Source organism: Lactuca saligna, chromosome 5 (genome assembly GCF_052625555.1).
Source record: "Lactuca saligna cultivar CGN05327 chromosome 5, ASM5262555v1, whole genome shotgun sequence".
Classification (NCBI taxonomy): Eukaryota; Viridiplantae; Streptophyta; class Magnoliopsida; order Asterales; family Asteraceae; genus Lactuca; species Lactuca saligna.
In genome coordinates, this window is record NC_136421.1 from 244,749,999 (window position 1) to 244,894,177 (window position 144,179).

Genomic DNA, 144,179 nt, shown 5'->3' on the forward strand with positions numbered 1-144,179 from the left:
AAATAATTAACTAACCTTCTAAATTTTTTACCGCAGCATCAAGAATCATATCTTTAGATTGTAACTTCTTAGTTACCAAATTAATTCTAGATAAAATATCATGTTATATTACTAAACTTAAAATAAATTCAAAATTAAAAAAAATTCATCATTTGGTAATGATTCAGTATCTCTACAAACTTTCCCATCATCACTCACTTTAGTTAATTTTTTAAAGCTTTTTTAATTTGAAAATGTTGAGTTTTTATTGCTCTAACACATTCAATATAACTTTCTCAACGTGTTGCAGACAATGACTTAAGTATTAATTTATCTACATACTTTAGTAAAATACTCCATATATGTGTAGAACTAGAAAAAAAAACATTATATATCATTTGACAAGTACCAAAAAAGTTTTTGATTTTTGACAAGAATTTGCCATATCACGCAAAACTAATGAAACATCCCAAAATACAATCTAAAAAATTTCGTTTTAAATCATTAATAATACCATAATTATCTTTCATCATATAAAAATCATAAATCGTGTATCTCAAGAATATCATAACATTTGTCAAATATATCAGAGTATAAACATCTCAGGCTGGTGTGTGCACTGCAATCTTCCCGAGCTCTTCTTTTGAAAATCGAGGTACCTGAAACCAAAACTGAAAACTATAAATACGAAGCTTAGCGAGTCTCCCCGTACTACCACATACCATACAATGGGCCTTGCCCGCTACATCGGTCCCCGCCCGACATCGGATCGAAATCCGGTATACATATATACACATCAATAATGCAAGTAACATAAACACATAACAACACATATTGGGCCTTGCCCACTGCATCGAGCCCCGCCCGACATCGGACCGAAGTCCGGCGTCGGGCCACATCTGGCATCGGACTGAAGTCTGACATTGAGAATAAAAGCACACCCCAAAAATTTTCAGTAAGTCCAAACCCATCATTAACCGAAATCACTTCTGAATTTCCAATTGAATCATTTCATAAACTTCAAATACTCGAGGTCACTTCGGTCTTCAAGTCTGCGTAATATGAAAAATTCAACTTTCGAATTTCCATATAAATTTCTCCCACTTTTTATAATCGAAAATTGATTATAAAACCAAAAAGGAATGAGAAAATGCTCTATTCGGAATTTTTCTAGCCAAAACTCCCCCTTAACACATGACATAAACATTTTGCTTCAATCCGGAAAATCCAAAAATCTTCAAATTTTTGTTTCGTTCACGGACCGCCTTTTGACAAATTTTCTCAAAAATAGAAATTGTCAATTTCAAAATTCTACAGTAACCCGGTGCGCCCAAAACAGTCAAAAATGCGGAACTCTCCCCCTTTTGGGAAACTGGGTAGAAAGCATCAGTTCACATTAACTGCAGGGGCCTGAAATGTACAATGTTCAATTGCTCAAAAAATTAGTCCATTTTTGAATTTGGGTATGGTCTGCCAAAATTTCGAAACTTCAACATCTGCTTTCGAAATTTCTGCACGATTCATCAAACTTTAGAAAATCCCCCCAAATGTCGAAGATGTATAAAAGGCGTCACACTTTCAAAGGTTTAAGGGCTAGTTTCGAAATTTCTCTGTTTTCTTCCAACATGTCGAATATTGCCCCAAATGTTGAAGGTGGGTAAAAACCAACAAAGTTGCAAACTATTAAGGACCATTTTCGAAACTTATATTTTCTTCCCCAATTCGTTTCCCAAGTATCAAAGATTTCCAGTTGCTACAAAACCTTCGCAACATATACACAAAACCTTTGTTTTTCATTCACCAACCCAAATTATCAATCCAAGTAATCGACAATTGATTTCTCACTCCATCCATTTGTTAACGATTCTGAGTTAGTGTGAATTCATTCCAAGTAAGAAACAACTAAAGCGATGGATCAAAATCAATCGATCGAATTTTGAATCCAAAAAGTCAATTTCCATATCAATTTCAATTCATCCGGCCTTCGAAATCAAGCCATCAACCAACAATCTTCGATTTCAGTTTAGATATCCCTCAACATCCATCTGTAATGATTATCGAATTCAATCCTTCGAACCCAAATTTTCAATGCATATCAAATACTCAAATCTTCGTCCTTTGTTATTCACAATCTTCAAAATCGATGTTATTTTTACTGCCTGATGTCGACTCCCAAAATTACTTCCTTCAAAATCAAAATTTTGATTCCAAACTATCAATTGTTGACTTCTAAGGCGTTCCCAGTATACGAACAAACCAATCGAAATAAGAAACATCAGTCTCAACTCAAGACCAGTCGAATTCGATTTTGACCTCAAGACATTCCAATTTGTGATTTCGATTCCTTATTTTGACCTTAAAATTTCAATTGCCGAAAAACACCAAAGTTATCTTATCAATGTCAAATTTCAAATCAAATTCCCATTTTCAACTAAAATTACAACCATTCTTCATCTGTTCTTGAATGTTCTTCATCGATTCATCAATTTCAATCAACAATAATATCAATTTCAAGACATCAATTGACATTTCTAAATTCCAACATGATTACAATCGATCATGAAAACATTAAGAAATCGATTTACCCTCAAAATTATCTAGAAAGATTAACATCGATATTGAGATGAAATGAATTTTTATTTAGTGATTCCAACTCAAGAACACCAATTACACGATCAAATTAAGAAATTGATGCGATGAAGAATTTAATCAGAATAAGAATACTATGCATATAGATCAAGAACAAAACTGAATATACGAACTGATAAAAAACGTGATTAGAAAAATGTGATAGACATCAATATCCAATAAAATTAGTATTTGCAAGGACAAGGTACCGTTTTATCAAAGAAAAAGAATAAACGAATACCTGATAATCAGTTTGATATTGGGCCTAACAAAAATGAAATAGTACTGAAACAAACTTGTATTTCGATTTCGACGGTAGAAGCAGAATACATGGCTGTTGCAACTTGCACTTCACAAATCATATGGATCCAAAGTCAGCTGCGTGACTATGCAATCAATATGAAGAAAATTCTTTTGTATTGTGATTCACAAAGTGCCATACGCATTTGTCACAACACTGTGCAACATTCGAAAACCAAGCACACTGCTCTTCATTATCATTTCATTAAAGATCATGTCAAGGATGGAAATATTGAAGTTCACTTTGTAAAAACCACTGATCAGCTTGTTGATATTTTTACAAAGCCTTTAGATGAAAAATCATTTGTGAGAATTTTGGCAGGTCTAGGAATGATCGAAGGAAATTCAGTTCCTAGATTAGGTTCGAAAGATCTATATAACGGACATAGAGGACAGTTGTCGGAGTCAAAAATTACTGTTCATAGTCAACGCTTCAACATGCTTCGTTTTCGATATCATGTTGTGTGGCTAAATGAAAACATTCACAAGTTTGGTACATTTACTTTTCTTATTTTCAAAAAACAAAAATTTGTGTAACTTCTTTTCGAAAAATAAAAATAACAAAAGTTTTTACTTTCGTTTTGTCTTTAAATTTTGAAAAATCAAAAACTCCAAAAAGATTTTCTTAATTTTTGATTTTCTTTTCTTAAAAAAAAATACAAAAAGATTTTCTTGTTTTTGGTGTTTGTATTTCATATTGTTAATGAAGCTTTTAGCGAGGATCATCAATGGTTCATGCTTGCAGTTCTAGGGTTAGGTATATTTTCGAAAAACTTTGTGCTGGTTAGGATGTCCCTAGAAGCATCTTGCATCATGTTGATCCAAGCCTCCAAGACTCAATGGGTTTCGAAGCCTTAATGAATTCTTCATTCTGAAAATTCTTCCTAACTAGGCTATATTCCCATTAGTCAATGAGCTACCATACTCTACTCAAATGAGTTTAGAGTTATCTGCTTGGTCCATAATTGCAGTGGTACATTCGAATCTCTACACCAATCTTTCTCATCCTAAAGTTCTTATACAATCACACACTATGACATATGTCCAAGAGATTTATGATAGACACCAATCAGGATCTAGACATATAAAAACTATGTGTTTATGATCTAACATCATGAGACCGTGATGGAAGTGAAACCCTAATTGTCGAACAAATTTAAGGAATTGACGAGGAACTTTGTTCCAAAATTAACGAAACATTTGTTTCAACACCTGTTTTCGATACTCAAAATCATATTCTTTTCTTTGTAGTTATATTGATCAAATGTTCACTACTTGATAAATTTTCCAAAGCTTACTTGTCACTGACTACACTGGTCAAACAAGTAATTTCGTTTACAAATTGATAGTCATATGTTTTGTAGTGATTTGTAACGAAATTTTAAGCCACCTTTGAAGTCATGCAAAATGAAGCCCTTCGATACTTCTCAGCAAGTGTTCAATTGTAATTCATGGGTAACCACACAAGCTGTTGATCATCTCTCTTGATGATTAGCGAAGCAATCTTTGCTTGGGATTTATCTGCTTTTATGTTGAAATTATGTTTTTTACGTCACAAATCCATATTTTTCTTATTTTGCTTCTTATCTTTTTTCCTTGGCACACTACACTCACGAAATCCTTGAGGTTCTAAGTATAACCAACTCAGGCTGACGATTTCGAAAGTCTGGGCTTTTTAACCCAAAAGTGAAAGAGCCTAACCTCCATTCCGAAGGTTTCTGATGGTTCTCATTCTCTTGGGGCAAGTTACCAGACTGTATGAAGTGACATTTTATATTCTGATCCTGGTTTCAAGGAAAAGTGATGATCACTTTAACAGGCATGGCTATTTTATCGGCTAATTGGTAAGATTTTCAAGGAGACACATTAGCAATAATTAATGTTGAAACCGCTTCAAATTCAAATTCTTGGTTACCTATATAAAGGGTTTATGGGGTGCATTCCAAGTTTACGCTTTCTGACTATTCCCAAATCATAAGAACATTTTGTCTTCTTCATTATTCTTCAAACCCTAATCATTGTTGCTCCTAACATCGTTGTTGATCCATCCCAAACTACTGATGACATCTTTTCACAACCCTTGATGAATATCCAAAATACCAACTTCCAAGTACAAAGTGATGTTTCTGTGTATCCTAAAGAGTTACAGATTTTGATAGTTCCTCTTCAAAACTCTGTTTTATCAAAGGCGATGTTCGATTCTTTTGTTGTACCAATTTCATGGTTATCTCTTGCTAGATCAACTGCAGCATACAACAAAACATTGGATACAATTACGTTTTCTCTTATAAATGAGAATAAATTTTGCTTATTAAAGAAGAATTTTGCTTAGATTCTGGGAATCCCCAATGCTGCTTATTTTTACAGGGTAACCAATGAGCAAATTCTTTACATGTTCAATGAAATGGGTTACCAGCCACCTCTTACCAAAATAAGTGATTTTAAGAAGTATGGATTGCCATGCTTATAGATTTTTTTTCTTTGGTATTTACCTTCGATGTCTCACTGGACGAACTGTGGGTTTAGAAAAAGGAAGGTTGGAGGTGTATGCAATGGTCGCAGGGTTGTATTATGATCTGCATGTGGATTATGCGACTCAGTTATGGAAGGAATTTGTTAAAAGTGTTAGGAACACTAATACTGTGGATGGAATTTCTTGTGCTCGCTACTGGAGCATTATCTTAAAGTTTACTTATGAGAAGGAGGGGATCGGGGTTACTCAAGAAGAAGACATCGCATCATTTTCACTATTCACTTTCCTAAAATAGTTGAGGATGATGTGGATGTTTTTCCCATGGTTGCTCGCATTCCTGATGTGATGCTTCGCAAAATTGATCATGCTCAACCGTTGTTGGTTCAATATTTGAAACAATTAATCCAGATGTTGAAACTGGAGTATTATTATCTCCTTCGAAGTCGAAGACGAAGAAAGGTTCAAAAAAAGAATGTCGAGAGTTTTTCGAAATCATCACCTCCTAAAGTTGTCAAGAAATCTAAGAAGCACGAACATAGTGAGCCACCTCCAATTGTTGCTAGGAAACCAGAATTAACTCAAGCTGAGGCTACAGTTTTACCATCCAAGTCTGGTGTGTTCAAGAGATTGAAAAAGAAGGCATATCAATCATCTCCTACTTACAAAGTTAAACCTCAAGTTACACGAAAAGGGGTTATTTTTATAGAAGTTCAAGAACCAGTTTCTCCTGCATCAAAGAAACGAAGGGCACAAGATATGGCCAAACATCTTTCGAAAAATCAGAAGAAGAAACTTCGAAAGATGGTTATTAATGATGAATCTACAAAAGACGAAGTAATTCCAGATTCACCTGTACCAAACTCTCCGATGAGATCAAATGTTGAAACTTCTGTTCCTGTTACAATATTTGTTGTTTCTTCGAAAGTTTCTACACCATAGAAGATTGTTCTTACTCCACCTCCGGTGTCAAGTATCGAAACTTCCCACGATCAAGGTACTTCTCATCTTGTTGTTTCTTCTACTTTAGATACTTACATAATAGATACTTCCACTTCATTGCCTCTATTTGTTTCTACTCCAATTGCTACCCACTCACCCATATTCAACAATATTCTCAATCAACCCATTACATCATTATTTTCCTCCAAATCTACCGATCCACTTATTACTCATGAAAGTTCCGACTGATGATGAAGTGAATGAGTTTGATGGAACTTTTGATGATATTCAATTTGATCTGGAGGAGGAAAATATTTTGGATAATATGCTTCTTATAGGGAAACAATTCAAAATCCTCAATCGAAAGGTTAATTCACTTTTACAAATTCATGCTAATGGAGGAGGTAAACAATCAGTATCCAGTTTGGAGGTTCATATGTTGTTAAAACGTCAAGAAAATCGTCGTCATGATGGCATTAAAGATGTTGATCGATACAATGAGAAAAGGGTGAAGGCAAAGTTATCGACTTTTGCTTCTGACCTAAAAGAGGTTAAGGTTGTGGCGAAGGAGAGACATATTATTGTCTATTCAAGATGTCAAGAAATTTCTTGAAGATCTCAATTTAAAAATTCAAGAAATCAGGGAGGATATGGGCAAAGAGATTGTAGTTGCACAACAAGATTATGCTTCTCTTAATCAAAAAGTTGATATCATAGATGATGTTGTTACAAAGTTTGTTAAATTGTATGAAGCACTTGGTCCGAAGGCCGAGCAGATGTATGTGGATGAAGTTAAAAGTTTTTTGAATATCAATCAATTGTTAGTAGAATTGAAAGGGTTGGAGCTCACATCGACTTTGGTGTCCTCTTCGTTGATCACTCCGGAGCTTCTTCCACAAAAGTTGTCTGTCCTCGATCCACTATTTAAAAGGAGTTCGATCCTTTATCAAAATTGCTTAATATTTTGCCAACAGATGCCCCACCTATTTCAACAGGGCTGCAAGGGGAAGTGGATTAGTGTTGGCAATGGTTCTTTGTTCGGAATTGGTGGTAGTTCATCGAAGACAAATGATGAATATGCAAAAGTAGTAGGAACGGTTTCTTCGATTCAAATTTCTATTTCTTTAATATCTCCTTCAACAATTTCGACATCCACAACAACAACTACAAGACCTATAACAAAAGGATTTGTTATTAGTGGTTCAGTTTCTGGGGGATCAAGTTTGAAACCACCTCCTACTACAGAAGAGCTATAGAATAAAGGGAAGGGTGTTTTACAAGAACCTACAGTTGAAGAAAAGAAGGTTGTTGCTTAACTTGAAAATTAGAAACAAAGGCAAATATTGAGCATACTTCGAATCAAAGAAAGTGATCTCCTAGGATGAACAAAGGAGATCCTGCAAAAGTATTTTAACTATGAATACATCGAAGCCACATTTCTATCTGGTGAGATGCATTCTTTTAGAAAGATTCCTAAAAAGAGTTATGATATTAAGAACACAAATATTAATCAGTTAGATTTTCCCTTAAATCTAATGATGTTTCGTGATGAGCAATTTGAGCTTGTGAATGAGTTAAAGGACAAGGAGGAGTTCAGACATTTAAAGTATAGATTCCATGCAGTGTTTGGGAAGGAATGAAGATTCAATTTGGTCTTTAGTGACTTTTTTTTGAGTTCTGAACGTTACCAAGGATGTGCTATTCGTAGGAATGTTACAGAATTACAGATATATTGTAGTAACGGCGAACAATATGGTGTTTGACTTCTAAGTTGCTGATTTCTCGTTGATGAAGCTATATGATCTTTTAATTGTTGCGAAGATCTTGAATTCAACTAATTATTCGAAGATACAACAAGTTAACAAGGAAGATTTTATCATAGGTTTCGAACACCTCAGGGTATTCAATTATGGTTATTATGGAGCCGTGTCTATAACTGATATTGATCTGGCTGCAACATTGGGAAATAAATTGACTATTCCCAAATTGATGATCAAAAATCAATATTTTCTTAAAAGATTACGAAGATGGGGAGATTTTCTTGAACCCCTTAGGAATTATGTTCACAGGAAAGAATAAGAAGGGTACATCGACAAAGTTTTTGTTTCAAGTAAATGAAACTGAAAGATTCACTTCTTCGCATAACACAAATTTGTTGATTCGAATGAACAATTGTGCGAAGAATAGTGATCAGGAGAAAGTTGAAATTCAGAATATAGTAAATTGGTACTCTGAGATAAGAAGAGTGTTACACCAAGCTACTCAGTTGTTCACAACCTGATTTCGACAGTGATTACAAAGGGGGAGATTGTAGTTGTTGAAATGTGTTGTAATGTGTCGAAAGTATTTGAGTAGTTTCAAATTTTAGTTATCTATTTACAAAGGCACCTGAGTTTCGAATTTGTATTGTAATATTCATTTGTATTTTTTGTATGCTTTCTAATTCTCCTATAAATAGGGGTTGATACTTAGAGATAGATAGAACTTTTCGCCTTGTATTCTGTCTAAACTCTCTATGTATTCTGAAATCATGAATCAGTTGAAACAAGATTATATTTACTCTTGGTGTTCATAATTATTTACAACTCCAATTTCTTTTCATTACTCGATTGAATTGCTTCTACAGTGCTAGGGACCCCATTGCTAGCAACAGATGGTTGGCTGACATCGCCAACGTGTTTCGCACCAGCAGATGTCCCAAGAGGGACATTATCCGACTCGCTTCCTGTCTTCTAAAGGACAGAGCGGGCAATTGGTGGGAGGAGGTTAGACATGCTATGGGAGATGATGTCGCATTGGACGCGATGACATTGAGCGACTTCTCGTCCAGGTTTAGGGCCAAGTTTGCACCAGTTATTGAGTTGTAGCAATTAGCACAGGAGTTCCAGGACCTCCAGAAGACTACTGAGACAGTGGCGGAGATATCCCTTCTTGTTCCGCAGTATGTGGCAGACGAGGAGATGAAGAAGGTTCGATATCATGAGATGCTAAGGAGTGATACCAGGCAGTTTGTGAGCTGATCCAGCTGCAAGACACTAAAGGATATGATCAGTCAAGCCTAAGAGAGAGAATGACCTGGAGTTAGAGAGGAAGAGGAAAACAGAGGAGGTTCAGTTGTCCACAGGTTCGGACAAGAGACCCAAGGGGTCAGATTCGAGATCGAGAGACTTTCAGAGTTGCAGTCATTGTGGCAAGTGCGGCATGATGTGTAACATCCGGATTCCCAGGTATATTATTTTATTCATTTATATTGGAGTTTGTAGAGGGACTCTGCGAGTTGGTGCTTAGACTCACCGAGTAGGGTCGCGGATTCTCATTCGGGTTCATGACCGGACTCGGCGAGTCCATGAGTGGACTCAGCGAGTCCATGCTGTTTAATGAAACCCTAATTTCTCGGGTATGGCACCTATTTAAAGGCCCTTAGGGCCATCATTTGTGGCTACCAAACCCCAGAGAGAGACCCTAAGAGATCTAGAGTGTTTGTGAGGGAGGATAGGCCACTTTTGATCATTTTGTTGGTGTGATTGCAAAAAGGAGGTAACCAAGGCAAGAAGAGGTTGAACGAGGAGCGGATCTGGTGATTTCAGAGTTCAGAGAATTCATCTTGAGGTATTTATTCAGTCCTTCTTCAGTTTTGGTGTTGATTCTTAGAGTTAAGGTTTCCTAACCCCTTTAGAGAATGGATATGTGGAGCAATTGGTCCCTTCTCGAAGTTATGCTTTGGATCTGGACTCAAAGAGGTCTAGAGACCTTAACCCTTGGAGCTTTATGAGTTATTTTAGGAGCCATGAACTTAGGAGTTTATTTTGGGGCTAAATCACCAAGTAGGACCATCTAGATGTTATATGAGTGTCAAGGTCTGAACTTTACATGATTATCATGCTTGGGAAGGTCAGATCTATGGGTTTAAGGAACAGATCTGACCTTAGGAGGTCAATGGAGTTTTTACATGGCATGAACTCGCCGAGTCCAAAGATCAAACTCGGCGAGTAGGGTTAGGTTTTCCCGTAAATCACTCAGCGAGTAGACTCACCGAGTTGGGGGAATAACTCAGTGAGTCAGAGAGGAATTAAAGGACTGAAGTTCAAGATGGAACTCGCCGAGTTGATCATGAGAATCGGCGAGTTGAGTCGGGGTAGCCCCGCGATTCATGTCAGGTGTGACTCGTCGAGCAAGGGGAGGGACTCGACATGCCAAGGGTGCACGTAGGAGCGATAGTGGTGGTTATTCAGGTTGTTTCAAGTGTGGCCGAACCGATCACTTTAGCAGACATTGTACTACTACCATCACCCATTGATCAGACCTGATCTGATTCCATTGCAGTCAGCGGGACCACAAGAAAGCCCAATGTCAAAGTTTGGCAGTAGCAGGATAGGTGATAGTACCTGCCCCTGCGACATTGAGGATCATCGACGACCGTCAGGGCCGGACAGAGGCGCCTGCGACAAGGAGTAGGGCATTCCAGTTGGTTACAGAGGATACACAAGCAGCTTCCGATTTTGTAGGTGTGTATCTTTTGCTTTCCTATCAACTTTTATTTATGATTTATTTGCTATGGTACTGCATCGATATTAGTGAATGTACTTTAGAATTTTGTTTCCTGTTTATGATTGAGTTATATGCCACTGCATACCATGGATTATAGAGTAGTAGTTCGAAGACGTCCCCGTTAGAGCATGTTCTCAGGATGCAATAACTGTAGCAAGTGTGATTGGAACTCAGGATGTGTCTCGATAGTTTTCAAGAGAGGTATTGATTGGTTTTGGTCAATTAGATCACTAGCAGTGGTGAGTGATGGATTGCAAGCATATTAATCATTGGATGGCAAGAAGGATTGGGAATACTTTTCCCAAGTTTAGAGCTATAAGAAATTAGTTGGATCAAAGTGGGGGAGAACCACCCGATTAGGCAGTAGCAGAAGTAAATGTGAGAACAGGTTGGGTTCGCATCATTTTTTAGAGGGAAAGCACCGCAAGTGGTTGTTTGGTTAGAGGAGCATGTGAGTGGGAGATTGGATATTTCCTGACGTGGAGTTCGTGCATTCACAATTAGCTGGTGACTAGTTAGGAAACCAGGTTGGAGATTTTTCTCGACATGATGCGATTTTAGTCGGGATGTAAGACTACGGGATAGCCGTAGCATTCACCAGCAATAAGATAATTTGGGATGTGTTGTAAGACTACGACTAAGCCGTATCATTCATTAGCATCCTAGTTAGAAGAGTGTGGGTGAGGTCCCGTATCTCCTAGTTAAAAGAGTGTGGATGGGGGCTCGTATCTCCTAGTTAGTAGAGTGTGGGCGGGGCCTGTATCTCCTAGTTAGCATGATAAGATCGGGAAAGGATAGCAAGCTGAAACTCGAGGAGGAGTGGGCCTGCATAGCCCTAGATATATGAGACATGTGGGAGAGGCCACTTCGAAATATACTTGGGTGAGACCCGTGGGCGAGGCATGTGTACTTCTAGCAGCGCAGGTGGGACCTGGTAGAGTCCATAGGGTCAAGGTAGGGGATCGAGGAATCAAGAACTTATAGAGCCAGAGCGGAAAGGAAGATAGGGCAGTTCAAGATAGCCGGAGTTTTCTTCGGAGGCCGCTAGGAGCGATTGAGAGATGGAGCGTGGGATTCAGTAACCGGTGGGGGTCCTGTAACTAAGATGATGACAGATTAGTGGGTCAAGGGTGGTCTCGGTTCATCCGGAAAATGGATAAGAAACAACAGGACCTCCGGATAGAGCAAGGATAAAAGAATTCTTGTGTGGAGCAACCAGTTGACCGAGTGGTGTTAAGTCCCTCACAACAGGATCAAATAATCTCAGAGGGAAGGATTTGATTCTGTTGTGCAGCTCTTGTCATAGTCTAACCGTTGCAGGAATGAATCTTTTACTCGAAGGATTATCTAATCCATTCACTGGGTTGGCTGTTTAGCACTGTGACGTGATAAGAGGAAGCATTCAGTAAGTAGTAGCAAAGAGACAGCACCGAGAGTGACTGGAGATTTAGTTACAGTGAAGGGGTTTTCCACAAAGAGATAGAGAAGGTTGTTTCTTAAGGAAAGTTGCTTTCGGAAGGCTAGTGACCGTGCGGGGTAATGGTTGGATCTCGGGAGGTCAAGTGTAGTGGTCCTTTCGGGGATCAGACTGAGTAGACAAGTTTAAGCGTTGTATAAGAATGGTTGTAAGCTTTTAGGCTAGCTTGGAGTGACTAGTGTAACCCATGAGAAGTACTCGAGATATGTATCCACAGAAGACTTCGAGGGCATAGTCTAGTTTAAGTGAGGGAGAGTTGTAACACCCGGTTTCGGAAGTACTCGGTTGTGGTCTCGGAGGCCAAGGGTATAAGAGATTCAGTCTTTTATAGGTCTCAGGTCTTATTTGGAAAGTTTTAGACTTGAAGGTGTGGCTTGGAGCATAGGGTTTCCCACCACCTTTTCGTGGATATAAAGTTCATTGGATACGAACTTAGAATGAAGAAGTTATATCACTTTGAAGATTATCATAAATGGTCCCTAATGGAAATGTTTGAAAAGCAAGTCCCATGCATGCAAGGGAAGCATGCATGTGTCCGACTGGGTATGCCTAATGTAAGCTGGGTTACACCCAGCGTATATGGTCGTTTGGTCGCGGGTGTGGAGAGGCGTACACTCAGAGTCACTAAACCCTACTTTTTAGGGCATGTCACCACATAAAGAACACTATGCCCTAGATATCAACCTCCCTCTTATCTTTAGACAGCCACCACAAAACCCTAAACTTCCTTTGAGTGTCCTAGGATTTTTGAAGATCATTAGAAAGCATTTTAGTGTTTTGGGTCCATTTTTCAAGGAAGTGAAGAGCAAGGCAAGGTGGTGGATTCAAGGAGAAGATATAGATTTGGGGTTATTGCTTCATTTCAGACTTCCTTGAGGTATAAAGCTATAAACTATCTTCATAGAAGTTTAGATATAAGTTTATGGATCTTTGGACCTTACTAGGTCCAAAGAATGGATCTTTATCTTGCAACTTCATTTTTGAGCGTAGGGTTGCCACCCTCAGAGCTAAAAGTGTCCTATAAGTAATAAAGTTTCAATCTTGATGGTTCATTTGTGACCATGCATGAGATCTAGTCATTTCCATGGAAGTTTGTTGTCACATTTCAAGTTTGGGCTCAATTGGTGGGTTGCATGCCATCAAGTAATCAACTTTATGGATTAAGACGTTAAGAGGAACTTAGATCTACGTTTTGGACCATTGGATAGAAGCATTAAGTGCTTAATAGAAGAAAGCGCTTAACATGGGAGTACGCTGGGCGTACAAGCTGGTACGTGCAGCGTACAGGTCACAATCCCAGCACGCCCTACGTACAACTGAGTACACCCCACGTACTCAGTCAGAGTTTTCATTATTGGTCCTCAGATTAGGTCATGCATTGGACTTAAGTTCTTTAAACCTTAGTGGTCCATCATAAGTCAGATAAATTGCGCCAAGAATATGTTTGGGCTTAGGATAAAGCCCATTAGAGGGATTGGGCCCAATTTAGCAAATTGGGCCATTAGCGGACTTAGAAAGATTAGATGGAATTGGCCTTGGTTATGGTCCAAGTTAGAGCTGGGGTAAAATGGTTATTTTACCTTAAGTAAAATTATTGGTTTGGACTGATTGTTATTTTTGGATAATGGTAGCTCGGGGATTCAAGAGATCAGCGGTTCGGGGATCTACCAGCTAGCAGCGAGGGGTTATCTGCAAGGTTCTACAGTCAGTTTGTGAGGTGAGTCTTCTTTAGTAGGAACAGGTCGAAAGCACCAATGCCGGCCTGTTTATGTATGTCAGGGTATACCAGATTTAGGTTCGATGGTGGGGTAAGCCCGACGTAGTATATATGATACGTGTTCAGGACTTGGACATGATGTCGGGGCAAGCCCGAGGAAGGTCTAAGCTTTACGAACTTTAGTCTGATATCGGGCGAGGCCCAAGGAAGGAATGCATGTTTAGTTATACTTGTTGTCTTTGTGATACTTGTATGTGCCTGGTAGGGAGGTGAGTGTGGGTAGGGGCCCGTATCTCATCACTAGCTGAGAGTGAACGAGGTTCCATATCTCATTAGTAGCAGAGTATGGGCGGGGCCCAAGATAGGCGGGGACTTGAGACCAACATTTATAATGTTGTGTCCTTTGTTATGTATTATTTTGATTATGATTATATGTTTGTATGTGTACAACGGGTGGGGCCCGGTGACAGGCGGGGCCTAGTAGAAACATATATGTATACCGAGTGGGGCTCGATGCTAGGCGGGGCCTGATGTCGGACAAGTCCCGATGCATCGGGCGGGGGCGCAGTATATGTGCTTATGTGTATGGATATGGTAGATTGGGGAGCTCACTAAGCTTCGTGCTTACGGTTTTAAATTTTGGTTTCAGGTACTTCCAGTAGCAGAGGGAAGAGCTCGGGATGACTGCATGACACACACCAAGAAGTTTTAGTCTGGGATGTTTTACTCTGATAAAAGGAACATGTTTTGAGATGATACTCTAATTTGATATAACGACATTTGTTTATGAATGATATGATTTGATAATTACAGTTTTATTAATGATTTTTAAAAGAAAATTTCAGACTGTATTTTTGGGATGTTTCAGCCTCATTCACGAAGCCATACACTAAAGGGGGTATAAGGAAGCAACCTATAGAATGACCGTTGAATGGGTGTTCACTCTCACCCACTGATCCCTTTTATGGTGGATGGTTGTTAGCCGAACGGATTTGGTGGGACATAACCTATTAAAAACATGATACTATAAAGTAACTAAACCTTTTTGAATAAATCCCAATTCTAGTTACTTTAGGACAAAAAATGTGAAGTGTATGCTAGTCCATGAAAATGCACATCACTCGTTATAAGTCGTTAGTGGAGCGTACATGGTTAACCGACACACTAATTTGGGACTATAAAGTTGAGTGATGGATAAATCAAAATTTATTATTGTTAATTGAGTGTGTGTGGTTTACCGGCTCATTACTTTGAGATGATAAATAACATTGTTGTTTTCAAGCGGATTTTCATGGTTATTCACATCTTATTTGTGATTCTTGGCATCCCAATGTAAAAAGCATAATCTGAGATTAAACTTTCCATTGATAAGATTCAGTGAATCTCAAATGATCTAGGAGTTTCATGCTAGATTGAAATTGGTAAATTTTGTATTACCTACCTTAATAAATTCACAATTAGATTACGACATCCCTCTTCTTTGTTGTGAATTGTATTTTGGATCCTAGGCTTCAATATTTATTTTGGGTTAAGATATTATGGATTTATATCACTAACAAAAACTATTTCTCTTTAAAAGATGTCAGGAAACAGTGAACTCTTTGCTACTCAAGTTGGCTCCTCCCACTCCAACTTCTCTCTACTGTCGATTTTGTCGAAAGAGAAGCTCACGGTCCCAACTACATGGATTGGATGAGGGACTTGAAGATGACTCTTAGTTATAACGACAAGCAATGTTCTCGAAAAGCCTCTTGTCGAAAACGATGTATCTACCACTACTGCTGAGGAGATTACCTCATTCAACAAACATTTTGATGATGCCACAGGTCGCTTGCATCATGGTGGCCACTATGGCACCTGAGCTCGTGAAGTTCTATGAGGACTATTGCTCATACAAGATGGATCTCAACCTTGTTGGAAATTTCCACAAGAAGGCGATACAAGAGTGATTCGAAGTGGTCAAAGCTATCATGGTGTGCAAACTCAAGGAAGGAGAGCCTGTTTTCCCACATGTACAAAAGATGCAAAGATACGTGGAGAAACTCCATAAGCTCAATGTGTTGTTTGATGATGATTTGCCCATTGATATGGTCCTTAACTCATTACCTCCTAGTTATGATCAATTTGTTCTGACCTATCATTTGAACAATACGGAGATGAAATTGATTGGGCTTCCTAATTTGTTGCAAACTGCCGAGTCGCGGATGAAGAAAAATCATGCCTCTAATGCAACAAATCCTCTTGTCCATGCCATTGGATCTTGAAAAGGGAAGAAAATGAATGATCCTTCCCAATCTGCCAGGAAAAGGAAGGCCCATGATGGAGGGTCTAGCAGTGGGTCAAAGTTGAAGCCCAACTTTGATGTCCCCACGGTCAGTGATCCAAAAGAGGCCACTTGCTTCTATTGTGGCGAAAAGGGTCATTGGAGAAGAAGCTTCCGTAAGTACCTTCAATACTTGAAAGATGGAAATATCAAGGTCTCCTCTTTAGTTATTTACACTATTCAAGTTAATAACACACAACCTTCTCATTCTTGGGTCCCTGACACAGGATGTGGTTTCCACATTTGTTTGATTTGTAGGGACTAAGCAAAAGTGAGGAGGTGGAGCATGGGAAGCTCAATCTAATCATAAGCAATAGGCGATATTAACATGTTACCAAGATTGGAACATATGGGATTATGCTTAGTAGTGGTGTCAGGGTTAATTTGATTAATTGTTGTTATTCATTAGATATGATGCAAAACATTATTTCATTTCATGCACTATTTAGACAAGGTTTTAGATATTCATTTGATAATGAAGTTGGTTATATTTCTGCTTATCATAATGGTGTTTTAATGTTTGAAGCTTCACCTTGTGATGGTGTGTATGAAATTGTGACTTGTGTTGATAACCTGGGCAATAGTGTGTTTCATATTGATTCGTCCAATGGTGTGGAAAAAGCATGTTTATGGCATTGTCGTCTTGAGAACGTAAACAAGAAAGGCATCGCCCAATTCCAAAAGGATAAAGTGTTGGAATCATCTGATCTTAGGACAAATGATGAATGTGAATCTTGTCTCTTGGGTAAGATGACAAAATCACCTTTCATTGGATCATGTGAAAGAGGTGAAGGATTGTTGGACCTAATCCATACGGATGTATGTGGCCCTTTGAGATCCATCACAAGAGATGCCAATCGATACTACGTGACATTTACAGATGATTATAGCATATATGGTTATATCTACCTAATCAAAAATAAATATGAAACCTTTGAAAAGTTCAAAGAGTTTAAGCACGAGGTCAAGAATCAATTAGGCCTAAAGATAAAGATGTTCAGATCTGACAAACGTGGTGAGTATCTTAGTATCGAGTTCCATGACTATTTTATGGAATGTGGACTTGTTTCATAATTGAATCCTCCCAGAACACCACAACTTAATGGTATGGTTGAGAGGCGTAATCGAACCTTACATGATATGGTTCGTTCCATGATGAGTTGAGCTTCTCTTCCTATTCATTCCTGGGGGTATGCCTTAGAGACAGCCGCCCATACCGTGAATCTTGTTCCAACAAAGAAGGTTGCCAAAACACCTCATGAGACGTGGACAGGAAAAGCTCACTCGCTCGCACATATCAAGGTTTGTGGTTGTGAAACACTCATAAGATGAGAGACACATGATAAACTTGATTCCAGAGCCAAGAAGTGTTATTTTAATGGCTATCCACAGAAGTACTTTAGATAGTTGTTCTACAGACCTAGTGATAATGTGGTATTTGTAGCTCGAAGAGGATACTTTTGTGAGAAAGAGCTAATATTCAAAGAGGACATTGGGAGTGCTATTGATCTTAAAGAAATATAGGAGTCATCCAATCAAGGAACCTCAGAAAACACTAGCAGTCAACATAAGGAAGAGGTTCTAGTTATGCCAGTTGACAACTCATTACCCCTTCATCATTCCAGTACAGTTAGCATGCCACCTGAGTTCTATGGTTTCCATATTACTGTAGATGGTGACATGTTTGTCAGTGATTGTACACTAGTAAATTTGGATGAACTTGCTAACTACAAGGAAGCAATGGAAGGACCTGAGGCTACTAAATGGAAAGAAGCAATGAACAATGAGATTCAATCCATGTATGATAACCAAGTATGGAACTTGGTTGATCATGTGCCTAGTCGAAAGACAGTCGGGTTAGAAAGGAGATTATTTGTGAGGTGGGGAACCACCAGAACATCCAGTAAAGTAATATTTTTGGAGACAATAGAATTATGAATATGAGATATTTCTAATACATAACCATTCCCAAAGACCACTTGATCCTTTCTAGAGTAAGAAGAAGATGAATCAAGGTTTGATGGAGAGTTTGTCATGTGAGTGGATGTACCTGAGCCAACATACCAGTCCGGACTAGACTATTTTGTGTTGTATAGGCTGTGAAATGCATGAGCTAAATTAGCATCGACTAATGAACCATGTTAAGAAAAGGTGGGCAAGTCTAGACAGGAAGAGGCATAATGACCATTTTTCATGCATAACTGATAGTGAGGAGGTCTCCGAGCACGTCCTCTGCCACCAGAGAGTTTCCACGACCCCTCCAACGACTAAAGGACACACCTTGAGATGTAGTTTGAGTCAGAGTAGGATGAGTTTGAGCCATGAATGCAACAGCGGTAGTAGTTGCAAATCCATGAATAGAACTAAAAAAACAATTCATGGTTTTGAGCTTGAGAGAGAAGTTGGCAGAATGGTGGATAAGTTGTGGCAGTGCGATGAAATGTGGAGAAGGACTCAAAATACAACCAATTGATCACAAATAGCCTTGATTTTTTAGCCGAACTTGGTAACAAAGGATGATCCTTTCTGTAGCTGTCAGAGGGAATCAAGAAGTGATTGCAATCTTTCTCTGGAGTCGTAACTGTAGGCATGTTCCACTGATTTCCAAATAGCATGAGCAGTGAAGAGGCCAAGTGTTTCAGCCATGGCATCTTCTGATAATGATGATTGTAGAATAAGAAGTGCTCTTTAATTATCCTCCTACCATGTTACATAATCTGGGTTGAGAGTGATTTTACTCGAAAATAAATTAAGTTAAAACATTTAAATTAAAAGAGGAAAGTTTTAATAAAGAAGAGGCGTGTAAAGTTTTTCATCAAATCAAATCAACATGGACTTCTATAATGATACACTACACTTTAGAGCGAATTATAAATTTTACAAGATAAATATCTTAATAGTGATAAATGAGGACATCTCTAATTTAATTCATTAAAAGATGAAAAATACTCGGATCAAATCATGTTCCTACTTAAAGCATATAGTTTTTTAAAATTAGATACGGTGAAATGAAAATGGAAGTCTATTTATAAGAAAAACATTACGAATCCTATGATTCGGGTTAAGCAAATTGAATTATATATTTATATAACGGTTATATATGTTTGAATTGTGTGTGTATTGGAATCACTTTTAATGAAACAACAATTGACTACCGAATTCATTTGAAGCATAGATTCAACTAGCTCTTAAAGTACCTAAATCAAATTAAAGAATAAAAATACCTCAATTTACCAGAACGTCCCCGATGGTTTTGGTGAAGTCAATATCTCCTGATATTCAACAGCCAAAAAGAGGAAATGGTTACAACCAATCCAAATTTGTGTGGTGCAAAAAACCATCTCTTTACCTGGTTACTTGTACTAGTGAAATCTTTACTATCATGTTGAGCCAAGAAACGAATTGAACTCTTATTAAACCCGATACACTTTAGGCAGAAGCTGGATGAGAGGCGAAATGTGGCTGTGAGAAGAACGTATTCTGAATTTGGGGCACCAATAGGTAGATCGTATATTACCAGATCCCGAAAATTTGTTGGGTCATCTATTTCACCTCCTACGTCTCGACACCATTCTTCATATTTAAACATGTACACATCTAAGGAGATTTGTCGGAGTAGAGGTCTTTGGTTGTTATAGATGAGCGGAGGTGGTTTTAGTTATAAATTAGAGGAGGTGATGTTGGTTATAATTTAAAGGATGTGAATAGTGGATGACTGTGTGTGTGTGTGAGAGAGAGAGAGAGAGAGAGATCTTTTTTTATTTTTTAATTATTAAATAAATAAAATAAGTTTTAGATTTAAAAAAATGAAAGAAAAATACAGAATAAATATCGCGAAGGTATTACAGTCATTTCAATTTACTAGAGAAACAAAATCTGCAACAAAATTAATCCAAAAAGACCACGAAGCCAAAACAATCGAGATTTTAACTAAACCTCGAAAAAAATACATACCATATGGATCATTTTTACACTTTTATCTATAACATAATAATTTAACAATAAAAATGATTAAAACTGAAAATTTGATTTAAAAATTTTCTTTCCACATAAAAGCAACAATTATATTTAGGTGTGTCAATTCTTGGTGTGGATTACTAGATATTGCTAATTAATACGTGTCATTTGCAAAAGATGTTTAGCCCAACTAGGATGATGCATTGAATTTTATATTTAATTAGGATGTGAGGGTGGAGGTTCAATTCCTTTAAATTATTTCTTGTGGTGCCACATGTAAGGATTTTTTTTATAGAAATCTGTATGGGGATTGAGTTTGCTCTGTAAAAAACTCGAACGCACCTCGTTAATATATTGCGAGTAGACTTCTGATTAATTGAAATATTATGAGTCCTAGATACACCAACAAGTCTTTCCATTTCACAATTAATATTGCGAGTAGACTTTGCTTAATTGAAATATAAATTGAAATATTATGAGCACCAAATACACCAATAAGTCTTTCCATTTCACAATTAATATTCAATAATACAATTTTCTTAATAAAAGACAAACACATCTAAGTATTTTTTTTTTGTTTATTTATTTTTTGTTAAGAAAGCGAAATAAGCAATAACACAAACAACAAATCGGCTGTGATACCTCAAAGTTCTACTCACCGACTCCAAAAATCTTCCTTACCTGTTGAACGAAGGCAACTATCTTTAGCGACTCAGGAAGAACATTAGACACGCTCTCCTTGTTCTGAAAGCACCTTTTAGCCCAACCAATCAGTTTTGGGCAGTCTTGTCCTACGTTCAATTCCCCAAACGTTTCATAGGCTTGAAGCCATGCATAAAATGGGATCAAAGACGCATCAACGTAACCGAAACTGTCACCTCCAAAATAAGGTTTGTCTCCAAGCTCTCCTTCAATTAGTTTAAGGGAATCTATAAACTCTTTCCTGGATGCCTCATGTTCTTCCGCTTTTGCAGTGTACAACAATATCCTCCCATTGTGGTATACCTGAATTTCCATACACAAATTAAGTTAGACAAACGATTCCATAATCTAAAGACCATTTCCATCGTATAATAGATCTAGGGATTACAAAGTATTCCTCCTCTTTGGATAATTTATACAATCAAGACAAGAAAACACCCACAACGTAGTTCATGACAAGTCACCACAGCTTCTTAAAACTCCTATCCGATGCAATGTATAGGTAGATATGGCTTGAAACTAGTCAAAAACTTTCAACTGATTTGAGACAACCAAGATATGGAAATATTAGCCATTATCTTCAAGGGTGAATCAAGAACAGTCGAAACGTAATAGTAATAGACAATAGTATATCAAAACAAAGTCAAGGAGAAGTCAAAGAGTTACCTTCTCAATAAAGTCGACCAAAAACCTCGCCCGAGCTCTGCCGTAAGTATCAGAAGGAAGCAATGGAGCTTTATCTTTCCACTCTTCATCAATATACTCAAATATGATGTTTGACTCGCAGATCGGTTTGCCGTTGTGAATTAGGACCGGAATTTTCTTGTGAATCGGGTTCATCTCCAAGAGAAGCTGACTCTTGTTTATCAAATCTTCTTCTCTGTATTCGTATGAAACACCCTTTTCAGCAAGTGCTATCCTGACCTTCATCCCATACATGCTTGGCCAGAAATCTAGGAGAATAACTTCTTGTTTCGCCATCTTTGGCTACCTGGGTTCTCGGTGATATTCAGTTAATGAGTTCTTGACTTCTTAATTGGTGATATTCAGTTCTTCACTACTCACTGTGTGTTTGTGGGAATGAAAATGGAAACGGAAATGGAATGAGTAAATAAATGATGCAGGGCGAAGTTTCCAAGTTTCTTTAAAGGTGATTGTAGTCTATTTCTAGCTGGCTAGCTCCACCTAGTCTTATATAAGCGAAATTCGATTTGTCTGGTCGTATTTTTTATTTATTTAAAGGGAATAGAAAAAACTACTATAGGTACTTGATTTGCTACAAAATATCTCAAACTTTGTTAATGCCTCAAGTTAGCCATCGTATCGTTAGAGTTAGAGTTTTTGACCATGATAGAATGATGGAAAAAATATTTATCGTTTAGTGTTCGTTTAAAAATATCAAAATGGTATTACTTTAATGTGAAATCTAATTTTTTTTGTTTTTTTAAATATGTTTCTTTTTAAAAAAATGACATCGCAAACTAGGGCTCCACTCATTGTCACTCCTCCACGCATCGTCGACCACCTGCGGCCTTCTCTACTTGTTGTTGGTGACCTGCGACCTCCTCCACCACTCATCACTCCATTCGAGGTATGAAAAACTTTTATCGATTTTGATTCTTCCTACTTGTTTACGACGAATTGTTGCTTCTCGAATCTAATTCTTCAGTTTTCTAGTTAGTTTTTGTTTTTTTATTTTGCTTTTCTCGATTCAGCTTCTCGTTAGACAAATTGTTGGTCAATTATAGCTTTTATTTAATTTTTTTGTAGATGGATTTTATCGTAACTTACTTTTTTTTTTATCTATTTATAGATGGATTGATTGCAAACATGTTATTATGTTTCTTTTTTCTTGTTATGACACATTGGTGTGATCATTTTTTGTTTGTTTTGTAGATGAATTCTATTATAGACATAATTGACAATAAAAAAATTTCTATAATCTTTCAAGTTGTTGTTGTGACTAACGTGATTAATATAGACAATGAAGTTGAGTTAAATAAAATATTAGAAGATGGAATTGGAGATGAAGATGAAGATGAAGATGAAGCATCTTTTGACATTTAATGAATTACTTTCAAATTTAGAATTATTATGGAATAAAAAATGTCGTCCTCGTTCAACAAGACTAAAAAATAGTATGTATATTCAGAAACACCAATCTTCGTGGAATGTAGGCTACCGAGTCATTAATTGAAAACAATGTTCATTTATACCAAAGTAATTAAAACAAAAATATTGTTATGGTATTGTTGTGGTTATTTTTTTTCCTTTCTTTTTTAGAGGTAAAGATTTGTTACCAATTCAAGTTCAAGCTAATTGTGATGCTTTTCATTTTGTAACAAAAAATATTTGAGTTTTTTTTTTCTAACAAACAATGTTGAGTTTTTTTTACCTTAACAACATTGTATGTGTAATGTTTGAGTTTTTGCACCTTAAAATTTATTGTATGTTTAATTTATGATGACTAAAATTTGATGGTCGGATGTATGTATAAAAAAAAATGGATATTTAAATATATATATATTATTTAAAAAAACAGTAAAAAAAGGTATAAAAAAACTGAAATAAAAGTTCTAATTTAATAAATAAATAAATAAAACGGTAAAAATGTGGAATAAAAGAGAAAGTGAGAAAAATAAGACATTTAACTAACGGAAATTAACTAATCTAGCTACTTTTTAACATGAATTTGAAGAAAATAACCAATTTTTTTAGCAAAAATAATTATTTGGTCTGGAATAGGCATTCTGGACCAAGTAAAAACACTTTTTTGACCGATTCCGGAAAGACATTGCAGATTCCGAACTAAAATTTTGGATTTCGAATTTTAGAGGAAAAAAAACTCCGAAATAAATAATGCTTTGATTAAACGGTAGTAGAAGAGTTCTCAAGATGGAACTTCACTGTGAGAGCGTCCAAATGACAATTAGGGTTGAAAGTGTAACCCTAATATGTTACATGCATGCACTATATATAGGTTAAGAATAGAAAGCAAAACGATAATGGATAGACCCATACCAGAATAAATAAAATTATACAATCACATATTTGACACAACACTTAATAGACCCAACAATCTCCCCCTTTGTGTCAAATTCAGAAGGAGCATCTTTAGTGTCTTCGTTTCGCGTCGAAAAGTTAAGGCATTAAATTCAGAAGTGTGTTTCAGACGCATAAGTACCATCTGATCAAATCCGAAAAGCATTCAAGGTCGGCAAAAGTGTTCGCTTTGCAGGGTTGAGCCATAGAAAGAATAGTCTTCAGAACAACAATAGAATACAGGTGTTTGTCTCGCAGATAGAACATACTTTTCTGAATAGCTTCTCCCTCCTTTCTGTTATAAATGACGCTCCAAAGCCCTTTTCGGATTATCCCAACTTTCTGCTTCTAAATATCCTTCGGTTGCTCTTCTGGCATCAAGATAGGCCTCTTTTTCATAACGGATGCAATTTCAACATCCATTTTCGCAATTTCAAGGACATAACAAATGAGCATCCTTTTCAAATACGCTACGATAGGCTCATATTTCGTTTCGTCTTTCATAACGATGTTGAACAATAAGATCCAATCATATGGGTTCATAAAAGGCAGGTCTGCCAAGGTGAACTCATCCACAATGTGATTGGCTCCTCTAAATCCCTTGAACTGAATGTTTAGAAAGTCTTCGATCTAAACATGCGATTTAACCCTTACTGCACTTAACTTCTTCAGGCTCCAAGACTTTTATTGTGGCTTGGCATACTTCAATTAGAAAGAAAACAACTTCTGATTTGTAACAATGTACAAAATCAAAAACTTATATATCTTCTCAAAACAACAAAAGAGAAATGCCCTTGGTGTGATCGGAAAATCCAATTGAGATTCCACATCATTATGTAGATCAAACGAGATGAAGGGCTCCAGCCAGTAGATGCTTGGATCATCGATTGCCTCTTTCTTAATTCGCTCTACTGACCAAGGAGGAAATAACGACTTCTGAGTTTCAAGCATTACCTTCGCATTTTTAGCCTCAACTTCCTTTGCTTTTAACTCTTTCCGAAGAGCCTGGAGATCATCCAGCTCTTTATCACGCTTCTCCATAGCAATCCTTTCGGATTCAGTTATCTTCAGATTTTCTTCATATTCATCTTTCATAACACCTTTGCATTTATCTTAAAGTATGTCACAACCAGAAGCTACATTATCCTTCTGTTCAGTTTCAGTCTTAGACTGTTGCTCCTTGTATCCCCCTTGCTTCTGAAGAGCCCTGCTTCCCGAAACACCTTCGATTTGATTCGGCATAGCAAAAACCGGTTGAAGCTTGTCACATAGATGTTGTCGAACCGAGACTCTGAACAAGGAGTCACGAGTCTCAACAAGCCTCATCGGATACTAATTGATCTCGAAAAGATAGCTTTTAACGATAGTTCTCTCATTTTCAAGATCAGCAACCTGTTTGGTAGCATTTTTTAGTTTTCCAAAAAAGACCTTGGCCTTCTGAGTTTTCTCAGCCAACTGATCCATGATGTTGTTTTCAGGTTCCAAGTCTTGTTACAACTTTTCAATCTTTGTGAGAATAGAAATGTTAAGTTCAACATTATCGACTTGGATTTCAGAATGAACTAGTGAGAGTGCCTCCTTTACAACTTGTAAAGAAGTACAAAATCCTGTGACCACCTTGTTCATGGCGTCGGTATTTTTGTCAGAGGAGCTTCTGAATTCAACCATAAAATCAGTCACCTCCTGAGATAGTTTTTCGACTATTTTAGTCGTTTCAAAAATAGTCTTCTCGGAAGCTTTAATTGCCTTGGATGAATCTTCGAGGACTTTGGCATTTGCTGTTGTGAGCATCTCCATAGTGGATTTGTGGGATGTCAGCATGTATTCCCATTTGGATGAAAATGGAGATGTGGAAGACTCTAAAAGAGAATCCAGTTTTTTGTTAAGCTTCTTGAACCGCCTTTTTGTCATTGGGGCATCATCATCGTCGCTATTGAGGTGGATGGTAAAGGGCAATGATTATCCTTATTATAGGTTGGACGAAATCAAGGATAAGATATCCTTGAAATCGTCCACACAAACAACATCTAATTCTCCCCCTCTAATACCAATATTTACCCCTCCATTTTGTTCTAATGCACCCTTGAAAGCAGCATAGAAGTAATTTATTTATCCCTCGTGTTTATACATTATACTAATATAAATATTATTTATAATGTTGCAGAATCAAATACATATATAACAAACAGTGTAGTACACAAACCTCCCTTTGTTTTAAAGTTACCTCCTTCCTAAATTGCACAAGATAATGAGAAAGTATGTTAAAACATTGACTTAGACATGTAATAACATTGCACAAGATAATGAGAAAGTGTGTTAAAACATTGACTCAGACATGTAATAACAGATTAGGAAAATGTTTGTTCTTGCCTGCTTAAAAGTTTGCTTCTTAAGAAACACCTTCTCCAAGATGTCTGACCTAATGAATAGAAGATTGTCTTTTTTTTTAGATTTAAATAACATATTATAACTATTAAGAGCCAAAATATAAGCAAATAAAAGTTCTGATTACCTGTTTCTCAAGCTGTGTAGCCCTCATTTTTGCAAAATGTTTACTACATGCTTAAAATAGAAATGTTTAAAGAAACAAAAAGTATTATTATCGTTATCACAAAGGAAAAGTACAAAGTGATGTTACTTACCATATTTTTAAACCCACTACCCATAAATATTGGTATAAATTTTTGTGTTATAGTGGCTCTACAAATAGCTGCCTGTTTCAAACCAATGTACAAAAAAGAATTACTATTATATTTATACCCCATAATCTTTGTAAAAATAACATTTTATATCGAAATTGTGAGTATACCTCAAGATGAGAAACTAATATAGGTTCATCATTGAGGAATACTTCAGCAAACTGATCGACAACATCAGAAACTGCTTCAATTAACTGACGCCTCTTTTCTGCAGCCAATGCCAATCTTAACGGTATTTGCACTGTAGAACAATGATGTCGAAGCTTTTTCCTTGCCTAATTGAAAAAGTCAATAAATTAATACAATTTTGATAATTTTGCCCTTTTTTAATGGGGAAGAAAAGAGGAGAAATATTTTATTGAGAACCTTCATTGGATCTACACCCATTCAATCAAGTTTATTGATAAAAGCAAATCCTGGAACTTCATGTCTTCTCATTTGTCTATCAACAGTAATTGATTGAGTTTGAGCACCACCAACACTACAGAGGATAAGAATTACTCTATGAAGAACACAAAGATTTCAGTTCCGATGGAGAAACATAAAACGATTTTGATTTTAGGGAAGATGCGAAAGAAGTCCCGATCGTTGGCAGCAACCCTAAACGAATAGAATGGAACATCGGAATCTTCAAAGAAGCAAGTGTCTTTTATGTGGGTTGAGACTGACCAAATCGATGAATCGAAGAAGCATGCCTCTTGTAGTTGAGTTGACGGAGGCGATGAGAAAAAAAAAAACAAATACATGAGATAAGACAGTGGAGAAAAACCGAGAAGCATCTGAGACGAAATAAGCAGAATCGACATTTGGAGGCAATGGCGGTGGAGAATAGAAAAAAAATAAAAGATTTTGGTCCAATAAAATAAAAGTATTGTACGTTAGAGAATTCAATATATATATATATATATATATATATATATATATATATATATATATATATATATATATATATATATTAGGTGTGAGACCCGTATATTATACGGGTGTATTAAAAATAAAATATTAATATTAATATATAAATATGAAATATTTTATAATGTAATACTTTACATAACATAATTTAATCTTCTGAAAATTTGCTAAAGAAACTAAATCATTTGAAGTATTTATGAGAATTTATTAACAAATTAATATTGATGATTTTATTTCCTTATAGAATCAATTACAATTTTATGGAATTTTATTTTAAAAAAATATAAATCCTTAAAAAATGACAAGTGGAAAATAAAATTTTTTAAATTATCATAAAATGATAAGTATCAAAATAAAGGAGATGATGATACGTGGCAAAAAAAACCTCCATTTATTAAAAATGATAGTTTGAAGTTTAAAAGTTTCTTTACGAGCCAATTGTTTCGTTAGAATAATAATTGTTCACTATTTGACGTAAGCTCCTTTTTTTGCTTCCAATATTATTATTACGTTTTCCTTTTGTTATTTATTTATTTTGCATTTTCGTATCCCGAAGATGATAACCTTTTAAATGTTTTAAAATGAACTCAGCATTAATCAAATCTTGAAATGGTAACTAAAACAATAATGAACTGTGAAGTGAAAAACACTAAAAAGCATTCAAGAAGACAGTGACCCAACATTCAGAGGATCTATAAGAAACATATGGTTGTCTTCTATAAATTTGTCATATTTTGTATTTACCAAAGAGGCAAAGAATTTAAGGTAAAAATAGTTATTGACTTACTGTCGTAAGAAAATGAGTTTTTAAAAAATGACCAGATTAGCTTTTGTAGTCGAAAAAGTTAATATTTTAATAAAAAAAATAATTTAATATTTATCTTAACTTATACAAGGTATTTTAGCTTTTACAATTTAAAAAGTCACAAGGAGTTTTAAAAAATTAAAAGTTCTAACTTATTGAAATTTTTTAAAAGGGTTGACAGCAAAGTTATTTTAAAAATCATTTTCACATTGCCAAACATTTTTTTTTCTAACTTGTTGATTTTATAAAAACTCAATAAGTGGTTTTTAAATGATTTTAAACACCCTCTTAGGCAATTTACAAATCTTCTCTTATGATTATCTTTTGTCCAAGATATCCTAATTCTCATGTGCAACCTATAATAACATCGAAATTAAGGGTTATAACCACATTCAACTTTAAGAAAACGGGAGGATCAAACTAGGGTTTCAGGTTAAAGGATGTGATGTGGGTTAATGATTAGGTTGAAGGAAGTAATAAGGAAAGCTACGTGACGTAGCTATTTTTATTTCTTATTTTGTGATTTGGAATCCATGTAACTTAAAAAAATGTGTCAATGCTATAACAAAACCAAAAATTAAATTTGTAATTAGAGGCTTAATAACTTAAAACAAATATATCGTTGTTTGTCATATTATGATACTAGGTCTGAAACTCGTATATTATACAGGTTGATTTAAAAAAAAAATTAAACATTAAAGTGTAAACATAAAACATTTTTTAATGTACAATTTTAAAATAAGAAAGAAAGAAATGTATTTATTGCAATTTAATATAATATATATTATATTTAATACTTTACATATATAAATATATGACTTTAATTTTAAAAATTGAAACAAACCAAAAATTAACAAGTGAACAATATTTATTTCAAAAATACCACAAAATTACAAGTATCAAAACTCATAAAAAATTGACATGTGGTAAAAAAACATTCATTTATTAAGGAAGATTTTTCTATTACCAAAAAGAAACCATGATTCCACTTTAATTTTTAATTTATCCACTTTAAATAAAAATGTTTTGACTTTTATACTCCTAATTTAATTTAAGAGGGAGAATCATGATGCGGGTATAAAACTCAAAACACGTTTATTTTAAGTGGATAAATTAATAACACAAATAAAAATATCACATTCCATAAAATAAAAAAAATAAAAAAATAAAAAAAATTAACGTTGCAACAGAGAAATATAAAAACAAAACCTGATTCAACTTGTTTAATATTTGATTAAGAGATTTCAATCATCGTAATGTTCCAATCTGATGAGACATTTTTACAAGGTCTAATCCTAAACCCTCTAACCCAACATGAAATAAATGAATTTTGGTAAGAGATTTCAACTTGTTTAAGTAAATGAATTACTACAAAACAAGAAAAATAAACAGTTAGGGTTAGGATCAATATATTTAATGTTTTAACCCAACATTAATCTAACATGACAATGACATGTTTACCAAATCGATTGTATGCTTCCATCATTGACACCGAACAACGTGGATCCAGATCACCCATCTGGATCCATGTTGTTCGGTGTTAATGATGGAAGCATACAATACATTTGATAAACATGTCATTGTCATGTCAGATTAATGTTGGGTTAAAACATTAAATAAATTGATCCAAAACAAGTAAACTAGGGTGTTGAACCATCATAGTTATTGGTGACGGCATGGATTAGGAGACCAGATAAAACTCCAATGTTAGCATTGATCATCTCCTTGAAGACGTTGATTGGCTGAGAGTTATTTTACCATAACCTTGGTTGGATTTACGGGAGACAAAGTATATCCTGAAAGCGTAGGAGGCACCACCGCTGCATTAGATCCACATGCTCGTGATTGTTGCAATCTAGTTGTTTTCCATCTTTTTTTTGATTTTTCAAAAATGAATTTTATCTATTACACGTGAATTCTATTTATATTTGTCGACGAAGAATAGTATAGATTTATGTTTTTATTGGGGAATGATGGAGAATGATTGTGGATTTGTGTTTCCAAAGAGGAAATCAAATGGAAGGGGTGGGGTGTGAGGGTTTCGAGAGGGTCATGTATAAATTTTACTTTTTCGAATTAATTTAAATAACCAACTCATTTGGCTAAGGATCAAAACCACCAATTGTGACGAATAATTCTTTTGAACTTTGAATTGCTTTTTGTAAACCATATGGACCTTTGTCTAACTTACTCTACTATGTATTAACAACCACAACAAATGACAACAGTTAAGTTTTAAAAAAAAAAATCATATTTAAAATTTGTGTGGAAGTTAAGGTGTAAAATTGATTATCATTTTTCTTCACAACATTTACCTTTTAATGTTTCTATGCATCAATGGCGACTACAAGTAAATAAAAGTGCAAGGGGTGCAACCCATAAACATTTTTGTGCAAACTCTAAGGTTATTTGATAGCCTTTTAACTGACCAATTAAAAGGAAAGCTCTTAATTTTTCAGATTAAAAGTGTTTTGTAGCATAACAATAAAATTCTATTAATTTTATAAAAATCTTTTAAACTTTCAGACTTAGATTTGTATCTAGGGTGACAATTGATGACACGACAAAAATACAAGACATGAAAAGAAATTGGGATGAAACTAAAATTCGAATTCTTATTGTATCAAGTAAAAAAAAACATTATATCATATCATGTCGTCTTCGTTTTCAAAATTCAACATGAAGTTGACACGATTTAACATTTATTTGCTGTGTTTTTCGTGTTGGTTGTGTTATGCACGATTAAATAGATATTAAATAAACTAATTGTTATATTATAATATCTTTACCGTGACACGTCGTGTTTTTTGTTATTTAATTCGTTCATTTTCGTGTTAGTTAAAAAAACACAACATCGTGGCGTGTCGTATTTGTGTTATATAAAACATTGTCGTGTCGTGTCAGACAAAAACACGACACGATAACCCAATTTGCTACCCCTAAGTCTGGAAGGAGTGGTACCACAAGCACCGCACTCCCTCCTCTGACACTTAGGAGCCAGATCATTTATATCACACAAAGTATGGTTCTTTACCACACCTAGGGTGTGGGAACCATGGTAGAGAAAGAGAAAGATGGGAGAAAGGAGAAAAGAGAAAAGACAAATGAAGAGAGAGAGAGAAGAGTGCAACAGATTTTAGGAGAGGTATGGCTAAACTGCACCCAGGACCGCATAGGGGCGGTGTTCCCCTGCCTATGTGGTAGGGAGTGTGGCCAAACCGCAATCCACTCCCTTAAGGCTGATTGTATAAAAAAATGTATCCTTCCCTCTTTTACCCTCCTAAGCTAATACGTGTGCCTTCAAAACAACACACCCACCTTCAGATCGTCTCCTCCCACCTCCGACCATCTTGAGCGCCGATCACCTCCTCCCACTTCCTCATGGCGTCAACCTCCCTGAAATCGACTCCTACCATGACTATCGACGCTAAGCTCTAAAAAAATTTCCCCTTCTCCTCCCACCCATCCCTTATCCCACCTCTCCAATCTATAGCTATCTGCTCCCTCCGGAATTGACTTCGCCACCAAAAGCTGCACCGCCTCTGCTAGCACCGTAAGTGATGACGACCTCATGTTGCAGGTAAGTTTTTTTCTTGAAAATAAATTCTCTATAAATAGATCGATTGTTCTTTTTTCCCCTTGAAACCCGATTCTTAGAAACACATCAATTTTTTCTTTTTCTTTTTTTACCCTAGATATTGAGTATCAGTCCTTGATTTTAATTTTCTTTGCATTTCATGTCCAATCTGGATGGTCATATGATACATGTATTTGTTTCTAGATTTGTGTCTCAAATTGTTTATATTAAGGTAGAATATGACAAATTTTGATAAAACTTTTTATTACTAGTATCAAGTTTCAAGAAAAATATGAATATTGTTTGAAATCTTAAGATAGAAGATGATAAAACAACTAACTGATTGTTATTTGAGGGATTTTTTTTCAAACTTTGAGCTAGGGATAATGATTCATATCATACGGAGTTTGATACATAAGTGATGGTGCATCATTATCTAGCAATTATGCATGAACTTTGTGTGAATTGGAAGTAGTTTATACAAGTTATAACAATCGGAGATTATAACAAATTATCGATTCTAGCAACATACTTTGAAAAGTTGGTGATAGATTTGGTATGTATGTATGTATATATATATATACACACACACACAAACACACACACCGTAACTAGTCGTTTACCCGCGCCAAGCGCCGGGTGTACGTATTGTTTTTAGAAATTAGTTTAGATAGATGATTAGTTCTTTTCCGTCTTTATTAATTGTAACATACACTCATGTTTGGCCACGTGGGATTAATGATCTACTCGACGAGTCAGAGAGTCGACTCGCGGAGTAGACGCTGAGAGGTGAAAAACTAAATCCCCGGGTTTGGGGCCTATTTAAACCCAAGCCTACATACGTAAAGATCATTCATTCAATTTATGATGATGAGTACATAACTTTCCATTGAGTTTATTTGTTTCCTTATTGAATTTGGATTTACAAGTTGAAATGTTTGAAAGAAAATTTTGAGGGGATATCATGTTTTATGTAATGATGGAGAAGAATTACAAATTCATCATCAAAATTCGGTTGCAAATTCGTTGTCATTTATGTCTCCACATTCAATGTCAAATATACTTTTTTTTAACTTTGAAATCATTGGGATATAAAAATTTGATGTTATTTTTGTAAATGTATCTCAAAAGATCATTATAAATTATTGAAGATAAATTTTGATTTATGTTAATTTGGATTTTGTATGGTGTTTATATTTTTTTAAAATTTATTCAATAAAAGGTAATACAAAATGATAAAATGGTTATTACCACATCAAAACCACATAGCATGTTAAAACTTAAGACCCTTTTAAAAAATCAATGCTTAGACCAAACTCCAAATTCCAAACATGGCAATATTCTGTTTACATTATCAGTCTTTCCAATTCAAAATCGAAAATACCACTTTATTTATAAAAGTCAAACACAACATTGATCGAGTACATCCAAAGTAAAACAACAAATCGGCTTTGATACCTCAAACTTCTACACATCAAGTCCAAGTCTCTTCCTCATCTGCTGAACGAAGGCAAGGACCTTTAGGGACTCAGGAAGAACACTAGACACGCTCCCCTTGTTCTGAAAGCACCTTTTAGCCCAACCAATCAATATTGGACAGTCTTGTTCAACGTTCAATTCCCCATATGTTTCATACGCATGAAGCCATGCATAAAACGGGATCAAAGCCGCATCAACGTAGCCGAAACTGTCACCACCAAAGTAAGGTTTGTCTCCAAGCTCTCCTTCAATTAGTTTAAGGGAATCTATAAACTCTTTCCTGGATGCCTCATGTTCTTCCGCTTTTGCAGTGTACAACAATATCCTCCCATTGTGGTATACCTGCGCGCATTTCCATACACGAAGTCAGACAAAAGGTTCGATAAGCTAAGACCATCCATCGTATATATGGTGGAATATTTACAAAGTATTCCACAATTACAATCCAAAAGTCTCTTCTTTTTCGCTTGCATTTTCACAAAGAGTTTCAAATGACTTGAGACAACCACAATGGAAATTTTTGCAAGAATCAAGAAAAATCAAACGTCAACTTAAACTGCGCGAAGTAAATAGAATAGTAATAGTATATATTAAAAGAAAAATGAAGAAAAGATGAGAGTTACCTTCTTGTCAATAAAATCGACCCAAAACCTGGCACGAGCTTTGCCGTAGGTATCAGAAGGAAACAATGGAGCTTTTTCTTTCCACTCTTCATCAATATACTCAACGATGATGCTGGACTCGCAGATCGGTTTGCCATTGTGAATGAGGACCGGAATTTTCTTGTGAATTGGGTTCATCTCCTCGAGAAGCTGACTCTTGTTCCTCAAATTCTCTTCTCTGTACTCATATGAAACACCTTTTTCAGCAAGGGCTATCCTGACCCTCATTCCATACATGCTTGGCCAGAAATCCAGTAGAATCACTTCTTCTTGTTTCACCATTGTTGGGTTCTTGGTGATATTCAGTTATTCACTAATTGGTTTGTGTTTGTGTGGATGGAAGTGCGTAGATATATAATGTGGGATACATGGGTTCAGCCGTTCAGGTCAGTCAAATATATAATTTTAATTGTTATTATATTGTAAGTGAAAGACGCTTTGAGTTTGATTTGTGACTTGTGAGGCGCAAGAGATAATGACATCAGGGATGATTTCATCAAAAGTCACTGCTTCAATATTCTAACTGTACTTATTTACGATTTTGGAAAAAAAAAATTGTATTGTCCATAGTTTTTGATTATTTAATTGACTTATTCACTAACTTTACTCAGTAAATTTACTAAATAAAATTGAATTGTATCATCGTCCGATCATATTTTTTAAATTGTAGCAAGATAGCCATAAATGACGCTACATAATATTAACAAACCCACGATAGGTAGGTTTCTTTTTGCCAAGTAGAACCCAGCTACATATTTGTGAGAATATTTTATTTTTCACATGATTTATGTAAGGTCAATTTAAATTAGTTTCAACTATCACTATCAAATTTAATCATTAAGCATGAGTGAGAATTAATTATTTGACATTCACCAACCATGCGGACATAAATGTTTGTCTTTGATTGTTTTTTAGGGTAAATATAATAGAATCTTAAACTACTTCTAAATCCATATATGTTTCAAACGATATTTGAACCTTCAACTATAACAAGAAAAGACAATACTTGATATTGTTGGGTTGGAAGCCCATCCAATAAATGTTTGTCTTTCTCAAGTTGTGAAAGTTAAATATTCAACTATCGAAGGTTCAAGTTGTGAAGTTATATATCCCACTTAGGATATATTACGTGAAATTAAGTTGTATAACAACTATACGTCTCAAATTATTTTGTGAAAACCAAGAAACATCAAAATAAAATTCATTAATACATTAGAATAACTATACTCCATTTTTTAAAGGGGATGATATATTAGCCCTACAATATATTGCACATTTGCCCGTTCAATCTCTTAAGTTATTTTCGTGTTTTATGCAGGGGCGGACGCAGGAATATCTAGCAGTAGTTGCACAAAAAAAAAACCGATCAAATAACAACATAGGCTTGAAAAACAAGTTCGTGTTGGGTCGGGTTCGTATTGGATCGGTCAAGATTAACAAACCCATAACTTGTGTATAAGGAAATGGTAAACTTTGAGAGGAAAAAATGGGCAATTCAATCAAATTAGAGAATTAAAAATAAGGAAAACCTAATCTAATACTTTAGAAGTAAAGGTACACTTGATACTTAATTATATAATAACCATACTGACTTGTGTATTAAGGTAATACACCCAACATATTCAGGTAATACACCCAATATATCTATAGTACATTTAAAGAAATTTGCCTACCTTGTCAAATCATTTTTCCTTTTGGTCTTTCTTCTTTAATGTGTAGATCTAGCAATTACTGATGAAGAAAAAAAAAGTTTGCTTCAGAGAAAATTTGCTATGAACTCACACCCTCTTAAATAAGATCAATAAGAAACTCACAGGTAACAAATATCAAACAGAGAAAACCAATGTAAATAACTCAGAAATATCACAGTGTATTTTCAAAAACAAATAAACCCTAATTCACTAGAAATTCGAGAGTTGTAGTTCTCGCCTAAAATGGTTTTCGAATTTACAAAAGATTCCATGTTCAATAATTTTTCTTAACCCTAAAACATCAAAAAAGGTAAATCCTAACTGTATTTAAGTTCAACACTAGAACATTAAAAACAAAATTGTTGTTTCTGTTATGGTGGAGATATACCTAGCGCTTAGATGAATTCTGGTGGCGGTGCTTCTTCTCTCCCGATGGTCTCTTAAACAGGGTTGTCGTTCTTCATATCTCTCCATGACGAAGTTCGTATTTTTGGATTAAAGTGGGAGAAAGAGAGAAATAGTGTACCTATGTTGTGGTCTCTTTGATCGTGGAGAGGGAGAAAGATATCAAAAAATTTGAGAATTGGAAATGCGCCCAAATTAGTTTTGTGAAGATTTTGAGAACTAAAATTGGCGTGAAAATAAAAAATAAAAAAAAATGTTAAGAAAGGGACTTGAACCCAGGGTATTTAGGAGAAGATGTGTATTGAGAGACGCGTTAAACCAACCCAACCAATCAACTTTTGATCATTTTCGTGAACTATAATAATAATATAATCATTTTTTGTAGATGTACATTAATAAAATAAAAACGAAAATTTTTACATTGCGTCTGGAAAAATTAGGGGTTGTAGGTGCCACTACAGGCACCATAGTAAATCCGCTATGAGGGAATAAAGTTATTAATGAACTCCTTATTTGGTTCATGTAACCTATCATTACCAGTTTCATGTACCAAATCACTTTTACTTAATTAAAAAAGTTAAATTAAATCCACATTACATCTTCACCTCTTGCCTCTCTCTGTCTCTCTCTCTCTCTCTCTCTCTCTCTCTCTCACTCACTCACTCATACACATACACATACACATACATGTAAGATTCCTTTTCATTTGCCAATGGTGAATTACAGGTTATTTCCATTTCTAATATTGATGTTCCTTAGCTTTTAAAGCCTTTTAACAACACGTGAAGATCGTACTTACAAGGTCATATAAGTGGGCCCGTGGGAGTGATTCTTGACATGATATCAGGGATAGGGAAGGTCATTTATCATTGTATTACCATGGGTACGTCTCACTTTTACAATGTCAATCCTCACCACAAAAGTAGGATAGTTTTTAAGACTAGGGATACCAACAGGGTCGGTCCTAAGGATTCAAATACCCAGGACGAGTAGGAAAAAAAGACCCTTCGTCCTTAACATGTAAAGAATTAAATTACATAAACTATTTTTTTTAAACTACGATAAACTTTATAGCAATAAACATAGAAAAATCAAAGTATTTTAATGACTAATTACAAATTGTAACAGCTAACCGACGACTCGTGAAGCTCTCTTAGCATTCTTGATCAACTCTTCGTAGTCTATACTATCTAAGATTTCGTTCTCGATAGATATCATCGTCAAACCGCTAAGTCTTTATTGGGTCATTGTGGAGCGTAAGTAAAATTTCAAAAACATCAATTTCGAGAAACTCCTTTTGGCAGATGCCACCATTACTGGAAGGGACAATGACTTGAAAGGGTAACGAACTTTCGATTTTTATCACATTTAGTCACTAAACTTTTTTTTGTTATCTATTTGCCATTAAACTATTGAAACTGTTCACATTTTACCCTTATGACCGGCTGTTACCGGTCATAAGGGTAAAACATGAACAGTTTCAATAGTTTAGTGGCAAATAGATAACGAAAAAAAGTTTAGTGACTAAATGTGAACAAAATCGAAAGTTTGTTTCCCTCTAAAAAGTTCAATGACTAAATGTGAACAAACTTCCTATTATATTATGTTTTAGCAAAATTATTTATTTTTGTTTAATTGTAACAACATTTGTTGATGAAGAAATCTATGAAATAAAAAAACAAAATGCAACATCCGGATTTCCAGGTATCATAATTTAAGTATTTTTATTTTGAGTTAAGAAGAGAGACACGGCGAGTTGATGCCTCAACTCATCGAGTAAGGTCGCGAATGATGACTCGGATTAATGAATGGACTCGACAAGTCGGTGAGGCGACTCGACGAGTCTGCGCTGTTGGCAGAAACCCTAAATCTTTGGGCCCGAGCCATATTTAAAGGCACTTATGGCCTTCAATTGCCACTACCTTTCCCATAAGTGAGAACCCTAGTGAGCTTGAGTGTGTAGAGTAAGACGAAGAGCTATCTTGAGCTTTTTGGTGCGATAGATTTGGACCCTTCTAGGTTCAGAGAGCCGAGAATATGAAGTTTTAGTAGAGTAAACCTTGGAGTTCGAAGTTAGGAAGCATTTATGGGACTTTTATGGTAGATATAGTTACTTTCATCTTACACATAGATATGAAGTATTTTATATAAATTACATGCTATGTGTGCATATTATTTGAATACTTGCTGTCTATGCTGGATGAACGATTTTATACATGTTTTAAAATATTTAAACGGTATATTTATTTTATATCTACAAATATGTTGCGGATGAAACATAGGTAGATGAAATAGTTGGTGTGTGATGAAATAAAATGATGAGAGATATGTGATGATAGAAATGTGATGATAATTAGGTATATAGATGATGATGAATATGTGATGTAGGATGAAAGGAGATACCATAGCCTTAACCAGCAATGTGGCGATGTAGTCATCTACCAGAGTATAGATGGCGACCACGGACTATTCTAGACAACACAGTGGAAACACCAGCAGGCCCATGACCTGTAGATGCCACCATTACTAGAAGGGACAATGACTTGAAAGGGTAACGAACTTTCGATTTTTATCACATTTAGTCGCTAAACTTTTTTTTGTTATCTATTTGCCATTAAACTATTGAAACTGTTCACATTTTACCCTTATGACCGGCTGTTACCGGTCATAAGGGTAAAATATGAACAGTTTCAATAGTTTAGTGGCAAATAGATAACGAAAAAAAGTTTAGTGACTAAATGTGAACAAAATCGAAAGTTTGTTTCCCTCTAAAAAGTTCAATGACTAAATGTGAACAAACTTCCTATTGTATTATGTTTTAGCAAAATTATTTATTTTTGTTTAATTGTAACAACATTTGTTGATGAAGAAATCTATGAAATAAAAAAACAAAATGCAACATCCGGATTTCCAGGTATCATAATTTAAGTATTTTTCTTTTGAGTTAAGAAGAGAGACTCGGCGAGTTGATGCCTCAACTCGTCGAGTAAGGTCGCGAATGATGACTCGGATTAATGAATAGACTCGACAAGTCGGTGAGGCGACTCGACGAGTCTGCGCTGTTGGCAGAAACCCTAAATCTTTGGGCCCGAGCCATATTTAAAGGCACTTATGGCCTTCAATTGCCACTACCTTTCCCATAAGTGAAAACCCTAGCGAGCTTGAGTGTGTAGAGTGAGAGGAAGAGCTATCTTGAGCTTTTTGGTGCGATAGATTTGGACCCTTCTAGGTTCAGAGAGCTGAGAATATGAAGTTTTAGTAGAGTAAACCTTGGAGTTCGAAGTTAGGAAGCATTTATGGGACTTTTATGGTAGATATAGTTACTTTCATCTTACACATAGATATGAAGTATTTTATATAAATTACATGCTATGTGTGCATATTATTTGAATACTTGCTGTCTATGCTGGATGAACGATTTTATACATGTTTTAAAAGATTTAAACGGTATATTTATTTTATATCTACAAATATGTTGCGGATGAAACATGGGTAGATGAAATAGTTGGTGTGTGATGAAATAAAATGATGAGAGATATGTGATGATAGAAATGTGATGATAATTAGGTATATAGATGATGATGAATATGTGATGTAGGATGAAAGGAGATACCATAGCCTTAACCAGCAATGTGGCGATGTAGTCATCTACCAGAGTATAGATGGCGGCCACGGACTATTCTAGACAACACAGTGGAAACACCAGCAGGCCCATGACCTGTAGGTGATGAGTTATGACTTGTTGAAATTTTACGGCAAAGCCGGCATGGCACCAAGATTCATAAAAGGTGAATTTTTGATAAACTACTTTTTAGCCTTATAGATCTAAATGAAAGTTGTAGTATATGTTATACCGAGAACATGCATAAAAAGAACGCCCAAATCTGACTTCGTATGAGCAAGTTATCATTTTTCTAAGATTTGGCATAGCAGTGCACAACCCGGAAATTCAAATTTTAGATCGATAAACTTTTGGCCAATGCAACCTAAATGGGAATAAAATATCTCATTAAAAAGAGCTCAACGATAAAAAGACAGATGAAAACGGAGTTCGTATGAAGAAGTTATGAATTTTATGCAGTCATTTAAAAGTATAATCTTCTCATACTGTTAATTTAAAATCGATCGAGAATTAGCCGATGGAGTCAAAAGAAAAGTTGTAGATATGGTCATTACCTATGTATGGATATAAAGAACGTCAAAAACGGAGCTCTTATGTGAAAGTTATGATTTTTTTAAGATTGGCTATTTTAGTTGCGTCTAGCGCCATTTGTTAGCACCAAGCGAAGCCTTGGAGCCTATGCAAGTCCACAACAGGGAACAGATCCACACAGCCTATAAATAGAGGCGAAAATCACCCCAAAAACTCACATCTTCACCCTTCTTTCTCTCTCAACACTCCCAATCTCTCCCTCCCAATCCCTAGCAACTTCTAAGTGCTAGAGGCGAGTCCCAGAGCGCCAGAAGGCTCGGAGAAGAAGAGAATTCGGCTCGGAAAGTTCTACCCCCGCAAAGCCCGATTCCTAGCCAAACCCCCAGTAAGTGAGTTATGCTTACCCTACTTTAAGTAAAACTTATGTTTAAGTTCATTATCGTTATTATGAAATATGAACTTATAAACAAGGTTTATCAGTGATTCCAAGTCGTTATATTGATTGATCTACTTACGGGGATGATGTCTAGGTTGTGATTTAGTGAGGTATTTAAAGTGGGATTTCCAAACAGTATACTTTGTATACCAAACGGACCCTACCTCCGATATGATCCTACATGGTTATTCCTTACTTGATAGATAATGAAAGTAGACTTTGAGTTAATGATGAATCTAGACTAATAATTAGTCGCAATAAATATTAGACTAAAACTTAGCGATAATAATGCTAAGTTTCGTCGAAGGAAAATAGAATCTTTAAAAGCAAAGCGTTGGCCGAGTTTGGAATCATCATTTTAACAAGTGAGTACATAGTTACTTTCATCTTACACATAGATATGAAGTATTTAATATAAATTACGTGCTGTGAGTGTATAGTTACTTTCATCTTACACATAGATATGAAGTATTTAATATAAATTACATGATGTGAGTGCACAGTTACTTTCATCTTACATATAGATATGATGTATTTAATATAAATTACGTGTTGTGAGTGTACTATTACTTTCATCTTACACATAGATATGAAGTATTAAATATAAATTATGTGATGTGAGTGCATTGTCCCTTTCATCTTACACATAGATATGAAGTATTTAATTGTGTGTTGTGAGTGCATAGTTACTTTCATCGTACACATAGATATAAACTATTTTATATAAATTACGTGCTATGTATACACATCGTACACGTAATTTAATATAAATTACGTGTTGTGAGTGCATAATTACTCATATCATCTTTCATCTCTCATCACTCATCTACCAATGAATGATTTTATGCATGTTTTAAATAACTTAAACTGTATATGAATTTTATATCTGCGAATATGTTGGGTAAAAATCGATAGATGGGTGATGAGAGATGAAAGATGATATGAGTGAACATTGGCAGCTATAGACTTAGTGCCTAATAAATAACATCGGCAGTTATGGACTTAGTGCCTATTGGATAAACGTTGGTAGCTATGGACTTAGTACTTGTTAGATAAACGTTGGTAGCTATGGACTTAGTACCTATTAGATAAACACTGGCAGCTATGGATTTATTACCTGATGAATTAACTTTAGCAGCTATGGAATTAGTGCTTTATGAACGAGCATTAGCAGCTATGGACTTAGTGCCCATCGTATAAACCCTGGAAGCAATGGACTTTGGATTAAACGAATGTAGGATAAATGATTCTTAGGATAGACCCTTAAGAATAAAGAAGATATTGGGGATGGGTAATTGGGTTAATTGTTTGATGATTAAATTTAATAATTATATTATTGTGGGTTGAAAACCCTATGTACTCACCAAGTTTCCCAACCTGACCTACTCAGTTTATTTGTATCACAGGCGTCGATATGAAGTTACATTACACTGAGAGATTAAGGAGATGTAAATAATCAGTGATGATGAATGTAAGTTATGTTTATGCTTATGAATCTGTATTGACGATAATATCCCAATGTTTTAAAACTGAATAAAATACATTTCTTCGGAAATGCTTGATAACGTATTTATCATGTTTTTCTGGGAACAAATTCCGCAAAGCTTTTCTTTAAAAGGTTACTCTGATTTTCAAAATAAAGCATAAACAAATCGGTCTTTTCTGGTCGTGAAAATGGGGATGTCACAAAATTCATTGGTTTCCAGTGTCTCAAATAATTTTAACTACGTATAAAGTTCATCGACATCAATATCCAATCTTTTTTCAAACGTGAGTGTTTTTCCAAGACGATGACAAGACGACTTAAGATCTTTGTCTTGAATTCCCCTCAAATTATGTGGAAATAAAAACCCAAATATTTTGTCATACTCTTTGAATTGTTCAAATCTCGTCTCAAAAGAAGAAATAGATTGATCAACACCGTATAAGAGATAATTGACTCTAAAATTCTCTTCAGCTGTAAATGAAACTTCTTCGCTACTTGAACTTTCATCAAATATTTTTTCCTTGGAATCAAACGTTTTTTTGGAAATATTGGATCAACACCCATTTCAATAGTAATCTTCTTAGCTTCATCAATCGCTTTTGAAAAACCAATTTCTCTATAATCCTTGAAGTACCCAATTAATCTGTTTATTTTTGTAATAGCATTATCAAGATGCATATCCTTTGCTTGTAACTTTTTACTCACAATATTCACCTAGTTTAATACTTGATACCATATAACAGTTGATAAAAAAAATTCAAAGTCACCAAGTTCTTTTTGTGCTAGTGAAGTTGCTTCACTTGCAATTGCACCATTATTATCTTTTTCTCCAACTAGAAGTAAAGTTTCCCGTACATCAACAAGTTGCAGTTTAATAGCCTTTACACACTCAACCCGACTTTCCCAACGAATTTGAAACAATGACTTAAGACTCCAAACTTGAACATTATCTTTCAAAATGTTCCACCTCTTAGTAGAATTTGCAAAGATAGTGTAAATGCGTTGAATGAGTCCAAAAAAGTTCTTTCCTTTAACACACTTGTTAGCCATATCACATAATGTGAGATTAAGAGAATGACAACCACAAGGAGTGTAAAATGATATAGGATTTAGATCTAAAAATATCTTTTGCACTCCTTGGTGTTTTTTTTTTCATGTTTGCTCCATTATCATAACCTTGACCACACGTATCATTAATTTCAAGACCAAGAGAGTTTAATTCCTCAACTGTAATATCAAATAGTCCTTCTCCGGTGGTATCATCAACATTCAAAAAACCTAAGAATGACTCATTGACGGTAACAGAATTATATGACAACTTTAAATACCTCACTATTATAATCATCTGTTCTTGGTGACTTGATTCAGCAGTACAATCAAGTATGATCGAGTAGTATTTTGTTTCCTTTATCTTCTTGATAAGTTCTTTTTTAATTTCTTGAGCTATCAAAAGTATTAGTTCATTTTGGATCGTGTACCCAAGATAATTCACATGAAGCCCGTCACTTGTGATCCTCCGTACATGCTCTTTGATAACCGGGTCAAACTCTTCCGATATTTCAATGACACCCAAAAAATTTCCATTACCTATTAAATACAATTAACACAAAAGAAGTGGAATTAGTCATAATAATTAACAAAAATATATTTGGTGGAATTGGAACAAAAACAATACAATTTATAGTTACCTTTTTATACAACTTTTCATTTGTTCCACGAAATGCTAAATTATGTTTACCAAGAAACTTCACTACTGCAATGATTCTTAAAAGGACTTGTTTCCAGTAATCTCTTTCTTTCTTGAATTGCTCGTATTGAACTTTATCAATTGTTTTATTCAAGTCCAATCTTTTATGCATATCAAACCACGTCTTCCTATTTGTGAGATGATCCAAGGAAATTTCGTGTTCTTTAACTCTAGTGGTAACATGGTGCCAATCTGAATAACCTTCATCACTCAATCTACCTTTCGAAATCCCTTTTCTAAACACTTTACAACAGAAACAAAATTCAATGTCGAACTCTTTCGAATATACTAGTCCTTCTCTATTACAATTCTTTAAATTTGATACAGTTCTTATGTATAAAGATGCAGAAAATCGTCTACCAAATTTATCATAGGGGCCATACATAATACTAGTATCTCTTTTAGGACCTCTCTCAGCCAAAAGTTTAATCTCCTCGTAGTTAAGTTTTTCCCACCTTCTTGGATCACGTATATCAGGAATATCTTCAACATGCTCTTCTATCTCTTCTACTTCTACTTCTACATGTTCTTGCTCTTCAAAGTTCTCTTCAACATGCTCTCCAACGTGCTCTTCAACATGCCCTTCAACAAGTTTTCTATGGACAAACTTATCTAGGGCACCAACATTAACCTTTCTTTTCTGGATCTACTTTTCTCTTTTTACGTTTTTGAAAAACGGATGGTTGTTTAGACTTCATAACTACAAGTTCAATATTTTCAACTTTCAACATTCAAGTTACATTAACTGATAAACATAATGATAATCTCATAATCTAATTTCAATTTCTGATAAACAACAAACATACTTTGATTTCTCATTAACATATTATAGGTAAAAATCTTTCGATTACACATAACTTAACATAGGTAAAAAAAAATGGGCCTAAATTTTCCGATTACACATAACATAGGTAAAACAAATGGGCCCCTGTTCACAACTCCTCCTTGCCCTCCCTAATCACCGGTCCTAGATACCAAAGGAGAACTACTACATGTTGTGCCTACTGGTGCTGCTTCCTTTTTAATTTTTTACTTATAAGTGTTTGCTTGATTATCATAAACTTTAATTTTGAATACTAATATAATGTGTTCATGGATATTCAGCTCTGGATCTTTTGGAGAACACTGAAGTGCAAGCAAGATTCTTGGAGGTTTTGGAAGACAAAGCTAACATATCAATTATTTACTTCTGGACAATTCCCTTTTCAATTAAAAATCCTAATCTTCGTGGAATCTTTTTTTTGTGTTGTTGTTTTAATATGGCTAATTTAGAGATGCATAGCATTTATTCTATGAAATGCATGAAGGAGACTATGACAAGATAGAGATTTTTAGCATGATTTCTGGGTTGGTTAATGATTTTTAGAGTATGTCTATAAAAATCTGTAGTGTATTGAATTTTTACAGTTATGTGTGACTCCCTTTCTACTCCATTTCTCTTATTTTCCTCATGCACTGATCTTTGCTTACAAAAAGGTGTCTAAAAGTAATATTGTAATTGATGCCTAGAGATGTGTTTTGTAGGATGTTTGGAGCGAATTCAATGGTAAGAGTTACAGGTGACGAGGAAGATGGAGATATGTGGTGCTTGAGGTTTGTTGATGGGGGTGAGAATCTAAGTTCTGTGGTGATCGAAGGGCGTCAAATGGAGGATAATATGTTGCAATTTGATTTGGTGTCACAGAGATTAGGGTTCAGTTTGTCGGTTTTGATGTGACTGGTGGAAGTGGTGAATCAGGTCATGGGTTTGGAGGAGAAATGAGGGTTTAGCTCAACATCAAAGTAATGTGTCATTTCCCCTTTAAACTATCTATTTTAATTCATTTAAAGTCTATATGGCAAAGGGGTAATCGAGTTACCCCTTCAATTTGTCCAAAGTGATCAAATAGACACGACAAAAATAAGTTTATTCCCTCATAAAGCACGAAAATACGTTAAGGGACTAAATGGGCAAATATACAATACATTGTAGGACGAAAATGATAGTTTTATTGTTATTGATTTGTTTGGTTTTGGTTTGCTACCATGTAACACACATGGTTGGTTCAAGTTGATTTGAGGTCTCGGGGACAAAAATAAGACATTCACAATAAAAAAAACAAAATAGTAAATGAACTCAATGTTTTTGTTTTTGTTTATTTTTTTTAAATGATGCATTTGATATAAATTTATCCATATATCGTTTTTGTAATAGTTTTAGTTGTTTTTTTTTTCCTTTTTCACTACTATATAGTTGTTTTTATGAAACATGTTAGTGTTTTTAAACTTATAAAATCGTGTCAATGAGAAAAAAGCAAGTAAAGGAAACGAAAACACCAAGTTGTGAACTTGTGATGTCGATTCAATTTCCATCAACAGGGATAAGGATTTCTAAATCGTTTTCCACTCTCCGGCAACAACGATTACAAAAGTTATAATGTTGATGTTTCAATTTATCAATAGAAAATCATAAAGAAAGCACATAAATTCACTGTTTATCATAAATCTAACCTTAAATAAGAAAGAAAGCATATAACTTAACTTTTTATCAGAAATCTAACCTCAAATAATTGAAGAACAATAATGGAATCTTACAATTTACACGAATGAATTTAACATGAATTAGATTAACACGAATCACAAATCAAAAATCAAAATAGTTGAGGCTTCCTGAAATCATATTAACCCGAATATATGATTGGTTTTTTTTAAGGATGTGTGGATTCAAATTCTCATAATATATGTATTAAAAAAGATTGAAATTGAAAATTAGAAAACATAAATTGAAATCAGAAATCATAAGGTTGCATGAATCAGGATCGACTTATTATTAATCAATGTTCTTGTTACCATTGAAAAATCGGAATTAACTCATAGCAATCTTTGATGGATGGTGGTTAGAGCCCCAATGTGATGATTATTCCATAAGAAGTGTACGTCCCTTAGTCCTCTCTGTTGATTTTGTTTTGGCTCCATTTTCTTTCTTTTTATCCGTTTAACCGCTATACACGATTTATCAAGTTGCTTTTTCCATGCTAACATTATAAGGGATATCAAAATGAGGTCCTAGAATATTGGAGGCCTTAGGCCATCGCCCAAGCCGTCCCGCCTATTGGTAAGGCCTTGGTAATATACGATATCAATAAACTAATATATATATATATATATATATATATATATAGGCTTAGGTTATTCTATTCAAAGTAATTATTGTGTTATTGTATACATAAGTATGGACCAATCAAATTTACTTATTTTAAGAAAGTGATTAATATATATTATTAAATTAAATATATTTAAAAAATATCATCTTAATTAATTACAAGGGTAATTTAGTCAATTAATATATATTTAATAAAGGAAAATTGCATTTTTTTAAGGGATCATACATTCTATTAACTTTAAAAATCCGATTTTACGAATTATAATTCTTTCAATTCGGATATTCTAACAGAATATGTTTATGAGTATATTCAAAAATAAAAATATTCTTGAACCATAAATAATAAAAATATTCTTGAACCTATTACTTGATCATGAATTTAAAAACTTCTTGTAGAATAACAAAAAATCTTGAATAATCAATTGAAGAATAAAAACAAAAAATACATTATTTCTTATAGATTATGTGTAACAATTGTTAAGAATTACATTTATTGTTAAAGAATAAAACTAAAAAACAATCAAAACGAAAAAGAAAACATAAAAATTTAACAACGGCTAATACATTCTAAAAGAATAATGTGGTCCTTTTCAATTTTGTGGTCCGTTGTTCAAGCATCAACTTCTGTGATTCCAACAGAATTGGACTTCGTCATTCCATTCCAACAGAATCAGTTCTAGTCACAATTTTACCCTTTGCATTCTTTCACTTTTTGAACCTTCACCACCTTTAAAATCATGCTCTTTTTGCTGCCCTTGTGAGAAATATGGAATATGTCAAGATTATGTCCATGAATAGATTTGCAATTGTAGGCAAAAAGAGAATAACTATAGTGACAAGTACTTGTTTGTTTGGTAAAATAGTTCTAAACAACTTCATCATACCCTACATACAGGGAAAAAAAAAAGACTGAAGATCCAATCAGTTTATGATGATTTAGGCATACGCACAATGATTAACAATCTTAAACATAACTGGAATTCAGTCATAGTAAAGTGGAATAGATTCAAAGACAAGTAAGATCTTACAGTAATTTCCTTTTCTAATTCAATTGAATGGTTGCTTGAAAGGGGCATTTACATTTTCCACATCCATCAAATCCTACCAGACCACAACGACTAATAAACTGTAACACCTTTCAACCTCCAACACTATACGAGTTATATTCATAAGCATAAATGGAAAGAAATCACAAGATGAAGTAAACAAACCTGGGGAAATTGAGGCAGAGAAATGGGTTTTTGGAGCCAAGATTTTTGTGATCGCCGATCTTGCCACCAGAAACTGGAGAAATTAAACCTGGAAAGAAGAATAGAAACCAATTCTTCCCGATAGATTCCTGATTACATATGCACCGTGGTGTTTAATCACTCTCTTGGAGGGGTTGAAAGCCAACGACGAAGCTATCGTCGAAGCTTTAGATAGTAAGTTCTTTGAAATTGCAATAGTTCACATATTCTTGAAGCTTTTGAGCAACAGGGTATGATTAGAACAGCAAGCGGGGAAGAAAAAACTTACAAACAGGTTATGTAAACATCTTCAAATCTTCTTCGGAATCTAAATTGCAGTCGAATCAAATACCTTTTTGATGTTCGGGATTTTTCAAATGATGGCGATCAATAATAGGAGTCGGGGGATGGATTCTTGTCGTCACAAACTTGTGATAGGGTTTTCGAAGACAGAGGGGGCGTCAGAGGTGGGCGACATTGGTGGATGAAGGCGACGAGTGGTGGAGGACTGTCGGTGATGATGGTAATTGTGGTTGTGTTGTGCCCCTCAACCTCGGCAGTAATGGTGTAGGTGGTGGTTTTAAAAAGCGGACGATGGATGGAGAAAACCTTGGTAGCTGAAGTTAATAGTTACCATAATTATAGTATATTATTTGTTGAAACTAATTATCAAATTACCTATTTACACTTATTTATTTATTTAATTAATTATTTTTATTTTAAATTTTGATTGGCCCACATTTATGCATACAATAACACAATAATTACTTTAAACACTGGAACCTAGCTATATATATATATATATATATATATATATATATATATATATATATATATATATATATATATATATATATATATCGTCATCTTCATGAGTCTGCTTCACCTCCGGTTAACCATGTTGCCACCTTGGATCACTATTATGCCACATGTCATCTCCACCACTAACCACTGAGAACACCGGTCACAAAATCCTGCATTTGCCAAGAACAATCCACGCACCACCATCACTTATATATTTTTTGATCTACCACTTTAAACAACCCGATGCCACCAAACGTGAATCAGAAAAAGAAAAGAAAGTGGTTTATCTATGTTTTGTGTTCTTTGAAGGGGGGACACGAACAATATAGGGCACAAATGGTTTATTGATGTGGTTCCCAGTTAGTGGCGGACCTTAGTGGGGTATTTAGGGTTCCGGACCACTGCTCAATTTCCAGCATGCAGTGTATTTTTTTTTTTCTATTAGGTGCACCCACTAAAACAGTCTGCGTTTGCCACTGTTCCCAGTATTTATTGATGCAGTTTATTAGAACGAAAGATTGGGAGGGAATTGAAAATTTAGGATGAAATTTTTAGAGGATAGAATAAATAAATGGTTTGGTTCTCACATGCTTCATTAATGTGATTTTCATTTGAGTTTAATAGAGCGGTTTTGAACTAATGCATCAAATTATGTCTTTTTAATGGTTTTTACTGTGGGTATAGGAAAACCACGCCAACAAATGCTTTAAACGGTGCGGTTCCTTGGTTTATTAATGCGATGTATTTTAACGGTGCAGTTTTAGGCTTCGCCACACCAAAAAATATCTCGTCACACTATTAACTATGTTTTGTAGTGAGGTCTTTCCCCGCTTTTTCTTGGGCTCCCGTAAATCTTGATCTTTGAGAGTCATTTGGATATGACAAAGTTTTAACAAAAACTGAAAGGTTAGGAAACAATATCCTTAAAAGATAGCATGCTCATCCAAAATAATAACATATGAGACGTTGGTGGGTCCGTTCACGTTCTCAACATTCTCCTTAGCTGTATCTTCTTCGTTTACGTCGACCACTACTCGCTTTCCGGCTGGTAATTGTTTGTTCTAGCATATTTCGTATGACAATGGCTACTTGTAATACGTTCGTGAGTATGAGGAAAATGATGATGAGGACATTTTTTAAAACGATGGAGGTTTTGAGAGATGTATTGAGATTTGTATGTATTAAAATGTGGATGTTTGTGTATGTATTTATATTGTCTAATAGATGTAAAAAATGATTTTTTTAACGGATGATCCTGTTAAAAAAAAAGTTAGATAGAAACATTAAAATAATCAAAAACCCCTCACTATCCTCATTTCCTCTCTCCTCTCTGTTCTCGTTAGTTTGGCGAGAGCCAAGGGGGCAGCGCGGCGTTGGTGCGTCTTTAGCAACGGATACTTGGAACCGAACATGGAATCAAACATACATTAAAAGTGATTTTCACAAGAAAGAGAAGTATGATCGAAAGTTGTTATTAACAACATATATACTTGGTTTGATACTTGGAAGTTCTACTCATCGACTCCACGTATCTTCCTCATCTGTTGAACTAAGCCAAGCAACTTTAGCGACTCAGGAAGAACATTAGACACACTTTCCTTGTTCTGAATGCAACTTTTAGCCCACGCAGTCAACTTTGGACACTCGCATTCAATGTTCAATTCCCCATATGTTTCATAGGCTCGAAACCGTGTATAAAACGGAATCAAACACACATCAACGTAGCCAAAGCTCTCACCTCCGAAGTAAGGCTTGTCTCCAAGCTCTCCTTCAATCAGTTTAAGGGAATCCATGAACTCTTTCCTAGCTGCCTCATCTTCTTCACCTTTTGCTGTGTACAACAAAGTCCTCCCAGGTTGGAATACCTGCATTTACATACACAAAAAGTTAGACAAAAGCTTCGTTAATCAAATAAAGACCATTTTCTTCGTAGATGGAGGGAATACATTATACATCTTACATAGTTACATACCCCTGAAGTGTAAACCCCGACATATAGAGTATTAATAATAAATAAATCAAAAGATAATCAGGAAGAGTCAAGAGTTACCTTTTTGTCAATAAAGTCGGCCCAAAACCTGGCACGAGCTTTGCCATAAGCATCAGAAGGAAACAATGAAGTTTTATCTTTCCAGACTTCATCGATATATTCAACAATGATGCTTGACTCGCAGATTGGTTTGCCTTTATGTATGAGAACCGGAATTTTTTTGTGAACCGGGTTCATCTCCAAGAGAAGCTGACTCTTGTTCCTCAAATCTTCTTCTCTGTGTTCGTATGAAACACCCTTTTCAGCAAGTGCTATCCTGACTCTCATCCCATACATGCTAGCCCAGAAATCCAGTAGAATCACTTCTTCTTGTTTCGCCATTGTTGAGATATTGAGTTCTTGGTGATATAATGATATTCAGTAATAAATATGTGTTTGTGTTGATGGAAGCGTGTAGATGTATAATGCAGGGGGAAGTTTTCCAAGTTTATAATTTCTTTACAGGTTATTTTATTCAACCGACTAGTCTTCTTATTATAAGCGAAATTCGATTTGAGCTTGTTTTGACTAGCGGTATTTTTATTTATTTATTTAGACTAGATTAAAGTATAAAATTGGTCACTTCATATGTCATTCTATTTGGACTATATTCAAAGTAAAGTGATTAATTCTGCTTTTTATATAACTTTTTGTTAATTACGCAGAAAACATAACATTTAGGAATTTTTTGGTTTAAGCTTAAACTTCTAATTCCAAAAAAAGTCCTCGTAGTTTCCCGAAAAATTCCAAAAAGCAAGAGTTCAAGATAGTTTAGACAGTAAGGGAAAAAAGAAAGCTTGATCCAGAAGACATGAGTAAAAAAATGTCATTCTTATTAGGAGTTGCAAGTTTTCTAACATGAGAATTTCTTTATTCGACTTACAAAATTAGCTCATTATGCCTTTGTTTAAAAAAAAAGGTTTACTAATATAGTTCATGAACAAATTTAATACACAAAACAAAACCCCCTTGGATTTGCCAAATCTGATTCATTCTGCGTATATTAGTTTGATGACAAGGATGAGAAACGCATTTACCTACTTCCACCTTTTTTAGTGAAACAAAAATTTACATTTTTTGCCAATTAACATAACAAACACAAACACAAACACATTACAATTTGTTTTGTTCCATCCTAAGTAGGGGCCTAATAATACCATATGCAGAGCATAAGCAAATCCCGATAATCACATTTTCAGTTATTCAAAAGCAGGCAAACAACTTCACCTCTTTTTCTTTATTCTCCATCAAAGATAGTTAAGAGATTTATACATGTCTAGATTTATATATTACGAGGTAAACTAGATACATCAGAACACAGGTTTTGAAACGTATACCACATAAAAATAAGTGGGAAAACCCTAAATTACATAAACTCTTCTCCAGAAACATATACATACAGATTATTGTATCACACCACATTTACCATCTCGTATCAACCCATATATATTCAATCACCTCCTTCTGCGCTTTGTTCCCACCTGAATAATTAATCATAACCGTTTAACAAATATAAGAAAAATTCAACAACATATTGCCCAAAACCTACCTTTGTGCTCTAAGGCAATTGAGTAACATGAAAGGATCAACATTGAAACTAAGATTTCAATGGAAGAAAACTGATAAAAACATTAATGTCGTATTTTCCAAGAATATTACCTTCACATCAGTATGTCTGGAGGTAGCATGGGAATTTTGGAGGAGCTTTTGTTCTTCAGATGAACAATTCTGACAGAAGAAATGCTCGATCTGTTTAGCATCCTCTGGCGTCATGTCTATACAAGCAGGATGAAACCTGAACCAAAAACAGTAGAAATTTATTGTTTTATTTTGCTAAGGATTTATTGTCGAATTCGTAGGCCAACAAGAACATGATTACGCGTGGAAAAATGGTAACTTTTAAACCAAATGATCACACAATAACTGAATTGAACTTAATTACAAATCCCCAGAAAGATATGACAGAATAAACCTACCAATCTGTGCAGCCATCGCACTGAACCATCAAGTCATCGGGATTGTAAGGCATCTCACACTTACAGTATCTGCCATGTTAACAAGAACCATTTAACATTCATATGAATGTATTGAATCGATCAATAGCGACAAGAAAAAGAGTAAAAATTCATGCTTTTCACGAAGTATAATCAAGAAATGTGAGAAGAATTACAGCAAAAAAGGTTATAGTTATACATACACAGCGACTCTATCAGGATTGAAGGCTCCAGTGGAAGAATTATACTCGAAACGACAGAAGTAATCGTCGTTACCAACTGAGTCAAGCTTTGTATAGCTCTTGAAAGTGTGAACAGTACACTTGCCTTCGATTGTATCGGCGCTCTGAACATCATGGTGATCGGAGAGGAAAACCTCTTTAGTGCCGTGAAACTGTCTCCGGCCACCGATCGATTCCTCCGGTCGGTAATACCACTGTATGTGAACTCTCACGTTGCTTCCTTTGGCGTCCGATTCGAGCTTCTCCACTTTTGCTACATACGACAGCTTCGATGAATCAGAAGGGCGCATCAACACACAATCGCCGGCTGATTATGATAGGGGAAAAAAACAGATCGTTAGAAGAAATTGATAAAGAAATGGAAGATGAGATTGAGAAGGAATATGTGAAGGTACGTTTGATGGATTTATTGGAGCCTTTGATGGTGTAAGAATCTAGGGTTTTTCTGGTGGTGCGGGTTTTTGCCATTGACGGAGAACGACGGAGTTAGACAGACATAAGAAACAGGAACTCAAAATCCACAGGACTATTTTCTATAAAAACTAAAAAGAATTATAAATCACCGTCAAAACCTTAAAAGTTCGTCGGTGAAAACCAAATTTTGGAAAAATACGACGAGTGAAACTGAAAACCGGTAATACGTTGGTTCGTTGGTAAGTTATCGATTCAATTTCGATTTGCAACTAGGTTAATTGTAAATCATGTTTTTTAAATCAATTTCAATTTCAAATAGAGATTTTTTTTTTTAATTTGAAAAATATAGATATATGTAACGACATCAATTTGAATATAAGATTGTATCAAAAGAAAAAAATGAATTTATATTTGTTATGTTTTCTTTTAATATATTAATTATTTGTAGAAAAATATCTTGAGACAGTCCCACCCATTTAAAAATGAAAATTGTTATGTTTAAATTTATATTTGTTGGTGGATTTAGTCATGAACTATTGGGATGTGTTTGATATCATAGAATATAATGACATAAATGAAATGGATAAGGTAATTCATTTGAAGATTGATGTAATGAAATTGATCGGTATATTTCATTGTCAAGTTTATTAACCGAAAGAATGAAAAGTCATTCAATTATGTTGTTATTTATCAATAAATATAAATTTAAATAGAAAATTTATAGAGAAAAACAATATTTCATAATAATAAAATTTTACCGCAAAAATACATGTTATATGCTTTACAAGTAATTTAAATAGAATTATCTATAAGCTAAAACATGTATACTACCTAATAAATAAAAGTAATTTGTGTTACATTTTATTTTTTAGATTATGAGTTCAAAATTTTATCATTTATTCTTATGTTGTGTGACATCCCCATTTTCACGGTCAGAAAAGACCGATTTGTTTATGCTTGTTTTTAAAATCAGAGTACTCTTTTAAAGAAAACAGTTGCGGAATTTGTTCCTAAAACAAGATATTATAATAACATATCAAAACATTTCTCAAAGAGAATGTATTTTCATTTAATAATAAAACCTCGGGATGTCATGTTCCGATACAGACATATAAGGATAAACAGAACTTACATTTAATTACACAATTGATTTATATCTCCTTTAAATCTCTCTGTAAAATATGTCTTCGTATTAATACCTGTGATACAAAAAAAAAAACTGAGTGGGTCAGACTTGGAGCCTGGTGATCATATAGGGTTTTCATCCCACAATGTTATATCATATATTTATAAATATAGAACATTCAAACTTATATAATTTCACCATATAAAGGCAACTCTTATCCCACCCCATCGATCCTCACAACGACACGATCTAAACGCTCGTATCTAAAATTTTCCTCTTTACCTGATCCCTACTCACGGATCTAAAACTAACCTTTTTCACCTGATCCATACTCACGGATCTAAAACTAACCTCCTGATCTGATCCATACTCCCGGATCAACAATTGTACCCAATCCATACTCCCGGAATAAGGACAATTAACTATACCCTAATCCTGATCTGATCCATACTCCCGGATCAATAACTGTACCCAATCCATACTCTCGAACTAGGGACAATTAACTTAGTCTTAATCCATACTCTCGGACTAATAATAAGTTTTATCTCTTTACCTAATTCATACTCCCGGGTCTAAAATTAACCTCTTGGTCTAATCCATACTCACGGATCTAAAACAAGCTTCTTGATCTCATTATCCAACTCATCCTTTTATCACACACCAACTATCTCATCTACCCATGTTCTACCCAACATATTTGTAGATATAAATATATATTTTTATACATAGTTTAAAACCTGTATAGCATTCTCATTCAATACCTATTCCCCATAACAGATGAGGCATACTCACATAACACGTATTTCATGGAGAATAAATCAGATCTATGAGATAGAAGAAAGTGAATATACATTCACACACATAACAACAAAATATACACATAATACATATTTTATACTAAATACTTAATAATTATGCGTTAGAAGAAAGTAACCACACACTCACTTGATTAGAAGATGATCGGACAACACTACGACTTGTAGAAGTAGTATTATTCAGCAGATCTGGAAGATCTTTACAAAAAACCGGACTCCTCGCGGGCAGAGCTTCGGTTCGGGAATCACACTTCTCGGGATCTTCGGGGCCTCGGGACTTGCTTCGAGGCTCGGGAATGATACCGGGGCTTCGGGATATTTCTTACACGAAAAACGATGCAAAAACACGAGAAAACGGGAAGAAATGAGCAAAGAAGTCGGTTGCCCTCGACACCCTTTTATAGGGGCTAGAAGGCCGATTTACGCGGGACGTAATCTTAGGTTACGCAGGGCGTAACCTGGATAAGCCCGGTGACTCCCCCCTTGGATAATATCAAAATTTTCTATTTAAATAAAATATCGAAAATATTTAATAAACTTTAAAAATTCATATCTTCCTCATATGAACTCTGTTTTCGACGTTCTTTATATCCACGCGTAGGTGAGACTACGATCTACAACTTTCGTTTAGACTCCGTCGGCTAATTTTGATTTTATTTTTAGTAGGCTGGGACAGGAAAACTCCGTTATAAAATCATAACTTCTTCATCCGACGTCCGTTTTCGCCTATCTTTTATCGTTTTACTACAATTAATGAGATCTTCAATTCTCATTTAGATTGTTTCGGCTAAAAACCGCTCGGTCTCAAATCGAGCATTCGGGCTGCATACTGCTAAGTCGAAACTTCGAAAAATCATAACTTCCTCATACGAAGTCAGATTTGAGCGTTCTTTTTATGCACGCTCATGGTTTAAAGTATTCTACGACTTTCATTTAGATTGATATGGCTAAATATCTCTCTAACGTAAATTCACTTTTTACGTCGCGCTGTGTCGTGTGGGTTCTGTCGTGAAACTTCGACAGGTCATAACTTCTTCGTTATAACTCGGATTCTGGCGTTCTTTATATGCACGGAAACCTTGTAACATATACTATAACTTAATTAAGATTATTCCTTCAAAATAATATTCCATCAAAAAGTCATTTTTTGACGCTTAATGTCTCTAATTGACTAGTCCGGATCTACGGGCGTTACAATTATCTCCCCCTTAGGATGATTACATCCCGAAATCATCAACGAAAATAGAACTTGTATAATGATTCCATACGCTATCTCTTCATCCTAGGTAATGACCGTAACTTCTATGTTTCCTCGAAAGAGTATTTAACTCTATGGCTTTCTTGACCGCAGAAGATGCCCAATCTTGCATCTGCTTATCGTACTATGTTGTACTTTCAATCGTAACCTTCAAGTTACCAAATAAGTCTTTATTGTGGACTCCTTCTTCTTCTTAGGATAAATACTTTCCTTTATCCATTGTAACAGATCGATAGTTTATGTTCTAATGACCTCTCATCGCATGATGCAATGCTTTGACTCAAGTCTCTTAGAGTCAAATTCCAAAATGGAATGTACCTTCCTTCATATTATAATGTGATATAATCACATTTCAGCATGTAGCATTTCTACCTGCAAACTTCTTTTAACAACGAGTGCGATACTATCAATCGCATTAACTTCAACCTTCTGACTTAAGTTAGATGTTACATCTAACTTGGTCCTCTAGACCACGTAACATACTCCTCGTAGTCGAACTCAAATTTAAACATGACCACTAGGGTCGGAAAAAGAACCATATTACTAGTCATTACCGAAACAATGGTAATGACATACCAAAATAAAGTGGAATCAATTACTAGCTTCTTGGTAACCTTGTGACTTTCCCTGATCCAAGTGTGAGTCCTGTGCTTCCGGTAGTATATGCATCTACTATCTTTCACACCTACTCATACTCGTCCCAAGTATTGTCCTGCAGTCGACCAAGTCACCATACAAGAAAATCACAAAACAGTTTAACACATACGAATGTGTCCAAGTAATCATAAACAATTTCCCTAGACTCTACTAGGACTTCTTCATTGCTCAATCTTCAATCATCAACTCTACTTCAACTCGATTAGTGATGAAAATATCAGACGATGAGACAACTTCAAGAATTTCACCAATCGTTCCATCATCCTGCCAATCGAAGGTGTACTTTAGACGTATCGTACTCCTCTAAACGTACTTTTATTTCATAAGACATACTCTAAAGGCAAGATACCACTCTTACGATATCTTCTTATAGGTGTCATCCACTATCGTAAGCCTTCTTCATTTCCTCCATTTACTCAATTGCTCTACGAGTCTTCACCATGACCCCTTGTACATCCAATCAGACATTCGGTGTACCAAGCGAGAATTTTAAGATAAGAAAGCTTTAATTACGATAAACGTATAAATCACCTTATCACCCCGACACGTTTACATGCTAGTTCTAATATCGTAGTCATATGCTTAGAATCCTACACACATAAGGTTTCCAGATCCGGTCGGCAACAGACCATAGATCCGAACAAATAATAGCATCAATTTAGCTATCACACAAAACAATTAGCACATAAAAGCATTTTAGGCATCATTCCTAAAATAAACTAGTGCTTGTGTCAATTTAGGTGTACTACCTAACATATTTTAGACACACTCCTCACAATAATTACTTAGCATTCTAAGTTTAAGTCTAGAAATTTCCTATAAATTCCTAGTTCGCTTAAACTAATGCTCTGATACCAACTGTGACATCCCCATTTTCACGGTCAAAAAAGACCGATTTGTTTATGCTTGTTTTTAAAATCAAAGTACTATTTTAAAGAAAACAGTTGTGGAATTTGTTCCTAAAACAAGATATAATAATAACATATCAAAACATTTCTCAAAGAGAATGTATTTTCATTTAATAATAAAACATCGGGATGTCATGTTCTGATACAGACATATAAGCATAAACAGAACTTACATTTAATTACACAATTGATTTATATCTCCTTTAAATGTCTCTGTGAAATATGTCTTCGTATTAATACCTGTGATACAAAGAAAACTGAGTGGGTCAGACTTGGGAGCCTGGTGATCATATAGGGTTTTCATCCCACAATGTTATATCATATATTTATAAATATAGAACATTCAAACTTGTATAATTTCACCATATAAAGGCAACTCTTATCCCACCCCATCGATCCTCACAACGACACGATCTAAACTCTCGTATCTAAAATTTTCCTCTTTACCTGATCCCTACTCACGGATCTAAAACTAACCTTTTTCACCTGATCCATACTCACGGATCTAAAACTAACCTCCTGATCTGATCCATACTCCCGGATCAATAATTGTACCCAATCCATACTCCCGGAATAAGGACAATTAACTATACCCTAATCCTGATCTGATCCATACTCCCGGATCAATAACTGTACCCAATCCATACTCTCGAACTAGGGACAATTAACTTAGTCTTAATCCATACTCCCGGACTAATAACAAGTTTTATCTCTTTACCTGATCCATACTCCCGGGTCTAAATTAACTTCTTGGTCTAATCCATACTCACGGGTCTAAAACTAGCTTCTTGATCTCATTATCCAACTCATCCTTTTATCACACACCAACTATATCATCTACCCATGTTCTACCCAACATATTTGTAGATATAAATATATATTTTTATACATAGTTTAAAACATGTATAGCATTCTCATTCAATACCTATTCCCCATAACAGATGAGGCATACTCACATAACACGTATTTCATAGACAATAAATCAGATCTATGAGATAGAAGAAAGTGAATATACATTCACACACATAACAACAAAATATACACATAATACGTATTTTATACTAAATACTTAATAATTATGCGTTAGAAGAAAGTAACCACACACTCACTTGATTAGAAGATGATCGGACAACACTACGACTTGTAGAAGTAGTATTATTCGGCAGATCTGGAAGATCTTTACAAAAAACCGGACTCCTCGCGGGCAGAGCTTCGGCTCGGGAATCACACTTCTCGGGATCTTCGGTGCCTCGGGACTTGCTTCGGGGCTCGGGAATGATACCGGGGCTTTGGGATATTTCTTGCACGAAAAACGATGCAAAAACGCGAGAAAACAGGAAGACGTGAGCAAAGAAGTCGGTTGCCCTCGACACCCTTTATAGGGGCTAGAAGGCCGATTTACGCGGGGCGTAATCTTAGGTTACGCGGGGCGTAACCTGGATAAGCCCGGTGACTCCCCTTGGATAATATCAAAAATTTATATTTCAATAAAATATCGAAAATATTTAATAAACTTCAAAAATTCATATCTTCATCATACGAACTCCGTTTTCAACGTTCTTTATATCCACGCGTAGGTGAGACTATGATCTACGGCTTTCGTTAGACTCCGTCGGCTAATTTTGAATTTATTTTTATTATTTATTTTTAGTAGGCCGGGACAGGAAAACTCCGTTATAAAATCATAACTTCTTCATCCGACGTCCGTTTTCGCCTATCTTTTTATCGTTTTAATACAATTAATGAGATCTTCAATTCTCATTTAGATTGTTTTGGCTAAAAACCGCTCGGTCTCAAATCGAGCATTCGGGCTGCATACTGCTAAGTCGAAACTTCGAAAAATCATAACTTCCTCATACGAAGTCAGATTTGGGCGTTCTTTTTATGCACGCTCATGGTTTAATATATTCTACGACTTTCATTTAGATTGATAAGGCTAAATATCGCTCTAACGTAAATTCACTTTTTATGTCGTGTTGTCGCGAAACTTCGACAGGTCATAACTTCTTCGTTATAACTCGGATTCCGACGTTCTTTATATGCATGGAAACCTTGTAACATCTACTATAACTTAATTAAGATTATTCCTTCAAAATAATCTTCCATCAAAAAGTTATTTTTTGACGCTTAACGTCTCTAATTGACTAGCCCGGATCTACGGGCGTTACATGTTGACACATGACAGTGTCACGAATTTTTCTTTATTAAATCACGACACGCCCTTAGTTGATTGACTCCGGTGATTTGGTCCATGAGTTGATTGACCCCGATAGAAGATAGAATAACCAATCATTTGCTCTATCGACCAATGAAAAGGGAAATGTCATTGGCTTGATTTGGTCATCGGTTGACCCTTGTGGCTTCATACTAGTGCAAATAATGTGGAACGTCTTCAAGTGCTTATAAGGGTCTTCATTCTCCAATCTATGAAAAGTTAGGAGGTGATGGACTAAACTTGACTTCAATTCCGAACCTACTTCCAAAACCGGATAATTGATACCGGTTGGAGTTTGTGTAACATCGGTTTTCATCATTTGCCTCAAAGTTCTCTCGGGAACTTCTCCTCTGTCCGCCATTGCAATTGGTTCAATAATGGGTGGATTTTGTTGTAGGAGTGGTGTTTCGGGAATTTCTTGGAGAGGGTCAGGACTAGAATCGGGTTCCATGTCGCTTGATGAAGCGGTTTCTGTTGGTACAGGCCCTTTAAAATACACACACAACGCACATTACTCACATATGTATGTGAACGAAAACTTTTTCTTTATATTCAATAAACAAAGTTACAACTAATGCAAGGAAAGCTACTGCTATATATACTACTCTAACTATGCTATCTAATCTAATTAATAGATCATAATCACGTAAACTTACTCCTAAAGTAAAGCTAGATATGGGATAAAACCCCTCATGAATCGGTCTTACTTTTGAACAGGTAAACCTTTCTTATTTTCCATGTTTATTATATGTGGATATCCTCCATCATTTACCAATACCCGTAAGCTACAGGACCATGACCCATTGACCCGTAAACAAAACTATTGAACCGTGATCCAATGACCCGTATCTGTGACCCGATAAATAAACGATTAACCCAACAGTTTCAACCTCTAGATCCCCATGAGGATTAGAAGTTTGACAACATTCAACTCACTTTTACTTCGCCAAACACCTTGCTTCTTTTTCAATTTGCGGATTGTAAATCAAGTCACCTGTACACTGAGATATGGGCATAGAGAAACAAATTGATTAAAAATAAACCAATCCCCGGCAACGGCACCAAATTTTGGTGGTTGTCGAGGTCAACAAAATTAATACCCTAAATATTACACACTAAAATAGTGTATATTGGTAAAGGAATCGTATCCGGAGATTGGTTCAATTTAAATCTCTATGTAAATCACTTGTTCATGTACTTGTAAAACAAAAGTAAAAGTAAAATGGAGATTGGTTCAATTTAAATCTCTATGTAAATCACTTGTTCATGTACTTGTAAAAAAAAGTAAAAGTAAAATGTGGGGGGGGGGGTTAAATCTTTTTTATTGTTTGACAAAATTAAAACTAGCTAGAATGTAAATATGACAAGTAAACAAGTAAAAGATTTGATTAAATTCAATGAAGAGAAATTGGTTGATTTTGGGATACACCACATGGATGACATAGTTGACTTATCATTAGACTAAAAGAAACAACACTTGTGAATTGGTTTAAGTTGGCTATAGAATTCATAAACACAAATTACCGTAAATCTTCTTAGATATTAAAATGGTAAGAGGGGCTCTAAAACATTCCCTTAAGTAAAGTCACAAAATCAATGAAGCATATAATCTTGTGAAAATCAATTAGCTTTGAGTTCTAAGAGTTACCAAATCCATAAGATAATCAAATGCTTACATTATCATTATGGAGGAAACATTTCCATGGTTTAAATGAAATGAAAACAAACATGTAAACCATTTTTTGCTTACCAACCTCAAAGTCCATTACTTAACCAAGAAATTGTTCAACAAAAATATATATGTTCATCCATCCAAGCTCATGATCAAAGATAAACAAACATAACAAGAAGTTTAACTAGAAAACATTTCCATAAACTTCAAACACAAGGTAATAATAGTCTTCAAAACAACAAATCATCCATGGGATTAAACCCTAATCACCAAGTGAAAATCTAGCCAAGCATGGCCAAAATAAAGGAAATACAAGAAAGCTTAGAAATACCAAACATTGTTCTAAGTGCAAGATGGAAAGAAATAACACCAATCTTCAAATTCTTCAACTTCTTCCCCAATGTTCTTGAGAGTAAAAGAGTAGCTTTTTCCAAGTGATTGTGCTGAAAAATGCTTCAAATATCCAGCAAAAAAGGATTCATTTCCGGATTCAAAAAGTTCCCAAAAGCTACCCACCAACCTTCCAAAAATATAGTCAACAAGTCAAAACCCGGTTTCACTTCAGCACCATTCACGCGGACCGTGTATGGATCCACGCAGACTGCGTGGGTCTCGTTGATTGCATGCCCTGGCCCTTTAAAAGTACAATCCAGCCCGGTCTTCTAATTTACACTCCAACCCACACGCACAACTCTTGGGATCCCAATTGTGTTATTCTAAAGCCTCCAATAATGCTCCTTTAAACTTCCATAGCTCGAGTCCACATCGTCTCATCATCATTCTCGCTCAAAAATTAAGTCCAACTCGATTTCTTGTTTATGTTGACATCAATCTCAATTGCACCACTTCAATTTCATGAACAAATTGCAAGCCTCCAGCAGTCCCGCACTCCTTCTACACCTCCAATAACAAATAGTCCTCGATAAATCCTGTAAATAAGCTCAAAAGACTGGAAAGCACCCAGTAAAGGAGAAAAATAACAAAAAAGAGAAAATATGCATGAAGATTAACTAAAATGAGATGGTTTTAAATAAAAATAAACTATGAAAAGAAGTAATAAAAATGAAATTATCATGTTGCACCGTAGCTTCCATGTTAGACATCTATTCTTGAATTTTTAAGAGGTCATGAGCAGTCTTTGCGTTGTTGAATACATCAGCTCAGTATTTGGCTACGGTTTGAATTTGTTGTTCCCGTAGCTTTTGTTGCTTTGTTTGTTGAGCCTTGTGTGCCTGGAATGCCCTGTGGAAAGCTTCATATTTCCTAATTTCGGACTTAGTGCTTGGTTGAAACAGAGTCCAGGAATCATCAGAACAGTAACTATCAAATCCTTGTGTTCGCATCGGGGTGTCCCCTGGGTTCATGGATCCTGGCATAACTGTGCTCACCACGCCCAAACCACCCGTATGTAATGGTGGCAGAGTATGATTTCCCTAGCTTCCTCAGTCTCCTTGACCTGAAGTCAAGTGTGGTCTCGACTCGGTTCTGGCAGGAGCAGAAGAAATGCCCTGCAGTTGGTCATGTGTTTGTAGTGTATATGTTACTGAAAGAATGATGGACTGCAACTCCTCAAGCTCAAAGAATGTAGGTGACCAACCCTGGATACCTTAGGGTGATTTGAACTAATGGGATCCCCTTGGGATCCAACTAGGGGTGAGTCTCCACTGTTGAATGAAACAAACACACTTTCTGTGTATGAGTAGTCTAATAGGGTAGAGACAAGTAAGCTTGTGGGGGCTCCAAGGACTACCGGAGTCTATTGAGAGACTGCGGTATGAGTTTGTTCATGCATTAGGATATGACTATGGATAAGTTTGAGCTTTTTTCATCTAAATATATCATTGGAGTCATGAAGAGACTCTTTTTCCACATCGACAATCATGTCTTGAGTTCTGGAGGGAGAAGGAGGTGCTTCATCCGAAGATTCAACGATTCTTGTTTTGCACTTTTTTGAGGGAGCTTATCCCTTGTTTACAATATTTTTGGGGCCTTATTTGAAGATACTATCTTCTTTACACGCTTGGCTTTTGGTGGATTAGATGGTTCTTCGGTACGTGGAACTGAAGATGAGATGGGTATTGCGGTACTGGATGGACCTTGTGTTTCTGTAAGGGCTGGGACAGATTAACTAGGATGAGGCGGGGAAGAATGGTATGTGTCAATACCATTCGTAGCCTCAATATGGTCCGTAACATCTAGGGCATTGAGTCCAATGGACTCCAGGATGTGTCTAGGTAATCTTCTAAGAGGTCCAAAAATAGATTGATCTTTAGACGGGGTGTACCTTTTCAAGTCGCGTGTGATGAAGAGTGTTATATCATCACCCATGTCAAGTTTTGCCTCTTTATGAAGATCCAAGATGCAGAGAGACCAAAATCGAGCAAAGGTAAGCTCAGATGCTTCTAGTCACGGAGACTCCTTTGGGATGTATTGAAGAAAGTTATCCAACAAGATTTGACCAAAATTAACTGCATTCCCAGTATATATGCTCTATACGAGCTCGGGGAGCTTGATCCCCATATTGTTCGTGTTGTCGATTCTTCCAGACAAGCTTCTGATGACAAAATGGTAGACGAATTGTCACACCGCAGGTAACTGGTTTTTCTTGAATTCGTCGATCCCCTTGAGTTTCTTCTGGTACCCCATCTCGTACAAAGTGGTGATGATGTCTTGTGTGCTTGGAGAGAAGACCTTGATATTAGGTGGAACCCTAAGATCAATGGCTTCCAAAAACTTGGTATTGGTGAGTACGACCATTGATTCATCAATCAAGTGCAGATGCACTTCCTGAAAGTTGTGGAGGGGATGATAGGCTAAAAACGCACACTTAAACAGAGTGGGGAGTGGAACAACATCGGTGAAAGCATCGAATACACCAAACAGTGGATGAGATGGGATGAACTTGATCATCAATCGAATCACTTCAAAGTGGTGAGGATGATCTTCAAACACAACCCTAAAATTGCTTGAAGCAGTGGATGGGGACTGAGCTTTGATGGTTGTATCGGAACCATTTGGTTTCCCAAACCCTGAGGCCTTGGATTGCTTCTTGGAAACTCCATATTTCACCATTTTTTGAAAATATTAGGAGCTTATAGAAAACCTTGAGCAAGAAGATGAAGGAGAGAAAGATCGTCAAAAGGGTTTAGAAAGTGTAAGCCTTCTTGGGAAGAAAAAGAGATTTTATATGGTCGGATTTCAAAATTTTATCCAAAATGACTTATTTACAACCGTTAATAGTAAAAACTCTTGGGTTTTAACCATTATTAGCCACAAGAAAAAGAATAAATCAACAAGGAAAATAAAAACATTTACTTGGAAATCGGAGCATTAAATGAATGTCAGGCCCATGATCACACGTTTAATGAACATGTGGTAATGGGGGTTTATCTGTTGTAAAAAGAGGAATTTGAAACGGAATTATGATCAGTGAAATAGATATGTTTGATGTTGTATATGCCAGTATATGTTAGCTATGTGCACATAGGTTATTTTCTTGTTGCTTGGGTTGAGGCGGTCCTGCTTTGTGTTGAAGGCCAACACACCTTATGAGCGGTCCGGGGAGACTGTAGGCCCACGTGGCGGTCCAGTCATGCCGAAGGCTCGAGACAGATTCAAATGGACTGTAGGCCCTGCAGGACGGTCCAGTCAGGCCGATGGCCCAGTATGCATGTTATTGATTGTCTGTTATTGATGTGGTATTATCAGTGTGGTATTGGTATTTTGGGGGTAGCTCACTAAGCCCTCAGGCTTACAGTTTTCAGTTTATTATTTCAGGTACTTCAGGAAATCATAGCAAGGCGAAGGCGTGACCGTACCGCTCCTCATCCTTATGATCTGGTTATTGGGACACTCTGATGAATAATGATTTGAAAACAAATAGAATTTGGTTTTATTTATAATTGGAAAAGTTTAAATTTAGCGTAAATTTTTTTGATGTGACAGGTTTAATGACCAAAATTCCATGCATGACACCAAAAGTTATTCATAATTCAGATCCAAGACACCAAATACTCTATTTGACCTAGAGATTCATAAAGTTACAAACTTTATGAGATCCCACCACTCGATCCATCAATATATGAAGAAAAAGGACAAAATCAAGAGATCTAGTAACATGGCAAGAAAAAGATTGGATCTTGGACACTCAACAAGGTCCATAAGATGTGTTAGCTGAAGAAATGATGCTTGCCAAGTGACTACTACACCAAGGGCTTCCTTTTCCTTTAAAAATCACCAAAAAGCACCAAGAATGAGCTCCCAACTTCAATGGAGGCTAGGGTTAGGGTTTATGAGTTTAAGAGGGAGATGGTGGTTGAATGATCATGAAACCCTAGCCTTAATGTTCTTTATATAGGGCCCAAAGCCCGAAATTAAGGTTTTCACTAAAAACACATGCCACGTTGTGGCACCTAAGGCCACGCCGTGGCGGATAATTTAAATCTCGCGGTCCAAGACTTCCCACCACGTCATGGTGATGCTCCACCACACTGTGGCCACCCTAATTAAGATTAATACATAAAAAAAGTTTATTCATATATGGAACAAATGTTACAGTGATATGGATTTCTATGAGCTATGTATCCTCGGTACACAGAGAAAAATTACCTTTCTAAATACGGGGACGTCAAGGTTGGAAAGTTGGAGCTTGTTCAAGTTAATGCATACAACCCTACACAATTTCCTCAATGGGAGGATCATGATATATTGTATTTATAGTCAATTCCATGAGAAAGGTATGCATTTATTTTCTATAAGATAAATATAGGTCTTGAATACCTAGTTTTATGTATAGAACATCAATATAATTGTAAACCTCATCTCGAATGAGTCAATAATAAATCTTTCTATTTTGCTTATGAACGTAACGCTGCCTCAAATTTTGTAAACAATGTAAATCTTGGCTTTGCATCTTTTAATTGTATGGTTGTCGTTCAAAAAAAAAAAAAAAGTAATTAGTTGGCTGAAATCACAGCAATTCCATCACAACTAAACTGCATATATATCACAATTTTATCGAGTTATTTGAGCATAAATTTAATAGATGCTCCTTTAAATATAGGAAACAAGTTTGAGATACATGATAAAAGTCAAACAAACATTAATTTGAAGCCTTGCACAGTTGCACATATGTTAATGTTCTTTGTCAAACTCAAATCAAATTTACTTGATGAAACACATTTATTTTTTGTTGAATCTTTTGTCATGAAAATATATCTAAATTTAAACTAAACCTAACTCCATCGGATCTAGTTTCAGCTTGTTTTGTTTCTACCAACTGGCTGTTAGCGATTACACTCCTTAAACAGTTGCCACCAACATCATCAAAACCAACTAACTCCTCTTTCTAGAGCGAGAAACATATACTTTTAGAGAGAGAAACATATAAATAGAGAAGAATAGGGAAAAGATAGAATTTCTGTAACAACATTGAAAAAAAGTGACGATTTTTTCGGCTTTTTCATAAATGGGGTTTTTCATAACTATTGGTAGCTTTTTATTGAAATCACACTATAGTTTCTGGTAAACTTTTTATTTAATTCATACGTACTTTGGTACAATTTTACCCTGTTTTGTTTTATTGCAGTAGAAAAGAAAGAAGGGAATTCTTTTTACAGAAGCTCAAGTACTTGTTGCTTTTATATTCATGTCCTTTTCCCCAACAGTTAATGTTTCACTTCATCAACTGTTTGTGTGAATCCATCTTAAATGTTTCTTCAATGCAAATGAAAAAAGATAGAAGAAAAACATGTCAAATTACATACCAAGCTTCAACAATGAAAGAATCAATCAACCTTCCTATTGAAAATCTCATAATGTGCATTCCAAACGACGGTGGAATCCATGATTCCAATGTTTCACAGCAACGATTTTGTGAATCAAACATTGATTTGTTAAGAGATTGTAAGAATCATTGCCTTAATACTATCGTTGATTTTCCTTTGTCGGATGAAAATAGCCAAGATTCGAAGAGTTATCTACATGGATTTGGGAAGGTGATATCTGATTCCAAGTATCTAAAAGCAACTCAAAACCTACTTGATGATGTTGTTAATGTGAAGAAAGCTATGAAACAACACTGTAAACATGATTACATGAACAATTCCAAAGAAGCCTTGATGATATCAGAAAACAAACTTGATTCGAGACCAATCTCAGCTGCTGAAAAACAAGATTTACAGAGCAATATGACTAAGCTAACGTCTATGCTGAATGAGGTAAGTTTTTGTCTTATTCTTTATAAGATGGCTTGCACATTGACTTGGTTGGTACTTTTGAAATTTTCATAGGATTTTGGGTGGAATTGGAATTCCAAAACTTTAACTACTTGTTCTTATAGGTTGATAGAAGATACAAACAATACTACCATCAAATGCAGATTGTTGTATCATCATTTGAGGCAATTGCTGGATGTGGGGCTTCAATCCCCTACACCACACTCATTCTCCAAACCATATCATGCCAATTCCGGTTCATAAAAGATGCAATTAAAAGCCAGATACAAGTCATATCAACAAGGCTTGGCAGAACGGAATTGAATGAGGAAGGAATTGGGATTCCGAGGTTGAGATTTGTGGATCAGAAGGTGAGGAAACAGAGTCGAGCCATGCATAGACATATCGGGAGACCACAAAGAGGGCTTCCTGAAAGCTGTGTGTCGATCCTACGTGCATGGCTGTTTGAGCACTTTCTTCATCCGTAATCACACTCAACTTATTATTTTTTGTCAAATTGTTTCTTTTTGTTACTCATTGATTCCAAACATAGAAAATAAAGATTTGATTTAAACATGATTTCTTGATTTGTACTAGATATCCAAAGGATTCAGAAAAGAATATGCTTGCCAGACAAACAGGCTTGAGTAAAACTCAGGTAAGCTTCATGCTTTTATTGAAATAATCATCACTCATCACACAATCACACTTTGTTACTTGAAATGGATCAGGTCACGAATTGGTTCATAAACGCACGGGTTCGCCTATGGAAGCCAATGGTGGAAGAAATGCACAAACAGGAATCCATAGATTCTTCAACACCCAAAGTCGCATGACTTTTTAAAATTTTAACGCGACTGGTTTTACTCCAACAAGTTTTTCATGTAAATTCTTAAAATCAATCTAGTTTTTACTTCTTATCATCAACGAAAAAAAAAAGAACACATGTAAAGAAGAGTTGCATCTTCATGCATTTGCAAAAAAAAAAAAAACAGCCAGCACCTACTGTCAAAATGTCAAACAACCATTTCACAACAACCCTTTGCCAAAATCTATACGAAAAGTTAGCACATTCTTGGTTCCTACCTTTCTAGTTACATGTTTTGACTGTTATCCACATCCAAATCCAAATCCAACCTTCTTCCCATTTGTGATCATCTACACACAGAGTGAACACAAAACTCAATACATTATATAAACACAAAAATCAATGCTTTGATAATTAATTAAACCACTGACCTTTTATAGATAGCTGTCATGTCCTCATTCAACCACGAAGTTTCCAAAAACGGATCCCCACAATCTTCAACATTCGTTGTTTCCATCTGAAAGTCATGATGCCCACAATACTCGTTCCATTCAAACCACATTTTAGCAATGGATTCCTTTTTGAAACAAGTTTCATGATCATCCGCTTCAGGTGAATCCGCTGCAATCAATCGGTAAGTGTACACTTTCCTTACTTGCCCCGGTCTAAACGCGCGCCCAATCGCTTGTCGCGTAACAGATGGATTCAGATGAATGTCCAAAATGATTATCCTAGACGCCCCCACAAGTGATATCCCCTCCCCACACGCCTTAATTGATCCGAAAAACACTCTGGAATCCGGGGAGTTGTTGAATTGTTCCATCGCTACCTCACGTTCGTCGTTGTCATTATCTCCTGTGATCATGAAAACTTCTTTTCCCAGACTCCAACCTTTCGTCTTCTCTGTTAATCGAAGTAGAAACTTTAAAGGTAACAGATATTGACCGAATACAAGAAGCTTTTCACCTTCGGATTCACATAAACGGAGTAGGTTGAGATAGAATTTAGCTTTCACTCCTTCGCTTTCGTCCAATTTCTCCAAAATCTCATCGATTTTACTAATGTCGTCGTCGTTTTTCTCCTTGGTGGTCTTCAATACAGATTTGAGCGCAGGGTGGACGTAAATCGCGCTTCCATCTGAACTTATTTTGAATTTCTTTTTCAACTTTTTCAGCTCTGTAACATGGCGTTTTTGTTTGGGGCTGAGGTTAAGAAAAACAGAAAAGTCAACGAGTCCAGGCAATTCGTCTAAGGAGTCGCCTTTGTAATAGTGTAAAACTTTGTTCGTCATATCACGTAAATCTTCAATCACAGTCACCTTCCTCTTAAAATCCTCGTCTTTTAACAAAGTGTGTTCAACCACGTCGTAGAATTCGTTATCTGTACTCTTTTTCAAAAGGTTTCTCCGGCTTTCAATGGGCACCCTGCTCAGAATGCGTCGTTTTATAGCTTTGGAATTTTCCATTCGTAGAAACTTGGGACGTACGAGGTTAAGGATGTTGAAAACCTCTCTTACATGGTTCTGATACAAGGTTCCGGAAAGAACCACCTTCCTAGGGGTTTGGATTTTTTCAAGGGAAGTGAGAATGTTGGTGTCTTGGTTTCTTGGGGTGTGACCTTCGTCTAATATGAGAAGCGAAGGGTGTGTTAGTAAAATCTCTTGACAACTAACTGGAATTGAGCTTGTGTCGTCATCACACACTATCGAGGAAAACTGTTGGTATCCAAGAAATAAAATGCTTCTCTGATTAGCCCACTGTTTTAACACTTCAAATTGCTGTACCCTACCCTCAGCTTTTACAGAGTACAAGTCAAACAACGGGAGGTCCTCCACTTGCCATCTAGTAAATTCTTTTTTCCATGTTCCCAAAATACCCCTTGGGAGAATCACAAGTGGTCGAGCATCTGGATACTTAGCCATAAAGCTTTGAATAAAGCTGATAAGCATGAATGTTTTCCCTGATCCTGGAGCATGAGCGAGAATGCAGCCTCCAGGGTTGTCACACACCAAGTTGCTTAAAAGAAAATTGAAACCTTCAATTTGATGTGGTTTCATTTGCTTTTTGTGTCTTGGATGAGCTGTCACTTCACACACTGAGAAATCATTTCCGGGTAGCTTAACTCCATTAAGAACAGGATTAGCTCGATCTCCTTTTTTTGTTTGGCTTTCATAGTGATAAGTTCTTGTACTCTTTATGGTCTGAAAAGAAATTAAAAAGTAAGTTGTCATGTTACTCATGATACATACATAGAAATAATAAGAAAACAGAACAAATAAAAGGGTCAACAAGGAAAGTAAGTTACTTTAGGACGCTGGAATTCGATTATGGATTCGATACTTTTGTCGATTATTCCACACACACGACATACAGAACCAATATCTTCTTTCAAAATAAATGTATGATCACAGTCTTTTCCCTCTTCATTTGCATTTTCATGAGATGCTGGGATTCTATCCTGAAAAATATAAACAAAGGAAGGAAATATAACTAAAGATGACAAGAAACAAAGAACATATGATTAATTGATTATTATTATTATTATTATTATTACCTTTGAAGTCTCTAATCCAATTGTCATTTCTTTCCATATATCGCCTAGTCCATCAAAATCAGCTTCAGGTTGTTCGTCTGAATCGTCGTCTTCAACACCAACATACTTACCCTTATCATGCTTCTTTCCTCCACTGTCCACATCATCCTGTTTTTTCTCATTGTCCATGTCATCATCTTTAAAGCTCTTTTCTTTTTCAACACTAGGCGCCACAAATGTTAATGTATCTCTATCTCCCCCTACGTTTGTAGCTTGGTCAAGAGCATCATCTCCACCCTACAGAGTAATGAAACAAAAATAATGTAAGAGAGAAACATGTAGTGTAAATAATTCAAATCAGAACATACATCTTTTCAACAAATTGTGTATGATAAACACAAATGGGCCTCTACTTAACAAATTGTAGTGATGGTTTAGACCAAATCACAAAACAGGAAAAACTTACCAAAATTTGTTCCATTGACAGCTCAGTAGGCTTATTGAGTAGTGCATCTTTGTATGGTTTTGAACCAATCTTGAGTTCTATATCCTGGTGTGGTTTTGAAGGAATCATGAGTTTTATATCGTCGTCTGGTTTTGAAGGAATCTTGAGTTCTATATCCTCGTATGGTGTTGAAGGAATCTTGATAACTGCATCTTGGAATGATTTTGAAGGGATTTGAGATGTGGGTTCATCATCATCATCCGAGTCAATGATAACAACCAATTGTTGTGCTTGTGCATTTGTATCATGCTTTGTGTTTTCAATTGCAATGGAAATATCCTTCCCAGGCTTCAGATCCAGTGAATCAGCTCCAAGTAAAGGAAATTTTCTAAAAGTAGGCATGAACATCTGCTTCTTTCGTGAAAAAAGATCTTCTATATCTTTTGTAACAGAACCATACTTAGGACTATCAAATCCTAGCACAAAATCTCTGATGGCAAATGGATCTTTGTGATCAAAGTTCTTACGCTTGCTTTTATCAGACATGTACACATGTTTATACCTAGGACTCGGTGATATCCTTTCTTCATTGCTGTCCATACTCTGTCTCCTTTTGACTGTTTCAGAAACAAATATGCAAAACCCGTAAACTTATGGTTGCATTCATTATATAATCGACACAAACGGACAAACCATTTATTTACTACTTCCAAAAGTTACCAAAACAGGGGTGGAAGTGGTGAAGAGACTACATATAGCTGAATTCAAAGCTCAAGATGTGTTGATAAGTAAACCACTGCCTATCTTTCTCGTAGTACATCAATGATTTGCTTAGTATAGCTGATCTTTTGTTTACTCAGATACATGGACAACAACAATGCAACCGGAATTTTTATTTGGAACACATCTTGTGCTTTAAATTCAGGTATATGTGTTTTCTGGAAGAGATTGTGTAATAATAAATAATTAGTATATTCAGTTGCAATAGATTAGGCTGCAGGAGATGACATTTGAACTTGTTTGAAATTTAATAACCAGAGGATAAGTTTTTTTTTTTTTTACAAAAGCTGGATATTTAAAAAACTAATAGGACAGAAGAACATTGAGATTCCTCTGGCATGTCCTGAAGACGAGAGCAAAAATCTCACATATTAGGTCAGAAGACGAAATGAATATGTAACTTTATTTTAATCTTTGATAATCCGATTGTTTAGGGGTATGAAACTGATTAACAAACCCTTAATATTTTCAGAATTTTATGCAAACATTTACAGAACTTCAACTTGCAATAATCAGTTTCAAAACGAACATACAAACGTTGCGAAGGTTCATAACGCGAGAAATGTAATAAAAAGCAAACATATACATGGATACAGGCATACAGCGTACCAGAAGGCGTACAGACTCCCCGATGATGCGTTTCCGTCCCGTCATCTACCTCCATTGACAACATTGCAGCTGTAGAAACAGAAAGGAAGGGAGATTTCAATTTTGTTTGCTTTTCGAGCTTAGGATTAATTTCAAATAAACTCATGCATTTGCAGAAATATAGTGAAACAAGACGTAGCGAGAGCTCAAAAACTATTAGAAAACCTGATTATGTACATTACAATCAACACTTACACATTGTGATTCAACGGAAGTCGTGAAAGGAGCGATTGTATCGGAGGGAGACGAAGGAGAAAGAGAAAGTTGCAGTGAAGTTTTTTTCGACGGTTTTTTCAGATGATGGGCATGTTTCGCGTGCTACTCTGCTAGACCGTACGTTACTGGCACAGTGCTGCAGCGGCGGCTAGGATGTGTACACGTGGAGAGACGGTGGTGGCATCGACGGTGAGAGATTCGAGGCAAAACGTCAATCGAATGTTCTGCGGAGCATGGAATCAAGTGGGGAATTTCTATTGGAAAAGGGGCCTTGATACGCCGCTGCTATGACAGTCTATGGAAAGGGACACGATTTTGTTATTAATTAATATAAAAGTTTTATGTCGAACCAGATTTTTTATGTTGAAGCAAACAAATGTTGTAAAAGAAGTTAAGTTACTAATATATATATATATATATATATATATATATATATATATAGGGTTAGGTTCATTTGAGACCACCTATATTTTGTGAGACCGTGAGACGCATTTTTTTATTTTTTTTATTTTTTTTTTAATTTTTTTTTAGTTAATTCATGTTCCGAAAATAATATTTAAAAAAAAAATTTTTAGATTTTTTCATTTATTTTGCATTTTAAAATTATTTTTTAGAATATGTCAGTGTAATATTCTATTTAGAATATTTCACGTATTTTTCAAAGAAAAAAAAACGGAATTTTTTTTATTTTTTTATATTTTTTTTTAGTTAATTCAAGTTCCGAAAATAATATTTAAAAAAAATTTTTTGGATTTTTTCATTTATTTTCCATTTTAAAATTATTTTTAGATTTGGTCTCACGGTCTCACAAAATTAGAATGGTCTCAAATGAACCTGAACCTATATATATATATATATATATATATATATATATATATATATATATATATATATATATATATATATATATATATATATATATATATATATTACCTGAATCACATAATATATACTCTAATAAATAAAAAAAAAGAAATTAAATTGATTCCTATTTTTTATATCTATAAATGTTTCTACTCGATAAAATTATAACAAGTGATATCATTTCATATTTTTTTTAACCAACTTATTAATGTTATATTATGAATATATCAAATAAAATTAAATTGAATGGTGATTTGTCATAATTTTAATAGGTAATAATAATTGTACACATAAAATGTAGGAGGTAATATAATTTTTCAATAAAAAAATTATCTAATAAATAAAAATCTTTTTGATACATATCTCTTTCTCAAAACTTTTACCACATCTTTGAGATTTTTAAATTATTTAAATTTCACATGTTATTACACAATATTTTTATTTTTAGTAATAAAAAGATAATCAATTTCACTAATTAATACATCTATTATATATGTAAATTATACATTGTAATAAATGTGTAAGTCAACACTATAATTATTGAAGCATTTATTATTTAACATAAATATATTTTTATTTAAATTTCACATTATGTGGTATTTTTTTATTAATAAAAAATTAATTAATTCCACTAGTTAATTGAATCACTAATTAAGACCAAACGGCTTCTAGCCCAGCGGTATCAGGTGGTGTCCTTCCTCCTTGAAGTCGAGAGTTCAAGTCTTGTCGTGAAAATAGGTCAAATTAAGTGTTAGTTTAGGTGTAGATTATATATTTGTATTTGCCGGTTCAAAAAAAATATATGCAAAGTATTTATTATAATAAATGTGTAAATCAACACAATAATTATTGAAACATTTATTATTTAACATAACAATATTTTTCTGCATAAAATGAATATAATAGTAATAGGCTGTGTTTTTCGAACACTGCAAACATTTATTATAATTTTTTTTATTACATGAATAAAAATAATGAAATGTTATAAATAATATTGTACAATTGAGATATGATAATTTTAGTGGTGAGTTTTAAGATTTTAAATGTTATGTAGCTAATTCGCTTTTAATCTTGTTAGAATTTGAGATCATATAGACATGAGTAAAAATTTATCACTCGCCAATTATTATACACGGGTCTATCTATAATATACATTTTAAAATATGTCATAGTTTTTTTTTATTAATATAGATAGAATTATTTACTTATTCATTATATCGTTTGTATCTATATAAAAGTATTTACTTTAAAAAATATTTAATGTTTACACATTGTTATCAAACTTTTATTTTTAATAAACATGTATAGTACACGTGTCTCTCATCTAGTAGTTGTTATATTTTAAATATATGACAAATATATATATTATTTAAAATAACCAAATATTTTTTATTAACCATATAATAATAATTTCTTACATTAACATTTTTTTTTTGAAAAAGAACTTCCCTAACGATGGTTTTCGGACCAACTTTCGCGCACAGACTAATCCCTTGTTGCGAGTATGAGGCTACGTTTCATATCCTGGAATCACTGTAGGCGAACATCTATGGTCACAGGGACTGAGTCGTGTGAGAATTTGAACATTGGTCAATAGTTTATCCACCAAGTCACTAAAACTCAAGTGGTTAAGTTGTAATTATATATTTTGATTTAAAATATATGATAAAATAAATAGTAAATTACTGAAATCGTCCCTATGGTTTGGTCAAAATTACACGTTTGGTCCCTACCTTTTTTTTCATTCGGATCGTCCCTGTGGTTTGATTTTGTTTCGTTTTTCGTCCCTTACATACATAAAGTTAGGGACCAAACGTGCAATTTTGACCAAACCATAGGGACAAAAAACGTAACAAAATCAAATCTCAGGGACGATCCGAGTGCAAAAAAAAAAGTTAGGGACCAAACATGCAACTTTGACCAAACGATAGGGACGATTTTAGTAATTTACTCTAAAATAAAATTGTATTAAACAAAATAATCTCAATAACCATTAGCAATAAGTTGTGTGTAAAAATTTAAGTTTAATTTCTGATTTATTCATATATTTTATTATTATGGTTAATTTATTTATATATAAATTTATTAAAGATAAAAAGAAAAAAAAAACATATAGCTACTTTTATTTATCACTTTCTACAAAATAGCCAAAAAAAAAACTAAGAAAATTTCATTTTTAGCCATGAAATCGCATGTGAATTTACCTCACTTACGATTTCACAAACACACCCGCGATTTTACTACCTACCTGTGATTTCAAGTTGTGTATAAAGAAAATTCATCTTAGTCATTTTAACAAGACACAAAGTCGCAAGCGACATATGAGTAATTTGTCTTCAGCCATCGGAGGAATTGTCTAAGCCTTTTGAACTAAAAAATATGGCAAAACAATATTTTAGGGTTTATATATATTAGGCTACTAAGCAACAAAATTGCAACTCAGTCACTAAAATCGTAGGCTAGCCGGTCGAGGGTTCTATAAAAAAGAACAACCATAATTCGATAACAAATCCAATTCTGAATCGATGTTTGCACGCTTTGCAGCCATTTCTGAGAAGATGCATGACGCAACTGATGCTACGATAAGATATTAACAGGTTGTCATTAAGAACATTGAGATTCAACTTGGACAATTAACAACACTTGTTAACAAGTGGTTACCACCCAAGAATCCCGATCCAAAACCACAACCGCATGTTACGAAGATATTTATTGAATGAGAGGGTAGTTCTAAGCCATTTATGATGTATGATACAGATTCCGAACAACCGGATCCACATATGGAAGAAGAGAATCCTAAAGCAGAAAAAGAAAAATCATATGCCTAGTGCCCACGACGTGGCGACCACGAGGGCATTTCGTGGCCGTTGAAGAATGAAAATCTATTTTTTTTTAACCATGCCATCTTCCTCTGCCATATCCATCTCGAGCCCTCAAGAATTATTTGGAGCCGAACTAGAAGAAATTCATGGAACAAGTTCTATCCCTCTCGATCAATGCTCCATTCCTCCAATCCATGGCTAAGCTTCCTAAATTTGTTAAGTATGCGGTGACTAACCGAAAAGAATTGGAGAAATCATCTACCATCGTGTTAAATGGGTTGTGTTCTGCTGCAATCATTGATGGGTTGCCAATTAAAATCACAGATTTGGCTCGGTTAACTTTGCCTTGTGAATTTGGCAATTCTACTTTATTAAATGTTTTAGTCGATTCGGGGGATATTATCAATTTAATGTCATATTCTTTTTACAAGAATCTCACTTTACAAAAGCTACGAAACACAAGGATAACACTTCGAATGGTGGATCACTCAATCACTCATACAAGCCAGATTGTTGAAGATTTGTTGGTGAAGGTTGGAAAATTTATTTTTCCAGTTGACTTTGTAGTTTAAGACATGAAAGAAGACTAAGACCTTCCCAAAATCTTGGGAAGACCATTCTTGAGTACCATAAGAGCCCTCTTTGACATCCATGATTCTAAGCTCACACTTCATGTAGAAGATGAAGAAAACACTTTTGAAATGAACCAATAAGTAATGACAAGCCAATAGATGATGTCAAGAGTAAATAAATTGAATGATTTAGATGAAGAAAATCTAAATGAGTTGGAGGAAATAGAACAATTGATGGAAGAAGAGATTAAAACATGGGAGAAGACTAAAGATGAAGAACTAAAGCTTATCAAGCCTAAAGCTTCAATTCCAATGACTTTTGAAGTATTCGTGTTCACTACACCAAAGACTCAAGTGGATGAAGCAATAGAAAAAAGAAGAGTTTGATTCGGGTAATGATGAGGAGATAAGCAAGAAGTATACTTAAAAGATGCCCACGGGGTGGCACCTATTCCCCACGGCATGGCGGCCAGGTTTTAGGAAACTATATATATCCGGACATTAGGTCGAATTCTAGAGATTGGCTTAAGGATTAAGCTAAGGATTATGACTGAAAACCCGTAGAAAACCCTCAAAAGGGAATATTGCATTTGGTACTCAAGCTTTGAAGATAATTAAAGGGATACCATCATTGAATCATTTGATTTGCTAGATTGTACCATGTCTTTTCTAATTAACTTTGATTTCATGTTTGTTTCTGTTTTAGTTATGGGCTAATCATCCCATACTTATGTTTGGTGAAGATGAATCGGATCCTTATCAGTTAATTTCATGATTTATGGATGTTTTATGTTGATTTGACTTGTGTTTAATAATAAAATTCCTGGTATGTTGAAGTTTTAGCTTATATTGATTATCAATCAAGTTCTGTGTAATAGATGATCATTCCAGTTTCATGAATTTGATACCTAATTGTTTAAGATCATTAAATAATTAGAGTTAATGATTAATCATATCCTATGGTTAAGTAAATAAAAGTTAATAACTTTAACTGTGTTAGAGAGCAGAGTTGATCCATAATTTGTGCTTAGTTGATTGAATTGATCATAAGAAAGTAACTATTGGATTTATCATTCATAGTTAAATTCATACTTATATCAATTTGGTGTTTAACTTGTGCTTGATCATAGCATGGTAATTCATAAATTGGGACATATAGGTATTTGATCATGATAACTAATAAATCATAGAATTGGTAATCAATACAATCCATCCACTAGAAATCAACCATAGGAGAGGAGAAAATGGGAACTAAACAGAAGTGCTATTTAATTCTTGAAATAAAAGTCATTTCTTTGCTTATTTAGTTTAATTAGTTTTTTGAATTGAATTAAGTTATTCTGATCTTGAAAAATTAGTAAAACCCCGAATTTAAAGTTTGTTTTCTTAGTATAATTAGAAGTGGTTATTTTAATTAATTAAAATATGTTCCCTGTGATCGACACCTGACTTTGTAATGCTTGTTCTAGGTTTCATTTATTTTTCTAAATTTTAGGGTTTTGGACTAGGACTCGACGAGTTGGGGAGCTCCAACTCGTCGAGTAGGGAATCATTATGGACACGGGATGGAGGGTCTACTCGACGAGTTGGAAGACCTAACTCGACTAGTAGACATTGTAAAGTGAAACCCTAATTTTCAGATGTTGTACCCTATTTAAGGAACTTATGGTTCATTTGTGGCCTCCCTCGTCATCTTTACAGCCAAAAGAAACCCTAATGCGAGCCTTGTGCCTTCTTGAGTGTGTGTGAGAGCCTTTGAGAGTGATTTTGGTGTGATTGTGAAGGGAGTTGAAACTTGAAGAAGTTAGAGCAAAGGGAAAAGTTGTAGATCTGACATCTACTATATTTTGGCAACCATCTTGAGTTGAAACAAGTTTTCTAATGATTAATGGTTTTGAAATGTTTTGAAAAAGTTTAAAATTGACATGATTTTTATGGATGTTACATATATCCCACAACTTAATTGTTTAAATTTGATATAATAAGGTTTATAACAAATCTTATAGAGTTTTTAGGTTTTAAAGTTTATAAATTTGGATTTTTGGGCTCTTTAGGGTTTTTGGAACATTGATAGATTTTTACCATCATATTGAAATGAAATTACAAGATTTTAATTTATTTTTAGGGTTTTATACCTTTTTTCAATTGTAACAAATGTTTGGAGTTCCTTCTAATTCGGGTATTGGCATTTCCTATAGTAGCTAGACAACTTACTAAAATCGTAAGAGTCAAGTATATTAGTCCCAGATTTTTAGTTGGATCCTAGTTTATACAAGATTGTGACCTAATTTCTATTACTAGGTCATGGCATGATGTGAATATATTGTTTATAATAAAGATGCATGAGTCCAAGAATGACCTGAAACTGACGGTTGTCACAATATCCCCTGACCAAAAAGAATTTCATCCCAAAATTCATTCTATGTCATCGTATGGAAAAATTTGTGGATACTTTTCCTTCATGAAGTCCTCACACTCCCAGGTGTACTCTGGCCCGCATTTTGAGTTCCATCGAACTTTCACAATCATAATCTTACTCCGCTTGAGTTGTTTCACCTCTCTGTCCAAGATTTCTATCTGCTTCTCAACGAAATTCAGCTTATCACTGATCTTGATCTCCTCCAAAGGCACTATCAAGGATTCGTCGGCTAAACATTTCTTAAGATTGGAGACATGGAATGTGTCGTGAATGGCGCTTAACTCTTGGGGGTAATTGGAGTTTATATGCCACCAGACCTATCCTTTCAATGATCTCAAAGGTTCCTACATATCTTGGGCTTAGTTTTCATTTCTTACCAAAACGTACAAGCCCTTTCCAAGGTGACACATTTAGAAGTACTTTGACACCGACTTGGAATTCTAAAGGTTTTTGACGATTATCCGCATAACTTTTCTGACGATCTCTTGCGGCTTTAAGCCTATCTCTGATGATAGCAATATTGTCAGTTATTTCCTGGATAAGGTTGAGTCTAGACAATTGTCTATCTCCGAATTTTGTCCAACATAATGGAGAACAAAACTTGCGTCCATACAATGCTTCATATGGAGCATACTGGATACTCGTGTGATAACTGTTGTTGTAGGAAAACTCGATTAGAGGCAAATGAGTATCCTAATTTCCTTTGAATTCAATGGCATACGCCCATAGCATGTTTTCCAATGTTTGTATTGTTTTCTCCATCTGCCCATCTGGTCTGATGGTGGTAAGTTGTGCTTAAATTTATCTGAGTTCTTAAAGCCTTTTGTAACATCCTCCAAAATCGTGATGTGAAATGACTATCTCTATCAGAAATTGTGACATCCCCAAAATCTCGGCCAGAAAAGACCGGTTTCATTTATGCTTTTTAAACGTTTTCAGAGTAAATCCTTTTGATTTTAAAAGAGATGCAGAATTTGTTCCCAAAAAAATATATATATATATATGATAAAATAGATTTTATCAAGACATTTCATAAAGAAATATGATTTCAATTCATAATCAAAAATTAGGATGTCAGGTTCCGATACAGGCCATAAAGCATAAACGACACATTACAAGTCATTCAACAAATATATACATATACAGACTTATAAACAAAACAACTTGATGATTCATTGATCTTATGTCCTTGCGCCACTTCCTGTAATACAAATAAACTGAGTGGGTCAGGCTTGGGGGCCTGGTGAGCATATAGGGTTTTCAACCCACAATAAATAATTATAGTTAATTCAACATTCAACAATAACTCAATTATTCATTCCCGTTATCCTCACTTTACATCCCAAAAATAACATTTATCTCAAGGGATCTAATATAGGATTTTCATCGGGACAGACATTACTGCTGAGGGGCTTCCTCAACAATAAGTGTCCTAAAGGCAACCATATGGGGGATAGAGTACACCGGTGAACACATCGTTCACAACACCTACAGGTTATGAGCCTGCTAGCGTTCCACAAGACTGTCTAGAATAGTTTGTGGTCGTCATCCATACTCTGCTGAATGACTAGAATAACACCAACAACGAGGCCTCTCATCAATTTATTTTATTGCGCATCAACTGTCTACCTATGTTCTACCCAACATATTAGTAGATAAAAATATACATTTTATACATAATTTTTTTAAAAAAATTGTATAGCATGCTCTTTTAATACTCCATCCAAATAGCAAGTAATACGTAAACACATAACAAGAAATTTCAAGGAAAGTCATATAAGTCTATGTGTTAGAAGGTAATAATAATACCCTCACACAACCCGTATTCTTAAATACATTCAACGATTACTTGTATAATATCGCGTATTGAAAGGGACTATACACTCACCTGATCAGAAGATGATCAGGCAGCACTACGACTTGCAAAAGTAGTATTCCTCCGTAGATCTGGAAGATCTTTACAAAAACCAGGCTCCTCACGGGCAGAGCTTCGGCTCGGGAATCTCACTTCTCAAGATCCTCGGGGCTTCGGGATATAATTGGCACACAAATCGAGGCAAAAACTATAGAAAAGAAAGAGTTTTAACAAAAGAAATCGGCAGCCCTCGCATTCTATTTATAGGGTGTTGAATCTGGGATTACACTAGGCGTAAATCTTGGTATGCTGGGCGTACTCAGTACGCTAGGCGTACTAAGCCTTACGCTGGGCATACGCAACGGATAAGCTTTGGTATGCGTGTTACGATCTTCAAAAATTCATAACTTTTGCATACGAGCTCCGTTTTTGACGTTCTTTATATCCACGCGTAGGTGAGATTATGCTCTACGACTTTCATTGAGACTTTGTTGGCTAATTTTGACTTTATTTTTTATTATTTATTTTTAGTAGTACAGGATAGCAAAACTCCGTTATAAGTTCATAACTTCTTCATCCGACATCCATTTTCGTCCCTCTTTCTGTCGTTGCACTACTATCGACGAGATCTTCGATTCTCGTTTAGAAAGTCTCGGCTAAAACTCGCTCGATCTCAATTTGAACTTTCGGGCTGCATACTGCTAAGTCGAAACTTTGAAAAATCATAACTTCCTCATACGAAGTCAGATTTGGGCGTTCTTTTTATGCACACTCTCGGTTCAACATTATCTACGTCTTTCGTGTTGATCACTAAGGCTAAATATCACTCCTTCGTAAATTCACTATTTACGTCACGCTATGCCACACCGTTTTTGTCGCGAAACTTTGATAGGTCATAACTTCTTCGTTACAACTTTGATTTCAGCATTCTTTATATTTTCGGAAACCTCGTCTCAACCACTACATCTTCGTGCATCAATATCGAGTTTATATGACATTTCATTTTTACGCTTATTTTTATTCTTGATTAAATCAAATCACATAATTAACCATATAAGTATAAAACACATAATTTGCAAATAATACGTTCTTATTATTTCAAATGGGTTACAAGGGTTAACCTAGACTATTACATTGCTAAAAATGGCAAGCCCATAAACACGAGCGTTACAATTCTCCCCACCTTAGGATGATTCAATCCCCGGAATCACACATCAACAAACAAATGCGGATAGCGACCCATCATGTCACTCTTCGTCTCCCAAGTGAGATTTGGCCCATTCGCATGTTTCCACCGGACAAGCACTAACTCAACCATCTTACGTCGCAATTTCTTAGTCTTTCGGTCAATAATTGCTTCTGGTTCTTCGATCAACCTCTTGTTTTCATCAATTCTTAACTCCGAAAGTGGAATCATATCGGGAACCTCTCCCGTGAACTTTCTCAAATAACATACGTGAAATGTGTTATGAATCCCATTCAGTTCTTCTGGTAGTTCGAGCTTGTAAGCTTGGTTCCTTATTCTCTGAAGAACTTTAAACGGTCCAATAAACCTTGGACTTAATTTTCCCCTTTTACCAAATCTTATAAGTCCCTTCCACGGTGAGACTTTAAGTAAGACCGAATCCCCAACTTCAAAAGTTACCGGTCGTCTTTTCTTGTCAGCATAGCTCTTTTGACGATCCTGAGCAGCTAACATTCTTTCCTTGATTATTTTAATCTTTTTGGCAATCTGATAGACTATCTCCGGTCCCATAACTGCTTCTCCCCAACCTCAAGCCAACAAGACGGTGTACGACACTTCTGTCCGTAAAAAAGCTTGATAAGGTGCCATCTTTATGCTCGAGTTGAAACTATTATTGTAGGAAAATTCTACCAATGGTATTTGTTCATCCTAGTTACCTTGGAATTCTAGGGTACATGCTCTTAGCATATCTTCAAGCGTTTGTATCGTTCGTTCGCTCTGACCATCAGTATATGGATGGTAAGTTGTGCTCAAACACAACTTGGTACCCATCTCCTCTTGTATACTTTTCCAAAACCTTGAGGTGAAACGGCTATCACGATCCAACACAATTGTTAGCGGAACACCGTGAAGCCTCATAATTTCTTTTACGTAAGAACTCGCAAGCTTCTCCATAGACCATTTCTCGTTGGCTGCTATGAAATGCGCACTCTTAGTGAATCGATCAACGACCACCCAAATCATGTGGTGACCATTCTTTGTCCTGGGCAGTTTAGTGACAAAATCCATCGTGATGTCCTCCCAATTGCCTATAGGCATACGCAAAGGTTCTAAACTCCCGTATGGTTTCTGATGTTGTGACTTGACTCTCACACAAGCCACACACTCCGCAACATACTTCGCAATGTCGAGCTTCATCGTCGGCCACCAATAATAGGGTTTCAGGTCCCTATACATCTTTGTGCTACCGGGATGAATGGAGTACATGGTTTTGTGAGCTTCTTCCATCAGAAGATCTCTTATTCCTCCTGATTTAGGTACCCAAATACAATCTTGGAATACCTTCAGTCCATGACCGTTTGTACCAAACACCAACGTTTTGCATAAACGTTCCTCTTTTCGGTCATTCTTCTCAGAAGCTTCCTCTTGAGCTTTCTTTATACTCTCCACAATTGTCGAGACAACTTATATTCTCAACGCTCTTGGCCTTTTTCTTTCAAGATTGACCTTCAGACTGAGAGCATCAACAACAACATTTGCTTTACCGAGGTGGTAAAGTATCTCACAGTCGTAGTCCTTAAGTAACTCTAGCCAGCGTCGTTGTCTCATATTCAATTCCTTATAACTAAAGAGATATTGAAGACTCTTATGATCAGTGAACAATTTTCACTTTGTTCCATAGAGGTAATGCATCCATATTTTTAGAGCGAAAACTATCGCTGCCAACTCCAGATCGTAACTTGGGTAGTTCTTTTCATGCTCTTTTAGCTGTCGAGATGCATACGCAATCACCTTATCCCTTTGGGTCAAAACACAACCCAATCCAACCCCAGACGCATCGCTATAAACAACGAAGTCTTCTAATCCATCGGGTAGAGATAGAATCGGTGCCTCACATAGCTTCTTCTTTAGCAACTCGAAAGCTTCTCTGTGCTTATTATTCCAAGCATAAACGGCTCCTTTGTGGGTCAAAGCTGCTAATGGACTAGCGATCGAAGAAAAGCCTTGGATAAACCTTCGGCAATATCCGGCTAATCCCAAAAAGCTTCGGATCTCCGTAGGATTCTTCTGTTGCTCCCACCTTGTCACAACTTCAATCTTTGTCGGATCAACCATTATACCTTCTTGGTTGACCACGTGACCCAGGAATTGGACTTCTCTAATCCAAAAATCACATTTGGAGAACATAGCATATAGCTTCTCCTTCTTCAAGACTTCTAACACTTCTTGCAAGTGTCTGACATGCTCTTCTTGGCTTTTCGAATAAATCTGAATGTCATCTATGAACACTATCATAGATTTATCAAGGAACAGGTTACAAACTATGTTCATTAAATCCATGAATGATGCTGGAACATTGGTTACTCCAAACGACATAACCAATAACTCATAGTGTCCATATCGCATTCTGAATGTAATCTTCTCGATATCTTGCTCTTTCACCTTTAGTTGATGATATCCTGACCTCAGGTCGATCTTTGAAAAATAACTTGAACCTTGTAGTTGATCGAACAGGTCATCAATCCTCGACAACAGATATCTATTCTTTATTGTTGCCTTGTTGAGCTCTCTGTAACCGATGCACATTCTCATACTTCCATCTTTCTTCTTCACGAATAACACTGAAGCTCCCCAGGGTGATGAACTAGGTCTTATGAAACCTTTGTCCAATAACTACTGAAGTTGCATCATCAGCTCCTTCATCTCCGTCGGTGCTAGTTGGTAAGGTGCTTTCGCTATTGGCGTCATTCCGGGTAACAAGTCTATTCTGAACTCCACTTGTTGATCAGGCGGTAATCCAGGAGGATCTTCGGGAAATACTTCCGGATAATCAAACACGACAGGAATGCTCTGCATCTCCTTTTTCTCCTTCTTTGCATCAGTCACAAATGCCAAATATAACGTACATCCTTTGGTCAAACACCTTTTGGCTTTCATTAGAGAAATGTGATGGGTTTTGAGCATTCTAACACTTCCTAAGTGTACATGCAACCCTAATAACCTTGGATCTATGTTTGTCTAATTTGTCATGCAAAGTTGAATTCCAAGGTTATATTCCTATCTAGCATACATGGGGAACAATTTTAACATAAAGTATAGATAGAATAACTTACCTTGTTGTTGTTTGTGTTCCTTGAAACCTTGTGAGCCTAGCACCCCAAGTGTGATGCCTCAAATGCTTCACACAACACCAAATGCTCTTGGAAGAACTTATGAGAGAATACTCACTTCTCAAAATCAGCCAAGCCCTCTTGTTTTTTAGTGTAGCCGATTTTGGGTGGAGAATATGTTACTTATATAGTGTTGACACATCTAGGGTTAAACCCTAATGTGTCATGACTCTTCATTTCCATGACCCATGGGTTTGTAACTCCCATGGAGCATCCATGGAGCATCCTATGGGTGGAACCCAACTTGATAGTCCATGGAGCCTTTTAGCCCACTATACAAGATATGGATGATTTACATAATCAACCCATATATTTAATTAGTTATCTTTTGATCACTTAATTAATTCTAAATTAATTCTTGATCAAACTAATCAAATAATATTATTAATATATTAGAACTTATAATATATTAATAATCTCCAAGTGTTATTTCTCTCATTTAGTCTATCCAATTGCATGGTGCCATGCAACCCAAATGGACCATGCCGGGTCGGGTCAAGTACATACCAGAAATAGTTATGGACTTAGACACCTTATCCAACAGTCTCCCACTTGGATAAGTCTAATAACTATTACTGCAAGTATGACTTCAGGAACCGATCGGCAATCGTAGCTCTTTTCAAGGTTTCTCGAAACTGAGAAGATGATGGTACGCCATTTAAGATAAGTGATCATATAATCCTCTGTTCTAGATATCAGTCGGACAAATACATGGAACAATGTCTTACTTATTGTCCAACAATTTGTTTCCCGATTTCCGATTTGTTTGACAAAGAACTTAATTGAACACATCAACTTAGTTCTGACCGGGCCCGGTACATAGGTCAAAACAAAGTCATCGAGGGGCCCAGATATCAGCTTCTAATCCAAGAAGGAACAGATAAACTTCGACTCATATGTTTGTTCTACTACTCATTGAATTACACATAAGAGCGCGATTTTATAACATCGAGTTACCAATGCGTTTTTCGTACAATCAATGCATAACCAACTTGTAAGTAACAAATCATATCTCTAGGTTTAAAGACTTATATGATATTACCGTCTCACGATCACTCGAGATAGAATTCCATGAAGTGATTCCAGTGAGCGTGGGTTGAGTCCAATGCTCAGAACTTATGAGCACTCATGATTGTTGTAGCCTTGTCCCAAACCTCTACAACCAAATATGACAGTCTTGATTCATACCTACTTCCGACATATGACCGACTGTGGAGGTTTGAATAATATGTTATACCAAACAAAATTATTCTGGAAGTCAAAACATGCAAAAGAAATATAGTAAACGATCGACAAGAGATAGTAACACTTTACTCATAAATAAAACACTTTTATTCATCATCAAATGTCAATTACACTTTACAAATTTCGAGATTATCTAACTACTAAATCTAATATCATCCTTCAGCCCTATGCTCCGAGCATGCTGGAGATGCTTAACCCGAGTCAGTCCCTTCGTGAGGGGATCTGCCGGATTCTCATCTGATGATACCCTCTTTGCCACGAGGAGTCCTTCTTCGATCCGATGTCTGATGAAATGGTATTTTCTGTCGATGTGTCTGGATCTCCCGTGATCCCTTGGTTCCTTGGCTAAGGCAACAACACTTTCACTATCACAGAAAATTTCCATTGGCTCTTTAATAGCTGGTACAACTCCAAGGTCTCCAATGAAGTTCCTCAGCCATAAAGCCTCCTTTGCCGCTTCACTAGCTGCAATATACTCTGATTCACAAGTAGAATCTGCCACTGTCTCTTTCTTGGAACTCTTCCAAGAAATTGCTCCTCCATTTAGGGTAAAGACCCAGCCCGACTGAGAGCGGAAGTTATCCCTATCAGTCTGGAAGCTAGCATCACTATACCCTACAACTCTCAAGTCATCACTTCCACCGAGGGTAAGGACCCAGTCCTTAGTCCTTCGTAGGTACTTGAGAATATTCTTTACCGCAGTCCAGTGTGCCTTGCCAGGGTTCCCCTGAAACCTGCTAACCATGCTCAAGGCAAAGGCTATATCAGGTCGAGTACACGTCATAGCATACATGATCGAACCTACAGCCGAAGCATAAGGTACTCGACTCATTTCTGCTATCTCAGCCTCAGTGCTAGGGCTTTGTGTCTTACTCAGCTTGGCGCTACTCCGGATGGGCAACTCTCCTTTCTTGGAGTCTTGCATTCTGAATCTCTTCAGAACCTTCTCCAAGTAGGTACTTTGACTAAGTCCAATTAGTCTTTTACTCCGATCTCTCAAGATCCTTATCCCCAAAATATAGGCAGCTTCACCAAGGTCTTTCATAGCGAAACACTTTCCAAGCCAGGACTTGACTTCCTGCAAGGTTGGAATGTCGTTTCCTATGAGTAGTATGTCATCCACATACAATACCAAAAAGCTAACTATACTCCCACTAGCCTTGACATATACACAAGATTCATCTTCACTCCTAGAAAAGCCAAATTCCTTGACCTTTTCATCAAAGCAAAGATTCCATCTGCGAGGTGCTTGCTTTAATCCATAAATGGATTTCTCAAGCTTACACACTCTATTAGGGTACTCGTTACTGATAAAACCCTCTGGCTGACTCATGTAAACATCTTCAGCCAACTTCCCATTAAGGAAAGCGGTTTTGACATCCATTTGCCAAATTTCATAGTCATGAAATGCGGCTATGGCTAACAGAACCCGAATAGACTTAATCTTGGCTACCGGAGAAAAGGTCTCATCATAATCCACTCCAGGAATTTGAGAGAAGCCCTTTGCAACCAGTCTAGCCTTATAAGTGTGTACTTTACCATCCATGTCGGTCTTCTTCTTGAAGACCCATTTGCACCCTACAGTCTTTCGACCTGGTACATTCTCAACCAAGTTCCAAACTTGATTATCATACATGGATTGTATCTCGCTATCCATAGCCTCTTTCCATTTAGCAGACTCGGGGCCCGCCATGGCTTCCTCGTAGCTGTTAGGGTCATCTTGACTTACTAGTGTCTCATCACTAATAAGTGTCTCACCTTCTGCAGTAATATCGAATCCATAGTAATGCTCAGGTGCACTCCTAACTCTCGTGGAACGCCTCAGAGGTACAGATTCGTCAATTGGCTTAACAGGAGTTTCCTCCTCAAGTTGAGGGCTAGAGTTTGAAGTTCCTTCACCACTTGACTCTTGAATTTCTTCAAGATCAATTTGCCTCCCACTGTCTCCTTGGCTTATAAACTCTCTTTCTCGAAAGACTCCTCTTCTTGCTACAAAGACCACATTGTCACTAGGTCTGTAGAAGAGGTAACCAAAGGATTGTTGTGGGTAGCCGATGAAAATACACCTCTCGCTTCGGGGTTCGAGCTTATCATGAGTCTCGCGTCTCACGAAAGCCTCGCATCCCCAAATCTTGATGTGGTCTAGTTTAGGTACTTTACCAGTCCACATCTCGTGAGGAGTTTTGGCAACTTTCTTTGTAGGGACTAGATTAAGGATATGGGCGGCAGTCTCTAAGGCATACCCCCAGAATGAGATTGGTAGCGAAGCTCGACTCATCATGGAACGAACCATGTCCAACAAGGTTCGATTACGCCTCTCAGCCACACCATTCAACTGCGGTGTCCTGGGAGGTGTCAATTGTGAGACAATCCCACACTCCTTTAGATAGTCGAGGAACTCTGAACTAAGATACTCACCACCTCGATCGGATCGAAGCATCTTAATGTTCCTGCCCAATTGATTCTCGACTTCCTGTTTAAATTCCTTAAACTTCTCGAAAGTCTCTGACTTATGCTTGATTAAGTAGACATATCCATATCTACTGTAATCATCAGTAAAAGTCAAATAATAACGATTAGCATCCCTTGTGGCATGTTTGAATGGTCCACACACATCCGTGTGTATAAGGTCCAACAAACCTTCACCCCTTTCACACGAGCCTGTGAAGGGTGACTTTGTCATTTTTCCAAGTAAGCATGATTCGCAACTATCATTTGACTTTAGGTCAAACGACTCCAAGACTCCATCCTTTTGGAGTTGGCCTATGCGTTTCTTGCTTATATGTCCAAGACGACAGTGCCATAATGACGCTTTATCCAAGTTATTATTATTAGGAGAATCAATACACAAAACATTATTTCCTGAGTTATCTACAATAGATACAGCTTCATACACACCATCACAAGGTAATGCTTTAAAATAAAGTACATTATTAAAGAAAGCATTAATCGAACCAACTTCATTATCAAACGAAAAGGTGAAACCTTGTTTGTACAATGCATGAAAGGAAATAATATTTCTTGCCATTTCTGGTGAATAACAACATTTATTCAAATCTAAATTTAACCCACTACTTAGCGATAAAGTATAAACTCCAATCTTGGTGAGAGGTGTAACTTTCCTATTCCCCATGATTAAGTTTATTCTTCCTTGCTCCACATTCTCACTTCTTCCTAGTCCCTGCAAGTCACAACAAATATGAATACCGCAACCGGTATCAAGGACCCAAGATTTCGAATGGGGTGAGTTATTAGAAATGATAGTGTAAATACCTGCATGGTTGGGTTTGACTTTCCCATCCTTTACATCTTGCTGGTACTTTGGGCAGTTCCGCTTCCAATGAGCTTTTTCATGGCAATAGAAGCATTCAGCCTCTTTTGGGTCAGAAGAAGGAGTAATGAAACCTTTCTTGGTTCCACTTGAAGAAGAGCCATCAAGGGTCCGAGCCTTGGTACCCTTTGAAGATCTCTTTCTCTTCCTCCCTCGACTTTGCCCGATTGCCAAGACCGGAGTTGAGTCTGGAGTAGGAGTGATAGCAACCGACTTCCCCTTAAGACCTGTTTCTGCGGTCTTGAGAAGTCCCTGAAGTTTGCTGAGGGTGACCTCTTCCTTGTTCATGTGATATGTCATGCGGAATTGATCATAACACGATGGTAAGGAGTGCAAAATGATATCTATTGCAAGCTCCTCAGGGAAGTTCACATTGAGCTTCAGCAAACGATCCACATACCTTTGCATTTTCTGCATGTGGCTCGTGACGGACTCTCCGTCCTTCATCATGGTTGTTATCATGGAGCAGATGACTTCGTACCTCTCTTGTCGTGCACTTTGATGGTATATTTCCATCAAATCTTGGTGCATTTCATAAGGGTAGAAATCCTCATAAGACTTTTGGAGTTCAGCTGTCATGGTGGCCAACATGATGCAAGCCACCTTGGTTGCATCTCTTTCATGAGTATGAAAGTCAGCGATCTCCTGGGGAGTTGCAGTGGACTCGTCAATTTCCTTAAGCTCCTTGTCAAGGACATATTCTTTGTCCTCGTAGCGGGTAATCATCCTGATGTTTCTGATCCACTTATTGAAGTTGGATCCATCAAAGGTGACTTTCCCACACAAACTCATAAGAGTAAAGGAGCCATTAGGATTCGAGCCAGAAGCATTATTTGAAGACATCTGAAAGAGAAGAACAAGTTTAGTTTAGATTTAAGAGAGTCCTTAATAAAACACCCAAATGTAATATTAAGGCTAGGATCCAATCACAATATAATATAACTTAGAAGAGGTATGCCGTAATCTAAGCTATACCATATTTGAAAGGTAGGTGAATGACGATTCACCAATTTCCACCACGAAAACCGAAATATTAGATATTTAGTTTTTATTGGTTTTAGAAATTCCTAGATTCTTTGAGATCCAATGAACTTTTCAAAGGCATGTTTCAATCTCGGGAGTGCCCTCCAGGTTTTGTGACTGGGATGCCGAGGATCACAAAACGAGGTGTGAAGTAACCATGCAAATCACTTGGTACCCTTAAAGTTTATCACTCAATCGATGTGCCGGTAAACCACACACGCTCCACCGATACTATAATAAACCTTAAGCCACCCTTTACCTACCTTGTTAAGTCCAAGTTAGTGTGCCGGTTAACCACACACGCTCCACCAACGACTTAGACAAAGTGTAAAGTGTAATTTCATGGATTAGCACCTTATTCACATTTTTCCTAAAGTAACTAAGATTGGGAATTTAATAAACATTTAGTTACTTTATTATATTCATCATACTTTGAATGAGAATTTATAAGTCCTTGTCTTACCCGTTCGGCTAACGACCCTCCACCAGTCAAGCAAGCGGTGGGTGAGAATATTCACCCATTAAGTCACCATTTTATAGGCAACAACCTTATACCCACCTTATAGACCGGCTTCGTGAATGAGGCGTACTAGCGGTAAGACGACTTTATTCTTATACATATATATATATATATATATATATATATATATATATATATATATATATATATATATATATATATAATTATTAAATTATCATAATATAAGTATATGGGTTGAATTTTAACTTTTTAAAATTCTAGGGGTTGGAACTTAAAGTTTTAACTTAACTTTACTTGTTCCAAAACTTGAGGGCAAGTTTTGTAACTTTCAAAACTTTTCATTTCTTGTAACTTATGAGTTTAATAGAGTAATAAAATGAAGACTCTTCATTTTTTCTAACTCTTGTGTTTTCTTAATGGTTTTAACTCAAGTGTGACTCTTGGTTTTCCATAACTTAAGGATAAGTTATGGACTCCATTAAAACACATTATGATCAAGAATTAAACTACCAAATAGGTTACAAATAATTCCTATGATCATCTAAAACATCATAAGAACAAGAACATGAATATGAACACAATCAAAAATTACATAAAACTTTGTAATTTTGATAACTAGTTGTTGTAAATGAATTAGCAAAGACATTACACCACCAAAAACAAGTTTTCAATTACCAAAACAGTTTAGGGTAATGTTTTTAATTCATTTCCAGCAACTGAATCGAAATTCTGCACTCATTCGACCCTACTCGCTGAGTGCATAAACTGACTCGCCGAGTTGGTTGAAGATACCCATAGACTCGACGAGTCCCCCCTATAGACTCGACGAGTCCATTCGCAGACAGCAAAATTTCCGATTCTGTTTTCAACTTTTAAGCACAAATAAGAACAAACAAGCCTAGGCTCTGATACCACTGATGGGTTTTGAGCATTCTAACACTTCCTAAGTGTACATGCAACCCTAATAACCTTGGATCTATGTTTGTCTAATTTGTCATGCAAAGTTGAATTCCAAGGTTATATTCCTATCTAGCATACATGGGGAACAATGTTAACATAAAGTATAGATAGAATAACTTACCTTGTTGTTGTTTGTGTTCCTTGAAACCTTGTGAGCCTAGCACCCCAAGTGTGATGCCTCAAATGCTTCACACAACACCAAATGCTCTTGGAAAAACTTATGAGAGAATACTCACTTCTCAAAATCAGCCAAGCCCTCTTGTTTTTTAGTGTAGCCGATTTTGGGTGGAGAATATGTTACTTATATAGTGTTGACACATCTAGGGTTAAACCCTAATGTGTCATGACTCTTCATTTCCATGACCCATGGGTTTGTAACTCCCATGGAGCATCCATGGAGCATCCTATGGGTGGAACCCAACTTGATAGTCCATGGAGCCTTTTAGCCCACTATACAAGATATGGATGATTTACATAATCAACCCATATATTTAATTAGTTATCTTTTGATCACTTAATTAATTCTAAATTAATTCTTGATCAAACTAATCAAATAATATTATTAATATATTAGAACTTATAATATATTAATAATCTCCAAGTGTTATTTCTCTCATTTAGTCTATCCAATTGCATGGTGCCATGCAACCCAAATGGACCATGCCGGGTCGGGTCAAGTACATACCAGAAATAGTTATGGACTTAGACACCTTATCCAACAAAATGATCCTAGAACTTACTCTGTGTTTGTCCCCATACACCATAAATGACTCTTTCCCTGGCTGGTTTACTTTGAATATCTTCTTTCTGCACAATATCTCGGCTTCATTGGCGCTAAGCCAATCCATTCCCAACACGATGTCGAAACCATTAAGTTCTATAGGCAATAATTCCTCGTGAAACTTATTCCCATTCAAGTCAATAAAGATGTTTTTCATACGATGGCTAACAGGTACAAACTTGCCACTAGCAACTTCGACTAACAAAGCATTATCTAGTCTATCGACAGGCAAAGCTAGTTTTCTACCAAATTCATGCGAAATAAAGGAGTAGTTGGCTCTAGAATAAAATAAAATTTGGGCAGGCAATTTGTTTACGAGAAAGGTACCTAAAGCAACATCAGCTTCATCTTTAGCAGTTTCCAGTGTCATCTGGAATGCTCTCGCCTTTGGCTTTGGCGGGATGTTGGGTTTTTCCGTCTCCTTCTTCTTCGGACAATCTCTTGAGATGTGCCATTCCTCACCACAACCATAACAAACTTTCTTGGTGAGGGTGCATTCGTTGGCATAATGCCCTGGCTTTCCACATTTGAAGCATGTGACCATTTCCCCGTCACATTTCCCATGATGCTTCTTCTTACACTTGTCGCACCATTTCGCCTCTACCTTTCATCCACTTCCTCTCGAACCAGATTTCGAGAATTTACTTTTCTTGATGGACCCTGAAGATCCATCGATTTTCCTTTTTTCACCAACCTCCGACCTCTCCAGACCTTTCTCCCTGATCTGGGTCTCAATAGTCATAACAGCCTAGATGGCAGCTTTCAATGTGGTTGCTTGCTTAACCATTGGACCATAGTCCGCTGGTAGTCCGAGGGCAAACTTGTTAACCTTAGAGAGTTCTGTTGGTACTAAATATGGGATAAGCTTCATCTTTTTTGTGAAACTAGCAGCGTATTTAGTAACACTCAATTTCCCCTTCTTCAAATTCTAAAACTCAGTACTGATTTCCAGAAGGTCCTGATCGGAGCAGTATTACAGTTTCAGTTGTTCCACAGAGTCTTCCTAAGACATTTTGCTTGCTTCTCCCTTGAGCATAGAGTTGGCTAACAGCTTCCACCAACTCAACACGACAAATTTTAGCAGAGGGATCGCAAGAGCGGTCTTCCGCCTGTTGCTACATTTGCAACTTTCAAACATTGTCTCCATCTCGGAGATCCAATCCATAACTTGCACCAGCGTCGGGCTTCCGGATAGACATGGTGGTTTGGATACCATGAAATCCTTGTACTTACACCCACGCCCATCATTTCCTCCATACTGGTTGTTGTGTCTAACCATCGGTGGGTCGTCTTGACCAATGATCCCACTAAAGTTTCCTCCTTCAGACTGCCCTCCATTCTCCTCGGGCTCTTCCACTTGAATTGATGGTTCTTCATGATTTTTCCTAAGCAGACGTCTTGTTTCTTCCATATGACGATCCAACATCGTTTGAATCATCATTTGTACATCAGCCATTGTTATTGGCTCAAGTGTTGCTGCTACTATAGGTACTCGCTCATTCGTTGGTGGTTGATTCCTGTTTTCATCTGCGTTTCCAACTCCGCTTCTTGCTCTCACCATTTTTGATCTATACACCGAATAAGGTGAAATTAGATCCTCTTTCATGATAAGATTTTAATTCATCCTTATTACTCAAACGATTACATGCTAGTTCTAATATCGCATACATACGCTTAGAATCCTAAACACATAAACCTTCATATCCGGTTGGCTACAAACCATAGATCCGAACAAATAATATTATATATGGCAACATATAACATTTAGCACATAAAAACATTTTAGGCAACTTTCTAAAATAAACTAGTGCTCGTGTCTGAAATATAACAGAGACAAATCTAACAATCTCCACTTAGCATTCTAAGTTTAAGTCTATAAATCCTACAAATGCCTAGTTCGCTAAAACTAATACTCTGATACCTACTGTGACATCCCCAAAATCTCGGCCAGAAAAGATCGGTTTCATTTATGCTTTTTAAACGTTTTCAGAGTAATCCTTTTGATTTTAAAAGAGATGCGAAATTTGTTCCCAAAAAAAAAAATATGATAAAATAGATTTTATCAAGACATTTCATAAAGAAATATGATTTCATTTCATAATCAAAAATCGGGATGTCATGTTCCAATACAGACCATAAAGCATAAACGATACATTACAAGTCATTCAACAAATATATACATATACAGACTTATAAACAAAACAACTTGATGATTCATCCATCTTATGCCCTTGCACCACTTCCTGTAATACAAATAAACTGAGTGGGTCAAGCTTGGGGGCATGGTGAGCATATAGGGTTTTCAACCCACAATAATTAATTATATTTAATTCAACATTCAACAATAACCAGATTACCCATTCCCGTTATCCTCACTTTATGTCCCTAAAATAACATCTATCTCAAGGGATCTAATCTAGGATTTTCATCAGGACGGACATTACTGCTGAGGGGCTTCCTCAACAATAAGTATCCTAAAGGCAACCATGTGGGGGATAGAGTACACCGGTGAACACATCGTTCACAACACCTACATGTTATGAGTCTGCTAGCGTTCCACAGAACTGTCTAGAATAGTCTGTGGTCGTTATCCATACTCTGCTGAATGACTAGAATAACACCAACAACGAGGCCTCTAATCAATTTATTTCATTGCGCACCAACTGTCAACCCATGTTCTACCCAACATATTAGTAGATAAAAATATACATTTTTTATACATAATTAAAAAAAATGTATAGCATGCTCTTTCAATACTCCATCCAAATAGCAAGTAATACATAAACACATAACAAGAAATTTCAAGGAGAGTCATATAAGTCTATGTGTTAGAAGGTAATAATAGTACCCTCACACAACCCGTATTCTTAAATACATTCAACGATTACTTGTATAATATCTCGTATTGAAAGGGACTATACACTCACCTGATCAGAAGATGATCGGGCAGCACTACGGCTTGCAGAAGTAGTATTCCTCCGTAGAACTGGAAGATCTTTACAAAAACCGGGCTCCTCGCGGGCAGAGCTTCTGCTCGGGAATCTCACTTCTCGGGATCCTCGGGGCTTCGGAACTTGCTTCGGGGCTCAGGAATGATACCGGGGCTTCGGGATATAATTAGCACGCAAATCGAGGAAAAAACTAGAGAGAAGAAAGAGTTTGAACAAAAGAAATCGACAGCCCTCGCATTCTATTTATAGGGTGTTGAATCTAGGATTATGTTGGGTGTAAATCTTGGTACGATGGGCGTAGTAAGCCTTACGATGGGCGTACGCAACGAATAAACTTTGGTATGCGTGCCATGATCTTCAAAATATCATAACTTTCACATACAAGCTCCGTTTTTGACGTTCTTTATATCCACGCGTAGGTGAGATTATGCTCTACATCTTTCATTTAGACTCCGTTGGCTAATTTTGACTTTATTTTTTATTATTTATTTTTAGTAGGTCGGGACAGCAAAACTCTGTTATAAATTCATAACTTCTTCATCCGACGTCCATTTTCGTCCCTCTTTCTGTCATTGCACTACTATCGACGAGATCTTCGATTCTCGTTTAGAAAGTCTCGGTTAAAACTCGCTCGATCTCAATTCGAACTTTCGGGCTGCATACTGATAAGTCGAAACTTCGAAAAATCATAACTTCCTCATACGAAGTCAGATTTGGGCATTCTTTTTATGCACGCTCTCGGTTCAACATTATGTACGTCTTTCGTGTTGATCACTAAGGCTAAATATCACTCCTTCGTAAATTCACTATTTATGTCACACTGTACCACACCGGTTTTGTCGTGAAACTTTGACAGGTTATAACTTTTTCGTTACAACTTGGATTTCAACATTCTTTATATTTTCGGAAACCTCGTCTCAACCACTACATATTCGTGCATCAATATCGGGTTTATATGACATTTCTTTTTTACGCTTATTTTTATTCTTGATTAAATCAAATCACATAACTAACTAGATAAGTATAAAACAAATAATTTGCAAATAATACGTTCTTATTATTTCAAATGGATTACAAGGGTTAACCTAGACTATTACATTGCTAAAAATGGCAAACCCAGAAACACGGGCGTTACAGAAATGATAGATAGAGGTACACCATGCAGAGAAACAATTTTTTCGATGTAGACTTGGGCCAATTTTTCTATCTTGAAGTCTTCCCGAATAGGGAGAAAGTGAGCAAATTTTGTCAGTCGCTCCACTATGACCTAAATCAAATCATGACCTTTAGAAGTCCTAGGGAGTTTGGTAACGAAATCCATGGATATTTGCTCCCATTTCCATTGTGGAATTTTAGGTTATTGCAGTAAGTCGGATGGTTTTTGATGTCCAGCTTTGACTATTGAGCATGTCAAACACTTTCCAACATACAAGGCGATATCCTTTTTCATTCCAGGCCACCAATAGTACTCTTTAAGATCTTTGTACATCTTATCCGTTCCAAGGTGGATGGAGTATTTAGATCGATGAGACTCCTCTAGTACTATGTCTCTCACATTGTTAACTCTTGGAATCCAAACTCTACCCTTAAAATAATGTACTCCATCGGGTTTGGTTTCAAATATCATTTCTAAACCATGGAAAGTTTCACCTGGAAGATTTTTCTTGATCAAGGCTTTCTCCTGGGCATCAATGATTTGAGATTTCAAGCTTGTCTGAATTACCATTCCCAAAGCCCTCACACTGGAAGGTTTCCCTCTTTCTTTTCTGCTAAGTGTGTGGGCTACTACCTTAGCCTTGCCTGGGTGATATCGTATCTCACAATCATAATCACTAAACAGCTCTACCCATATCCTCTGCTGCATGTTTTACATTTTCTGATATAGGATATGCTGAAGGCTTTTGTGGTCGGTATAAATGATGCACTTGGTTCCATACAAATAATGTCTCCATATCTTAAGAGCGAAAACTATTGCTCCTAGTTCTAGATCGTGGGTTGTATAATTCTTCTCATGCGGTTTGAGTTGTCTGGAAGCATACAAAATGACCTTATCTTTTTGCATTAACACACATCCAAAACCTTGATGAGACGCATCACAATACACTTCAAAGTTCTTTGATTCCTCTGGTAAGGCTAGAATTTGTGCATTGCATAGTTTGTTTTTCAGCATTTGGAAAATCTTCTTTGTGTTTCTCTTCCCAGAGAAATTTTCTATCCTTTTGGGTCAAGGATGTTAATGGTTGAGCAATCCTTGAGAATTTTTCAATGAAGCGTCTGTAGTACCCAGCTAATCCTAGAAGCTGCCGTATTTCTGTCGAGGTTTTGGGGGCTTCCTACTTCTTGATTGCCTCAATTTTATCTGGATCTACATGAATTCCTTTTTCGTCGAGCACATGGCCAAGGAAATGTACTTCCCAAATCCAAAATTCACACCTAGTGAACTTGGCATATAATTTCTGCTCTTTCAATAGCTCCAATATTAACTTCAAATGTCATTCATGTTCTTCTTTGGTTTGTGAGTAAACAAGTATGCCATCAATAAATACGAATATGAACTTGTCTAGGTATGGTCTACAGACCTTGTTCATCAAATCCATGAAAACAGTTGGCGCATTCGTTAGTCCAAAAGGCATGACTAAGAACTCATAATGTCCATAACTGGTACCAAACGTTGTTTTATGAATGTCTTCTTTGTGAACTCTTAGTTGATGATATCCAGATCGGAGGTCGATCTTTGAAATGTATGAGGCTCCCTGCAACTGATCGAACAAGTCATCAATTAGAGGAAGAGTATATCGATTCTTGATTGTCAACTTGTTCAGTTCTCTGTAATCAATACACATTCGAAATGACCCGTCTTTCTTTTTTACGAACAACACTGGGGCTCCCTAAGGTGAAGAACTTGGTCGTATATACCCCTTGTCTAAAAGTTCTTGAAGTTGTCTGGACAACTCTTGCATCTCGAATGGTGCGAAGCGATATGGTGCTTTTGCTACTGATGTCGCTCCGGACAATTCTTTAATTTATTTTTAGGATTTTATTCCCCTTTTTCAATTGTAACAAATATTTGGAGTTCCTTTTAATTCGGGTATTGGCATTTCCTACAGTAGCTAGACAACTTACCAGATTCGTAAGAGTCAAGTATATTAGTCGTAGATTTTTAGTTGGATCCTAGTTTGTACAAGATTGTAACCTAATTTCTATTAATAGGTCATGGCATAATGTGCATATATGGTTTATAAAAGATGCATGAGTCTGAGAATGACCTGAAACTGACGGTTGTCACATACTGAAGGAAAACTCACATCTCAAACTGGCTGTCAATATCTCAAGTGAGGAATCTACGATTGCTGCTCTAACGACTCCCTAACTATAAATTCACCAAGAACATTTAGTCAAAAATTGAAAATTCTTTTTAAAGGTAAAATGACCATTTTACCCGTGGTTAAAGTTAGAGCTCAGGTCAAAGTAAAAATCAAGGTCAACTTCCAGTTGACCCAACTTGTCGAGTTACCTCCTAACTCGACGAGTTCCTATGCTATTCAAACTCGTGATAAATTGAGTCAACTCGTTGAGTCTCTTCACAGACTTATCGAGTTCCACCTAATACAGAATCAGGACAAATCGACTCAATTCGTCGAGTCCCCTTCTGGACTCGCTAAGTCCCATTGTTTGTTTGGGCTATCTTGATGGATTAAGCCCCTACACTACAGAACCAAGCTTTATACTTCACACATCCCCGAAAATGTCGCTTTAAGGGTGAAAGTTTCCAACTTTACCCGTTAATACCTCCTCTTTATGGGTTTAGCTCAAACCCTAACTCCTTAGGACCTAAAACTTAGTCCTTAAGCCATCCATATACCAAACTAAGACTTATAACCACATATCTAGCCCCTAACACTACTTGGACACGTAAAGCTCCCACCTTTCTCATCATGCATGGCCTTTTTGGGCTAAAAAGGACAAAATAGAACTCTATGGCTTGTATGGAGGCTCTAATGGCATAAAGTTTGCACCTTTATGCCTTACACTACTAGAAAAACAACTTTTTACGATGCGCAATGCGTGTCGTAAAACACTCAGACGAATCGCAAATGCGCGTCAAGGAAGGCCCTGTCATAATGAGAGACGACAAGCTTTTGCGCGTCGTCTATAGACGACGGGCATTTACGAAGCACATTTATGACACGCAATGCGTATCATTAAAACCCCTGTCAAGAAAGGCCATGTCATAAATGAAGATGACAGACATTTTTGAGTATCGTAAATTTAAATGTTTAAAAAAATATTTATATATTTATTAATTTTTAAATTAAGTTTACATTTAATGTCTCATAATATAAATAAAATACCATATACAAAAAATACAATCCATTGCATAAAATTTAATGTCATACAATTCTATTTCTTACAATATATTAATTTGCATTTAATCTACTCTGTACATCAAATTCCAATTAAGTAAAGTTGCATCTTGCCTTTCATACTTCTTTAAGACTAATGGACCCCTGCTCCGGAAATTCTTGTTACATGATCAAATAAAAGTCAAAAAATTAATATGCTAATATAATTATTTGAAGCATCAAACATGGAATGTTGGTTGTGAAAGACGAAATTACCCTTTTCTCCATCCAAAGAATGGGGGATTTGGAATAAATACACTACAATATGAATTGCCTGATATCAACAATGACAATCACAATGACAAGAATACCCCCATACAAATGGTAAATATTACTTGTAAAGCTAGCAACAATGACAATCCTTGAAAATCTACTTAATGGGAAAGACAAGTGAAATGGTTTGTATAATCGAATAAACTTTTTAAAGTAGAATTTACCTATTTAGCCTCTACAAGTGAATGCAAGACTATGTTGTAAATAGGAGCTCCTGGAGTAGTTAATTGGTTTTCTGCCACACACAAGTAATGTTCAATCTCAATTATCATCCCTTTTAATCCAAGTGCTTTCAGCTGTAATTTGAAAATCAAACAAAACCATATTTTTAAGTATTTATAACCATCTTAATTTCTTTAAATAAACAAGTGGATTGTTGTTTTACTTTTATAATAGCTTTTTCTGATCATATTTAACATTCATGGAACTCAAATTAAGAACAAAAAAGTATTGCAAGTCAACCCAACCGAATCAATTGATATAAATGTAAACAATGAAAATAGCAACTTATCTGTTGTAATATTTGGAGCCACTTTCAGCTTATTCATTTTACCAAAAACCTGAATCCCACGTTCAGGTTCATCCTGCATGATTAAATTAAACAAACATAAATTTTTCAAGATAATTAATGATAGTATAATTAATAATTATTGTAAACTGTGTGATATATGGTTACTAACCAGTGTGTCACATGCTCCAAGCAGCTGATTATATGGATAAGCAGTTGTACATTGGCCCATCTCACTCAAGAATGACTCAGCCAAATTCAACTCCAAGTCTTTACTGCATCTTGCTGATAATGTTGCAAGATTTGAATCAAGTGGCTTCATATTCCTTTCTTCCATCAACTTTACTTGATGCATAAAATACACAAAAACACAAAAAAACATTTTAGAGGAAGGGGTAATTTGGGAAAATGTGAGGGGTATAATATAATAAGAATGCAAATACTTAATACCACTTTCATGCCATCATGGAAACTTGTTGTGAATTACATAAAGGACCTACACCAACACAAGGCTTGGGTTTGATTATGATCCTTAACTGTTAAACCAAATATAAAAAGCATATCAAAAGAATAAAACTAGATGTAGATGCAACTTTAAAAGAGGTTGATCCATCACCTTACCTGTAAGGTTCCTTACATACAAAATGCACTTCAGTTTTCACAGTCATAAGCTCTAAGAACTAATCATATTCAATCTTTTTAATCAAAATTTAATTTGCCTAACAGAGAAAGATAGCAATCAACCAGGAAACACATATGTAATGATAATAGACTTTAACAAATTTAATTTCACAGATGACAATGATTCGATTTTATTGCAGGAAAGTACTTCTTCAATACCCTCCATTACCTTAAGCAACTGAAGCCGAAGCTTTGGCCTACTTGCGGGGTACTTCCCATGAACATTACCAATACACACTGCTAGAGCATCAATACCAATCTCATCAATGAACTCTTGAGCCTATAATTCATATGGACCATGATTAAACCCATGTTTTTTTTGTTATTAACAAATTTATAATAATTAAATAATAAGTGTTAACCTGATTTACATCAGTCAACTTTGCATCATAGTCTTCTACAGTCAAATCATCTTCAGTTCCAGATAATCTACCTAATCCATCTTCCACTGTTATTCCTTTTGCATGTGCTAATTATGAAATGTATTTTGTGTATGAGATATTTTTCTTGAAGGGTAGGTGCGAACCATCTACCATGATCGAGTCAACTCCTTGTGTATGAATTCAAAAATTAAATAAATAAACATAAAGTTGTAAAGATTACAGTATAGTGAATGAAATGAATAAAAAATTTGTCCTTTTCCAGAAATAAAATTTAAGAGTTAGACTTACCAACTCGAGGACTTCCAGTTGCTTTTTCAGCAGCAGAGATGCAGCATGCCACCAAAGGGTTTCCTCTGTGCTTTATAGCACTTAGATGAATCTATAGAAAAAACCATGCACTAAGAGCTCCAATATAAGAAACGCCAAACAAAAACCATGGATTTTCAATTTTTGTTATGTTGAGTTTTGAGTTTAATGATTCCTACAAGATCATGGAGGCTAAAATGTTATGAAAATAAACCCAATATTTGAATTATTCAAAATAAATTCATTTATGAACTTGATAAAATTGACGGAAAGCAGCTAAGTTAAATAGTGTCTGCTTATATAAACCAAATCATCAGTATCCATACACCAAGGGTATAATCATCATTTAACTCTTACATGCTTAAGCCAATGCCTAAGACTGAATGTATCAAGACATGAACTCTTTACCTTATGTAACTTATCTCATCGTCATTTAACTCTTAACTTGATTGTCCAGAGCTTCAACCATTGACTACAACCAATGAAACATGAAGTGATAATAAAGAGAAGAATTTGGAGAAGGGTGAATCGAACACCTTATTCTTTTTGTCTAATTTACGCCTCACCCAATCATTTGAAACTCAGATCTATTGGTGTATGCATGACTATCTCGCATCATTGATTTATCACTAAGACTCATAATTAGGCGTTACAATGTGATACTAGGTTGCCACCCCCAGCCCCTCTGCATATGTAATCTAGAAACTGAAATTATTAGGCTTAAAATTGATATGTAAACGATGAGAAGATAGATGAGAATCAAAATTACATCAATAATACAAAAGTATCACTAAATAACAAAAGTAAGAAAAAGTTACCATCTTGTTTAAGATCCTCAAATATTTGCATGATTTCAGTCTTGAGATAAGAAGGTTCCATAGTAGCAGCAAATTTCCCCAAATTTGTAGCAGCATATCTTCTAACCATTGGCATATCATATTGACACAACTGAATGTATACAAACCTTAATTCAGCCTTCAATGCCTTAGAGGCACTAGGGTAAGAAATGTGAAATAACCACAAGCAAAAACACGTGCAGTAAACCATTCACCAACTGCCAACCTCTGCTGTAAACATGGATATCACTATAAACTCCAAAATGGGAAACAACACAAGGGTATAAAAGTAAATTACCTTAACCAGAGGTACAAAGAACTCAACCAGATTGGTGTCTTTCATCTGTGATCCAATTCTGCAAAATGACTCGACAACTTTCTCCCTCACATAGGTTTTTTCAACAGTGCAGAGGGTTTCAAGAGGGGGGAGTAAGACATTGGCATGATTAACTCCTCCTACATAGGGAATGAAGACACCTAACTCTTCTGCCATTGCAGGAAGAACTTCATCATCATCATCATCATCATTGTTTTCACTCAAGAAAGGGATTAGTTCCTTTTGTGTGTGTTCTTCCCCTAGAGCGTGTGCAATTGTTGATTGTCTTCTAATGGAATTTAATCGTAATCGGATGTCATTGTTCTTCATTTCATCTATTAATACTGGTATTAGGTACAAAGGTTCATCTCCCCATCGACATTGTAGTTCACAAAGATACTATAGTTTGAACCTAGTTTAGAAACAAGTCAGATGTTATATGATCAGGGAGTTAACTATGTATTTATGTGGAATATGAGCTATACTAGTAAACATATATAGTTAACCTAGCCATGATTTGAGGTTTGGGAGTGGTGCTTCTAGACAAAGAACCACTGAGTGCAGATGCGTAAGTAAGAGAAGCTGATGACATCGTGTAAGTATGGTTTGGGCTCGGAACGTAAAGCTTACATGGAAACTAGATCTTGGTGAAGACCAAAATATGCAAAGAAATAGTGTGTTCGTTGCCCCTTATGTGTAATGAACTGGGTGAGAGGGATGAGATGGAAATACGAGAGTGAGATAGAAAAAATTAGGGTTGGATTTAGGAACCTTAAATCATCGGCTCAAATTGATAACTGGGAGGTAAGAACACTAAATCCTCGGCTTATTAGGGTCGAATTCAGAGTGTAAGAACTTGTTGGAACTGAGAAATAGGTTTTTGGTGGAGGTGATAGATCGAGGAATTGAGGAAGCTGTGGATGAAGACGAAGGCCCTAATTCGAAGAGGCGGGGAATTTTTGGGATGAATAGGTGGGGGTTAATTTTTTGGATTTCATTTCCCCCCCCCCCTAAAAACGCGTGTTTCCTTAAAAAAAATATAAAGCGACACAGTTACACGACACACATTTTTTGATAGGTGCCCTCCGTTTTTTTTCTTTTCTAACACTAATTTTAGGGCACGCAAAAATGCGTGTCCTCTATCCTTCAAAATTTGGATGATTGACATTAATTTTTAGGGCACGCACAAATGCGCGTCCTCTATTAGTGTGTGTCATTAATTGCGCATCATAAAAGGCTATTTTTCTAGTAATGTTAACAACCCTTAATGATCCCAGATCTGAAAGGACCCTTGCTTGGGACGTCCACACCCCAAAGGTCAAGCTCTTTGAATCAAAACCCTCAAAATGGTAAAAAAGTATATCTAAATAATAAATGATCAAGTTATAGACTTGATTACCGGAAAAGGAAGGGAATGAAATGTTGCTTCTGGATCTACAATCTTCTCTTGGAGCCCTCAAGCTTCCTCTTCCTCTTGAAGATTCAAAACACACAAAAACACTAAAAAATGGCTCACACACTTACACAATGATCTAGGGTTTCGTGGATTAGGGTTTGGGACTTGGAGGCTGGAAATGAGGCCATAAGGTGAGGATTAAGTTACTTAAATAGGGTGCAAAACCCTAAAATTAGGGTTTCATCCTGGTAGGCCTACTCGCCAAGTTTAGTGCTCCCAACTCGTCGAGTAGATGGATTAAATCCACGTCCAATCCCGCTTCTGCCGATGAGTCTGGGGCTCCCAACTTGTCGAGTAGCTCTACAAAATAAACAATATACACTTTAAATGCGTACCAGGAACGAGGCATTACAGTTGGATTGCAATTTCAGGGTTTTATGATTTATGGAACTCAGCGTGTTGATGGGCCAACTCGACGAGTTAAGTCAACCCAGAATGTTGAGTTTGACAATGGGTGTTGACCTTGACTTTGATTTTGACCAAAGCAGACCCTTAAGGGGTCATGAGTATAAAAGGGTAATTAAGGAAATCTATTATGTATAGGAGTTTGAGTTGGGTGGATTGTCGGAGCCAAGGATTTCCAACTACTTTATAGCATTTGAGGTGAGTTACCTTCCAGTAGAAGTGGGTCGAAGGCACCAATGCCGGTCCACTAGTAGTTGATTATAGTTGAGATGATTGTTTTTGTGATAATTTTCTGGTATGCCACTATCTGTTATGCTTTATGTGCTAGTATGCTATGATATTATATGATAATGGTAGGAAAGGTAGGATAGACCCCATTACCGGTCGCAAGGACCGAAGGGGTAGGCCAACACCCATATATGCTAGACAGTATGTGACTTATGTGTTTATATATTAGGATGATATGTGGTACTGGTAGGGATGAAATAGTCCCCATTACCGGTTGAAGGAGACCGAATGGGTAGGCCAGCACCCAAATATGTTAGACAGTTACCGGTTGAAAGAGACCCGAAGGGTAGGCCAACACCCAAATATACTAGGTAGTTACTGGTTGAAAGATACCGCAGGGGTAGACCAACACCTTGTAAAACACACAACTTAATAAAATTTACAAAACAAAATCTTATTTCAAAAAAGGACATACATTGGCTCTTTTATATGAATGATATATTTTTCTTTTTAATTTAGGAAAGTGTATTTTAATGAGTTATTTAGCTTTTTTTTTCAAATAAATAGTAACATGATCCATTTATGTCAATTTTAGTAATGTACTTTCAAAGCACATCATTATTTTAGGGTTAATTTGCAATTGTTTTTCTCAAATAAAGTATTTCTATTTTCATAATAGAGACTATATTTGCATTTTTTTTTAAATACATACATAATGTTTAAAGTACTTTTTTAAAGTACAATGATGAAATAGGAAGGTTATGAAAGTACATTATCATTTAGTTAAATGGAAAATGCTAAAAAAAAATCCAAATTTCTCATAAAAATTCTTGTTTATAAACCATCACTGTTTAAGAAAAATATAAATTACATCAATGGTCCTTGATTAAGGCAAAATGCAAACTACATAAATTATCTGAATGAGATGAATGGAAGCTTTGTAGCTGATTTATTCTTTACTCATCGAGGAAAAACATTAATCATGTCTCATTGAAAGTAAGAAATAGTAATTCACTAATTTGTGATGAATAAGTCTCACAATATAACCAAATTTTGGAGATAAGTCATTGATTGTTAACATTACCAAAGTTTTCTTCGAAACCGTGAAATCTATGTTGCCCAAAAATACGTGATCGTCTTGATTCTTGTGTAGCATTAGGAGAGTCACCAATAGAGATAGTTTTGAGTTCACCCTCAATGTAAACATATCTAGCTCCTTTATTATCGTGAAATGTCTCAAGACACGTCTAAACTTAAGAAGCAGTGGTGTTGTGTTTCAATATCATATGTAATAGGGACTTGGGGATAGTATCATAAATCCAAGTATTGAAAATGAAATCAATTTGGGTACATTCTTGCTCGTTTGTAACAATATGTGCTTTGTTATATGGTCCTCAAGGCGGTCAATCACAACATAATCGATATAGTGAGCGTAGAAATGTTTTCGTCGGACATCATAATTAAGTTGCTCACGATCAAGGATATGGTTTCTCAAATGAAATAGTGGATGTTGAAGTCGAGTTAGTCATAAGCTATAGAGAAGGAATGGTGTTTGACGGCTAGAAGGAGAATTAGAGTTACAAGATTAGAAAAGATAGGAGAAGGAAAGAGATTTTTAGGAGGATTTTAAACGTTCAAGATGGATCTGAAAATCAGTAAATAGAGAAGTCGATAACCCATTCATAAGGATGTATGCTTATTGGGAGCTTGGAACATAATCAAAATCAAGTACAACCTTGTTATGAACAAAATAAATGTTGAATCTTTATATATTTATTGTGTGAACATAAACAAAATCAAGAACAACCTTGTTATGAACAAAATAAATGTTAAATCTCTATATATTTACTGCGTTGATGCGTACATCAAAGATAAAGTAAGGGGTTGTTTGATTTGGTGTTGATCGGGTCCGGTCAGACGTTTTTGTCTGACTCGGTTCGATCAAAGTGTTTGATTTGTATATGACCCAAGACATATCACTAACTCGGTCCATAAAAATGCTTGACTCGATCCACCCAAAAAAGAAAGTTGACCGACTAAATGAAGAAAAAAGACATCTTTGCCCCCCATTTTACCCATCGACCCTGCCGATAAAACTCAAAATCCAAAGGGATGAAGTTTCTATCGATACAAATTGCTAGCATATCTAAAATCGGAGAGCACCATGTCGCCATCTTAAGATCCTAGACTCAATTCTATGTCATCAAGAGCTTCAAAAATAAGAGTTGTTTAGATTTCAGTCTTCCTCCATGATAATACATACCAAAAATCCCCAAATTTCAAAATAAAAATGTTTGAATCTTCATCAGAAATCAAAACCTGTAAGGTTGGAACTCAAATCCAAATGTTTGGATCTTCCTCCATGATATAGACACGACGACGATAATAGGGGTAGGAGACAGAGGGATATGATGGTCGGCGGTGATATTGTTGGCAAATGAGTTTTATGGTTTAGGTTTCCATAAAGATAAGAAAGTATATAAATAAAGAGAGTTTAGGTGCCATGGGATTGATGTGTTTTGCTTTTGTTTGTAATTAATTAGTAATAAATAAATGATAAACAAAGTAAAAAATTGCAAGAGTTAAGAGTGACAACTATAATAAATAATTGATAAAAGCTAAATGCGAAATTAACAAAATAGAATTATGAAATTAATACGATAAAATAATGTATTTTATATTTAAAGTCAAAATGATCATTTTTATCATTCAACAGACGTACAATCAAACAACATGGTTTCACTAAGATATAAACTCAGTCAACTTCAGACCCAGTTAGACTTATGTTTCAGTCTCAGTCAGATCTAACTCAATCAGTAACTATCAAGAGCCCCTAAAATGTTTGATATATATTGCAATTTAGCATTTTTCTAACTATTAAATTTTTGTGGGATGTAAGTGCAAATTTTCAACTAGTATGGATGTAGAAGTTGTCACTTGTCAACTATCATCTCCTTATTCTAATAAAAAAATATGTTTATTTTTCTTTTGTCATGTGTCACACCTTATTAGGTGTTATAACTAATGTTATACCACTTGTCAACCTATTGATTCTCCATTTTAATTTTCAAATTTTAAATTTCTCATTCTAATTACATTAAATTAAAATAATTAGAGTAAAATTAAAATAAAATTAATATAGATTATAAGGTCTTGTATTTATTTAAATCAACAATTATAATTTTATATAATTAAAAAAATATCTATTAATTAACAATTTATTTAAAATAACTTATTACTATTTTTGAATTTAGTAGTTTAATCATGTAGTTTCGTAAGTTATAAACTAATAACTCGTATAATGGTTTGCCATGAGTCAGGCCCAAATATAATGGAATATGAACTCTTAAAAAATAGGCCCAAATAACTATGGCCCCAATCAAGTATATAGAGCCATTAGAGGCCATGGATTTGGGGGTGCCCAAAATTGGTTCTTTTCTTGATCAACAAGTCGGAAATTTTCTTCACCGATTATCTCTTCGAATCGACTAGATCAATCGGTACTAGCACATAGATCCACCAGCTGCGATTTTCCGATGACGAGTGAGGGCGAAGATGCCGTTCGTCGCCGCGGTGCCGTTACCGAGTACCGGAAAAAGATGCTTCAACACAAAGAGCTCGATTCTCGAGTTCGAGGAGGTCAGATCCTCTAAGTTCATTTTTATAAAAGACCAAATGTTTTGTTACTATGGTTATGCCCTATCTGGCTCACTAGGAATGATGTAGTTTTACATGTTCGTTGGTGTACTTAATCTGCGTAAGCGTGCTTATATAATTTACATATACAGACCTAATTGTATGCTTTCTTGATTTTGAAATTAGTTGTTTCTATTCTGATTTTTGGAAGTTTATTAATTTGGCGTGACAAGCTATTAAAAGGGAAGAGTTCACTATATCAATGATTCTATAAATTACGAAAATTTGACATTAGTGTTGCAGAAAATTGGCGAGTTTCTTGAATGTAAGCATCTAGTTATCTAGTTGTGTAGCCTTGTAGGATCTAGGTGGTCCATATAGATTTAATGCTTTTGCTAATCTTTTATTAACGATTAACCCTAGTTGTAGCATAAAGTATCTGTCTTAATGCTTTATCTTGTGTGTGTTCTTGATCAAGCTCTATTCTCGGACCTTATCCAGGAGGAGTTAGATGGAGAAATAATAGGTTTTGGAGGTTGTTCATAATGTTTATGTGGGTTGGCCCAGTTATTTCTCTAGCTTTAGCATAGAAGAACTTCTAGTTAACCCCAGAAACATGGACTTTTTAAGTATATATATATATATATATATATATATATATATATATATGTGACAATTGGTACTTGATGTTTGCAGTGAGAGAGACTCTGCGTAGTACAAAGAAAGAGTATGCAAAAACAGAAGATGATTTGAAATCTCTTCAGAGTGTTGGACAGATTATAGGCGAAGTTCTCAGGCCTCTGGATAACGAACGATGTAACTTCTCTTTCATTTTCATAATCTCATCACAACATTTTAAATTTCTCCTTCAACTTATAAACTTTCATGATTCACATTACAGTGATAGTTAAAGCCAGTAGTGGCCCAAGGTATGTAGTTGGATGCCGAAGTAAAGTGGACAAAGAAAAACTGACAGCTGGCACTCGAGTTGTTCTTGATATGACAACTCTCACTATTATGCGAGCACTCCCCCGTGAAGTTAGTATATTATATTATATTATATATTCTAAACAACTTTTATTTATTATTAGACATGTATTGACTTAGCATATTTGTTCCTATAGGTTGATCCAGTTGTTTATAACATGCTTCATGAAGATCCTGGGAATGTTAGCTACTCTGCTGTTGGAGGGTTATCAGATCAGATTCGTGAACTTAGGGAATCTATAGAATTGCCTCTCATGAATCCTGAGCTTTTTGTTAGGGTTGGCATCAAACCTCCCAAGGTACATATTATATAAATTCAGAAAAATCTATTAGATTCCATATATATATATATATATATATATATATATATATATATACATTTGGGATTTTACAAATGTATTGGTTGTGGTTAGGGTGTTCTTCTGTATGGACCTCCAGGTACTGGAAAGACCTTACTAGCTAGAGCAATTGCTAGCAACATAGATGCTAATTTCTTGAAGGTATTTTTTAAAAAAATTTAATTTTATGTTTTCTTGAAACTGAATTATGTAAAGATTTTGGGGAATGGAATTTTGAATAGGTTGTATCAAGTGCGATTATCGATAAGTACATTGGAGAGAGTGCACGATTGATCAGGGAGATGTTCAGCTATGCACGTGATCACCAAGTACTAAAGCTTTTGATTTTTTCTTTGTTATTGAATTTTGTAAAAAAAATTGTTTATCTGAATATTTATTTATTTATTTGTTGTTGTTGTTGCAGCCGTGCATTATATTTATGGATGAAATTGATGCGATTGGTGGGCGGCGATTCAGTGAGGGAACCAGTGCTGATCGGGAGATTCAGAGAACACTGATGGAGCTGCTGAATCAGCTGGATGGATTCGATCAGCTTGGAAAGGTTTGTAAAAAAGATAAATAAATAACAAAATGAAAATTTCCATTTCTGATTTGTTTTTGACAAATCGTTAGTTAATTTTTTAGGTGAAAATGATTATGGCGACAAACAGACCGGATGTTCTTGATCCAGCTCTTCTTCGTCCGGGTCGATTAGACAGAAAAATAGAGATTCCACTTCCAAATGAGCAGTCAAGAATGGAAATCCTTAAAATTCATGCTGCTGGAATTGCTAAACATGGTGAAATTGATTATGAAGCTGTTGTCAAACTTGCTGAGGTTGTTTTTCCCTTGTTTTTTTTTTTTTTTTTTTTTTGAGAAAAGAGAAATGGATTGGTTTTGATGATTTAATTTTGTGTAGGGGTTTAATGGGGCGGATCTTCGGAATGTGTGTACTGAAGCTGGGATGTCTGCAATTCGTGCTGAACGTGATTATGTTATCCATGAAGATTTCATGAAGGTAAATATGATTAGTAATTTTTTTTTGTTTATTTGATTATTGATATTGTATTGTAATATAATGTTTTTGGGAAATGCTTTTAGGCTGTACGGAAACTGAATGAGGCGAAGAAGCTTGAATCAAGTGCTCATTACAATGCTGATTTTGGGAAAGAGTGAGCAACTCAAGTAGGTTGTGCGATGGAGTCTTGTATAAGGATTAAGGAAGGAGACAAGAGACTAAATTTTACTCTACTTGTGTTATGTTATGTAAAAGATTCAATTCTCAATTGGTCATGCATTCATCCATCATGTTTATGTTTATGTTATGGCTTGCTATTTTTCAGTTTTCATACCTATCTTTCTTGTGCATTTTTTTTTTTTTTTTTATGTATATGCATCCAAGACTTTACATGATTAAACTTCAATTCTTAAAAAAAAAAAAAACTTGTTTGCTATCCAAAATTGCAAACATTATATTAAACAAAAGCAATATTAACAAGCATTATTAGACAAATTTACGTGTTTGGTCATTTGTGTTTTGTTTCATTGTATTGTTGGTCCAACTAGGCAGATGTTGCAAGGTTGGTCCTTGTTCTTTGACACCGTCTCTTTTCCTGTTGATCATTCCTTCATGTGTAAGGGCATTTTAGTCATTTTACCACTCTTTTACTCATCCTTACTTTCTTTTACACTAGAGAAGTGTTTCAACATTGATCTCTAATGTCTGGCAAGAAGAAGCTAAGATATATATATATATATATATATATATATATATATATATATATATATATATATATATATATATATATATATATATATATATATATATATATATATATATATATATATATATGCAAGTCGATTCAAAAGAAAATAAATTCATACAACATATGTTTTTAAAGTTTTAAACTTTTTCACATATCCTTGAGCTTTTAAAGGGGTTCCATCATGTTCTCTATCCTTTAATCAAGAATGTCGATATCATTGTAAAAGGCCAAAAGCTTCTACACATATTCCCCCTTGACTCACTTAGGTAGTGTTGTGCATAGCATAACTTCTTTTTAAGAAAGAAGGAAAGCCACGAATATGCTCTAACAAATTTATTATAATCATACACTGAACTTATGTCTTCTTATATTGATATGATGCCTTTCCTTCATTGAAGATCCTTCAACAAATCGTGCTTGATTGTACGAATGAGTTGGTAGTTATCACAAAATTCAAAGTTTTTCATCGATGAACTTGCCATGCATGTGTGAATATATTTGAGAAAAAAACTACAATAAAGTCCTTACATATTGGCCTCATAATTGAATTAGTTTTTATATTTCTTTTATTCGTTAAGTTCCAAAAACCTGTAATCGTATTCAATTTAACCTTTTATCCGGTCAACAGCTCATTCAACTTTTAAAAATTACAGTTTTTAGGACTTAATTGCATAAAAAAATATATAATGACTAAATCGAACCCTTATATAAGGACTTTATTACAATTTTCCCTATTTTTAAGGGTCAAGTAATATTAGCTCAATTTTTTTTGTAGGGTTAAGTATTTTGTGAATATCCTTACTACTTATGTTTCTTTGTAGAGAAATACAACTTCAATTCCCCGTCATTGCCATGAAACAGGAGAGATGTTTTGTTGGCTACATGCCCCTCCATCGGCTTCTATTGTTGCAAAAGCATAGACATGCTTTTTTATACATTCCTTCCATCTTTGTCTCACAACCCCTTTGTCTTTATTGCACGATTTGTACCCCTCACTGGTTTCTGTGAAACGAAAATGGTGGCAATTGGTTGAGATTGTCTTATGAAGCTGATAAATAGAGACGAAGGAAATAAACGACGTATAAAATGTGGCATAAAATCAAGGATTTTTAATGATTTTAAGAAATAAATAGCAACAAAAGTACCAATATACCCTTAATCTGATTTTAAAATTTACAAATTAGTCCCATGAGTTTTGGAATTTACATAAACAACCCATCTGATGATATCATTTGATCGTAATATTTTAAAGGCTTAAATCCAATCTCGTGTTCTCAACCACCGGTTTACAGATACACACACAAACAAACACACACACACACACACACACATATATATATATATATATATATATATATATATATATATATATATATGGCTAGTTAGTGTGGATGTTATGTATTATGTGGGCGTCGAATTGATTGTAGATCAATCATTTTAATTATTTTAAAAAAGTGATTAATAAATATTATTAAATTAAAGATAGTAGAAAACACCATTTAATTTCATTATAATGGTATTTTAGTCCATTAAGATAAATTAAAAAAATAAAAAATTCCAGATTTTAGGAGACAAATAATTCTCTTGATTTAAAAGGTAACTATCAATGCACGAAAAATTCATGTTAACACAAAAAGTCCCTAAAAAAAGGGCAAATGTCATATTAGTCCAATAAACTTATCCTATTTGTTTTAAAAGGTAACTATTTTTTTTTTTTTTAAAGGTAATGAAGTAGAATGTGAGATGTTAAAATCGTCCCTTAACCCCATATAGGAGGTCATTGAATTATAATAATAATATAAGTCAATTAAAACAAATTAAAAAAAAAAACTTAAATGTGATCATAGGCATGCGCCCATATTCATCCATATGTGTGCTTCTAACGCCTCCCACCTTCTAAGCTTCTTTCCAAACAATAAACTACAGATCCTCTTTCGACGTCACCAATATAGACAATATCAAATGTTCTCCTTTGCCATTCACAATCAATGCATCCCAAAAGTTCCACAACATATTTGAGATTCGAAGACAATCGAGGCGGAGATGATGTGTTACTGCTGTTGATATTTGAACCCTTCCTCTTCACCTCTCCGCACCTTCTCCTTGAAGATGTTGGCTCTACCATCAATAGTGGTGTTGAATTGGTGGCAATTGTAATTTTCGTCGATGGTGCCGTCGAATTGATGATGGCGCCGAATTCTGTCTGCTGTGTATATGGTGGCTCTTCCATTTTTAAGGCTTGTCTGATGAATACATATCCTGAGATTGGTACATGGTTTTTTTGTTCTTAAGATTCAGTAAAAGATGGGTGATTTCTTGGTACAACTGTGTGAGCCATCATTATTGGTTTTATTTTGTGTACTTGATCTTCTTTGAAAAAAATCGATTTGTCTCATCGATTTCTAGTCGATTTGTACCAGAAACCTTGTTTCAACCTCGATTTTTGTTATTATATATTCAATTTTTGGAATTGCTTTGTTAAACATTATGAATTTCATCATCAAATTCTGTTATATTTCTAAATTTATTGTATTGATTTCATTGAATACGTTTCTTGATTTATCAATTCCATTGCATTTGGCATACTATGTAATCAGAAAACAAAGAACTGAATTGATAATGATGTATCCAAGAATGCTAGCAAGGGTGTATTCATTAGGTTGGTTAGAAAGTTGAGACTTGATGAAGTTGATAGTAGGAAGGAATTACGCATTCCTACTTGATTCATTAGATTGGCATAAGATGTAATCATACAACAAAGAATTAAATTGATAACCTACTTCATTTTAGGAAGGAATTACGCATTCCTAAGAACAAGTCAATAGTTTGGTTAGAAAGTTGATGCGATGATGTTGATGGTCAAACAATGGCCAAGGCACACATTTGATAGGCGTACCAGGTGTTAGGTCACATAAGAGTATTTTAAAACAGGAAAACAAAAGTTCATTCTCTTAATGTACAACAAAAAAGTTGGATAACCTTTTAAAACAAATACGTCAAGTTTGATGGGCTAATATGATATTTGTCATAAAAACACTTATAATGTATAAACCAAAAGAAATTACATTAATCTAAACATTAGCGGTTGGTAAATGATAAAAGAAATATATATATATATATATATATATATATATATATATATATATATATATATATATATATATATATAGAGAGAGAGAGAGAGAGAGAGAGAGAGAGAGAGAGGATACAAATTATGGGTAAATGATAAATGAAAACCAAAAACAATGTGTCTAGAGAAAAGATACAAATTATGTTTGGTGATTAACCTTCTTATAACATCATATCAAAAGTTAACATATTTAAAGCAAAAGGGGTATTAAAATTCTTTCACGATATCATCATCAACCTTAATATCTTTAAATCCCATAAAAAATTCTAATAAAATAACCCTTAAAACAAATTATAATTAAAAAAACCTACACATCCACTGCATAGAAAAAGACATATTCATTCAATTTTCGTTTAACATTTAGGTCCCACACATAGAAAAGAATATTAGTACAAAAAACCCAACTTTAAATACACTGTAACTTATAATTTTGGAAAAAAGAAGGTAAACATTAAAGATCAAACTAACTTAACAATAGGCTACCAAAAAATTATTTTTTCTGTCAATTACTTGGATGATGAGCTGCAACAAAAAAAAAAAAAAAACTGAAAATCCCATGAACCTTGAGTCAGTTTCCAACCTCGTGTTGTCGACTTCAGCAAGACACAAATCAATTCTTCTCTTTTCCTAGAAATCGTAACAGGTCTTGTTGTGAAGACAATAGTTTTGGTGACGACTGCAAATTAATGATGGTTGTTTGACGACATTAGGGTTTTTATGATAATGTAATTTATGAACAATCCACAGTGAGAGGCTGTGGTGCCAAAAACGTTTAGAAATTGTTAGTTAGATGCTATAATACCAAAGAGCCAATGACCTAACGGTATGGAGTGACCATCTCATACGATAGGTTGGGAGTTCAAGTCTTGGTGGAGACATAGGTGGTTAATTATGAGTAAATTATTTAGTTTACCGAACCTAGCTCGCTCTTTCTCTCTCTCTCTCTCTCTCTCTCTCTATATATATATATATATATATATATATATATATATATATATATAAGATATATTTTTATTAGTTATGTGAAATTATAATTGTTGATTTAAATAAACATGTAAAATTAATTTTTAATATATATTATATATATTTTATTTGTGAATTAATGAAAACAATAATTTAAAATTTAAATTTAAATAGAGAATAAATACAATGACAAATAGCATCACATAATATTTCACTACTCAAGCTCTCAAAACCAAGACTAAATAACATTAGACGGTGATTTGGCAGCAACGTCAAATTTCAAACTTTTATGAATTGTGAAGAGTTATATCGTTTGTTAGGCGTGATTCAAGATGATAATTTTATATATAATTAATAATTTTTTACTATTATTTATTTTTATATACATATAGATTTAAAACAATATTTTTTTTAAAAAAACGACGTCGAGTACAAGCCTTGAAGGCATGACAGTTTTTTAGAACCTTACTCAAACTTAAACATTTATTTTTAATATTTTACTATGGCTTCTTCAACTCCCACCTCCTTCAATCCTAGGGATGTCAAAAATCCCCGTGGGACCCCGATACCGTACGGGACTAATTTTTTAAAAAATTCGGGAGTGGGAGCGGGGGCGATATTAACTCCCGTTTATTTTCGGGACCAGGAGCGGGAGTGAGTATTACCGTCCCGTACTCCCGCGTGTTGAATATTGTTGATGTTATTGCCAAACTTGTCATTTAAGATTGTGCAGGGTAAATAATGGAAATTAGTAAAATGCCATCGGGTTAACACGCGGGTCAACACGCGGATCTTTGAACCGAGATATAAGAGGGAAGATGAGAGGATTCTGGAACACACAGATATTTTCTACGCTTCTATTCTCTCTCAGTTCTCTAAGAAAAGTGATTAGGGTTTGTATATTCAATCGGTTCTTAGTTGTTCATAATCTTTCATTGTTTGTTGATTAATCAGTAGATTAGGATGAGTGTTATGTAAGAGAGTAGAATAGGAATTGTGTAGTGAGGTTTCGTTGTAAGTATATGAAAACCATCTGTCTATTTGTCCTAAAATGATATAATAGATGATGATGTTGGGAAAATAAGTTTCTTTACATGGTATCAGAGCGTTAGGGCGTTCATCTCTGCTTGAAGATTGTTTTTCACAAAGGTACTCTTTGTCTCGCTTTGTGTTTTTTCGTGATCAGATCCTTGTAGATCGTTATAGTTGGGTTCGTACTGAGATTTTTGTTTTGAAATCTCAGTAATCTAACTCTTCTGTGAACATCTAGGGTTCTCTTGATGTTTTGTATGATTATCAGTTGATCTGAGTCATCTTCTAGTTATTAGTTCTTGAGATTTTGGTACTGCGAGTTTCTCTTTTGTAAATCTTGCAGGTTTATCTTCAAGTGGAGATCCTTGAGTGATTACAGTCATCATCAAGTGGAGATCCTTGGTTGATAAGTCGGTTCTTCGTTTATTTTGGGTCGATTAATCCTGTTCTCTGAAATAACTCTAAACAACGGATTTCATCACCGTTGTTTCTTAAAGAGAACGGAGTAACAGGAGTCGACCCGTTCATCCAATCTGCTTATAGCTCTGTGAGAAGTTCTCTTGTTCCTTTCTTTATCTTCTTCTTAGCTATAACTGTGGGTTTCCTGGTTATCTTGAGTACACAAACTGTTGTTATTCATTTTCTGTATTACTTTAGCTTTGTGATTCTTGTCTTGGGCCCCAACATACTGTGGTGACCATCTGGACATATAAGAATCATAGGAGTTTTTATTTTCCGTATTGTTTTAGCTCTGTGATTCTTGTCTTGGGCCCCAACATACTGTGGTGACCATCTGGACATATAAGGATCATAGGAGTTCTTATTTTGGCTGATTGTATTCTTTTCTTTTGCTTCCTTTTCTTTGATTGTACTAATCGTTCGTCAGTATGGCTGATTCTCCTCCTGAGACTGGTAGTAGTTCAAAGGTTGATTCCGTGAACTACGATGATCCTCTTTATATTCATCCATCTGACAATACTGTAACCACAATTGTGAGTTTTAAGTTGACTGGGACAGATAACTTTCGTGTATGGCGTAGCTCTATGACTAGGAGTCTTAAGGCTAGAAATAAGCTAGGGTTTGTAGAAGGAACTATAAAAAAAGATTCTACTGATGAACTCAAATCCTCAAAATGGGAACGTGCTAATGCTGTAGTATGTTCTTGGATCCTTGGGTCTCTGTCTGAATCAATTTATTCTGGTCATGCTTATTCTGAATCTGCTGTAGACATTTGGAATGAACTCTTTGAAACCTACAATAAGGCAGATGGATCTGTTATTTTTAATATACATCAAAGAATTAATGCACTTAAACAAGATGGTTCCTCTCTATCTGAATACTTTAATAAACTAGATACACTTTGGAAAGAGTTTGATGGTCTTACTAATCTTGCTGAGTGTACTTGTGAGGCTGCTGCTAAATATAATGACCATTCCAAGCTTATGAAGCTAATTCAGTTTTTAAGTGGTCTTGATGACTCTTTTAATCAAGTAAAGAGTCATATTCTGTTAATGGAACCCCTTCCAAATGTTAAAACTGCATTTTCAATTGTTTCTAGGGAGGAGTCTCATCAAAAAAATGGAGTTTTGACCTCTGTCTCTAATGTGTCTAAAACTCAGTCTTCAGCATTTAATAGTAAATTTAATGACAAAAAGAGTTTTAGTTCTAATAGAAGTAGAAATCAAAATCTGCAATGTAAAAACTGTGGTCTAAAAGGTCATCTTATTGACAGATGTTATAAACTGATAGGTTATCCAAAGGATTTTAAGCCATTTAATGAAAATCAAAGAAATCAGAATAAGACTTTTTCTGTTAATTCTTCTTCTGTTCCTTCTAGTAGTGGTTCTTCCTCTGGTGTTGTTTCTAATGTTCCTGGAAGTGATGGTACATATTGTTTCACAAGTGAACAATATCATAAGTTGTTGAGTCTTATTAATGAAAGGTCCTCAACTTCTGAGGATACTTCAGTCAGTGCTAATATGGTAGGTATTCCTTTCTTTAATGCTTATAATTCTACTATTAATCATCAAAAGTGGATTGTTGACTCGGGTGCAAATCAACATATGACTTCATCTGAATCTCTATTACAAGACACTGTTGATGTTTCTAAATTAAATCTGCTTGTTAATCATCCTAATGGTTCATCTGCTAAGATTGAAAAAATTGGAAACTTACAGTTTTCTGAAAAATTAACATTGTTTGATGTCTTTGCTGTTTCTGGTTTTAATGTAAATCTTCTTTCTGTTCATAAGATATGCAAAGACACAAATTGTGAAGTTGTTTTTAATGAATTTTCTTGCAAAATTCAGGATTTACAATCCAAGAAGGTTGTGGAGAGTGGTAGAGAGTCTGGGGGATTGTATTATCTAAATGCTTTTCCCTCAGGTAGTAGTTCTTGTAATTCTGTTAAATGCTGTGTTTCTAAACTTACATGGCATAGTAGATTAGGTCATCCTGCAGAACAGTCCTTGAATTCTTTAAAAGATGTTCTTCGTTTTGATAATTCTTTTCTTCCTCCTTGTGATGTCTGTCATAAAGCTAAACAAACTCGTGAGTCCTTCTCTCATAGTGTTCATAGTTCTTCTAAACTTGGAGAACTAGTTCATTTAGATGTATGGGGTCCCTATAGGGTGTCTACTAAAGAAGGCTATAAGTTTTTTTTGACTATTGTGGATGATTTCACAAGGGCTACTTGGGTTTATCTTTTAAAAAGTAAAGATGAAGTTTATGATAACTTTACTTCTTTTTTTCATGTTTTGTTAAACCAGTTTGATTCTAAAATCAAAATAGTTCGTTCTGATAATGGAACTGAGTTTTTAAATCATAAAATGGAAACATTTCTTAATCTTAATGGTATTCTTCATCAGACTACTTGTGTTTATACACCCCAGCAAAATGGGGTTGTTGAAAGGAAACATAGGCATATTCTTAATGTTGCTAGATCCTTGCTTTTCCAATCTAGTCTTCCAATAAAATATTGGGGAGAGGCTGCTCTCACTTCAGTGTTTTTGATAAACAGAATGCCAACTTCAGTTTTAAAAGGATAGTCTCCTTATGAATTAGTGTTTAAGAAAATGCCTGTGTTTGATCACATAAGAGTCTTTGGCAGTTTATGTTTTGCTACCAAGCTTAATAATTTGGATAAGTTTTCTGAAAGGGCTGAAAAATGTGTTTTGTTAGGATATTCTTCTGAGAAAAAAGGTTATAAGCTTTTGAGTCTTGATTCAAATTCTGTTTTTGTTTCCAGGGATGTGAAGTTTTATGAGTCAGTCTTTCCATTTAAACTGAAGTCAACAACTGTTGATAATCGATTTGTTTTTAAAGATTTAGTAGACCCTTTTTCCTATGATGACTATGATAGTTCTGATTATGTGAATGATTTAATAGATCTTAATGACTTGAGTGTTAACCATCAAATGGATGGCTCTAATGCAGCCCAGGATTTTGGTGAAAATTTGAATGATATTACTTCTGATAATAACCAGACTAGCGAGGTATCTGAACCTTCATTTGATAGGACTATGCCAAGTCATTCTGATTCAACTGAGGAAAGTAGTCATTTAACTTCATTGACTTCTCTAGGACAGTCAATAGGGGCATCTAGATCTAGGAGAGAGTCTCGAATGCCTGTTAAATTCAATGATTATGTAATTGAAGGAAAACATAGATATGGAATTGAACATACATTGAATTATTCTGTTCTTAGTGCTGAAAATAAATGTTTTTGTTCAAATTTAAATAAAACTGTTGAACCAAAAACATTTGAAGAAGCTTGTGTAGATTCAAATTGGGTTGAAGCAATGAATAATGAAATGGAAGCTTTATATCGTAATCATACTTGGGATGTTGTAGAACTTCCTAAAAAACGTAAACCTATAGGCTGTAAGTGGGTTTATAGGATTAAGTACAAACCCAATGGAGAAGTAGAGAGGTATAAAGCTCGTCTTGTAGCTAAGGATTATAATCAAAGAGAAGGAGTTGATTATCAGGAAACTTTTTCTCCTGTAGCTAAAATTGTTACAGTTCGTATAGTTATTACTTTGTCTGTGAATAATTCTTGTCCTTTATACCAGTTAGATATTAATAATGCTTTTCTTTATGGAGACTTAACTGAGGATGTATATATGAGCTTGCCTCAAGGGTATCATACTAAAGGTGATACTAGAGTGTGTAAATTGGTTAAATCTTTATATGGGTTAAAGCAAGCTCCTAGAAAATGGAATGAAAAGTTGTGTTTTGAATTGTTTAGTTTTGGTTTTGTTCAAAGCATAAATGATTACTCCTTGTTTATTAAACAAAACAGTAATTCAATTGTTGTATTGTTGGTTTATGTGGATGATATTATTCTAACAGGAAGTGATGAAGTTGAGGTTCAAAATGTTAAATCTTTTCTTAACTCAAAGTTTTTGATTAAAGATTTGGGAAAATTGAATTACTTTCTTGGAATTGAAGTAGTAGATACTAATAAAGGAATATGTTTAAATCAAAGAAAATATTGTCTTGAATTGTTACATGAGTTTGGTATGTTAGGCTGTAAGCCTGCTTCAACTCCTTTGGAAGCAAATTTTGTTCCTAAAAGGAGTTGTGTTAGTAGTGATCCTTTACTTGAAAACATTACTGAATTTCAGAAATTAGTTGGAAAACTTATATATTTGACTATTACAAGACCAGATATATCTTATTGTGTTCAAATTCTTAGTTAGTTTATGCATAAACCACATAAGTCACATTTAAACATTGCTTTTAGATTACTTAGATATTTAAAAAATAGTCCTGGTCGTGGTATTTCTATTGTAAAATCTGGGAGTTGTGACTTAGTGGGTTATGTAGATGCTGATTGGGCTAAGTGTCTTAATTCAAGAAAATCAGTCACTGGATATTTGGTTTATTTTGGAAATTCTCTGATTTCCTGGAAAAGTAAAAAACAAGCTACTGTATCTAGGTCTTCAACAGAATCAGAATACAGAGCTTTAGGCTCTATTACATGTGAAATTATTTGGGTTTTAAAACTGTTATTTGATTTAGGAATCAAAAGTTCATTACATGTTTCAGTTTTTTGTGATAGTGAATCTGCTATTAAATTAGCTTTAAATCCTGTATTTCATGAAAAAACAAAGCATTTTGAAATTGATTTACATTTTGTTAGGGAAAAGATTACAAATGGTGTTTTAAAAGTTGAAAAAATAGTTTCTTCAAAACAAAGAGCTGATATGTTAACTAAGTTCTTAAGTGTATCACAACATAATTTTTTAATTGATGAAATTGGATTAATAAATCCTTTTAATTAATATAAATCTTTAATTTAAAATGTCAAGTTTGAGGAGGGGTGTTGAATATTGTTGATGTTATTGCCAAACTTGTCATTTAAGATTGTGCAGGGTAAATAATGGAAATTAGTAAAATGCCATCGGGTTAACACGCGGGTCAACACGCGGATCTTTGAACCGAGATATAAGAGGGAAGATGAGAGGATTCTGGAACACACAGATATTTTCTACGCTTCTATTCTCTCTCAGTTCTCTAAGAAAAGTGATTAGGGTTTGTATATTCAATCGGTTCTTAGTTGTTCATAATCTTTCATTGTTTGTTGATTAATCAGTAGATTAGGATGAGTGTTATGTAAGAGAGTAGAATAGGAATTGTGTAGTGAGGTTTCGTTGTAAGTATATGAAAACCATCTGTCTATTTGTCCTAAAATGATATAATAGATGATGATGTTGGGAAAATAAGTTTCTTTACACCGCGGGGGCCCCGTTTATATTTAAATAAAAAAATATATATTTAATTTAAAATAAGAAATTTTGGCAATTAGGGCTTGAGTGCTTGAGCTTGAGTGCTTGACCGCAGAGGCGCAGACCCCTTGACACGGCTTCAACTTTTCTGTATTCCAAGTTCTAACTTCCGTCAATACATAACACAATACTCAATTACATAATTACTCCATAACTCGATTAGATGATTACTCCTTATACGAATGAAGAATTGAAGTGATGAAGTCTGAAGAGTGAAGCTGTGACCGATTTCCGACCGAGAGTGACAATCCAAGTTCCGACTGAGAGCGACAATCCAAGTTCCGACCGAAGAATGAAGAATTGAAATCGGAAGAGTGAAGACGAGGCAACGATTAGCGAACAAGGTAGCGTGTCCTTTCTTCCCGACTCTTAGGCAACGAACGAGGCAGCATCGCAGGCTTGCAATGACCCTCTTTTGCATTCCATTTTCCACGCACGGTAATGTTTACCCTTCTGCATTCCAGTTTCTCAATTTGATAAATAACTCACAAATGTCTCAAGTTCTGCATTCCCGTTTCTCAATCTCATGCATTCCGGTTTCTCAATCTCAAGTTCAAAAACCTGTATGACTGTATCCAGTATCTGAACCTTAGGGCTTAGGGCAGAAAAAATATGCTTGCACTGTTGGTTTAATCCATATTAAACCACTACCTTAGGGGCTGAAACCGGAGATTTGAAATTGGTTCCAATGATTTTAAGTTATTCATCTTCAAATTTCTGAAATAAAGATTGCTCTAAAGAAATGGGATACATCTAGTTTCATTGAAATAAGCGAAATGTCCGAAAATATGATTACAAAGTTTGACGAGTATTGGAAAGAAAGTCACGGGGTGTTGGCTATGGCGACGATATTGGATCCAAGGTTTAAGATGAAGCTCCTAGAGTATTTTTTTCCTATTATCTATGGAGTAGATAATGCAAAAGATGAAATTCAGAAAGTGCGTCAAATTTGTGAAGATATATATTTGCGATATGAGTCACGTGTTATGAGTCAAGCAAGTAATGATGATATTACTACTAAGCCCACTTCTAGTCGAGATGCAGCTCTTGCAAGTGACATGGACTCTTTAGATGCTTTCTTTTCATGGAATTTTGCTACTAGTGAAGTTTTTGTGAAAAATGAATTAGAAAGGTACGTAAAGGAAGACACTTTACCCCGGATTCATGAGTTTGATTTGTTAGGTTGGTGGAAGTTAAATGGGGTTAAGTATCCTACATTGTGTTTGATTGCAAAAGACATATTAGCCATTCCTATCTCCACTGTTGCTTCAGAGTCTTCTTTTTCTACAAGTGGTAGAATCGTTAGTCCACATAGGAGTAGACTTCTTCCATCAACAATTGAAGTTATCATATGCACTCAAAATTGGCTATGGGCGGGTAAAAAAGGTATGTATGAATTTGCTTGAACCATTGTTTTCTAATTCATTTTAATATATTATGCTTATTACCTTTATTTATTTTTTCTTTCTTAGGTTGTGTTATTGATGGTGATGATGTACATTCCGATGAAGACGATGAGGGACTTGAGGTAAGATTGTTCAATTTGTCGTTTTCTATTGAATAAACTAATATAGTAATTTATTTTATTATTATTTTTGTTATTTAATTAGGGATGATATTCGAATGTCAGTGAATGAAGAGTTGAAGGAAATTAACGGATACTGAAGATGTAGTGAATTGTGTTTTATATTTGTAATTTTGGATTTGTCGTATTTTGCATTTGTAATGTTAGATTTGTCTTCGTAAGATTGTTGGATTTATTTTTGTAAGATTGTAAGATTGATGGAATTGTTGGATTTTTAATTTTTTTAGTTTCTAAAAGATTAGGTTTTAGGCTTTTAAATTTATTAAAAATAGTATTTTTGCCAAAAATAAAACAGTTTTTTAGCAAAAAAAAAACCCAATTTGAAGTCGGGGAACCGGGGGAACGGGGGCGGGATCGGGGGCGACGGAGGTAACCGGGGGTGGGACCGGGGGCTATGTAAACGGGGGAACCGGGGGCGGGAGCGGAAGCGGGGGTAACAATTGATTTCAGGGGCGGGGGCGGGGGCACCTATTCCCGCTCCCGTTTGCCCCCGTTGACATCCCTATTCAATCCCATCCTTACCTGTATTTGCCTCTTTTTCTTAGGCACCATATGATAAAGGAAGTATCAGGAACTTGGATTTTAAAGATAAAAGTTCTTGTATTTGTTCAGATCAATAACAAAAGGGCAAACGCAGTTGGATGTTTTGAAGGGTGCACTTACGGGTGCATGGTTAAATCATGGATTTGGTTATGATTTAGGGTCCGTTTGTTTACCTCTTAATTGCAAAATTAAGAGGCAATGTCTTAAAAATTCGGATTCAGACCGTTTGTTTGTATCTTATTTTTTACCTCTTAAAATTACAATTGCCTCTTATTTTTTCAGATATTGAACAAGGTCTGAAAGATTAAAAAAAATGCGTGTACCTATTTTGCCCTAATAAATGATCGACTAGTTTTCTTCCCTTCGCATCTGGTCCCAATCGCATCTGCTCCCAAACGTGCCTGGTTCTCTTCACCAGCAAGGATCCGACGACGAGGCGTCCACCCTTCCCCGTTGACGATGCTGCGCCCTGCAACGCCGCCGCTGCCGCCGCCGCATGTCCTTTCGGCTCGAACGAGTTTTCGTAATCTGCCAATCAGGTAAGTTTTTCTTCTTTTGAAAATCGATTTCTTTGCTATTCTTCTATTTCTTCCTTCTTCTGAAAATCAATTTCCTTATTGCTCCTAAACCTGAAAATCAAAAGTCGAAATCATCTTGATGTTATTTGTTCTTGATTTGTTCAAAAATCGAAATCAAAAATCAATTTCCCTGCTATGAGTTCCTGATTTGTTCAATGTTGATGTTATATGCTCATCTTGATGTTATTTGATCCTGATTTGCTCAATTTTGATGTTATTTGTTCAATGTTGATGTTTTTGATGTTATGTTTGATTTTTTTTATACTCAATTTTTTATGTTCAATGTTTTTATATTTGATTATTATGCTGAAATGTTGTTGCTGAAATCATATTTGTGTTTAATGTTATAGTGAACTCATATATGTTCTTGTTATTATGCTATGATGGTTGTGTTGGTTATGGTGGCTGGATAGTGGTTGATTGTGGGTTGTTTACAATATTTGCATATAGGTTGACTTGTGGTTTGATACCAGAAACAATGGAGTAGATAAAGAAGCAAGATTAATCAATGAATTGATTATAAAAGCAGTTGAAGTTTTGAAAGGATGTATTTATGTATCAACTTCTGTTGATTATGGGGGATATTGTGTACTTGTAGGTAGATGATTTATATATAGTCATTATATTCGTTGAATGAAAGTTTAGTTTTGAAAGGATGTATTCATGTATCAACTTCTGTTGTGAAATGTCTTTAGATGTTTTTTGTTTGGTTTGTTGCACAATTCTGGGAAATTTATGCTACTTTTTGTGTGGTTTATTATTAATAAATGACTTCAGAGGATGTATAATTATGGTAGTTTTGATTTATGCTAAATTTGGACTTTATAAGGTCTTTATATTTTTTAATATATATTTAAGAAATTTATTAGGTTATTTTGTAAACAAACAGTTCAATTCAATAAAAAAATAAAACAGAAGGGTAAAACACAACAATTCAGAGGTCCCAACCAAACAACATGTTAAACATTCAGCTCTTAAAATTTCAGATCCTCTTAGAAATTCAGATCTTTTAAAATTTCAAAATTTAAAAATTCAGATCCTACCAAATAGCCCTTTAGCTTGCTAAGAGAATGTTAGTGATAATGACTTGTTCAAGTCTATTAAAAGTGTTTTTCAAGATTGGAAGATAGCGGAAGCACCAAGATCTCTATATAGCTATGCATTTGCCTTAGTTGTTTTACTCTTAAAATCACTATGTTTTTGTTAGGTCTTGTACCTGACCAGACTAATTAAACAACGATTTATAGCTTTCTTCATGATTTGGCTTGAACTCATGCCTCCCCTTCTTTATATATATATTTTAAAAGAAATTGCAAAATAAAATCAAAATGTCAAATCTTATTCAAAACCTCATTTATAAATATTCTCTTCCACTTCACAGATTATGACATCCTCTTTCCCACTTAACACATTGCTTCAATTTCTTAATCCGAAATGGCCAAGAAGAGCAGAAGTTCCTAAAAAACAAATATTATTTTGATTTTCTAAAAATGTTCGTTGCGTCTCACACATATTTTTAAATTTTCAAAATAGTTTTTTTGCTATTTGCAATCGAGAATTGTTTGAATATGATTCTTATTTATAATTTGATATAAGAGTCTAGAATGGACTACAAATCCAAAAGATTTGGTTTTATAATTTTTTTTCCTGAAAAAAAGGCAAATCTTATATATTCTTAAACTACGGTTCCATCTTAAAACATCCACAATAAATAATTTATTTGAGATGATATGTTTAATTGACATTCAATTGATAAAATCTTTTTTTATGAGATGTCATATTAAACTACCTCCATTTTAAAACATCAACAATATCTAATTTAATGAGATGACATGTTTAATTGATATTCAATAATCCAATAATCATGTTATGAGATCTTATGTTGAGATTCAAATTCAATAGATTAAACTCTACCTTTATGAAATATGTTAGAATTCAATTGATATTGAGCTATGCCAATTGAAAAAACAAAACAATACATAATTTAATAGGAGGAATTTCATATATATCCTTGTTAAATGTCGAAATATCATATTTGTCCGTCCAAAAATTTAAATATCGGATTTGCCCAAATCTATTTTTTAAACATTTTTTTTTATCATTTTTTATATTTACAATCATATTATTTATAAAAAAAATGCATATTGACTAAATTGTGCTTCACTTAACCATATTGGATTGACCAATTTATCCCTCAACCATCTAACCCTAATCATGTAAATGGAGAATTGGATATCGACTCTTTCTGATATGGTCGAAGTCTTCTACACATATATACAAGACGCACACACAATTCCTATAAGTGCGGCACACTCTTCATTCGGGAGTGACAAAAGTTTGTCAGCCACAATCTAATCTAATGTATGTGACTCTTCGTTTATAGCATTGATTGAGGGATGAATCGATTTTGCTTTTTTGAAGTGTTCATCAAAAAGTGATATTTAGGATAAATCGATTTGGATTTTTGGAGTAAAATGATTGGATTTTTTTGGGCAAATAGATTTTTTTTTCTTTTTTTTTTTGGGATAAATCGATTTGAAATATTGCTTATCATCTTCATAAATGTTGGTTAAGTAAATGTTTGCTTTTGAAAGTTTAATTTTACTTTTGTTTTGTTGGATCGAAATGAATTAATGTAGGCAACTTTATTGCATTCATGACATATTTCGGGAGTGTTTGGATAGGAAAAAAAGAGGTGCTTATTGCTTATTCCCACAATAAGCTAATTTAAGTGTTTGGATAAAATCTAGCTTATTAGGTTAAATAAGCTAATTTTAATAAGCATCTTTTCCCATGCTTATTGCTTATTGCTTATTCCCACCACAAATAAGCTATAAGCAATAAGCTAAATAGTTAATCCAAACACCCCTTTCATATGTAAGAGAGTAAAACCAATTTGATGGATCAAGCCTCTAATCAATGATAAAGATGAACCTTCAAACAATTAAAAGGATGCTTTTATGTGCAGTAAATGCAAACTTTATTAATTATCCGTAAGTTTTTTTTTACAAAGATAATACTAAGCCATATATAAACTAGGGGTGTGCATAAAACCGTACAAACCGCATAAACCGTACCGCATAACGCGATTTAGAACTTTAGTGGTGCGGTTTATAATTACAAGATTGCGGTCCAAACCGCACCGCATGGGTGTATATATATGTGTTTATGTTTTTTGATTCAATGTCCCAGTTAAGTACTATCTATGTATTTTAATTATTGTTATTATGGTATTAATTAATTCTTAATAATATTGTTTTTAAAAACCACCTATAATTATAGATCTTATAAAAAGTGACACTATTAGTCAGACATATAAGTTATAAAAATGAATATAGTATCGTCGTATCAATAAACAGAGATATAAATTATATATAAAATGTTGCATGAAATTTAATTTTTCACATCTAAATCATAATGAAATGCGAGAATGTCATTTTGTAATTACGTATTTAAGATTAATAATATGTTACATCATGTAGGCGATTTTTTCAAACCAAAAAACCGCACAAAACCACCCGCATCAAATCGCACCACACAACGCGGTTTATAGCATCACGGTGTGGTTTGGGGTTTTCGATAAACTCAAACCGCATATGCAGGGCGGTTTGTGGTTTTGGGTATAAAACGCAGCAAACCGTACCGCGCACACCCCTAATATAAACGATGAAGCATCAAAATGTTTACTATAACATTGCAATGTGTCATGCACTAATTTATTGTTATACCCAAGGTTGTAGAACTCGCTACTCGGTACCTACTCGGCCGACTGTCGAGTAGCGAGTACTCGGATTTGATAATTAATGTGGAAATATTTAAAAAAAAATTATATATATGTCAAAATCATAAGTTAAAATCATAATTTGATTGAAATATATAACAAAATTAGATGCATTTGAATACATAAAACTGAAGTACACACAATTGTTCGTAAATAATTATTGAAAATTTAAAATACATATGTAGTAATAATTACATGTGTGTTTTAAATAATAAATCATTAAATGTATTATACATACTAATCTTGAAATTCTTTATTATTTTTTCTTTTTATGACAATTTTGACACTTTGACCGAGTTTGACTTTGTTGACCGAGTAGGCCCGAGTTAGAGGGATATTGTCCGACTTTTTACTGAGGATGACCGATTTTGACTTAATCCAAACTTTTTTTTTGCCGAGTTTACAAAACTCGCCTCGGTGGAGGGCCGATTCCGAATACTCCGCTGAGTAGACTGAGTTTTACAACACCGGTTATACCCAAACTTCCCCTGTTAACCATGATTAATAGTTTCAAGTCATTACCGATGCATTTTACGTCTAAAGTTATGGAGTTTTGGTTGGTTTTGTTTCTGAAATTTAAGCTTATATCGGTGATGTAGTTGAATGTAAGAGGCCTTGAAAATAAGAGAAATAGGAGGTTGGTGCGATCGTAAGTAAATGACAACGATATGAAAGAATCCAGGTTGAAATCATAATTAATTTCAACGTGATATGCTGTATTGTAATGAAATTTAGAACTAAGGGGAATATTTGTCTATTTAAAATATTTTTTTAATTTTAATAATTTAAGATTATGAAAAAGAATTATAAACCAATAAAAATGATCAAAAAAGTAAATTTGGGTATATATGATATTAAAAAACATTAAAAACGGCAAATACGATATTTAAATTTTAGGCTAAACAGATACTATATTTAGATGTTTAGCGAAAAGATATATGAAATTCTACCTTCAATAACATTGCTTTCAGTAGCATGTTTAATTGAAGACATTCAATATTCTATTATTATAAAATATTCAAATTGAAAAAACATAATTCAATGACATGTTTAATTGACATTCCGTATTATGTTATTATAAAATTTTCAAATTCAATATATTAAACTTTATTATTATTATTATAAGATATGTTAATATTTAATCGATATAGATTTCAATGACAACGTGAAAAAAAAGCCAATACAATAAACTTTTTGAAGAATTCAATGATTTGTAGAAATCTTTTAATAAATTTGTATAGAAAGGAAAATAAAAATATGTAAATTTATCAAACTTTAATAAAAGGGAAAATGACTTACGAGCCCAACGAAGTTTTCAAACCGTTCAAAAAAACCCAATCATGTTTTGTCTGTTTAAAAAAACCCAACAAATTTAACATTTTTTCTAAAAACCCCAACTAAGTTACACTTTCCTGAAAGTCAAATAAGAGAAACATATGACGTGGTTTATTACCGAGTTTGACCGAGTTTGACTTTGTTGACCGAGTAGGCCCGAGTTAGAGGGATATTGACCGAGTTTTTACTGAGGTTGACCGATTTTGACTTAATCCAAATTTTTTTTAGCCGAGTTTACAAAACTCGCCTCGGTGGAGGGCCGATTCCGAATACTCCGCTGAGTAGACTGAGTTTTACAACACCAGTTATACCCAAACTTCCCCTGTTAACCATGATTAATAGTTTCAAGGGAAATAGGAGGTTGGTGCGATCGTAAGTAAATGACAACGATATGAAAGAATCCAGGTTGAAATCATAATTAATTTCAACGTGATATGCTGTATTGTAATGAAATTTAGAACTAAGGGGAATATTTGTCTATTTAAAATATTTTTTTAATTTTAATAATTTAAGATTATGAAAAAGAATTATAAACCAATAAAAATGATCAAAAAAGTAAATTTGGGTATATATGATATTAAAAAACATTAAAAACGGCAAATACGATATTTAAATTTTAGGCTAAACAGATACTATATTTAGATGTTTAGCGAAAAGATATATGAAATTCTACCTTCAATAACATTGCTTTCAGTAGCATGTTTAATTGAAGACATTCAATATTCTATTATTATAAAATATTCAAATTGAAAAAACATAATTCAATTACATGTTTAATTGACATTCCGTATTATGTTATTATAAAATTTTCAAATTCAATATATTAAACTTTATTATTATTACTATAAGATATGTTAATATTTAATCGATATAGATTTCAATGACGAACTGAAAAAAAAGCCAATACAATAAACTTTTTAAAGAATTCAATGATTTGTAGAAATCTTTTAATAAATTTGTATAGAAAGGAAAATAAAAATATGTAAATTTATCAAACTTTAATAAAAGGGAAAATGACTTACGAGCCCAACGAAGTTTTCAAACCGTTCAAAAAAACCCAATCATGTTTTGTCTGTTTAAAAAAACCCAACAAACTTAACATTTTTTCTAAAAACCCCAACTAAGTTACACTTTCCTGAAAGTCAAATAAGAGAAATATATGACGTGGTTTATTACCGAGTTTGACCGAGTTTGACTTTGTTAACCGAGTAGGCTCGAGTTAGAGGGATATTGACCGAGTTTTTACTGAGGTTGACCGATTTTGACTTAATCCAATTTTTTTTTTGCCGAGTTTACAAAACTCGCCTCGGTGGAGGGCCGATTCCGAATACTCCGCTGAGTAGACTGAGTTTTACAACACCGATTATACCCAAACTTCCCCTGTTAACCATGATTAATAGTTTCAAGTCATTACCGATGCATTTTACGTCTAAAGTTATGGAGTTTTGGTTGGTTTTGTTTCTGAAATTTAAGCTTATATCGGTGATGTAGTTGAATGTAAGAGGCCTTGAAAATAAGGGAAATAGGAGGTTGGTGCGATCATAAGTAAATGACAACGATATGAAAGAATCCAGGTTGAAATCATAATTAATTTCAACGTGATATGCTGTATTGTAATGAAATTTAGAACTAAGGGGAATATTTGTCTATTTAAAATATTTTTTTAATTTTAATAATTTAAGATTATGAAAAAGAATTATAAACCAATAAAAATGATCAAAAAAGTAAATTTGGGTATATATGATATTAAAAAACATTAAAAACGGCAAATACGATATTTAAATTTTAGGCTAAACAGATACTATATTTAGATGTTTAGCGAAAAGATATATGAAATTCTACCTTCAATAACATTGCTTTCAGTAGCATATTTAATTGAAGACATTCAATATTCTATTATTATAAAATATTCAAATTGAAAAAACATAATTCAATTACATGTTTAATTGACATTCCGTATTATGTTATTATAAAATTTTCAAATTCAATATATTAAACTTTATTATTATTACTATAAGATATGTTAATATTTAATCGATATAGATTTCAATGACGACCTGAAAAAAAAGCCAATACAATAAACTTTTTAAAGAATTCAATGATTTGTAGAAATCTTTTAATAAATTTGTATAGAAAGGAAAATAAAAATATGTAAATTTATCAAACTTTAATAAAAGGGAAAATTACTTACGAGCCCAACGAAGTTTTCAAACCGTTCAAAAAAACCCAATCATGTTTTGTCTGTTTAAAAAAACCCAACAAACTTAACATTTTTTCTAAAAACCCCAACTAAGTTACACTTTCCTGAAAGTCAAATAAGAGAAACATATGACGTGGCTTATTACCGAGTTTGACCGAGTTTGACTTTGTTGACCGAGTAGGCCCGAGTTAGAGGGATATTGACCGAGTTTTTACTGAGGTTGACCGATTTTGACTTAATCCAAATTTTTTTTTGCCGAGTTTACAAAACTCGCCTCGGTGGAGGGCCGATTCCGAATACTCCGCTGAGTAGACTGAGTTTTACAACACCGGTTATACCCAAACTTCCCCTGTTAACCATGATTAATAGTTTCAAGTCATTACCGATGCATTTTACGTCTAAAGTTATGGAGTTTTGGTTGGTTTTGTTTTTGAAATTTAAGCTTCTATCGGTGATGTAGTTGAATGTAAGAGGCCTTGAAAATAAGAGAAATAGGAGGTTGGTGCGATCGTAAGTAAATGACAACGATATGAAAGAATCCAGGTTGAAATCATAATTAATTTCAACGTGATATGCTGTATTGTAATGAAATTTAGAACTAAGGGGAATATTTATCTATTTAAAATATTTTTTTAATTTTAATAATTTAAGATTATGAAAAAGAATTATAAACCAATAAAAATGATCAAAAAAGTAAATTTAGGTATATATGATATTAAAAAACATTAAAAACGACAAATACGATATTTAAATTTTAGGCTAAACAGATACTATATTTAGATGTTTAGCGAAAAGATATATGAAATTCTACCTTCAATAACATTGCTTTCAGTAGCATGTTTAATTGAAGACATTCAATATTCTATTATTATAAAATATTCAAATTGAAAAAACATAATTCAATTACATGTTTAATTGACATTCCGTATTATGTTATTATAAAATTTTCAAATTCAATATATTAAACTTTATTATTATTACTATAAGATATGTTAATATTTAATCGATATAGATTTCAATGACGACCTGAAAAAAAAGCCAATACAATAAACTTTTTAAAGAATTCAATGATTTGTAGAAATCTTTTAATAAATTTGTATAGAAAGGAAAATAAAAATATGTAAATTTATCAAACTTTAATAAAAGGGAAAATTACTTACGAGCCCAACGAAGTTTTCAAACCGTTCAAAAAAACCCAATCATGTTTTGTCTGTTTAAAAAAACCCAACAAACTTAACATTTTTTCTAAAAACCCCAACTAAGTTACACTTTCCTGAAAGTCAAATAAGAGAAACATATGACGTGGCTTATTACCGAGTTTGACCGAGTTTGACTTTGTTGACCGAGTAGGCCCGAGTTAGAGGGATATTGACCGAGTTTTTACTGAGGTTGACCGATTTTGACTTAATCCAAATTTTTTTTTGCCGAGTTTACAAAACTCGCCTCGGTGGAGGGCCGATTCCGAATACTCCGCTGAGTAGACTGAGTTTTACAACACCGGTTATACCCAAACTTCCCCTGTTAACCATGATTAATAGTTTCAAGTCATTACCGATGCATTTTACGTCTAAAGTTATGGAGTTTTGGTTGGTTTTGTTTTTGAAATTTAAGCTTCTATCGGTGATGTAGTTGAATGTAAGAGGCCTTGAAAATAAGAGAAATAGGAGGTTGGTGCGATCGTAAGTAAATGACAACGATATGAAAGAATCCAGGTTGAAATCATAATTAATTTCAACGTGATATGCTGTATTGTAATGAAATTTAGAACTAAGGGGAATATTTATCTATTTAAAATATTTTTTTAATTTTAATAATTTAAGATTATGAAAAAGAATTATAAACCAATAAAAATGATCAAAAAAGTAAATTTAGGTATATATGATATTAAAAAACATTAAAAACGACAAATACGATATTTAAATTTTAGGCTAAACAGATACTATATTTAGATGTTTAGCGAAAAGATATATGAAATTCTACCTTCAATAACATTGCTTTCAGTAGCATGTTTAATTGAAGACATTCAATATTCTATTATTATAAAATATTCAAATTGAAAAAACATAATTCAATTACATGTTTAATTGACATTCCGTATTATGTTATTATAAAATTTTCAAATTCAATATATTAAACTTTATTATTATTACTATAAGATATGTTAATATTTAATCGATATAGATTTCAATGACGACCTGAAAAAAAAAGCCAATACAATAAACTTTTTAAAGAATTCAATGATTTGTAGAAATCTTTTAATAAATTTGTATAGAAAGGAAAATAAAAATATGTAAATTTATCAAACTTTAATAAAAGGGAAAATGACTTACGAGCCCAACGAAGTTTTCAAACCGTTCAAAAAAACCCAATCATGTTTTGTCTGTTTAAAAACACCCAACAAACTTAACATTTTTTCTAAAAACCCCAACTAAGTTACACTTTCCTGAAAGTCAAATAAGAGAAACATATGACGTGGCTTATTACCGAGTTTGACCGAGTTTGACTTTGTTGACCGAGTAGGCCCGAGTTAGAGGGATATTGACCGAGTTTTTACTGAGGTTGACCGATTTTGACTTAATCCAAATTTTTTTTTGCCGAGTTTACAAAACTCGCCTCGGTGGAGGGCCGATTCCGAATACTCCGCTGAGTAGACTGAGTTTTACAACACCGGTTATACCGAAACTTCCCCTGTTAACCATGATTAATAGTTTCAAGTCATTACCGATGCATTTTACGTCTAAAGTTATGGAGTTTTGGTTGGTTTTGTTTCTGAAATTTAAGCTTCTATCGGTGATGTAGTTGAATGTAAGAGGCCTTGAAAATAAGAGAAATAGGAGGTTGGTGCGATCGTAAGTAAATGACAACGATATGAAAGAATCCAGGTTGAAATCATAATTAATTTCAACGTGATATGCTGTATTGTAATGAAATTTAGAACTAAGGGGAATATTTATCTATTTAAAATATTTTTTTAATTTTAATAATTTAAGATTATGAAAAAGAATTATAAACCAATAAAAATGATCAAAAAAGTAAATTTAGGTATATATGATATTAAAAAACATTAAAAACGACAAATACGATATTTAAATTTTAGGCTAAACAGATACTATATTTAGATGTTTAGCGAAAAGATATATGAAATTCTACCTTCAATAACATTGCTTTCAGTAGCATGTTTAATTGAAGACATTCAATATTCTATTATTATAAAATATTCAAATTGAAAAAACATAATTCAATTACATGTTTAATTGACATTCCGTATTATGTTATTATAAAATTTTCAAATTCAATATATTAAACTTTATTATTATTACTATAAGATATGTTAATATTTAATCGATATAGATTTCAATGACGACCTGAAAAAAAAGCCAATACAATAAACTTTTTAAAGAATTCAATGATTTGTAGAAATCTTTTAATAAATTTGTATAGAAAGGAAAATAAAAATATGTAAATTTATCAAACTTTAATAAAAGGGAAAATTACTTACGAGCCCAACGAAGTTTTCAAACCGTTCAAAAAAACCCAATCATGTTTTGTCTGTTTAAAAAAACCCAACAAACTTAACATTTTTTCTAAAAACCCCAACTAAGTTACACTTTCCTGAAAGTCAAATAAGAGAAACATATGACGTGGCTTATTACCGAGTTTGACCGAGTTTGACTTTGTTGACCGAGTAGGCCCGAGTTAGAGGGATATTGACCGAGTTTTTACTGAGGTTGACCGATTTTGACTTAATCCAAATTTTTTTTTGCCGAGTTTACAAAACTCGCCTCGGTGGAGGGCCGATTCCGAATACTCCGCTGAGTAGACTGAGTTTTACAACACCGGTTATACCGAAACTTCCCCTGTTAACCATGATTAATAGTTTCAAGTCATTACCGATGCATTTTACGTCTAAAGTTATGGAGTTTTGGTTGGTTTTGTTTCTGAAATTTAAGCTTCTATCGGTGATGTAGTTGAATGTAAGAGGCCTTGAAAATAAGAGAAATAGGAGGTTGGTGCGATCGTAAGTAAATGACAACGATATGAAAGAATCCAGGTTGAAATCATAATTAATTTCAACGTGATATGCTGTATTGTAATGAAATTTAGAACTAAGGGGAATATTTATCTATTTAAAATATTTTTTTAATTTTAATAATTTAAGATTATGAAAAAGAATTATAAACCAATAAAAATGATCAAAAAAGTAAATTTAGGTATATATGATATTAAAAAACATTAAAAACGACAAATACGATATTTAAATTTTAGGCTAAACAGATACTATATTTAGATGTTTAGCGAAAAGATATATGAAATTCTACCTTCAATAACATTGCTTTCAGTAGCATGTTTAATTGAAGACATTCAATATTCTATTATTATAAAATATTCAAATTGAAAAAACATAATTCAATTACATGTTTAATTGACATTCCGTATTATGTTATTATAAAATTTTCAAATTCAATATATTAAACTTTATTATTATTACTATAAGATATGTTAATATTTAATCGATATAGATTTCAATGACGACCTGAAAAAAAAGCCAATACAATAAACTTTTTAAAGAATTCAATGATTTGTAGAAATCTTTTAATAAATTTGTATAGAAAGGAAAATAAAAATATGTAAATTTATCAAACTTTAATAAAAGGGAAAATTACTTACGAGCCCAACGAAGTTTTCAAACCGTTCAAAAAAACCCAATCATGTTTTGTCTGTTTAAAAAAACCCAACAAACTTAACATTTTTTCTAAAAACCCCAACTAAGTTACACTTTCCTGAAAGTCAAATAAGAGAAACATATGACGTGGCTTATTACCGAGTTTGACCGAGTTTGACTTTGTTGACCGAGTAGGCCCGAGTTAGAGGGATATTGACCGAGTTTTTACTGAGGTTGACCGATTTTGACTTAATCCAAAAATTTTTTTGCCGAGTTTACAAAACTCGCCTCGGTGGAGGGCCGATTCCGAATACTCCGCTGAGTAGACTGAGTTTTACAACACCGGTTATACCCAAACTTCCCCTGTTAACCATGATTAATAGTTTCAAGTCATTACCGATGCATTTTACGTCTAAAGTTATGGAGTTTTGGTTGGTTTTGTTTCTGAAATTTAAGCTTATATCGGTGATGTAGTTGAATGTAAGAGGCCTTGAAAATAAGAGAAATAGGAGGTTGGTGCGATCGTAAGTAAATGACAACGATATGAAAGAATCCAGATTGAAATCATAATTAATTTCAACGTGATATGCTGTATTGTAATGAAATTTAGAACTAAGGGGAATATTTGTCTATTTAAAATATTTTTTTAATTTTAATAATTTAAGATTATGAAAAAGAATTATAAACCAATAAAAATGATCAAAAAAGTAAATTTGGGTATATATGATATTAAAAAACATTAAAAACGGCAAATACGATATTTAAATTTTAGGCTAAACAGATACTATATTTAGATGTTTAGCAAAAAAGATATATGAAATTCTACCTTCAATAACATTGCTTTCAGTAGAATGTTTAATTGAAGACATTCAATATTCTATTATTATAAAATATTCAAATTGAAAAAACATAATTCAATGATATGTTTAATTGACATTCCGTATTATGTTATTATAAAATTTTCAAATTCAATATATTAAACTTTATTATTATTATTATAAGTTATGTTAATATTTAATCGATATAGATTTCAATGACAACCTGAAAAAAAAAGCCAATACAATAAACTTTTTGAAGAATTCAATGATTTGTAGAAATCTTTTAATAAATTTGTATAGAAAGGAAAATAAAAATATGTAAATTTATCAAACTTTAATAAAAGGGAAAATGACTTACGAGCCCAACGAAGTTTTCAAACCGTTCAAAAAAACCGAATCATGTTTTGTCTGTTTAAAAAAACCCAACAAACTTAACATTTTTTCTAAAAACCCCAACTAAGTTACACTTTCCTGAAAGTCAAATAAGAGAAACATATGACGTGACTTATTACCGTGTCGGAAAAATGACTTGTTAGACCAACGAAGTTTTCAAAACGTTTAAAAAACTCCAATAATGTTTTGACTATTAAAAAAAAACCTAACGAACTTAAACAAAACAAAATTAGGATGTTTTGAACGGTTTGGAACTTTGTTGGATTTTTTAGACAAAATGTTAAGTTCGTTGGATTTTTTTGAACAGACAAAACATGATTGAATTTTTTTAAATGGTTTGGAAGCTTTCGTTGGGCTTTTAAATCATTTTCCCTTAATAAAATTTAGAATTTAAGAGAAGACACCACCTTATACGGACAACCATATAAAAACAAATAATAGCATAACATACACGTTGCTATACAAATAGCAAGACATTTAATACTATAATACACCTCGTACAGAATTCTCTCAGTTATTACAACAAATAGTATTGAAAATCTAAAATCCAGCTACACACTGTAGATACACACCCACGTAAACACACATGTAATAGAAAACGGATGATAATTTGATAAAAATTACTAGAGTAGATCAGTGAGTGCCGGGAAGTTTCTCTTTGATCTTATCCATAGGACCTTTCTTCTCGTCATGATGCTCCACCCTTATACCCGCCGGACCTCCGCCGGCGCTGCTTACTTTGGTGTTGGCGCTGTGTGCGGTTGCCTGCTTCTCCTCTTTCTTGTGGCGTCCAGGAAGTTTCTCTTTAATTTTCTGCATCAAACCTTTCTTCTTCCTCCTCCCTCCTTCTCCGTCATCTTCCGACTGCCAACCAATGTTTTTTAAACAAGCAGCTTATAAAAATCGAACCTGAAAATTAAATTAGTTTGAATGCTTGATCTTACCGAAGGGGAGCTAGAGCTGGGTGATTCATGTTCCAGCTGTTTCTCATCGCCACCTGCAACACCATGAGCCTGGGTATGGCTCACCGGTGCTCCACCGCCAGTAACAGCACCCTTGGCAGCTCCGGCTGCCGCACCCACAGTTGCTGCACCGGCACCAGCGACTGCACCGGCGCCACGTTTTAGGTAATCGATCGGTGTCGGAGCGAAGTGGGTTCCACCATGCGTCTCGGAGCCCATGGTGATGTCGGTTGTCTGGTCATGCATCGTCTTGTGACGAAGCTCTGATCCAATGGTGGTGTGATTATGACCCTGATCAGTGGTGGCGACGCCGGGTGTGATCTTGTCATGAAGCTCTGATCCAATGGTGGTATGATTGTGACCCTGAGTAGTGGCGACGCCGGTGAGTTTGACGGGAACACCATGCTCGTCGGTGAGTTGAACAGGGCGGCCAAACTCGTCGGTAAGCTGAATAGGACGGCCGAGTTCGTCATGTATTTCTTGCATTTTTGATTGAAGATGATTGAAATTTGAAAAGACGCTATACGTTAGTTTTAGAGAGTCGAATAGTATGGAAGCAATGGAGATCGAGTACATGTAGTTGCGGGTTTTATGGGGACGATGTGTGTCGTCTTATCCACAAATAGACAAAAAAAGAAAATGAAAAGAAAAGAAAAAAAAAAACAAACATATCCCCACCGTTTTGTGCATGCATGTAAAGTAATCTTTGAGGCAACACGTATCATAGTGTTTGTCGAATAATTGAAACTTGTGTACCACGTATACATGTTATTGCCATGACTCACTTCGGTTCAATTTCAATCCGAGGGTTGAGAGATTGATGAAATGGGTGAGAAATCTCTATCTGCGGCTGACGATATTATGGTCTTAGATCCATGGCTACTGGAAGGTAACTCACCTTGTACAAGTGATTGCTGATAAACTGGGTGAGAAATCTCTATCTGCGGCTGCTCCGGCGACACTCCGACTATAATTTCCATAAAGACACGTAATCAGAAGCTGATAACTAATCTTAGGGTAAAATGACAATTTTACCCCTTTGACCCAACTAGACATACCGAAGTCCCAAATCTAACTTATTAAGCCTAACTCTCATGTGGCCCCTTTAAGGATTCCTTAAGGGCCTATTAACTGACCATTTACCGAATTGGGCTTTATTCCCTAAATGGGACCAAGATATCCAAGTCCAACATAATAATTATCAAGGGCCCAACTTGGCCTAAGAAGGCCCAATACTCGAGTCCTAAGTCCTCAAGTCCAAAATCATGCTTCACAGTGGGCCATGAGGCCCAAAAGTCCTTTAGTTCTTGAACTGCAGGTGTACACACGGTGTAACGGGCATATACGCCCAACATACACTGCCTTGACCAGAGATTGAGGATTTGACCCAGTACGCGACGTGTAACGGGGAGTACGCCCAGCGTACTGGCCAGTTCCCTAAAAGCTTAATTTTTGACTTAATCCAGTAAGCCTTTCGTCCAAACTGTAGATCCAGGTCATTTAAGACATCTTAAACCATAAAGTCATGAACTTTATGTGCATGCATACAAGGTTGGGGTCAAAACATGACTTTGGTCCATCTAACTAGCCCCAAAACTCACTAACCCTTGCATGGTTGTTGCTTAACCATCAAGATCTGATTTTTATGACTCATAGTGCCTCTAGGAGTCCAAAAGGACATATATTATGGTCTGAAGTTGTCAAGATGCAAGAACTCTCAACAATGGAGTCCAAAAGTAACTTTAAACATTCCAACAACAAATCTAAGAAAATAATGGCCAAGATTGGAACTTGATACCTCAACTAAGTCAGAAATGGTGCTACTCTTCTGGATTCACAAGCTTTGGTGGATCCTTGCTCCTTCTTCAAGTTCCTTTTTCTTCTAATTCCCCTAAAACTACACCAAATGCTCTCAAATGGCTAAGAACACACAAAA

The 144,179-nt window shown here is 34.9% G+C and overlaps 11 protein-coding genes and 1 long non-coding RNA gene across 12 annotated transcripts; 5 read left to right on the forward strand and 7 right to left on the reverse strand.

Moving 5' to 3' along the window:
* Positions 1-20,820: 20,820 nt before the first annotated feature.
* Positions 20,821-22,211, reverse strand: LOC145047196 (putative glutathione S-transferase). The gene is made up of 2 exons (XM_078995427.1): positions 21,710-22,211; positions 20,821-21,346 (listed from the first exon to the last, which is right to left on the reverse strand). The coding sequence occupies exons 1-2, from the start codon at positions 22,022-22,024 to the stop codon at positions 20,993-20,995; spliced, it is 669 nt and encodes a 222-aa protein (XP_078851553.1). The 5' UTR covers positions 22,025-22,211; the 3' UTR covers positions 20,821-20,992.
* An 11,234-nt stretch (positions 22,212-33,445) lies between these two features.
* Positions 33,446-34,572, reverse strand: LOC145047195 (putative glutathione S-transferase). The gene is made up of 2 exons (XM_078995426.1): positions 34,181-34,572; positions 33,446-33,899 (listed from the first exon to the last, which is right to left on the reverse strand). The coding sequence occupies exons 1-2, from the start codon at positions 34,499-34,501 to the stop codon at positions 33,546-33,548; spliced, it is 675 nt and encodes a 224-aa protein (XP_078851552.1). The 5' UTR covers positions 34,502-34,572; the 3' UTR covers positions 33,446-33,545.
* An 8,056-nt stretch (positions 34,573-42,628) lies between these two features.
* On the reverse strand, positions 42,629-44,868 carry LOC145046462 (uncharacterized). Its single transcript, XM_078994748.1, has 6 exons — positions 44,769-44,868; positions 44,129-44,719; positions 43,567-43,977; positions 43,117-43,418; positions 43,025-43,033; positions 42,629-42,910 (listed from the first exon to the last, which is right to left on the reverse strand). The coding sequence occupies exons 1-6, from the start codon at positions 44,866-44,868 to the stop codon at positions 42,629-42,631; spliced, it is 1,695 nt and encodes a 564-aa protein (XP_078850874.1).
* A 5,702-nt stretch (positions 44,869-50,570) lies between these two features.
* LOC145047197 (putative glutathione S-transferase) lies at positions 50,571-51,893 on the reverse strand. The gene is made up of 2 exons (XM_078995428.1): positions 51,363-51,893; positions 50,571-51,177 (listed from the first exon to the last, which is right to left on the reverse strand). The coding sequence occupies exons 1-2, from the start codon at positions 51,681-51,683 to the stop codon at positions 50,824-50,826; spliced, it is 675 nt and encodes a 224-aa protein (XP_078851554.1). The 5' UTR covers positions 51,684-51,893; the 3' UTR covers positions 50,571-50,823.
* A 702-nt stretch (positions 51,894-52,595) lies between these two features.
* Positions 52,596-54,173, reverse strand: LOC145047198 (chromatin remodeling protein EBS-like). Its single transcript, XM_078995429.1, has 5 exons — positions 53,973-54,173; positions 53,539-53,884; positions 53,318-53,386; positions 53,001-53,136; positions 52,596-52,822 (listed from the first exon to the last, which is right to left on the reverse strand). Exons 1-5 carry the CDS (start codon positions 54,043-54,045, stop codon positions 52,796-52,798), a joined length of 651 nt encoding a protein of 216 aa, XP_078851555.1. The 5' UTR covers positions 54,046-54,173; the 3' UTR covers positions 52,596-52,795.
* Positions 54,174-68,109: 13,936 nt separating this feature from the next.
* LOC145046463 (BEL1-like homeodomain protein 7) lies at positions 68,110-70,125 on the forward strand. The gene is made up of 5 exons (XM_078994749.1): positions 68,110-68,114; positions 68,230-68,860; positions 68,983-69,341; positions 69,455-69,515; positions 69,589-70,125. Exons 1-5 carry the CDS (start codon positions 68,110-68,112, stop codon positions 69,691-69,693), a joined length of 1,161 nt encoding a protein of 386 aa, XP_078850875.1. The 3' UTR covers positions 69,694-70,125.
* Positions 69,621-74,470, reverse strand: DRD1 (SNF2 domain-containing protein / helicase domain-containing protein). Its single transcript, XM_078995430.1, has 7 exons — positions 74,266-74,470; positions 74,032-74,100; positions 72,664-73,259; positions 72,219-72,494; positions 71,970-72,122; positions 70,097-71,865; positions 69,621-70,015 (listed from the first exon to the last, which is right to left on the reverse strand). Exons 1-7 carry the CDS (start codon positions 74,267-74,269, stop codon positions 70,012-70,014), a joined length of 2,871 nt encoding a protein of 956 aa, XP_078851556.1. The 5' UTR covers positions 74,270-74,470; the 3' UTR covers positions 69,621-70,011.
* A 3,696-nt stretch (positions 74,471-78,166) lies between these two features.
* On the forward strand, positions 78,167-78,544 carry LOC145046464 (uncharacterized). Its single transcript, XM_078994750.1, has one exon. The coding sequence runs from the start codon at positions 78,167-78,169 to the stop codon at positions 78,542-78,544; it is 378 nt and encodes a 125-aa protein (XP_078850876.1).
* A 32,610-nt stretch (positions 78,545-111,154) lies between these two features.
* LOC145047201 (26S proteasome regulatory subunit S10B homolog B) lies at positions 111,155-114,051 on the forward strand. Its single transcript, XM_078995431.1, has 10 exons — positions 111,155-111,380; positions 112,074-112,193; positions 112,279-112,415; positions 112,502-112,663; positions 112,778-112,864; positions 112,945-113,031; positions 113,127-113,264; positions 113,348-113,539; positions 113,622-113,720; positions 113,804-114,051. The coding sequence occupies exons 1-10, from the start codon at positions 111,278-111,280 to the stop codon at positions 113,876-113,878; spliced, it is 1,200 nt and encodes a 399-aa protein (XP_078851557.1). The 5' UTR covers positions 111,155-111,277; the 3' UTR covers positions 113,879-114,051.
* Positions 114,052-126,161: 12,110 nt separating this feature from the next.
* On the forward strand, positions 126,162-127,001 carry LOC145046465 (zinc finger BED domain-containing protein RICESLEEPER 2-like). Its single transcript, XM_078994751.1, has 3 exons — positions 126,162-126,771; positions 126,858-126,913; positions 126,996-127,001. Exons 1-3 carry the CDS (start codon positions 126,162-126,164, stop codon positions 126,999-127,001), a joined length of 672 nt encoding a protein of 223 aa, XP_078850877.1.
* An 816-nt stretch (positions 127,002-127,817) lies between these two features.
* On the forward strand, positions 127,818-128,798 carry LOC144997718 (uncharacterized). The gene is made up of 2 exons (XR_013659914.1): positions 127,818-128,052; positions 128,542-128,798. It is a non-coding gene; the product is annotated as an uncharacterized LOC144997718 (long non-coding RNA).
* Positions 128,799-141,914: 13,116 nt separating this feature from the next.
* LOC144998767 (uncharacterized) lies at positions 141,915-142,729 on the reverse strand. The gene is made up of 2 exons (XM_078958494.1): positions 142,226-142,729; positions 141,915-142,145 (listed from the first exon to the last, which is right to left on the reverse strand). Exons 1-2 carry the CDS (start codon positions 142,727-142,729, stop codon positions 141,915-141,917), a joined length of 735 nt encoding a protein of 244 aa, XP_078814620.1.
* Between the last annotated feature and the right edge of the window lie 1,450 nt (positions 142,730-144,179).

What these genes read in the sequence shown, in the direction of transcription:
- DRD1 (XM_078995430.1), bottom strand. An exon ending in TGTCAATGGAACAAATTTTG is followed by an intron (nt 72,495 to 72,663) that starts GTAAGTTTTTCC and finishes ATTACTCTGTAG; the next exon opens with GGTGGAGATGATGCTCTTGA. An exon ending in TCGAATTCCAGCGTCCTAAA is followed by an intron (nt 71,866 to 71,969) that starts GTAACTTACTTT and finishes ATTTCTTTTCAG; the next exon opens with ACCATAAAGAGTACAAGAAC.
- LOC145047196 (XM_078995427.1), bottom strand. Translation starts at nt 22,024, where the DNA reads ATGGCGAAACAAGAAGTTATTCTCCTAGATTTCTGGCCAAGCATGTAT. An exon ending in TGGTCGACTTTATTGAGAAG is followed by an intron (nt 21,347 to 21,709) that starts GTAACTCTTTGA and finishes ATGGAAATTCAG; the next exon opens with GTATACCACAATGGGAGGAT.
- LOC145047198 (XM_078995429.1), bottom strand. Translation starts at nt 54,045, where the DNA reads ATGGCAAAAACCCGCACCACCAGAAAAACCCTAGATTCTTACACCATC. An exon ending in TGCGATGGCTGCACAGATTG is followed by an intron (nt 53,137 to 53,317) that starts GTAGGTTTATTC and finishes TTTTTGGTTCAG; the next exon opens with GTTTCATCCTGCTTGTATAG. An exon ending in CCAGACATACTGATGTGAAG is followed by an intron (nt 52,823 to 53,000) that starts GTAATATTCTTG and finishes TTAATTATTCAG; the next exon opens with GTGGGAACAAAGCGCAGAAG.
- LOC145046464 (XM_078994750.1), top strand. Translation starts at nt 78,167, where the DNA reads ATGGCTAAGCTTCCTAAATTTGTTAAGTATGCGGTGACTAACCGAAAA.
- LOC145046462 (XM_078994748.1), bottom strand. Translation starts at nt 44,868, where the DNA reads ATGTTGAAAGTTGAAAATATTGAACTTGTAGTTATGAAGTCTAAACAA. An exon ending in TGCAGTAGTGAAGTTTCTTG is followed by an intron (nt 43,978 to 44,128) that starts GTAAACATAATT and finishes TGTATTTAATAG; the next exon opens with GTAATGGAAATTTTTTGGGT. An exon ending in TAATGATACGTGTGGTCAAG is followed by an intron (nt 43,419 to 43,566) that starts GTTATGATAATG and finishes AGTGTGTTAAAG; the next exon opens with GAAAGAACTTTTTTGGACTC.
- LOC144998767 (XM_078958494.1), bottom strand. Translation starts at nt 142,729, where the DNA reads ATGCAAGAAATACATGACGAACTCGGCCGTCCTATTCAGCTTACCGAC. An exon ending in CCAGCTCTAGCTCCCCTTCG is followed by an intron (nt 142,146 to 142,225) that starts GTAAGATCAAGC and finishes ATTGGTTGGCAG; the next exon opens with TCGGAAGATGACGGAGAAGG.
- LOC145047197 (XM_078995428.1), bottom strand. Translation starts at nt 51,683, where the DNA reads ATGGCGAAACAAGAAGAAGTGATTCTACTGGATTTCTGGGCTAGCATG. An exon ending in CCGACTTTATTGACAAAAAG is followed by an intron (nt 51,178 to 51,362) that starts GTAACTCTTGAC and finishes ATGTAAATGCAG; the next exon opens with GTATTCCAACCTGGGAGGAC.
- LOC145046465 (XM_078994751.1), top strand. Translation starts at nt 126,162, where the DNA reads ATGTCCGAAAATATGATTACAAAGTTTGACGAGTATTGGAAAGAAAGT. An exon ending in GCTATGGGCGGGTAAAAAAG is followed by an intron (nt 126,772 to 126,857) that starts GTATGTATGAAT and finishes TTTCTTTCTTAG; the next exon opens with GTTGTGTTATTGATGGTGAT.
- LOC145047201 (XM_078995431.1), top strand. Translation starts at nt 111,278, where the DNA reads ATGACGAGTGAGGGCGAAGATGCCGTTCGTCGCCGCGGTGCCGTTACC. An exon ending in TTGGCATCAAACCTCCCAAG is followed by an intron (nt 112,664 to 112,777) that starts GTACATATTATA and finishes GGTTGTGGTTAG; the next exon opens with GGTGTTCTTCTGTATGGACC. An exon ending in GCTATGCACGTGATCACCAA is followed by an intron (nt 113,032 to 113,126) that starts GTACTAAAGCTT and finishes TTGTTGTTGCAG; the next exon opens with CCGTGCATTATATTTATGGA.
- LOC145047195 (XM_078995426.1), bottom strand. Translation starts at nt 34,501, where the DNA reads ATGGTGAAACAAGAAGAAGTGATTCTACTGGATTTCTGGCCAAGCATG. An exon ending in TCGATTTTATTGACAAGAAG is followed by an intron (nt 33,900 to 34,180) that starts GTAACTCTCATC and finishes AAATGCGCGCAG; the next exon opens with GTATACCACAATGGGAGGAT.
- LOC145046463 (XM_078994749.1), top strand. An exon ending in TAACGTCTATGCTGAATGAG is followed by an intron (nt 68,861 to 68,982) that starts GTAAGTTTTTGT and finishes TTGTTCTTATAG; the next exon opens with GTTGATAGAAGATACAAACA. An exon ending in CAGGCTTGAGTAAAACTCAG is followed by an intron (nt 69,516 to 69,588) that starts GTAAGCTTCATG and finishes GAAATGGATCAG; the next exon opens with GTCACGAATTGGTTCATAAA.